Source organism: Melanostigma gelatinosum (genome assembly GCF_949748355.1).
Source record: "Melanostigma gelatinosum genome assembly, chromosome: 16".
NCBI lineage: Eukaryota > Metazoa > Chordata > Actinopteri > Perciformes > Zoarcidae > Melanostigma > Melanostigma gelatinosum.
Window position 1 is genome coordinate 14944791 of NC_136649.1, and position 143602 is coordinate 15088392.

A 143602-nucleotide genomic window follows, 5' to 3' on the forward strand; every position below is an offset into this window, starting at 1 on the left:
CACATACACACACACACACACACACAGACTTGGCAACGCAAACTGTGAAATGCACAGAAAGCCTCACAGAATCCGAATTTGGGTATCATTGGAAAATGAAATTGATAAAATGCTGCTTTCTTTGTAGGAACAGGTGTTGTTGCTGTTGTTGCGTGACACGTCATCAATCAATCAAAACTTAACAATGAACTCCAAACTCTGGTGGTCATGATCTTTGACCTCATCCACAAACATGTATTTGAGAAAGACTGATGAGGGCTGAACCTGCGTGAACCCAAAACTGGTTGAAACCGCTGAGCCAAAACTGATATAACACGTTTGCTAATGTTACTCATATTCTGAAAAGAGGTGCAAGAAAACCTGCAAATACAAATCGGGCAAGAGTGTATTTATATTTGAGAAACATATTTTGTGTGGTTATAACACAAATGAAAGGATAAGTGTGCCATAGAGCTCCATTGTTAGAAAAACAACAATGAAACACAAAGTTCCACTGTGTGACATTTTGTTTTAAGACAATGAACATGGGTACTGTTACCTGGATTTTATTCCACGTGATGCTACTCACTAGAGCACCAAATATGTTGCTGAAATTTGATGTTCTGTTCACCTGGTGAATTTAAGACCTTAACATGACATTCATCCTCCATTTTAGCACTGATATGGTCTTCAGGAGAAAAATGTCTGGCTCTTCTTTAGCTGCTAAATGTTCTGCTATGTTAACCAGCTGGTCACTAACTGTGTCTGTCTGCTGTTTGGTGCTGAGACATTTAGACATTTTCTTCCTGAAAGAAAACGTACTATTAGAGCGGTGAGAGTGAACCAAAGAGTGAATTTGTGTGCCGTAAATCAAAACAATGAGCTGAAAGACACTAAAAAGGTGCTGAGGTGAACTGCAGAGTTGTATGATAGTTCTCTGTGGGTTTATCAAAATTGAAAGCATGGAGAGTTCAGCATGAAAAAAGAAGGCTTGGGGATGCAAGCCACAGACCAGCTGGAGCGTACCGAGAGAATGACGAATGCGTTGTTGCTTTTTTTTTCTTCTTCTTCATTGGATTGGTTTTATGAATACTAACCACTGCTATAGATTTAGAACCATTTTCTGAAGAAGTTCACACTGAGGTATTGGGATACATGTTAATGCGAGGACGTTTTTTAAAGCAGTGAGTCATCCTGACCCTGAGTAGTGACCCTTTGATGAAACCACACGGACTGATACAATGGCAAACATAATCATTTCATCTGTCGCTCTCATGTTCCCCTAAAAAAAAAGCTACAGGCACACAGCATCAACAAGGAAAGAAGAACAACAAGCCTGACGTGTTGATAGACCCAAATAACAACAGAACGCAAACATGACACGTTCATCATCCGCCGCTTCTCAAATACGCTATCATCACATCAACTTTGGATTACTTCTTTTGTGTTGTCTCAAAGTCCCTGCAGAGTTAAACACACAACTGTACACACACACACACACACACACACACACACACACACACGCTCGCTGGTGTAAACCAGGCGACCTTGTGCAGCAGTGTCTCCATGGTGATGCACCTGAAATGCTTAAGACACGGTAGAGTTTATATAATCCTCTCAGCTTGTAAATCGGAAAGAAGATGGATAATTGTTGTTGTCTAGACACAGAAGCATTGGTTTCTGCAAGGCGTCACTGTTATTACTTGAGGGACGGATGAGAATACATACAAATATCGATGCAAGAAAAAAACAAATCAGTGAAAGGAAAGAAAAATTGAAATTTTCAAGCAGCCTGAAAAATATTCATTCCATTTGGCAAAGGCGCACTGCAGACAAATTACATTTTAGAACCAGGGGAGAATAGTGAAAATGTAAACTGCTAAAGTAAAAAAAGGCTCCTAAAACTTGTACAGGAGTTTTTCTTCACTTAATATTTATTGCTGATACTTGTTCTGTAATACAGGGCTGTCTTAGTGCATAATATCCACAGATGATTCAAGGTTTAGCCGCATACGTGTAAGTCTGAAGTCGATCAGGCCACAAGCTGTGAAGTGATAAGAAGTGGGGGGTTGTATAGGTATGAAGTGAAGAAATCGTCTCTGCTCGCCAAGTTCAGCATGATGGCGGATGGCCGGCTGCCAGCCGGGCTGTTTACGCTCTGTAGACATCCATCTATTTTCCAGCCCAGATGGATTGCTGTAGGAGGGGGAGATATGAGCTCTACCTGGCAGGGATTATGATCAAATCTGTCGTTATGGGCTATTACTTTGTGAAGATCTGCGTCTTTACAGACACGTTTACACAGACAGCGTATTTTGGTGATGATCTGCTCATGTTCAACTGTTGACCCAAGAGGCGAATGACTTTTAGAATAAAATAGGAAACAAACTACAACCAAATCCCAGGACTGTGACAGAATAATTGGTACACTTCTAAAGAGTTTATTCAAATGAACTGCTAGAACAACCAAGAGTCTTTGACTCAGAACGTAGCAGGTCAGCAGCATGTCCAAAAAGTGGTAATCAGGAAAGCATGAAATTTAACTTTTAGATTTAAAGTAAGAGTAAAGATTTCAGTAATAAATAAATGATGTTGATGGATATATTTTCTTTCTTGGGTTTAAATGAAAATAAAATAGCATTCTTGTCTCTATATTTCCATATTATCAGTACCATTACATTTTACTGCTCTCAAGAAACTATTCAGAAATAAAGGACTCGACCTGATTTGGATGTTTCACTTGTACAATACAATGTAAGGTATTAAATGCCATTGAGAGTTAAAATGTCATCTGTCACTAATGGTCATCTTTGACCCAAGCCTTTTATTAAGAAGGTCTTGGCACATCATGACCCTGCTACTTTGTTCAGCCTCCTGTGGATATGCTGCATTGCCCAGAAGATTGTGCTTGAATAAAACATTATTAGATCAAAGAGTTTTCATAATTGAGTGCACAATAAATCTAAATTTATCTATTTGCCAGACATGCTTTTAAGTATGAAAGTGGGCAGGCAGTCATAGAAAGTTTGAGGAAGAATGACAAATATTAAAAGGAGAGAAGAAAACCTTTTATCAGCATCAGATGGAGCCTTTTTTCCCTTTATTCGTCAATTCAGATTTTGTTCTCGCAATGCTGATGAGTTCACACACAACCCACATCCTACAGTCAATACAACAGTAATGCCTCATGTTCAAGTGAATGCAAAACACTTGGTAACATCCATCAGGAACGACCAACTAAGTCAACCTGCTCTTTACTGCTTACCACAAAATGCATTTGTACAATGTCTGCTAGACTTGAAATATCTCGCTTTTCCTGCAAAATGCAAGCAAATGCATGCTCGCACCAGAACAGAAGCATATTTTTTATGATAAACCTTTATGCTGCATTTAAATTCCTCTGACTGCAGTGAATTCAGTGAGCAACATTTAAATAAATGCAATGTAGATGCTATTACTCTGCGCTAAACGAGGAACACAGTAAAAAAAACATCTCAGACCAATTTTAAACTCTTTGTTCTTTTTAATGTCGGCTTGTTTGTGTTGGAGTCTCTTCATCTTGTGATGAAGCTAAAAGCCGATTCACAAAGCAACTCTGTGATGAAAGAACTTCCTCTAGGATGTGAGCACACTCTGAAATCATTTGCTGGATGCATTTGCCAGTAATGGGTGAATAACCATGATGGAGTGAGCAGAATGAGAATGGATGAGTACTGTGGTGGGTATGAACCATTTCCATGCACGTGGTATGAAACTCAAACTGTGAACCTGAATGTGATGCAAAATATGAGTGTTAGCCCGACCACTGTGCTGCACTCTGAATATCATCCAGTCTGGAATGCATAACTTTTCCATTTTTGTACAATAAATATCTATCTATAATTAATTTGATTGTTTCATTGACGCTAGAGTAGTAATGTTTAGTGATTACCAATGTCCCTTTAATTCCTCATTCAGTATTTTGTGACTAAAGGAAGCCACTGTGTCCAAGCCCGCTTTCACATTACTGTATCACCACAAATCTGTGGAGTAAACCAGCAACACAGTATTTGAAATAAGGATTTAAAGGAGCTTATCAATATTTTATATCACCATTGGATCACCTGCCATGATTTGTATTCCCCTCAGCCAGAGTGTTTTCGCATATTTCAGCTTGTAGTTTGGGTTTTTGGAAACGTTATTGTTTTTGGTTTACTCTCAAGCAACAAATGGCAGACAAAGGTAGACAAACGTTGGTGAACATAGCGGAGCATTTAGCAGCTAATGAGCCACATATGCCCCTCAGGAGGTGGAGGAGACCAAATCAGAGCTAAAAGGAGACTCAATTATTGCACTTAAATTCATCTAGTGGCCAGAGACACGACTCCAAATAAAAGCTTATGTCACTCCTTATATAAAAATAGGCAATTGTCAAACAAGCCATATCAACCCAAACGTGATAAAATGTCAAAGTTGTGTTCACGGCTTGTTTCCAAAGCCCTCAAGTGGCCAAAAGACCAGTTATTACAGGTTTAAATACTGATTAAACGACTGATGTATTTCAAACAGTAAATGTTAGCATCAATTAAGATGTGTATAAAAGGAATGAGGGGGTGAACAGCTAAAAATACATTTAATTTCACAACTCTTCTTCCTCATGACAGAATAGGGCCATGTGATTACAGGTGACTGTTGGTCTCATGGCAGTCAGGTCCATTCGGGGTTCTCTTCAGTTCTGCAGCTGGACATAGGGCGAATTAATTATTCTCTGGCTCTGAATCAGCCAATAACGCTGCAAGGCGATTCAAAAACATGCTCTTACTATTTGGGGTTTGTTCCTTTGAAACCAAATCACTCTTCCTCCTGAAAACGAGAAATAACACTGAGAAAAACAGTTCTGCTGGGCTGTGATTCGTAGCTCTGCTGCCTGAGTAATTCATCTGTGCCTGTAGCGTTAATTTGCATGGTGTTTGCGCAAGTGAGCACTCACTGAACCACCTGCTAAATCTTTGTGATTACCACTGTGTTCTACTGAGATAGCCTAAAAAAGGTCTTCATGTGATGAAATGGTGCATGAAGGGGATTCTACCCACTGACCATTACGCTGTTAGTCTGTCTATTCTACGAAAATACACCACTTCTGCAACAGGAAGTCACGCATTTTCACAGATCAACAATCTTAAATTGCATTAGTCCTGATAATGTGATGGAGGATGGAAACATTATGGGGATCTTCCGTACTCAACATACTCCCTGTTTATTCCTCTCATGTTGTTTCCTGGGTGAGGAGTCGTTTGTTCAATTAGAAGTGTTGTGAAAGATACATCAGCATATCCCTGTGATTTGCCTCACGAAGCCAAGTTGATACATATAAATTGTTTGATGAAGTGGTTCATGAGGATCAGACAGCTGATGACCTAAAGGATAAAGGAAGTGATGCACATGAGAAACATGTAAAACGATATTGAATAGATTTAGTCAACACGATATTTGTGTCTTTCTTTTTGCTGAAATGATCTGAATTCAGATCGGCTACAGTATGAAGTGTCTCCAGCTGGGGAGGAACAGAATATAGAAGTGGCAGTTTAGGCAACTGTCAATGTTCAGCCACAACCTCCTCCCCTTCTCTAATCGTGCATCTTTTCCTCCTCACCCACCCTCCCTCCGTCTCTCTCTCTCCCCACTCTCTCCCATCTTCCAACCCTTTGATACAAACACATCAGAGACTGCTTTAGAGTCTCGTCTTGTAACATGCGTGTGTAAAATACTTATCGTGCCCTGAGTTCACAAAATAAGTTTAAAAAACGGTGTAATAGTTTAAACTGAATCGGATAAAGATGTACTTTAAGTCACAAGTCTATTGCTTGAATGTGTCTATTTTGGAGGAATCAAGCCTGTGTGGAGTCAAAGTAATGATTTTATAATGAAGGCAGCCACTCAAATAACAACTGACTGTAAGTGGAGAAGGATCAATATTAAGATGCATGATGGTGCTTTTCGTGAGGAATACTGCTAAAAATCAATCGCTGCAAATCACTTGAAATATTCACCACCAAGGCAGATGGACGTGAAACAACAGCAGCAGCCTCCCAGAACTGCAGGGCCCACATGGTGGAAGAGGATTTAGAAAAATGTAACTTCTACAAATCGCTGTTACAGTCGTGTTGGGGCCTTTTGTCATCGCAGACAGCTTTGCCTTTGAAATCTCTCCCTCGCTCACTGATGTCTTGGTGAGAATGGCACTCAAATATTGATGATAATCGTTATGATGGATGCGCATTGCAATACCCTCCCCCTGCTTACAGAGATAATAGATGCAGCTTTCAAGCCAAAACCACATTAAAACTTTGTCCTGATGAAAAGAAAGATGCCAATGGACAATGAAACAGTGGATTTACACATATCTAAATGAAATTCCAATGAAATGGGTGAACTATCTTCATGTTAGATGTACTGCTCTGCCACAAGTAATCAATAGCTGCTTGAATCTGCTTCAAACGCAGCATAACAAGTGTTCAGTAATTAGTTGGATGACTCCTCAGCCTCTTCTGTTCTGCCAAAACTGGATGCACTGGCATCATGTGCGCAGTCTTTCATTGTTTTCCCATGATGTTGCATCGCCAAATGTCATGTATTTTCCACAACAAGATACATGTAATTTGGGAGATAGCTCTGCCGGGAATGCAGAGTGGAAATAATTGCCCAGCTGCGCAGGACAGGAAAAGGACTCTTAATAGTGTGCAACCCCTAACTGTAGTAAAGAAAAATGGATTAATGGTGGAGGAAATTCAATGAGGACCTTTAATAGCACTGTGGCTTTTTAATTGCACTAAGATGACACTGTACAGTGTCTTTTTTTAAATTCCACTATGAGATTACTGTAACATTCATATTACAAAAGCGGTTATGGAAGAGGTATTCACATATTTTACTTCATTAACAATACTACAATGTAAAGATACTGTGTGACAAGTTAAAGTATCAGCAACATGACTCTTTTCTGAGTGATATTATGATATGTTTCATATTACTGGTGTATTTCTACTGATGCATAATAAAGAGCATGTTAATGTTGTCACGTTAGAGCTATTTGTAACAATACACTTTTGGTATAGTGCATCATAATTTATAAACTCTCATATACTCTCATATAATTTGTATTTAAATTATTGATGTGTGAAGTAACTATAGTTGCCACGTAAATATAGTGGAGTAGCATTAAATGAAAAATAAAGTACAATTCGTGAGTAAACGTACTCAGTTACTATCCACCACTGTCCAAAAAAAGGATCATTGTTGTTTTGTCAATTAGTTTATCAATAATCTGAATTTATTGCAAGATTATCATCATCTTTTTTCTTTACCGCTCAACAGCTCAACAAAACATACATAAATTGTGTCTTCATATTGATATTTAATATATCTTTTTCTAATTTTACCAGAATGAACAATGCACTATTCATGTTTGTTGTATCAGAGCCCTGTAGAACATTGTTACAGCCAATTGATTTTCAAATGCTCGATATCTGTGATTGATTTTGACAGTACTTTTAAGACAGCCCTGCCCCTCCCAAATCCAAAATAAGGTTATTTGTATTTCTGTTATTGGATATCTATAATAGTTTGTTTTTAAAAGACCAAACAGGGAGTTAAACTGTATTTCTTAGTTTGTCACTTCAGTGGTTTTTTAGAACATCTCACCAAAGGACTGCAGTTGAGAATGAACCAGCTGGCTAACGCTGGCACATTTACAGAAATGTTGATTCATGTGTGATGTTCTTACAAAAGAAGAAATTTGATAAAACTGACATCTAAGTGACCCAAAACATTAATAATGTGACTGAGTGGGATTACAAACTGTACATTTATTTGACTGTGGATGACAAAATAAGTATGTATTCATGTATAGCCCATATATCATATAGACCATAAAATATGTCCTTGTTTGGTGTATAAAAAATAGAAAAACGTATCATAATTGTGGCACATAGAAGGGTATTTAACATTAGGGTAATGTTGAATACCCTTAGGTAGGGTGTTTCAACATATTGGGTTCTAATCAGGTCAAAAGACAAGCAAAAAGGCGTTAAAATAGAAATGGTCGCTATTGCAATTATTATTATTATTGATAATAATATTATAATTGGGACACTGAACTATGAAACACGTGAGATAAAGGTTGGTTGTCATGTGTTGCCTGCAGCAGCTGTTTTGCTCTTGTATAAATACGTGTGGATGATGCTCAGGGACGCACTTTCGTCAGCGCTCAAACACCTCAGACCACGTGACCAGCAAGCGCACAAAAAGGAGCCTTAACACCGCCCGCTTCCACAAACACTCTCTCTCTACCAGCTGCCTGCCCGACTTCACTGTATTTGACATTGTCAGCAAACGATAATTCCCCCGGCAAATCAGAAAAACAACAACAATTGTAATTTCTCACCCTGCCTTCCAGTTATTTGAGGAGTTGCTGCAACTGTTGGTGAAGAGAGTGAAGACAACAGACTGGTTTACTCCCAGTTTCATTTAAAAAAAAAAAAAATCGTCATGGATCGTGGAAAGATGTTTGTTCTTACAAAATCAAGGTACGTTTTTTTTGCGCGAATTTATTATTTCTATTTTAATTTCTTTGTCAGTGGTTATTTTTTGTATTTGTATTATTGCCCAATATATTCGCAAAGCTTTGATCCAAACTGATTTTAGACACAACATGAGATATTTTTCTTTAAACGCATTTCATTCTCAACGGGTCATGTCCTGTGCAATTGTGAGGAAACACTGTTTCTGCTCTGTGTCTTGTTCATGCAAACTTAACTGTTGATAATTGATATCATCATTACTGGCATCAAAATGTGGACCATTGGACAGACATGTGTAATCTTTATCTTGTTTCTCCCTTGATGCCTAATTAATCCAATGATTATTCTTAATGACCTGCTTTAATTAATAAGAAAGCCTGTCTGTCCTACTTCATGCAATGATTTCCCCTGAGGCTGCACAGGTTTGTCATCAACTGTTCAGTTTCCCACTATTGTCTGAGATGCATCTGTTCTAGAGTCAGCTGGCTGATAGGAATATTCCCCCAGTATCTCCCAGCAACTAATATATTTTCTACTTTAATAACCATTGATGTTCCTTCATGTATTCAAATATTTTAATATCGATCTATAATTTGAATGTCATAAGATGTATTAATTAATTTAATGGATAAAGTATTCCTTATCGAAAAAAAATCTCATTTGTTCTTCATAGATGTCCTTCTGCATGGATCTAATGCTGTTACACCGCACTCCTCTCCACTGAGCATCTCTACAGCCACAAAGCAGCCATGAAGCTGGCTTTGGACAGGATAGCAGGCACCACGATGAGTACATTAACAACAGGTGTCCAATATCTCGGCTCCAACGACGCCAGCTATGACGACACCTCCATTGACTCGAGCCTAATCAAGAACCGAATCCACTTCGAGAAGCCTCACTCTGCCTCCATTAGTAACTCTTTCCCCGGACTCGTCCCTGTAAATAAGGAGGTCATTTACAGCGGCCTCGCTCCCATTTTCCCCACCAACGTATCAGACTTTCTGTTGAGCAATGTCTCATCTGTGGGGAGTGGAGGGGCGACACAGTGTGGGGAGGACTTTGTGGACAACATGGAGTGTTTTATGATTCTGACTCCCAGTCAGCAGCTTGCAGTCGCCATCTTGGCGCTCACCCTGGGAACATTTACAGTGCTGGAGAACCTGATGGTGCTGTGTGTGATCCTACACTCCCAGACGCTTCGATCTCGGCCTTCCTACCACTTCATAGGCAGCCTGGCTGTGGCTGATCTGATAGGCAGCATCATTTTTGTCTACAGCTTCCTGGATTTCCATGTCCTCCACAGGAAGGACAGCCCCAATATTTTCCTGTTCAAGCTGGCCGGGGTCATCGCCTCCTTCACCGCCTCTGTGGGCAGTCTGTTTCTCACTGCGATCGACCGCTACATCTCCATCCACAGGCCAATGGCGTACAAACGCATCGTCACGAAGACTAAAGCAGTCATTGCCTTCAGTGTGATGTGGGCCATCTCTATCGTCTTCTCTCTGCTGCCGCTGCTGGGGTGGAACTGCAAGCGTCTCAACTCTGTCTGCTCTGACATTTTTCCTCTGATCGACCAGAAGTACTTGATGGTCTGGATCGGGATGACGAGCATCTTGGTCCTTTTCATTATCTACGCCTACATGTTCATCCTCTGGAAATCCCACCACCATGCTGTCCGCATGCTGAGCCGCAGCTCCCAAAGAAGTGTGATTGTCTACACTGCAGAGGGGAATAAAGTGCAGACGGTGAGGCCCGAGCAGGCCCGGATGGACCTCCGCCTGGCTAAAACCTTGGTTCTGATCCTGGTGGCCCTTATCATCTGTTGGGGCCCACTTCTAGCCATCATGGTTTATGACCTCTTTGGGAAGGTGAATGACTTCATCAAGACTGTGTTTGCCTTTTGCAGCATGCTCACCCTGCTCAACTCCACCGTGAACCCTGTGATCTACGCCATGAGGAGCAAGGACCTGCGCAGGGCCTTCCTCAACATCTGCCATGTGTGCTGGGGAGCGACGCAACCTCTGGACAGCAGCGCCGAGAGTGACTGGAACAGCAGGAGTGTGAGAGGCACAGCAGGCGGGGCGGGGAAAGATGGAGCCGGCTGTGGAAAGCCTCGAGTAAAAGTAGCCCAGGTTACCGTTTCTGGAACGAGTGAGACTTCTACGGCAGAGCCGGTCTAAAGGAGAAGCTGCCTTGCTCTGATACGACTGTGAAGTTATTGTAGAATAGTCCCAATCCTCATAGTGCACTGCTCTGTAACTGTGAAATGTGCCAAAAAAAAATGACTTAGATGCAGAACTGAATAACAAGTTTCTGTTGCTTTCAAGCTAAAATCTGTAATTATTATTATTGTTATTATAACTGTATGGTAGAGTGCAATGAGACTCTAAAAACGGTGCATTATCTCTTTACTCTGTTATTGAAACATGATTTGTTACGTTGCACAAGTCTGATGATGATGATGCCAATTGGATCAAATGTTTTTCAGTCAACAAAATAGTGGTATTCACAAGAACCAGTTTGTTTCTGCATCAGCCGTTACAAACCCATCACGCTGCTCTGTCTCCTTTGATGTAGTTTGAATATGCATTAAGTTACAGATTTCAGCTTTAAGGTAGACAAATGTGGTGTTCCATTTTGTTCTTTGTTTTTTTCACATAACATCATAGTGGCATTAATGCAAGGTGAAACTGTGTCTACCTTCATGCAACATGTCAGTTTTGAATGACAGCACACTGCTTGTAAGTGAAGTTAGCATCCCATTAGTGATTTTAAATCAGCTATTGATGAAGACCATAATATTGTGAAATTTGGCAATTTATTGTAATTTGACTTTATTTATTGCTTTTAATTTATTTGTTAAACTATTACTTTGCAAAGCAAAATGGTGAGTCATACTTAGAAATATGAACAGCTTTTTGATCAAATCAAAACTTTATTCTGTCGTGATTTGAGAATGTAACATACTTGCTTATAACACATGTGCTTATGAAACAGTTACAGCATTTCGTGAGGAGCTACATTTTGATATTTCCGTGAAGCATCCATTGTGCCATTGTGTCTCACAACAGTGTGTATAAAGCAGAGACATGAGTTCAATAAATGTATGAAATTTGTCTACTTTTATCATAATTTTGTCAACATATCAGGTGCCCTTGTTTCAATAAAACAATGAATTATCAGCAAAACGTCACATCCGCACCTGCGGCCAAATATTGTATGTGACTATGTGTTTATAGCTGCAGGCCAGACCTTTTTGGCTTATTTGATTTGATTAGATTACACTTAATTGCACAGAGTACAAGCACTGAGACAGTGATGTATGTTTTAGCATCAACCAGCAGTGCAAAAAGCAGTGAAGTGCAGAGTAATGTACAAATCTACAGTTTATATAATATATGTAATATATATAATATTATGTAATATATATATAATAAGCAGCAGGCTAAGGGGTGGATATGAATACGCAAAAATGGATTCAGTAATAAAGAATAAGTACAGGTTATGGCAATTATTTGTGACCCCACATAAGCAATCTATATTGTTTCTTCCTGTCACAGGCTATGGTCACAATGTGGACGGGAATAATGTTTTATTATAAAACACTGCCCTCCTGTGGAGACAAAAGAGACACCAGCCATCCATTGTCTTTATTATTTCCCTTGTACTGATCATACTGATGGTGTTACAGCGTAACGAGGCTAAAATATAACTAAATTAATTATGCACTGTGGACGATGTAGACATCAAGAAGGACATCAAGGAGGGTGTAATGAGGACGACGTTAACCTTTCATTTCTTATTATTTACTGTTTAAACTGCATGTCCCAGAATGCCGTGTGGCGCATTTCGCACCTGACGTCACAAGCCAGAGAAGCCGACAGCCCCATATCAAAAACGAGCAGCTAAGTTGCGTTGGCTAGCTCCCATCTATAACGGCAGACAGTTGGCCCGCAGCCGGCGAATCGTCACCTCAACTTTTGGGAAGCAACTTTTAGAACAACACGAGTTTTTTTTATCGCAGTTTGACGGACTAACTTTCCACCCTAAAGGTAAGAAGCAGTTTTATTCAAATATACACTGGAGCGCACTGTTCTACCAACGGTAGCCAAAGCTAACGTTAGCTTTGTTTTCTTTTTGATTATTTGCTAGCAAAGCACAGCTAGCAAATATTTAAAAAGCCTCAGCTGCGCAGTATGGTTAGCATGTATTGCTCAGCGAATGAATCTGGTTTTAGCAGAACAATTCACACTATAATTAGCAAGGCGTGTTAAAGAATAGCCTTGGTTAGCAACTTAACAGATGTTATCACTACATTAATGCTCTGTTTCGTTGTTTTTCACCCCCCCCCCCCCCCCTCCTCTTTTTCAAACCCTGCAGTCATGGCGTGTGGAGCCACCCTGAAGCGGACCATGGATTTCGATCCTCTGATGAGTCCCACGTCCCCTAAAAGACGAAGATGTATCCCCGTGTCCCACTCGTCCTCATCCCCTAGGAAGTACCTTAGCATGGAGCCCTCGCCATTTGGGGAATCGTCGTCAAGGCTCAGTGCAGGTAATGTTACCAATGTTGGGTACCAGGGGCTGGAGAGGCATTGGCAACACGTTGAACCACACTAGCAGAAAACACTGACCAGTAAACGGATAAGCTTACCTCGCTCTGTCTTTATTTTTTTTACTTTCTTTTGTCCCACTAGAACAAATCCTCAACAGCATCAAGCAGGAGTACAAACGCATTCAAAAGAGGAAGCATCTAGATGCAGGCTACCAACAGCCAGAGTGCTGCTATTCTCCAGAGTCCCCATCCCAGTCATCTACTATGAATGTTTCCAGCATGCCAGGTCGGTAGAGTAACACACTGCCTACAGGAGAGACGCACGTGACATGTACTCAGGGAAACTAGCGATGCCATACACACCATGATAATTCGTTTTTTTTTGTTTGATTTGCACAGGAACGTCCTCTGGAGGCGTTTCTCCTACTAGAAAAGAACAGCCATTATTCACCCTCAGACAAGTTGGAATGATCTGTGAACGCCTGCTGAAAGAAAAGGAAGAGAAGGTGCGGGAGGAGTATGAGGAGACCATGACTTCAAAACTGGCAGGTTGGTGCACATTGAGAAAGTTGTTATAGTGGTCAATTTTCTTTTAATTGATAAATGCACTTATCTTTGCATCACTATTATAGTTTTTATTTTGATTGTAAAAAAGGATGAGCATAGTAAATTCATGATTAAATCTATAAAATGTCAAATTCTAATTGCCTACGGTACAAAAGGCCTAAGTCATGTCTTATTACAAGTTACACTAAAGTTATTACATTAGTGTATTTTTTACATCACAAAGCCAGCATTGATTCCTGACCACAAGTGTGTGATCTGTACCATAGTTAAGACTTAACCTAGAAGACTAATTCCAATAATGTACGTAAGTCTTCCCACTTTGTTGCACAATAGTAATTCTTCTATCCGGTCATGTGCGTTTCAGAACAATATGACACCTTTGTGAAGTTCACACATGATCAGTTGATGCGACGATTTGGGGAGCAACCTGCAAGCTGTGAGTTATTTCAATTCCACATTCCCGCCTCACTGGCAATACTTTGTGAGAAAGGTCTTGGATCTCTCTTTGAGCTCCACCTTCTGAAGTTTAAAGTCTGTGTTTTGTATTTCGTTTAATCTCCCTCTTCACCAGATGTTTCCTGAGTGTGGCCCAGAAATCTTTTGCAAGACGTCCTTCTCTTGCTGCAAGCTATCATGTGATATCTCAAGAAAGAAGAAGAAAAAAAAAAAGCCCATCATTGTAAGAGATTCAGTTTAGCTAGTTTAAATGAAACTTTTCTTACTGTGCCATATTTCTGTCTTTGGGCAAAGGTTTATATGAAGCTGTTGTCAGTTGTTACCACTCTGTTGGCAACTAGGTGCTTCCTTATGTAAATGAGTGGACCCTATCTCTACCAGTGGCCTATGTTCCTCCTGCTGTACGTGTACCTACAGTTCTCACTTTTGTAATGATTCCCAGCATTCCAAGCTCTGTCACTTGTTTTCTGTTTGTTACATGTAAATATGATAAAGAACTGCAAGAGTTTTACTTAAGGTTTGCTGGTCAATCTGAGAGGAAGGGTAAGAAACAGCAGAACAGAGCGAATGTGTTTGCAGTTTGTCCTCTGTTCATTGCTTTTTAAATTGAGCATAAAGTGGGCTAATTCAATTTTTTTTTTTTTGTTCTCCCTACCAGTGTTCTATTTATTTTGACTTGTTTTGCTGGTATTACTTTGAAGCCAATGTACTTATTGGAAAAAATAAAACATCTTAAGAGTTAAATTGTTTTGATGCATGTTAAGACATTTCTATGGTACCGGTGTGTTTTTTCGTCAACTGATCTTGTCTCTTTTGTAAGACAATTGAATCAAATTAAGTCCATTACACCACCAGTTGTCTGTCAATTAACAACTATGCATCCGTATATGAGCTGTGCCTTCAGTATAGGAACGTTTGCGCAGCCTTTCTAGACTTATCGCTGCAGGTACTACTGTAAACATAGTGTAAACAGCACACTATGATCTCTGTACTATATCAGACATTTCCCTTAATACACAGCGATGAGCAACAATAAACGTGGCACCATGATTGCTACTGATGGCTACTTGCATATATTTTATTAGAGGGAACAATACAGTACAAAATATAAATCAAAGTTTAGTTTCCTATAGGAGCTTGAATGAAGGGAGACTGATGTGGTGCGTTGGTCAGCAGCCGCCCCAGCTGAGTCGAGCCACGTGGTCCGTCTTCTGTTTGGTGGACTTTATGAAGCCCAGAAATTCCAGCTCAGAAACAGCTCGGATGAAACGGGCACTAGAGAACATGCTAAGGAACACAAGTTCTCAGCTTCGTCAGTTGAAATGGTGGGGAAAAATTGTAGATGAAGTGACGGAAGGATACTGTTTGACATCATCCACTTTCCCAAAATCGTCAGAATCTGGTTCATTACCCTCCGCAGCAGAAACCACAGTGGCATAGGCCTGAAAACAAATACACAGGTTCTCTTTCATGTCAGGATCTGGTCATTCTGGACCGATAATGTGAAACATTGATCCTTCGGTTCAATAATAGCTCCTCAAGAGAATGAAAAACAAACTTTAAACCAAAGTTTGGAGGGCAGAAGGTGTTGAGACTAAATGAAACGCTGTATAAACATCTTGTTTTTTCCTTAAAGATGTTGGTTGGTGTAGTTGAATTACCTCAGACAAATATCACATTATTTTGTAGACTAACCTCCAGCCAGTCGTAGAGGTTTATCAGCCTGCCGCACTCCAGGTGGAGTTTGTACACGATGCAGATATCAGGAGCAGCATTAGAGATGACCCCATCCTCCGTCTTTAGGCGCTCATTCTGGAAGAAGAAGACGCTCCGATGAGTACTTCCATTGCTCTTGTTAAGAGAGCTGAAACACTGGATAAGACGGAGAGGCCCGTGTACCTGGAGGTAATAGATGGGACTGTTGAGTGCAGCCTGAATGGAGGTGCGAGGTGTTGCGTTGAGGTGGCGTCTCACAGTGGCAGAAGAAGTGTAGTAGCAGACTTCATTCAGCGTCTGAGACTCTGGGGAAGACAGGTGGCTCCTATGTGGGAGGGAGGGAGGGAGGATGAATTTCTATCATAGTTATGCAATTCAAATATTTTACGAAAATTGTTAAACGTTCAGCAGAGCAAGACGGTAATATGTCTGACTTCACTAAGCCGTCGATAAACTCCAGAGCTTCATTTCGCAGAACCTCGAACGGACTCAGTTTCTTGGATCTCCGAGACTCGTTCATCTCCAGCAGCGTCTAAAACACGACAGAATCAACAGTCAGTTCAGGAATCAAAGACATCAGCGAGGTGGAAAATCTGTTCACAGAAATGCTGTGAAGAGAACATTCATCTTAAAACCATAAAAACCTTCTGCAGCTGGAACAGATCGGTTTTCTTTTGAAGATTTTTCACTGGAGAGGTGATACTGTCTTCCACACTGGGGGGAGGTTCAGCAGCTCCTGCTATTAAGAACACGGGAAGATCATTTCAAGGAGTGTTGCATGTTCATTAACTGAAGTAATAACTATGTGAGAACAGAAGCTATCCCAGGGTGAGCGCAAAATGAGGGAGTGGAAGAATCGCTGCTTCATTTTGACTACTTACTGTCTAACTGCTTAAATCTGGCGAGCATGTCTCCCAGCTGGACACGAGCGCTCTTCATCGTCTTTGACTTGGCAGACTGCAGAGTCTCCTCACACCTCTGCAGCAAAGCAATCAGCTGATCTTTAGCCAGCATCCTGGAGGGAAAACAAATGAGTGGCACGGTGGCAATACAGTTATGTATTACTAAATATTAATGGCTATTTGGCCACCAGGAGGCGCAACAATGATCCAAATATCCTTGAATATGTTGTCATCTGGTAGTAAAATATGAAAATGCAATTGGCTAAGGTACTGTATATGACTACAAATGAGACATGGAACGCTTAAAACAGTGGGCACGGATCAAAGTGCCTACAACGAGGAACGATTTCCGTCCATTCGTTGGTCCGACTGGTTAAATATCCAGACTTACTTCAGAAGCTTCATGGCTGACTGGTAGTCCTCATTCTCCCATATGTTCTTCTCCAGACATATTAAATGCAGCTCTCTGATCTGTGACACACAGACAATGCTGTGATACATCAAGGCACTTTGGGAAAAACAACCTGACACCGTTACTTCATTTTCAAACCTTTGCACTGTACACTTCTAAAGCAGTCATTTCTTGCCTGTTTTCCGAGGGGATACCGAGGTAATGACGAGGTCAGAGTGTGGAGACATCTCAGGGTGGGATAATAGTTCTTGTGATATTTGCGAAGGTCCTTTATCAGCTTCTGACACACCTCCTTAAAAAAAACGGAAGCGTTTGCATCCAGGTATGCTCACTCATCATTGGCTAATGTGTCGGGTGCCGAGATAAAACAAAGAATGTACCTTTAAATGAGGGTCATCCGTCAACAGATGCACTTGTTCCTGAGCTTCCTGCTTCTCTGCATACCTGGGGGGGACACACAGGTTAGACTTGATTTAAAGGCTTCGTTTTACAGTTGAAAAGGTAAACCGTACGACAAGCTACCGACCCACAAGCTACCGACCCACATGAAGAACTTGAAGTCACCTGTGATTTCACTGCTTGCGGCCAAACTAAATGGTATATAGTCACAGTTTAATGTTTTCTCTGACAAGTCCACTTGGAGTTAATGCACATGTGAAAACCAATTGTGCGTGTGTGTGCGTGCGTGCGTGTGTGCGTGCGTGCGTGCGTGCGTGTGTGTACCTCTTGAACGACTTCAGCTGCCTGACCCTCTCCAAGTCTTGGTGACCAAGCTGCATCACATTGAGCAGAGCCGCCTTCTTCCTACAGCACAGCACACTGAGAGGCTGAGAGTGGAAGTGCTCCAGCAGGGCCAGCTGCACCGACACGGAGCACAAAGTTTGTTTAGCACATGTGCACGTCTGAATTAGGTCTACAGACTAAGAGGATGCACCGATCAGACACACACACACACACACACACACACACACACACCGGATGACGTATTTTAAAAAGGCGACTCTGTACCTGAATGCCCTTGATGAAGTTTTTCACGGAGAAATCGTGGTAGAGGAAGATGCTGATCAGCACCTGCATCACTTTACCGTTGAGCTTAAACAGGAACTGAGGTGTCAGGATCAACTGGAAACAGACAAGACAAAGAAAATCAAAAACTTTGATTGAAAAACAAGCAACTTAGCCACTGTAATGGATTACACTTGATGGTGCAGTGGATCATAATAAATAGTTGTTTTTTTTCTTCTCTTTGACAAATAGCCACTACAATACAATTCTTCAGTTATTCTGGCAGATTAGACCTCTGCTCAGGTTGAAGGTGGGCCAGATCTTATGATTCTTATTGGTAGAGGGAGCTTTGTAGCATAATAACCAGGCGGACCGGTTACGGCGTGAGACTCGGGAAGATGTCTACAGTCCTGAGCAGAGGTCTAACCTGCCAGATTAACTCAAAACACCTGTGTCAGTGTTCAGAGGCTTTAAAGGCTACAATGTTCTTCATTTGCTGCTTAACACGATAGAAATCCTCTTGATAAAATCTTTATCATAAAGAGTAGCAGAATGGATGTAGATGTTGTGCTTCACAAAGCAAATACCTGCATAAGTAGGGAGGTCATCTTAAAAATAGAAACAGTTTGACTTGTGTCAGTGTTATGATCAGAAGTTATTCAATACTCAGTATTTTACAGTGCAGATCCTGCACGAGTACCTCAAATATGACAGATCTTAACAGCAAATGCAGGATAAGCACCTTAATAGTACAATATTGGATGGAAGATTGGCATATTCATTGATTGTAATGATTTAATGAAATATATAACAAGCTCACAGCATGATGTAACTTTCCACCATGTTTCCTGAATGCATGTATTCTGTACTGTATGCGAGAGTGAAACACTACCTTGTCTATGACTGTGGCCAAGTGCTGTGTACAGGAGAGGGACTGGAAGAGCTCGATACACAGCAGGGAGGTCACCGAGTGGGGCAGCATGTGCTGGATGGTGCTGGGCGATGTGGCGATACCGAAGATGAACATCAGCGGAAGACGTTCAAGGTACCGGCTGTGGAATGAAGAACATGTTCGTGGAAAGAATGTTTCAACATTTTAAAGTTACAAAAGGAATCAGAAATTGTAACAAAATTACAACGAAACAGTGAAGTTTGTAGTTACCTGCAGATGAGTATAAAGTCCTGAAGAACTTTTGGGTTGAAAGCCTCCAAATCTTTGAAAATAATCACAACGGGCGGATGCTGCGGATCATCTCTGACAGCAGAACTACGCTTCTTTCCAGGAGTGCCCGTGTTGGATTTCTGAAATACAAATAATTTGTTATGCACCTAAAATTGCAAATGCTCACTAATGTACTTTAGTTCTGCTTTATGGTCCCCACCTTTGTATTTGTATTGTACCAAGCACAGAGTGTACTGAGGGAGCAGTGCACGCTGGTGTTGAGCTGAGCACTAGTCTGCTCGGCCTCCTCCTCTTCCTCATCATCCACAACAGTGTCCATTAACCTCTCCAGGACCCTCTTCATCAAGTGCTTCAACGCTGAAATGATAAACGCAAACAAACATAAGGACTTGACAGCAGAAACTGTAATGATGGACGGATATTTAAAGATACATTTGGAGTGCCTGACCTCCGCACTCTTTTGCCTGCACAGACACCACGTGAGGAGTGACGGACTGCTGCAGCAGGTCAGACAGACTCTGGAAGGTCATGTCATGGTCTGGGACATTCACACCTATGGAGGATATCAAAAAGGGGAAACAAAAGGGCAGACAAAATTCAAGTATTATAAATCGGCCGTTTGGACAATCAATAAGCAAATCTCAGAGGAAACTCCCTCTTAAAACATACCGAGCACGAGAGCCGCCGTGGGGATCTCACTGGCCCTCATCTGTGAGGCCCAGTCACTGTGCTGGCGAGTGGAAGAGCACTTCCTCGTGAAGTCCAGCAAGCTGTCCAAGATGTTCCTGTTGAGTTCGTCCTGTAGAGCCTCACGCACAGCAGAACATATATTGGGTTAAAAGTCTTCTCTATCAAATCCATCAATTGTTTATGAGACCCTGTTGAGGGCTAACACTGTAAGGCTATTGTTTTACATCACTGTTGAGCCATATGTCATAGCAGGGTGAACACAGGTGGAATTGATTAAACGGTCATTCTGGTCCACCTAAACGCAACAGGGCCGTAATTAATGTGAATAATGACACCTGTGTTTACCCTGCAATGACATGTCAAGGTGGCTGCTGCGAAACAGTGGCTACGAGGGAGGTGTGTCCTGTTTTTGCCAGCACATGTGGTTGTTTTTGTGACACTGACATATTTGAGATGAAAGATATTTTCTGAATGGATTCACCCCACACTATTATCTTTTATGTTGGATGAGCAACAGGGTTGAATATCTGTTCTTACCTCTGTGTCCGTTTTAATTTTGTCCCACAGGTCATGACAGAGTCTGAATCGTATTTCACTGTTTTCAGCATCTTCACAGCCACGCATGAAATGATCCTCTGTGGAGCAAAAAGGCAAAAAACGTGAGTGCAACATCTCAAGTTGGGGAGCTTTTAGTTGAAACATTAACAGAACTCACCCAGACTGAGCGTGGTCTTCTTCTTCTTAGCACTTGGCTTGAAAACAAAGCAGCCCTGAAAATATCAACGGACATAAGTTACAAACTGTGACGATTAACTATGAACTCAAATGAAGACACTAGACTTTGGCCATGTAGTGTCAGGTTTAAGAGCTTAACGTTACATGCAAACTTATAATATCACGTTACCTTAGACACAGATGAAGTAGACATCTTAGCATTGGCTACGTGTAACGGCTCTTGTATTTTTAGGATAGCGCTGCCGTCCGGATAAAAGTGAAATATGTGTTTTATGGAATTCTGCTTGTGCCGTATTTAACAAACTAGCTGCTACTTCCCGCCAATGTGACGTTTACGGAAAGTGTTGTGTTCAGCTGATAAACGGTCACGTGCGTGTGTTCATAGCTGAACTTGCTCAATTTTTAAGTTATCAGGCATGTTTTCAAAGCTGTAATGAATACATTTAAATGACTAATGCCACCTTCAAGATTTTAGCATGATTTTGGTTTACCTATGTTATTCCTCACCTTAGTTTTAACTGCGGTGGAGATTTTTAAACACTGCTGGTCTTGAACACCCCCGACCCTTTAGAATCCCTAGTTTCCCTGTTGAGGTCTTTCTGCCTGCAGGTCGGCAGGTCCAAATCTGTCCTGTTGCAGCGTTTAATATTAATTTTTAGAGATGACGAGCATGTACAAATGATGCTCTCTAACACTACTAATAACGTAATTATATATACAATAGTAGTGGTATAAGTAATAGTATTTCATTTTAAACATTTCTGTTAGGATGCAAAGTATTTTGCATGTTTTTAGTTATCATTAAAACAGGGACCTGGCCAGGGATTTTTTTTATATTAACTGTCTTCAGTTAGCATTATGCATATTGTATACTGTTGGGTGTCCATACTTACACCATGTCAGACATCTTTTTATCTTTATGTAAACAACAATTCTATGTTTTTACTTTGATTTGAAGTGTTTTGAATAGAAAATGCTCTGGCGAAATAATTTATTTGTATACATTTCTGGTGGTTCCTATGTAAATGACAAAAATAAAAAACGAAATGGTACAAAAAAGGCATTTATTTTTATGCAAATTAAGTCCAGTAAATGTGTAATTTGTGTTAGGAAACTCAGCAGACAAGACGATTATATTTAAATGATCTTGCTCTAACGTTTTGTCTGAAATTCAACAATGATCAAGCTTATTATGACATGCTGGGTATTATTTTTCTACTTTCCATGTATGAAAAACGGTGCATTAAATCCAGGAAGAATATGTATATATAAACTGCAACACAAAAACGTCTGCAGGCAATATTTTACAAAAAGAAACAGTAACATTTTATTGAACACTTTGTGGAAGACATGTAAATATTACAGATAGGTCTACTAGTGTTGAAAAAGGATGAAATAAATACAAACATAACTTGAAATCCCATAGGGATATATAAAAACATAGTTTTTCTTTAAAAGTCTCCATTTAGCAAAAGGAAAAAAAAAAAACCATCTTCAGTACTAAGCATAAATACAAACATGTTTCTAAAATCTATGCCCTATAGATTACCTGGTTATTATAACTAACATACATACTTAAAATCATCCAAGACATTTTTTCATTAAGTACAAAATAGGCCATTTCATAACTAACTGCGACCATTACTGTTACCAGTTGGAAATCTGATGCATTAACAAACCATTCTGCAGCATAACTTCTCAAATCCTGAGTGAGATCGAGTTGAAGACGAGTGTCGCTATGATCCGCTATGAAGCCACTTTTTTATTATGACTATGGGCTTCATGTCTTGAAGCTGCTTTAGCAAAAGATCAGCACCGTCTGAAAATGTTTTATCGACGACAATCTTGACATTGCTCACTGATTTGAGATTAAGGGGATTTCGGAAGTCTACTAGACTCTCACAGCCTGTTATTTTACCTTTCATTGCAGATTTCTGTCTGTGAGTTTGTTGTCTTTTGGACGGCAGTTCAGCACTAGGTTTGTCATTTAATTTGCGTTTGGAAGAGTGGGTTGACTCTGAGGTTTCCAAGAACTTAAGGAAAGAGTCCTCAAGTCCTAAAGGCTTGAAAGGCCCCGGCATAACCCCGTCGTCGCGTTGTTCTTGGGCTGTAGGGGTCCCAGGATTTGAGTTCTCTCTTGAACTGTTAACAGTCGAACGAGTCCTAAGGGTCTGCATCCTCTCCAGACAGGCAGGTGTAGGATGAGCAGGCTTTCTGGGACGGCCTCTTTTAGTTCCTCCTTCTGTCCCGGTGGAAGCTTGCGATTCTGCACTGTCGTCGTTGGACAGCTTGCTGTCGTCATGGCCAATTCGATCCTCCAGCTCATCGGATTTCTGGTCACTGGCTTTTTCGCCGTCATCTGCCTCCGTCTCCTCGGAAGATGAGCTCGACGCGCCCTCAGATTTGCTTGAATCTTTGAATCTGGAGCGTGAGTACTTTTTGCAGAAAATGAACTGGCTCCTGTGGTCTTCGATGTGTCTCTCTGTGAGACCGTGAGTCGTGTAATGCTTAAATATACTTCTCTCAGCCCGCTCCACTGCATCGCAGCCTATTATCATGCATGGGTACTGCAGTGCAGACTTCTTGGTGCACATGGCTGATGCCTCTTCATGTGACTTTAGTGTCGGCTTTCCAAAACTAGTCCAGTGTTCAATGGACTTCCCATCTTTCTTTTTAGTGTTTTTCTTCTTCCCTTTGAACTTGTTGTCAACATTTTCTTTCCCATTAGCCCCCGGGAAGAGCCCCATTGATTTAGTCCGCCTTCCGTCAGTTGTTTTGGGATCATAAACATACTCGTGCTTCTTTATTAGGTGACGCAGGAGGTTTGATTTCGTAGTGTAAACGCGATCGCATTCCTCAACCTGGCACTTGAAAGTTTGATCGACTAAGCCGCTCTCGGAGATGGCGATTTCCTTGTGGTAATTCTTAATGTGCTCGATGTACTTTTCCACGGAGTTGAAGGGGAGAGCGCACTCCGGCCGGTCACAGTTGAACGTCCCTATGGACATGCTGGCCATCATGGTGGTGGCTTTGTCCCGACTGAACTTGTGGAGTAAGAGGTAATGCTGCACTAGCCCTGTGATTCCCATGAACACCCGTGAACAGTTTTTCACTTGACACCTGACTTCATCTTCGTTGTCGATGCTCTGATGACTCTCCTGTCCATTTTCAACACTCGAGTTCTCGGTGTCGGGTTTGCTCGTGGGCAGGGATGACTGATGCATGGCCCTGTAATGCAGAATCAAATTTTGCTGGATGGTGAATGCGGCAGTGCATCCTTCATGAACACAGCGATATGGTCGATATGGACTGTAGGCGTTGTCCGTTTCACACATTTTGAGGCTCAGCCTTTTCTGAGCTTTCTCTTTCCTCTGGGATTCAGCCTTCGTTGGTGTGTTTTTGGAGCTGCTGGGTTTCTCTGGGGAGGATGAAGCAGATGCAGTCGAAGGGCTGGACATCGGCTCCTTGACTTTGCTCAACGACGCATCTGATCGCCCGTGCTGCTTCTTTGTTTTGCCAACCGGACTGAGTTTCTCTTGTGCGCCGAATTTCTGCTTCACATCTGGACTCTTGTTTACAACAGCCACTTTGGGTTGCTCTGGGGCTCCTTCGTGAACCGGTGGTTCCACCTCACAGAACGACCTCTCAGCCATGTAGTGTTGAGGTGGTGGTAGTTGTGCGACAATTGATACCTCAGGCATGAAGCCGTCTTCCACCGCATCTCCAGGTGAAGTGATTTGAGGAACTTGTGGATTGCTCTCATTGTCTGTTTGAGGCGCAATTGCAATGTCGAGCGGTTCTTGTTTGATGGCAGGTAATACCACTGCCGACTGTGCTGTGTGACTGGTGTTTGCATCAGTGCGCACACGGCTAATAAACACGTCATCTTTGTTCAGTCTGAACGCGCGCCTGTTTCGAGCACTGATCTTTAGCTTCTGGATGTCGGCCTTTGACAATCGGTGGACTTTTTCATAGTGAATTCTCAAACCTGTCGTTCTCGTGAATGTCTTGGGGCAAATCTGACAAGGATAGGGAGAGAGTTTGGCCGGGGACTTTTTCAGATCTTCTATCATTTCATGAGAGTAATCGTGCACTTTAGTCAAGTGTTTGAATAACGCCTCCTTCGTCATGAATGAGTACTCGCACTCATCCTGGTCACATTTAAAAGGTTTGGGGATCTTTTCAAGGGGCTTGTCATCACTTTTACTCAGTATCTTACTCTTTTCAGTGCCCTGGGCTGTATCACGGTGACTGGCATTTTGCTCCAACAACAGAGCACTCCGCATCTTCACTTGTGCAGCCTCGATCAAATCCAACTTTTGAAAGGCATGTGAAATTTCCATCAAGTGATCCTCTTGGTGATGTCCAGCGAGGGCTGGATTGGCCAACTCTCCGGCCTTCTGTTGCTGGTTTTCAGGGGAAACGCATATGGAGTTTGAATGGTCCATTATATTTGTACTTTGCGGCTCCTGTTTCAACACCATGGGTGAAGTCAAAGTGGTCATGCTAGAAGATTCCTGTGAGAAATCCCCATTTGACATGTTGAATATTGCTCCGTTATTATCAGGGACACTGGGGTCATTGAGAAAATCAAGAAAAGATGACGGCAGATCAGCGGTTAGGTCGATTTCATCTACAGGTCTGCACTGTGAGCGTTTAGATAAGTGACCTCCGAGAGACTTGGTGCTCGTGAACTCTCTGAAGCATCTCCTGCAGATGACTTTGCCATCCTTGATGATGGCCGGCCATTTGGTTCTCTTGCTCAACCTGCCGCGTTTTCCTTTCTGAATGTCGGGATCACCGGCCTTCTCGTCTGCGGGGGGGGCCTCGCAGTCGGCACTGGGACTGTCCTCTTCGTAAGGGAAATCTGTGTGAATGACACTGTTTGGACTGAGTATGCCGTCCGTAGAGTTGTCCATCGGTTCATAACAAGGAGTGGACACATTCTCTGTTTTGATTATTTCATGTGGCGCTTTTAACGCAACTTGGGCCTCTGGGCTCTGACATTTTATGGGAATATCGACTGACGAGTCTTGAGTAAGACAAGAGTTTTCACTCTGGGCATATGGAGTGTGGTAACCTCCATCAGGGAGGCTATCAAATGTTGAGAGACTGTTTCCATTATCTAACTGGCTCGTCACACTGCCACTGCTTTTCCCCACATCCACGCGGTCTCCACTGCCCTCTGGATGCATTAGTCCATACTGATGCCCTCCGTTATGTATTTGCCCTCCATTGTCAAGCATCAGAGAACTGGACACGTACTGAGACATCAAACTTGAAACTGAAGGCGCGTGTGACGCAGAGGGCCCATGTGGAGCTGCCATTGAATGATCTCTATCAGGTGGGAGGGATGCTGTGGTTTGATACCCGTCTGCCTGCCATTGAGGATAGCTCCGAGCGGGGTACTCATTCACGTTGAAGGCATCTGGATAGCAGTTATTCATCGGAGGTGAAGACCATGACTGTGACATGTCGGACTGCATCATTTCGGAAGGATTATTTGTGTTTCCCCACGATGGGTACACTGTGGGGTTCACCATTGGAGTGATAGGCACAGGCTCCATTGATCCAGGATAACACTGGGCAGGTGAGGTTGAAGATCCCATCGAGTAATCCATTTGCTGCATCCCGGGTTTGTTGCATAGTTTTCCCGGCTGATTTGACGGCCTGTTACCCTGGTTCTGAGACGGACTTGGTGAAGCGGTCCCACTCGGTCCCTTTCTTGCTGTAATTTTGGCCACTTTGCTATATTTCTTTGCCAATTTCCAATCTTCAAATATTTCCGGGTGTTGCTTCTTCACATGCCGAGACAGACTTTTGTTTGTACTGTATGCCCTTGTGCAGTCATTATACGGGCAGCAATGCAGGTTCTCGTCATTGCCGGCAGTAACAGCCGGCGAGCTGGAAGGATATCCTTGCAGTGAACAAGGAATTTCGGTCTTGATTTGACTTGGAGAAATTATTTGTGGAATCGCTTTTGTGAGTTCATTGCCCTGTACATTGTTCAGCCCCTCGCCCTGTCGACTCGCCAAAGGGTTTGTCGCACTCGGTACAGGATTTACTGGAGTGACCTCACCTTGCCCAGCAACCTCATGGTGTGCAGGAGGAGCCTCCGGTGTGGGTTTCGCATCAGAGGGTGCTGGAGTGGGGTTTGTTAGCGGAGTGTAGCATTTCTCTGGTTCTGTGATTTCACCATCTGCCGCAGAATTCAGCATGCTTTCAATCGAGTGTTTCACTCTCACAGGAAGAGGTTCTTTAGCAAGCTCACCTAATCCGCCTGGTGATGAGTCTGACTTTGATGCCTCCACCATGTATTCACTTGCATTAATCCTTTCAATGCATTCATCCGCAGCACCGGTGTTTTCATTGCTCTGGATGCCCTCGGGTGGTGGTTCTACTTTCAAAGTATCAGGAGGGTTTTGGTTTGGGATGGGCAAACTGTTCACTGCATTGTTTGTACGATGAATCTCTTGGTGGGACAAGAACTGAGACTGGGAGTAGAATATTTTGCCACAGTTTTCTGTTTGGCAGGTGTACGTAAGGTAATGCTGAGCCTCGTGATCATACAGCAGGTAGGCCTCACTGAAAACATGGCCACAGTTGGGGAACATGCACTGGGCCTTAAATTCAGGATGTGTTTTTCGATGCATTAGAAGCTCAGAATTGGAGTTAAAGTTGGCCTTGCAATCCAACTGTATGCAGATGTACGGCTTGCTGCCACAGTGCATCTGCAAATGATCATTAAGATGTCTGACGTTTACAAATTGCCTTCTGCAATACTGGCACACCACTTTCTGTTTTTGTATCTCTAAAAACCTCATGGCCTCTTCGTCGTCCTTGTGAGATCTGACGTGAGCCATGAGGTTGCGGAAAAACTTGAAAGACTTGGAACAGTTTTTGACAGGACAGAAACAGTCTTGACTTATGTGCGTGTCCGATGTAGTTTGTTCTATCTTAACAGGAGACGCCAATTGGTCGCCAATATGAGATTCAATTTTAACAGGACTGATGCTCACCGTGGCGGCAACTTTTGACATTTTTGATGGACTTTTAGGGGACTGAGGTGGTTTGGTTACCTTCCTAGCAGCTTTCATCGCGGCTAGTCTCTCTTTGCAAGATTGCTTTACATGCGATGCTACATGTGGCTCTAAAATCTCCCTAGTTTCAAAACTGTCAGCACAAATTGGACAAAGATACACTCCGTCTTTGAAGTGCTTCTGCGCATGGCGAACAATTCTGTGACCCAAGAACTCCTTGTCACACAAAACACAATACTGCATGTAGGCTCGCCAATTTCTGAACCGGGCCGACACAAAACCCTGCTCCCGAAGTTTTTTAGCTTCTCTGTTTTTCTCTCTTTCATCTGTGATTTCATTGAGTTCATTTGTAGTGGTGAGCAGAAAATCTTCCAAGTCTCTGTATTCAGGGAGTTTGCCAAGTGCACTTTCCACCTCCTGTTCATCTGTGTCGTTGAGCGTGTCAATAGATGACACAATAGCTGCCTCCTCTCCCATCAGTGCCAAACAGTTGCGTTTCAGTGTTTTCCAGTCCCAGAACTCTGGATCAAAAGGCCACTGTGTCTTGAAGGCCAGCAGTAACTCGCAACGTAATGAATTGGGCACTGGTAGACTCTCGTCCTCCTCTGGCTTTTGGTCGGGTTCGTTGTACAGTGACTCCACGGCATAATATGAGTCAACGGTAGGCTGGAGGAGGAACTCTGTCAACTGGCATGCACGCTTAACCTCTAGATCAGTTGGCAAGAGGCAGGAAATGGTCTTGCACATGGTGGACTTGCTATCTTTATGGTCACTGGATGTCATTTTCAGAGCTTGAATGCACATTTCCACGCACACTGGAATCCCCACCTCTCCAACCTACGGAAATAAAAAAGAAACGTAAATGCCAAGGGGTTTTATTTTCAGGCCCATTTAACAGATCTAGTTTCACATGAGTCATCGTTTGTATGAATGGTTATGTGTAACGGTTCCGCTATCGGCTACAAATGTGTAGATATTTCTCTTACCTCGTTTTGGATTACTTTGATTAGGAACAGAATATGACAGAGGCTTCTACAGAGAAGAGCCATCGCTTTGCTGTGTCCAAGAAATGCTTCGGATGACGACTCTAAACGCATGAGTAGCTTACTCCAGAACAGTGTGAGTTCCCTGCAAAACATCACACACACAACTCTTAGAAACAACTAACAATTATTTTCATTGCTGATGTATCTTTTGATAATTTTTCCGATTACTCTATCTGAAATTGAAAAATATGTAAATAGAGATTACAGATGACCACAAATCTAAAGGTGTACTGCATAGTTTTAACTTCAACTGCTGTAGTATTAAAGAGTGTGAGTCATTCATTCACAGGTGGCCTATCTTACCTCAAGTACTAAACACAGAGTCTGCCTCTGCAATGTGCTCAACAGTGAGGGTATCTTTGTGCATATGATGGAGAGATTGCTTTAGGTTGGATTCAAGTCAGGAACAGGAACACTCACCAGGCACAATAAACATCTCCTTGAAGTAGCTGTCGCTTGAGAAAGGCCGAACATAAGCAGAGAGCTCCTTTCTCTTCTCCCTCTGACTCCAAGTTGCAGATCATTTCGAGAGCATCTTTACAGTCTATTGATGCAATCTGTTCGGAATAAAGAGAGAAAAGAAAATCAAAGAAACTGTACCTTTAAATGTAATCCAATGACCATCTGTCACATCTGACAAAACTGTTGGGATAGTTTGTGACAAAGAATCAAACAAATGTTGAGTGTTTGATTCAAGTTCAAATCAGTCCGTCTTCGGTCCAATTGTTGGTTTGTTGATCATGTTACACCAAAAAAAAGAAGAAAAAAAACTAAAAATAGCCTAAATTTTCTGTTTGCAGATTGGTAAAATAAGATATAACACCACTGGTCACAGCTTTTGAGCACTTGTTCAAACGGCCAACGTAATGACTTTGTGTTACTGTGAGTCATCTCTTACCTCGTCCATTAGCTGCTCCTGACTTTTGGTCATGCAGATGCAAAGCAAGTAGGTTTGCTTGAAGTTTCCTTTTCCTTCATATCCCGGATACTCTGAGCACATTTTTGCGAGTACAGCAGCTTTATCAACACTGTCCACTTTGATGAGATGCTTTATTCTCATATTCAGAAGCGTGGCACCTTCCAACTCAAGATACTCATGAACTATGAAAGAAAAAGTAAAAAAAGACGGAGGCAAAGGGTAAGAAGCTGCACACAAGTATAATCCACACATTGAACAATTGGAATTTCATGCAACTACAGCTGTACAAGTCAGCGCGGTGCATCCTCAAAGCCAATAAGAACTGACCTTGCTCAGTTTGAGTGATTTGATTGGACATGATGCTGCTTAGTGTGTTGTTGGACCAGACGCCGTCCTGTTGCGCTAGAATTGAGAGCAGGCAAAGCTGTGTGCTCCCACTTTCTTGCAAGAGGCTGTGTGCCAACTGCAACAGAAGATAAATAAAGATGTAGTAACCTCATTACTAAAACCTCAGTGAGTCATACTTACCGTTAGACTGTCTACATTCTAAAATAACTGTTCAGACAACGTTACTGTAGCGAACATGTCGCCATGCAACAGTTTACATTTCTTGAAAATCCGCAGTGAACAAAACATTTCATGAAATGCCGTTAGTGTCAAGACATTCCCACAGATCCAAACATTTAGCTTGTATGTTTTCATTACCTTTCAATGATGAGCTAAACCAAATGCATTCTAACAACCAAACAACTTTCACTGCTTATCACTGCAGAGATACGCCTCAGACAAAGTCCCAGGAAATACTGACCTTCATGGAGGACTGGAACCCCTCCCATAAGGCACCAGGGACATGCTGGGGCATTAAGAGCAGCAGCTCCGCACAGCTCCTGCGAATCCAACACAGTTATTTGTTAAAGCCACATTTAGGTCAAGGCTGTGCACACACTCCCCAAATTAAGGGGAGACGTACAAGAATAACTATTCACGAAGTGTTGGGCTGTAAAGACAGTGTGGCATTTTGGAAATATAATAAAGATGGCGAACGGGAAAAAAAGGAGAGTAAATCAACAGCAGTGAGACACTTTACCGGTAGTTGCACGGATCAATATAGGTGTAGGTGTTGTTAAATAGTCCCTGTTGTCTTTCATATGGTAGTAATGGATAAACAGCTCGAAGTGGGCAGATCAGTAATTGTGATCAATAATTTACCCAAAAAAAAAAGAAGTAACAACCGTGACATTATTAATACTTGCGACTGTATTTGTGTGTGCACTGCATCTCCTTGAGCAAAGTATAGTCTGTAGCTCATCCCAAATATGTCAAAGCTCCCAAAGAGCTAGCCTACATTTCTATTCCAATTACAGCCTCAAGGACTTTGCCTTCAAAGTACTTTTAGAGCACATTGTGTGAAAAGCGGTCTCATTCCTGTATACAGTTTGAACAGTATTTCAAAACTTTTCATCCCTAAATTTACTTTGGGATTTGGGTGTGTTTTGTTTTATTCTTATTGTCAAATAGTGTGCATATTTTGTGGAACTTCGCCGTCTGTCCTTTCATTCTCCATTGAGGAGCCAGCCAAAGACAAAACTACATCAGTGAAACTGCAGAGCAAGCGTTAGGTCTCATGTCATGTGCACATCCAAAACCAGTAACCCATTCTTTGCCACATCTACTTACACTACTACAGGAAAGACTTAATGGAGATGGTTTCCCATTATGTGTCATTGATGTGTAACATGTATCAAGTAGGGCTGGGCGGTATACCGGTTTCGATTTCCGTATGATATGAATTTTTCATATACCGTCATACCCGGTGCACAGCCGAAACAACTTCTGTTGCTCTTCAACAGGCAGCAAAATATATTGTTCGCTGCTAAGAGTGCTACGGACGGAGCTAGTTGTCTTACCTGTATTGAGAGGGAACCCTACACCTGGTTTACTTTATAACTTTATAACAACAATTATTATAACAACAATTAACCCACAACTAATGCTCTTTAACAGGGCAAAACACCACGACTCAACAGTTTCTGACAGATAAACAATTTGTAGCACTAATAATTGTACATTTATAAAATTTCTCTGCCGAACTGCATGCTGGGTAAAGCTCACTGACAGTCTGCTAACAGCTGAGAGGCTCTGTCGCGGCAGTAACGTTACATTAAATAACAGAAAAGAGCGATGCAGGATGAACAAAGACTGAACAATAAAAGGTATTTAGGTCAGACACATGCAACGCTGATTACCGTAATATGTGTGGTATTTGTTATAAATGTACATAGACGGTGACAAGAAGTTATAGGCTACATGTAGCGGCTTCTTCTTCTTCTTCTTTAAATTCCATTGGCGGATGGCAACCAACTTGCACAGTGCATACCGCCACCTACTGTACCGGAGTGTGCATTTTCATGGTTTTCTTCACTGTTCTTACAAAATACCGTGATATGCATTTTTGGTCATACCGCCCAGCCCTAGTATCAAGTTCATAAGGAAGATGCTGTTAAAAAGAATAAGAAAAATACAGGATTATGGGAAATCTTATTTCCAGTAACACCCATGTCAGAGTTCCTACTCACAGTGCTATATTTTCAAGTAGGAGTGGCACGTTTTCACATTCGGAGGAGAGACAGGAATTAGCCTGAGCAAAGCTGAGGATGGCCACAGTGTAGACCTCCAGCAAAGGCAGTGGATCCTCATCGGTTTTCCAACGGCCAGCATTTTCCACAAGGACCTGGGAAACAGAAAAACACTATAATTACAATCAAGCCACTGATGGAGTGATTGTTTTTTATATTATAGCAGGCTAAAAACATACCTGGATAATGGAAATCATGTTCGTAAAATCAAACATTGTGTATTTAAATCCCAAATATATTTCTTTAACACTAAAACAATTTGTCCATCAAAACATGCAGAATATTCTCTGTTTCCAGCTTTTCAAATGTGGGAATTGATATTTTCCACTATTTTATAATCATTTCAAATTATATTTTGGTTTTTTTTTTTTGGCAACTGTCTGGGGGAAAAAAACATTTGGAGACATTACCTTTCACACTGGAAAAAATGGCAAACCTAATTAATAGGCACTATTCACTATTGTCTTATATTTAGTAAATAATCAATTAAACTGGCGGCTTTACCAATAATAACAATACTATTTAGGGTTTCAGGCCTATGCTTATTTTTCCTTCCATTTTTGTCCTCATTAAAGATGTTTATACTTTCTAAACTCAGCAGTTTTGTAATTACATATCGGCACATAATGCTTAGTGATACTCCTTGACCAATATAAAAGAGAGGAGAAAACGTATGCTTCATAATCATGACCGTATAAAAATCAAATGTGTTTAGTGATTAAAGAACGACATAATTATTCTGTTCTCGGACCGAATACAAAGATGTGATAGCGATTTAGATTAAATGCAAAAAAAAAAAAAAAAGTCAACTTTCAAATTTGTGCTTTAATTTCAAAAAGCCACAACTAAGTTTTAGATGAAGAAAAAAAGCCATACCCTCACAAACTATCAAGGAAGCAAAAAAAATCCTGTTATTATACACTGATTACACAACACAGCCGAGATGTAGACACCTAAACAAAGCAGCAAAGTTGTGTGTGGCTTGGCTGACTTTTGCATCCTCCCCTTTCTTCCCTTATGACCCAGCTCGACTAACGCCTCACCTTCATCAATGAGAACTCCCTCCATTTCTTACGCACACACGCACACATATTCATAGACATCCATTAATGCCTCCATCATGACCTAACTGATCAAAACCACAGCAAGCAGCCCGGGGCTCGTCCCCTTTTGTTGCTCAAATAACGGTTAAGTTCAATTAATTCCTGCGTAAATGTGATGTAGAAAACAAACCAAAAACCAAAAACTAATTTGGTGCAATGAGAGCAACCCCCTTTGCTGTCTCAGTAGGCTGTCGGCTAAATGGAGACCTCGCATGATATTTTCGTGGCCAGGGCAAATTAATGAGGAGGATGTGTAATGGAGTCAGTGACCACTGCCACACTTTCCCTTTTTAAATCACTGTCTCGGTCAGCTGCAGGCGGATCGCTCGCTCTAACATTGACATCAATCTAACACATTTAGCCGGTGCTGGCTATATCGCTGTAATAAACATTGATGTGGCTCGCTGGATTAATTAGTGCAAAAGGCCTGGGCTAGCACCTTGGAAAAAAAATCATTGATCTTTCCGTACAATAAAACAGCTTTACCAAAGTAACCCCCTTTTTACACTCAGCGAAAACCTAAACCAGCAAGAAGATGCAAGCGTTATAAAGTTTGAATGGTATTTTCTACGAGGAATGCAGACGTATAATTCAGTGCATATCAATGCAATCGCCCTGAAAAATCTCGCTAACGTAGCTACCCTTTTTTTTTTTTTTGCACAGCATGACCACTGCACAGGGCAGGGGGACCCTGCATACCAGCTAGCAACATTCATCTGCCATTAGCTATGTGGCCTGGAAAATACGAGTAATACATGCACGGCGCGCACACATTGGTGTGACTTGTCGCCGCGCAGATGGTGAGACTTTGCACATAAGTTCATGCCACGGACAAACATCATTGAAAGAATGGCTGAAAATCACGGAGGAGTTTTTTTCCCCATCTTGAAATGCCAGAAAAAGCTAGCCAGGCAGCTAGCTCCTTAGCTACATTGTTGTAGCAAACGTAGACGCGCATCCTCGGCCAGGAAGCCAGAGGGGCTGCAGGCTGCCCGGGATGAGCAGCAGGAGAACGGGCTAACCTGGCAAAACTCCTGGCAGAAATGCAGAGAGGCTTCCAGCGGAGACTGCGAGCTCTCTTTCAAAGCTGTGGTCAGACCCTGGAACCGCTCTCGGAGCTCCTCGACGGCTTTCCGTGTGTCATATTCCTTCTCTGTCTCCCCCTCCGCCATCTTCACAACAATCACGACCGCGTACGCACAGATGTTACGCTGCCAGACCCGCACACGCACGCGCACGCAGAGGGGGGAAGGGAGAGCACACAGTGTGCTCCACATACACACACCCCTGATGTCAACAAAGCATCCATGGCCTTACAGTGATCACACTCTGCACACAGACTGGACGTGAACTGTTTACTTAACAGCTAGTCTAAGAAGGATTGGACTGCTGGATGCCCCTGACTCCATGCTATTACCATCCATGCAAAGACCTCAAGGCACAGCATCATTAGACGAACAACCTCCAACATGAAGCTAAATCTATTATATTTTCACACATGTTTTTTTCAATATCTCCAAGGTACGATATTCTTGTCTTCGCCCAGAGTAGTCACACGAGTGCACTCAAGGGTCAGCTTCAGCAACATCCCTGATGTGCAGTGTGACTTTGCCAGGGACTCTTCAGCAGAGCACGTGTCTTCTAACAAGCGTCAGTCGGTTGAAAGACTCCTGGTTAATCACGGGGCCTAAAAGGCAGCATGTAACTGAGCATGTTGCTCGATAAGTGCCATTAATGCGTTTATGATTGTGTTTGTAGATTATAAGGAGCATTAAAAAAAGCTTTTAAAGAGTGAGGCAGAAATACCCCTGTTATTGTATAGTAATACAGTTAATTCTTGTTTTGTATTAAAAAATAACAAAAGTAAACGGATTTGTTTGCCTACTTTTCTACACATCACTCGTATCTACACAACCTATAAATAAATGAAGCATTTAGTTTAACAATGATTTGAATTGTGAAGCACTGAGGTTTTTTGTCATATCACACAATCTCCAGCAGATGAGATTTTGTCAGGTAAAAATCACCATAACTTTTTCCTTTTTTGGGGCTTTTCAATGACTTCTCGCTGATGTTTGCTTAAATATCAGTTCTGTTCAGCTACTTGATATATATGTTGGCTTCCACTTCTGATTGGAGAATCAGATTTGTCATGGCGCAATCCTGTTATCAACCTCAAAGCCAAATGTCCCTTTCAAACAGTTACTTGTGTTACTATTCCTCACATTTAGTTGCTATAGTTGTCTAAAGTCACTTAGTGATTCGTAACACACACACACACACACCACCATCCCATGAATTTCACTGTAAGACACGTTCATGAAAATGCAACATCTGGGTTGCACATTTTATTTGCTTTTCAATCTACAATTAATCACATACATCTATCAATGCAAATAAAGGCTAATTACACAAACACAATTACTCCAAAAATAGTATCTGGCATCATGTGGACAGACATTTAAAACACAAATGAACTTGTGCAAATTAAAGTAAACACAATTCATCGCCAAGCTGAGCGCTGCAGAAGGGTCTCCAGTTCCCGTCTTCATATCTTGTGAAAATAGCAGGTGCTGCAGTGGCACTCTGTGTGGTTTCTCACCCGTATGTTGAACACCTCTGTCTGAAAGAGGCGCAGATGAGGAGGAAGACACAAGAGAGATTGTTATTTAATATATTTTTAATTTATTTTATACATTTTTTATTGAAAGACAAGAGACAATACATAGACATAACAAGAGGACAACAATAACAGTGGGATACAAGCCAGCAAACATCATATAGTCAGTGTGTGTGTGTGTGTGTTTGTGTGTCCTTGAGCCTTTTGAGATGGAAAAAAAAAATAGGTAAGTATGTGTGCATATGGGTGTTCATGTATGCATGTACGTGGGTTTCAATTGGTTGTCAGGCAAGAAAAACAAAACAAAATTCAATAATAATAAAAACATAACAAAAAAATATATACTTATGTTTCTACAAACTTTAATATTAATAGGATGGGTGGTGTCACGTTTGCAGAAACATAGTGAAGGGTGACCAGATGGAGTGGTGTTCTGTTGTAATGTATATGATGGATGAGGTTAGATTTTCCATTGAAATATACCGGTACTCTCATCTTAAGTTTCTTAAGTGTGTGATATGTGTGTTATTCCTTGATTTCCAGTTCATGAGGATAGTTTTCTTGGCGATAGGGCCACGAGGAGTAAACGGCGGTTTGTTTTGCTCAGATTTATTGTTGAGATGTCTCCTAGTAAGCACAGTGAAGGGGATAAAGGGACGAGGCAGCCCAGGAAGACAGACAGTGACTCAGTTATTTCTTTCCAAAAGTGATTAACTGGTGTGCAGTGAGTGCCAGGTGGCGTGAACATAGCTATCCGGGCTGGTTTGAGTGCAATGTGGACAGATATCTGACCTGAATCCCATTTCAAACATTTTTTGCCCAGTATAATGAATTCTGTGAAGTATTTTATACTGTATTAGTTTTAAATTGGCATTTTTAGTCATGAAGTAAATATTATTGCAAACTTTATTCCAGAAATCAGCATCAGGAGTGATGGACAGGTCTGATTCCCATTTTCTTGATGGTATGGATGATGTTTTGTCAGACTGTGATACTACTCTCCATATTTGTGAGATTAACTTTTTTGAAGAGGGGATATTAATTAATTCTGAGGTTGAGTGTTAAGTTTGGATTGAACGGATGATTTGAGTTGCAGATATTCCAAAAATGGATTGCTCCTGATGCCGTACTTCTGAACCAAGTGGGGGAATAAAACCATGGTGTTATTATTGAAGATGTGTTTCAGATGAGTGATGCCTTTAGCGGACCATGTGTGGAGATTTAGAGGTGTCTTGTGACTTAGAAAATCAGGATTGTTCCATATGGGAGTCAAATTTGAAGGTGCAAAAGTGATGTTGGTGATTTTGTGGAATTTCCACCAGGCTGTCAGAGTTTCTGCTATTGTCAGTATTTTGAAACAAGGATGGCGTTTGATAGATTGGCTGAAAAATGGTAGGTCAGCAATCTGAATGTCCTTACAAACTGTCTGTTCTATATCTAACCATGTGTTGTCTGATTGGCTGGGGTGGATCCATTTAACAATGTATTGAAGTTGATTTGCGAGAGAGTAGTGAAAAAAATGTGGAGCTTCAAGTCCTCCTTGTGTTTTTGTCGAGTGGCCAGTTTAATTCTTGGTGTCTTATTTTTCCAGTAGAATTGAGTAATGATTGAGTCAAGCAATTTGAACCAGGAGGGAGTGGGTTGAGATGGTATCATTATGAATAGGTCATTTATTTTAGGAAGTATTGTCATTTTAACTGTAGCTATTCTGCCCATGAGTGATAGTGGTCGGTTCATCCAGCGGAGGAGGTCGTCATTCATTGTTTTAACGAATGGAGTGAAATTGAGTGTGAACAACAAAACTTAAAGTGCTCGTTCTGCAGAACGTTGCCCCTGTGACTGATCATATATCACAAGATGGTTCTGGGGTTGGTCCCTTCTAATTAGTCTTTAGATAAATCTGTGGGTGGGGGGGGGGGGGATGATGAAAGTAGAAAAGAAAAAACAAAGTCTCATATAAACTCTTTGTTTTTTTGTGAAGTGTTGGATATTTTTTACCTCTTTGAACCTCAATCAGTGAACCATTTGAGAAGTTTGAGGGTAAATGTCTCTTTGGTGGAACTGCAAACAACTAATAGATCTCTAAAACATGGCAAGGGGCCCAAAGTACACACTGCTTTATTTTAAAGCGAAAGGGTCGGGAACCACTGGTTTATTCTTCAGCAATACAATGTTAGCGTGTCTTTTCTGTTATACAGAAGAATACAACATACAATTGAATTATTTCAGTTCTACCTCACAATTGTACTCGGTTAAATGTACTTTCCACAACTGCTGACCTAACGTGACCAAAGCCACTGAAATATCCCCAAACTAATCTGAACAAAAAACTACAGATCGACAAAATATAATTTAGACTAAAAGTTAACAATACTATTCTACACTACTTCCAACATGGAGCATTTTGTTTCAAAGTATTTCAACTGCAGATTTGGGGAAATATTTAGTCAGCATCGGTCTCACGTTTCACCATTTACAGAAAAGTTTGCCAGACAAATCCTTTGTCTGTACCTGTACTCGTACCTCGTAGCTGTGCTTTGCGACACAGCATGTTGCCTCCGAGGTGATGTTCTTTGGGACCGTCATTGTCTTCATGGCCTTGAGGGGTGTTGGGTACGCTCTGGAGAAGCAGCAGCCCATGCACTGGTAGATCGGATGTTCCTTCGAGAAAAAATTGTTCCTCCTCAGTGTGCACTCCCCACAGCCCGCTGGAGAAAGACGAGACCGCTTGTTATACAGGTACATTTCAGTTCTAGGATTAAAAACAGTGTACAATCTTTGTGAATGGAGATGAATTAAATCAAATTGTGCTAATTGACTGAAGTAAATCCTTGGTTTGTGTACTAGATTTCAGAGTAGAGTACTTAGTACTTGTATGAAAATGACATCTTACCGTTTGATAAGTCAAGGTTGGGGTAAGAATCTGCACTGTAAATAAGAAAAGACAACAGCAGAAGAGACAGTCCAGCTGATTTCACTGAGCCCATGGTGGTTACAGCAGTTATCTAATGATACAGAGACAAAAGAAAATGGTCAATCAACGGTCTTTTGAATCGAAGCATGAGTAACTCAGAGACAGAGTATTACCGTGTTGAAAGAAAGTTCCTTCTTCATCGTGCATCTGTGCAGGAGGGCTTTTTATTGAGGACTACTGCTTCCCTTCAGTGTCGTTTTATATTGCGTCCCCCAGTCTGGGGCCACTTCCTGGATTAGATGAAACCAACCTTATCAACGATCTCAGTGACTCACTGGCCACTTTGCTACCTTTCTCATAATCCCTTTAAAGGGCAAAATGATAAGAACAAATCATGGAAAGTCAAAACATACTTCCATCAACCTTCCATCCTGACTATGGATGCTGCATGTAATCCCTGGGTTTTTGTTAACTGGGGGATGTTATTATTTGTCATGTCACAGCAAAGAGAGGGGTCATTAGTTGAGTTTCAGTTTACTGCAGAAAGACCAATTGTTGGCTGTAAGTGCATAAAAGTAAAAGTTTTCATTGTAAAGAGTGGAAAGCATTTTTAAGGCAATGTATTCACTGCATCTTCACTCAGTTGATCCATTTGTCTCTTCAGTGTTCATAATGACATAATTTCCTTATATTGACAATATTCTTTTATTATATTTCCCATGACAATGACCTGTATTTTCCTTCCATTTTCAAACATGCATTGCCCCAATGTATTCATTGTAATCGATTCTTCAAAACAATTATGATAATTGATACATTGTCAAAAAAAAATTGAGGAAAAAAAAAGGTGAAACCTGTCAAACATCCTATGGTTCCAGCTTCTCAAATGTGGTAAGTTGCTTATTTTCTTCATCATATATGAATCTTAACTTGAATCTGGTTTGGTTTTGGACTTTTGATCAAACAAAACAAGACATTTGATGATGTGATTTTTCACAATGCTTTGATATTTCATAGACTTGACAATGAATCAGTTAATTGCAATCCTAATGGAAGTCATTGTTCTAATGTTATGCATGCCCTACATGCAGTTTGACATTGGATACTGCTGGTATATTATGTAATACGTATTAGTGCCCTGTTATCTGATCACTGACTTTTAAACTGAAACGCTGCCATGCGTCTTATTTCTTAACAAATTTCATTAAAACAGATATTGACAATAAATCTAAATAAACTTCAATAAAACATCACAGCAATAATTTATTTTGGGTGTATTCTTTTCATGCATAGTTTTATATTGAGGCAAAACTCGTTTGGATTGAAGAAGTTATGAATAAATGGAAAGATATCTGATAGTTGTTAAGGAGTCTCCATCTGTCCGCCTCCCACATCCGAAATGTCAAGGATGAATATGAATTTATTTTGCATTTCATCTGTCTGTTTACTTAAGTATCCATGTCCTGTGTCCTTGGTTGTGCTGGTGATAAATCCGTGACATAAGAGTCCTCCTTCAATAAGCGTTGAAGAGGAGACGTTTAAAATCACAGAGATGTTTCAAGCCGTTTTTGGGCTTCTATCACAGCATTTATAACATTGTATTTTACATAATAATGTAACAACTACGAATATGTAACAACCAATATTTTGGGCATACGCATGGAAGTTTATTAACAACAAACAAAATGTACTGTCAATCAAATATACCCTAGTAACATAAGTACATTGGCCTATTTACTACCGAAAAATAAACATTCAGGCATAAAAACAGAATCTCAAACATCAACTGATAAAAGAGTAAAATCACATACGCCAACGTCCGACACGTTTTGATCTTATCGTTTATAAAAATCACACTTGGCTATTTGCAGAAGTGTGTACAATAATCATGGAGCTGACTGATGAATTTGTTGAGCTGGGTAAGTATGTTTAAGACGTACGAGAGATGAGATGCTATCAGAAATATGAGACACCTGAAAGGAGTGCTGCTGTACATTAAAGCCCGACAGCAGTTCACTGACAAAAAACATCCAGCACAGAGGATTAGTTTGAGGACATGTGCAACTTCCCTCTCCTGAATTCTCGCATTGGCCTGCTTCATGGCCTCCTGATTTATGAAACGAGGAGTGGTGCCGAGTTTCTTCTGCTCTGTGTAAGGCACATTGATCTGGCTGGATGAGGATGAGAATCACAGAGATGTGGAAAGCCCCAAGTGTAGAGTAAATTGTGCAGCCTACACAAATCACGCTCGGTGAAACACTAGTCAGATTTATTCTCAGGGGCTCTGGTGTCGACGCTGTCACTGTTGCTGTAGAGGAGAGCGCATGGGTGGCACGGTGAGGTTAGCAGGTCATGTCTCAGGCAGGCTCAATTCAAAGCCATGGTGATCTAGAAGCTGTTGATAAGTCAGGGACAACAAACAACTGAACGAACCAGCGGCGACCTGTAGTTTTCTTGGCTGTGACACAATTGAGGATATTTGATGTAGCAGTAAAGAGAATGATGATTGAAATCAAATCCAAGCATGTTAACGGCTCATTATCAAAACCGAGGGCTGACTGAAACTATAAGATGAAAATGTTTTAAAGCCGAGAATCGCAGGCTGACTTTGCTATATTTAAAGTATATTTGGTATTTGGTATATTTGGAATGTTGCACTCCCAACCAGAGCAAAAATTCAATCTTATTTGCTGCATCAATACTAAATAATTTTCTTCTGAAATATTATATTATATATTTATTCTCCAAGCAAAGCACCATTTTGATGGAATATAACTGGAAGAGTTTATCTGAGTAAATACACAGCGTGCAGGTGGGCATATACATCCTCTATCAGTGCAAGGATGGTGCATTGCTAAAAGGAATACAAAAGACTGAAAGGGATGAACTGAGGTTTTGCTCAGTTATTTAGGAGCCAGATCATTTTGCTTGGTAAACTCTCTCCACAGGGTGGCATGCGTGATCTGTAATAAGCCTGTAGGTACAATTATGGTTATTTATCTCATTCAAGAGCCATAAAATAGAGCCTCTGCTGCATCAGAGGGACCAACAGAAACAAAGCAGACATTGTCAGAGACAGACTAACATAACCATAATGTTTCATCCTTCTTATATACAGTCTATAGTTTTCATAGCATGCTTAAGATGGTCATATTAACATAATAAAAAAAGAACATTACACAAAAACCTACCACTATATCAGGTTGTTGTAGTCAGTGTTAAAGAGACAATATTAATGTCAATAAAAAGCTTGTTAACATTTTTATTGTGATATGATAAAATGTACTGAAACTAATTTTAACCTAAATGATATCTTGTTATAAAGCTGAATACGAAACTTTATGAACCAATTGTTTTGTTCTCAAATATATGTCTGAGCTTTGTTTGTTCTCTAAGGAGTCTTCACGGACATGAGCAACAAACGTATCGTAGACACATGAAAACTACACTTGAGTTTTCTTGAGTCTGTAACAACCTGTGGATAAGACATGGAAGACAAAGCTTATTAGCAAAGTGTTTCTGGAAGTATTGAATACTTTTGATCGTACTGACCTTTGTTATGCTTTGCCATTGTTCTTATCTTGTGACATTCAAAATGTTTGTTTGTTGGGTAAGTTGCATATAACATTATTACTGATTGGGAATATGCACCAGGAAATCACTATGTTGCTCTTTTCCTCAACAGCTGCGTAAGTTATTCCTCAAAATATTCCAGCCATCACCGTCCAGCTGTTAATGTTCTACCTGTGGGAGTTGTTGGAGTCAGTTACCTGCTAAAGTTTTATTATTTCAGCCATGAGCCAAACATTAAATCTACGAATCACTGTGATGAAAATAGCAGATAACAAAAATCCCAAATTCATACTGTGCATTGTATTGTCACTGCAATGTATTTGTATTTAAAACAATTGTCATGGATCAACACTGACACAAGTACTTTTCATTGCTCACAGTAAGTCATGTAGTCAACCTTGACTGTCCAAACATGCACCCAGGAATTGTTATTTAAAAATATTTTTTACTTGCAATTGACTCTCACTTTCAACCCAATCGTCAGATATTGAGAACAAATAACATTGTTTCAAAACTGGATTTTCTGCAACAAACACAGATGCAGGTAACAACTTTTAAATCGGATTGTAAAAACAAGTACAACTTTTCTTTCCTATGACAATGCTGCAGAGAATCTTTTACCGAACCAATAAAAAATCCTGCGTAGTTTGGCACAACATAAATAAAGAACTCTTCAGTTGTGCAAACCATTGCACCTGATGTTGTCTCTGCGGTATCAAACAAATAATCATATAGGTTTCTATGTACTCGGACCTATTCTTTTGCTCGTGGAGCAGATGAGTGTTGAATCAATGGGAAGAGTGACACAGTGTGGTGGAAAGTGGGATCGCCCTCCCTACTTCCAGTAATGCACTGCTGAAATATTGTCAGAGTTGGCCTGTTAATGTCACACATCTTGTTTTAGATTTAAATATATGAGGAATATATTGATGGCATTTGGTACAATTTTACACAAAAATACTGATCATCTCTAAAATATGTTATTATCAGTAGAAGTACTGGTAGTAGTATTGGTGGTGGAAGATTATCAGTAAATTATTAATAATAGGCTAATTTATTTCATTGTTATACTTCCTTGTTTTATTTCATTGGTGTTTACTTATATATTTGAGTTCAATGTTTTGTTTCTGGACCAAATCTTTTCACTGTTGTATTAGTCAGCACTCCTAACTGACCCCTTACATAAGCGGTACTGCTGTTGTCGTGAAATTACTCGTCGTTAGTAGTTATGATGGATGCTTTGAATGACCTGCTGCTCCTCTGTGAAATGCATACAAGGCAAGCCCGTGCAGGGCTGTCCAAGAAACCCCTTCGACGAGCCGAAACTCGAGGCGTGAACGTGGCAGCCATTTTACATCATCAAGAGTGAATGACTGAAGCCGGATCAGTGCCGGGAGTTTTATACTTTTTCTGTCTTTTAAATATCACATTTGTCTTCCTAAATAATCAACACCATACACGTTGGTGATCCAGCGGCAGGTAGGGCGAATGCTACTATTTGGTCACGTTATTGTTGCTTAATTTATTGCTAAAAAGTCTGAATCGTGCGGTGCTGTTTCAAACAATGTGGAAACTGGTGTTGGTTGGGAACGACTTCTCCAGACCGGCTTTTTGAAAATGGACTCTTCCTATATGGCGGCACGTTGACAAACCAGGCATCTAGCCGTCTGAACCTCTAGGCCTCGGTGAATCGAATTACTCATAAAAGCTACACTTTCGTCAATTGTTGAAGTCCTTACTGGCAAATCTCGTAACAATGGCCTCACTGAAATTCCGTTCGAAATAGCATGCTAGCTTAAGCTAGCCTATTTTGACAGATCATAGAATTGACATGCTCATTGTCATCGTGTGCTAACAGCAGCTAGCTGGTTAAAGCCTGTTATCTTAGCAATAAATTGCTTTCCCGCGTAACCACTGTACCAACGGACGAACCACTTCCCTACTGTTTTACGACATTTAATGCGTACGCACTCATAGAAAATTAGCGCGTCATGTGATTGTGACGGTTCATGGTGAACTCGATAGCTCTAACGTTAGCTGTGCTAACTAGCCCGCTAGCTAGCTAGCCAGCCTCAACGTGTGCGAGCCAGTCCCCGCTAACGTTCAATCTAACGTCACCACACATCTTTTGAAAATAATTTATTCTGTTTTTTTTAACGGTTCAAAACCCAAGATTCATTTGCACGCTACGGTCACGTTATAGTTACTTTTAACATTGTAGAAATGTTTTTAACCACTGAAAGCACGTGCTTAGCGATATTGCATTGATTAGCAGACGCTGCAATGTGTCGGTTGTGTGGTATATTTAAGCCCATATTGGTTAAAGGGTAACGTTAGCTAAGGTATCGAGAGGCTGAAGCAGAAGATTGCTGGCCACGTTTTGCTCAGTCCAGCGTTGGCGGATATAATAGTGTGATCTGAGAGCAGTTACATTGTTGTTTGCCTCGGTATCTGTCGATTCAAAACAAACATTCTTTTTTATTTAACTTAGTGTCACAATATGTGCTGCAAAAGTGTCAAACATAAATGCTATAGGGTGCATACTTGCTCTTTGGTCAGCTACCGGAAACTGGGTCTCACTCTCTGATGGAACACGTGTATCAGCTATCTAGCCTGTGCTGAAGTCAGCAGTGAGAAGGTAAGTTAACATGTAATTTAGAGCCCAAAGCAGACAACGCGTCTGCACCAGCAGTGACCAAGAGGATTGCGATACAGCCCGTAACAAGTTAACTTAGCACCATTTGCACGAACTTCTTAACCCAGAATAAATCGGAATGGGAAAAAAAACTGCCACATGTGCACAAACTCGGTCGTTAAACCGTTTTTACAAGATGTCATTCAATAGATTTTTGTGGGAATTTTCGGTATGTGGATTGTCTTGCTTGCAATGTTCAAACATCTGTCAACTGCCTATACAGGTTTCTGGGCTTCTACCTCATGCAAGCTGCAAGTCTTATGTCAGGATAGTGAAAAGTCTACTGACTGTACAGGACCACGCGACGATAATAACTTGTTTTGTATGCAGCGACACGCCTGTTTATTGATAGTTTGTGCTTATTAATACAAAATACACTGTATCCAAGAAATGGTAAACACGTTATTTTTCCTGACAAGTCTGAGACTTTGCACTCTCCTGAACACACCCCAAGTCTTGCCCTTGACCCAGGATTAATTTGGCTCATTGCATTTACACAGATTTCTGGAGACATGGCCACAGAACATATTAATGGAAATGGTCCAGAAGATCCAATGGACACCTCTGCTGCAGTTACCCATTCTGAGCACTTCCAGACTTTATTAGAAGCTGGTTTACCACAGAAAGTTGCTGAAAAACTAGATGAAATTTACATAGCAGGTAAGGCACAAAGAATATACTTGCATATTCAAATTTGCAATTTTTTATGTTCATCAATTTCTTGCATGTACTGTCATTTTATCACCTTTTTGAATGGGGGAATTGGGATCATGAAGCAACTTTTTGTGGTTTCCTACCAAAATGGGTACTGCAGTGCTACAAAATATAAAATTACACATTACCAATGTGTAAATGATTGCAGCATTTGCATTCCCAACATGGTTGCATGGTCACTGGTGTCAGGGTGAATTAATTGTCCTCTCCCTGGGAGTGTCTTGGTAAGCCCGTCCAGTCTCTCCATTCATTTCCATGATGTTTCTCCGCATCCCATAAAATAATTGCAGATGGATAAACTGGTGTAAGTATGTCGGTCACAGTTTAGATATCTGTTGCTTTGGTTGGCGCTTTACCAGTCTGTATGGGGTGAGCTGCAGTGCAAAGTTTGGGGGTCATTTCAGGACTTAGTTTGGTCGGTCAGATCTGAAAAATTCTTGGTCCGGCCTTCTCAGCCAGATGGAAGCGAGACAGAAACAATGGCAGCAGCTGTCTGGTGTGTGGCTGCCTTGGACAGGTGACGGCCCCTCCATGGAGGAGAATGCAGACCAGCTCATTAGAAACTCCCAGCTACAGTATAGAGGGGCACTGGCATATCAAGTTGCATTGTCACATCTGTTGTGATTAGTTCTGCAAAAACTTACTGGTTGGAGAGTAAAGTGCAGCCTGACTACTGAATACAGCACTACTAGATTAGCCTGGTCCTGCTCCTCCCTTCTAATTGTAGTGATCATTATCCATTACACAATTCAAAAGATATTTGTTGTGCAACAATGACTCGCATGCAAATATTTGTCTTTCGTCCTTTCAGTTGGACTTGAATGACACGGTAGTAATTGCATAAGTACGGACTTCCTCAGCCTGGTTAGTAGCTCACTGTTTCTCTTTCTGTCTTGCCCCTCCCTCCAGGTATGGTGTCACATAGTGACTTAGATGATCGAGCGATTGAGGCTCTGAAAGAATTCAACGAGGAAGGTGCTCTGCAAGTCCTTTTGCAATTTAAGGACAGCGACCTCTCACATGTTCAGGTATGTGTGGGTTGTTTAGATAACCTTTAATTTCTGATGTCTTCATACAAATTGGATGATTGTCGTCTGTGCAGTGTGATGTATCATGGCATGTAGTAAAATAGCCCTTAGCTGTCATTATCTACAAGACAGATTATTCATTTTGTGGGGAACTAAGAATCAGAAGTTGTCTCAATGATCATGACACATTTCATTTACATAATTATCGTATTTAATAGTGGGTTTTTTTTCTCCCTTTTTCAGAACAAAAGTGCCTTTCTTTGTGGTGTGATGAAGACGTACAGACAGAGAGAGAAACAAGGGACCAAAGTGTCAGACACCAATAAAGGACCAGATGAAGCCAAAATCAAAGTGAGAACTAATCCTGAATTTAATTAGTTTTGTCTGATTTAATGCTTGGGACAAAATATGCGAATGCTGATGCAATGCTTATAGTTAATCTCTTTAACCAGCATGCTGTTTGAATAAAGGACACATTTTAAATAAGGATGCTTTGCATGCCTTTAAGTGCTTGATCTACTGTGGAACTTGTTTTCTTTTTATTTTATCTAGGACTGTCAAACTGTCTCCTCTCTTTTCCATGTTTTGTTATGATCAGGCTTTGCTGGAGAGGACTGGCTACACGCTTGATGTAACAACAGGCCAGAGGAAGTATGGAGGGCCCCCACCAGATTCTGCTCACTCAGGGGCCCAGCCCACCATCGGTACAGAGGTACAGAACATGTCTTCTTTAAAGTTGCACTATTATGCACATATGGTGTCTTAATGATGACAATTTTTTATTATCTGTAGTAACCTCGGTTACACTGATGTTTTACCGCTAAGAGCTGAATAGACACCTTTTTCCTAAATGCCATCTATGTTTTAACCTCACATGACAAGTCACAGAGGGGCTCTTATTAGTGTCCTTTCCTCTCAACCTGACAGATATTTGTAGGCAAAATCCCCAGAGACCTCTTTGAGGACGAGCTGGTTCCGCTGTTTGAGAAAGCCGGCCCCGTCTGGGATCTGCGCCTGATGATGGATCCTCTCAGTGGCCTGAACAGAGGATATGCCTTTGTCACTTTCTGCACTAAAGATGCTGCACAGCAGGCGGTCAAATTGGTATGTTTCCTCTCCTGAAAATATAACCAGAAAATAATTGTTAGTTAAAAGTAGTTTAAGTCAACAAGTAAGCTAAGTTTTTGTTCCTTCCTCTTACGACATCCTCCGTTCTTCCGCAGTGCAACAACAATGAAATTCGACCGGGTAAACACATCGGCGTGTGCATCTCTGTGGCGAATAATAGACTGTTTGTTGGCTCGATCCCCAAGAGTAAAACAAAAGAGCAGATTGTTGAAGAATTTGCAAAAGTCACAGGTGAGTCGCACCATCCTTTGAGTTACCTTTCTGAATAATATTTCGTGAAATATTAGTTCTACAGCTTCATTCTTTTATTATCTACTTTCTGCCTGTTTGACAATTTTGATTGGATTTGTTGTGCATTTAAGATCTGCAATGAAAGAAGCTTTGACAATTAGTTTCAAGCATTTCCTGTTTATGTCCAAATGATGAACTTTTATGTACTATGCTGGAGTGACTTACGTCACCATGATGGTTTACCGCTAAGAGCTGACTGGACACCAAACTGAAAGGCAGATTAACATCACTAGTTTGGTACTTCATTGATCTGAGATCTCAGTTGAATAAAGCCATTTAACCGTTGCTGCCTTTCCTCCACCTCTCTTCCCCGTTTCTCGTCTCTACAGAGGGTCTAAATGATGTCATATTGTACCACCAGCCAGACGACAAGAAGAAGAATCGGGGCTTTTGCTTCCTCGAGTATGAAGACCACAAGACGGCAGCTCAGGCCCGCCGCCGACTGATGAGCGGAAAGGTGAAGGTGTGGGGAAACGTGGTCACCGTGGAGTGGGCTGACCCAATCGAGGACCCAGACCCCGAGGTCATGGCCAAGGTAAGGCTCAGGGCCAGAGGTTGTTGGTCGCATACTGTTCACTTTCTATGACCGTCTGCTGCAATTGTATTAGAACCTTTGTTTTCCATTACCAGGTCAAGGTGCTGTTTGTGAGGAACTTGGCGAGCACCGTTACAGAAGAGATACTTGAAAAGTCCTTCAGTCAGTTTGGCAAGCTGGAGCGGGTGAAAAAATTGAAAGACTATGCCTTCATCCACTTTGAGGAAAGAGATGGTGCTGTGAAGGTATGGAAGAAAACACCTGTCACTGGACTGACATGCATCAGCTTCATCTTTAATCTGTTGTTTTTGCACTGAAAACATACTTTCATTGATACATTTCACAGGCTTTGGCTGATCTCAACGGCAAAGACCTCGAGGGAGAGCACATTGAAATAGTCTTCGCCAAGCCGCCCGACCAGAAGAGGAAAGAGCGCAAAGCCCAGAGACAAGCTGCTAAAACACACATGTAAGAGGGAACAATGCAACTCAAACCTGTGACCGTCACTCATGCAGTCAGCACATTTTGATTTTGATATTAAGCAGAATGCAGCGTTTACGATGAGTCTGTATCATCTTTCAGGTATGATGAATACTATTATTACGGGCCTCCCCACATGCCCCCACCCACGAGAGGCAGAGGCCGAGGCGGGAGGGGAGGCTATTCTTACCCCCCCGACTATTATGGCTATGAAGACTATTACGATTACTATGGATACGACTACCACAACTACCGGGGTGGTTACGATGACCCGTACTACGGGTATGATGACTTCCAGGGGTCTGGGAGAGTACGAGGAGCTAGGGGAGGAGTCCGTGGTGGTGCCAGTCAGACCAGGGGCCGCGGTGGCGTCTCACCGAGGGGCCGAGTGGGTTTCTCCCAGCGAGGAGCCCCTGGAACAAGCAGAGGTAACTTTAATTTGTTTGATTCAAAGTGGGTCAAATTAAAGAAGTCACACAGATAATTACTGCTCACTTATGGAAGATACTGTGCCATGTGGCTCAGTTTATTTTCAGTAAGTCTTGAATATCACAGGAAAAAGGACGACTGAGCTCAGTGTTGGCGTCGACATAGTTTCTATCTGTGGTCAGGTGAAGGGGGTGTAGTAGATTAGCAGCTGAGGATGACCTACAGCGCAGGTATTGATCGTCTCAAAATGATGTTGGTAGTAATTATAAGACGGCACTTGAACTTAAGTTACACCTGCTTATTGGCCTCATAACTAATCCCTGACAGGTGTCATGTTTCAGAGCAGCCAGCCAGTTTGTTTGCCAGCAGACGGTCATTCACAACATACTATACTTCTAAGGAGGCTAGCCCCATCCTAGTGGCAAAACACTGTCTTCAGTCTAAGTTTTGTGGAGTTTCCTTGGTCCATCAGTGTGCTGATTGATGGGGAATGTGTGCAACATGGATGTCTGGATTTTCGTTTCAAAATTCTGGACTAATTTAATCTTTCCTGTCATTGGACCAGCAGGGAAACGGGGCCGAGGGCGTTCCTGACCTGTCACTGTGGCTACTGACTTGATGTGTGGGCTTACACCGTTAGCTGTAATGGATGTTGACACAAGAAAAGAGCACGGCAAAAAGGTCCAATGATATTCCAGCCTTACAGAAGAAGCATCTCCCCCTCCCCCATGTTTTTTTTTAAATTTTCATTTGTTTCTAAAACTGCCACCTTAAAAAGATGACTGGAGGATTCTAAATACTCTCCACAACCCTCTTTGCCCCAAGCCCTTGTACCCAGCCCTGGTTTACAGGGCACTATGTATTGCCCTTACAATCTACCCCTTCCCTGTCCCTGAACATGCCATTTTTAAATAATTATTGAAGAAATTGCACTTTTTTAAGTTCTTGGGTTTGAAGTGGCTCAAAGGAGCTTGATGCTATTGTATATTTTTGTGCTCATCGCAATTTTTACTGTCGGAATATCCATGTTCTTAATCGTTCGATCTGGATGTTTGACAGAGAACATTTGCAGGTTTTTAGGGTGTACCCACCTGGCATGGATAAGTCAGGCATTCCAGGAAAGTGGTTCTTTTCAGAACTTGTCTTTAAAGGGTTGGTTGACTACCTCAGTACAGAGGACTAAACTACCCGGCCTGTACTGTAAATAGGGAAACTATATTGATGAAAGCAGGGCTTGTTTTCATACAAAATATGCACAAGAGCTGGAGCGCAAAAACAATGTACTTAATGTAAGATAGTCATTTTAGCTGCAGCTCTGACACTGCAAACAGTCAAACTGGGCATGCAAAACAATCTCATGTGATGAGTCTGAACAAGCCCTGCTTTTATCCTATTTTGAACTGAATTAGCCGCCTTGCTTCTTCAGAGTATGTAGTTACTGGTTGTATAGTTTTTCGGATAAAATGTTACTTTTGTAAAGGCTTCAACATCACAGGCTTCCAACTGCCTTTGATTAAAAAAAAAAAAAAATTAAACAAAAATAAAGCCCTGCAGTGTCCCTTTTGTGCCACTGTATTATTCCAGTGGGTTGGTTTTATATTGAAGCCAATGGATTTTCAAACAACGTCAAAATCATGTAAAACAACCCAATCCAGTTCGTCGTCATATAAGATCATGTTAATCTTGAATGATCCCTTCCCAGCTCCATGACAGCAACTTTGGAAAAGATATTTCGGCTTAATCTTGATGGATGATTGAATTGCCATATTGCCCCGTCTGAGCATGTGTGCCTGTCGTAGGCTGGTGAGGGATCATAGACGCACAGTGGTAGAAGGGATACTGCAGTGAAGGATTTCTACTTCCCGGGTATAGCAAAAAGGAAACTGCTCTTCAATCCCAGTTTTCTACAGTTAACTCCCTCAATAAAATCATAATAACCACCTTTTGAAAAAAAGATGTTAGCAGTTTTAAACTATTGTTGGTGGCCAACAACGTTTTTTGCATTCCTGCAAATAAATTGTTTTATACTGTAAAATGGAGGTGAGTGTAACTTATTTTTGTAATAAAGTTTTTGATTTCTATCTGTGTCTTAGTCTTTGGATAAAATCTTCATGCGATGCGAATGCTTTGTGCAAGCTGTGCTGCTTTTATTTTATGACTGATAAAGGCTTACAAAGGATAATAAATATAAAGCACACGTTATATCAGCCTTTAGCTAACTAAACAGACCAATATGAGTTTTCTTATTTATCATTATGAAATAGACGTGATCACACATTTCTATAGCTCAGTTCCACTTCAAGTTTCCCAGAAAGCCAAACATGCACAATACTGGAGCCCTGAATCTCAAAACTCTTTCCAATTACACCTGCGTTTTTCTGACCATGACATTATCAGACTACCATTTTTACGTTTTGCTTAATTTCAACCGGTTACTATTCCCACCTCATACACAGTTCTGCTCAACGCTGTGACGTAATCAGGTAAGGACAGCAACGGTACTGATGTGACTCACGTGCGACTGCAGCTGAACTAATTAGCCAGTTGACGTTAGTGAGCTAATTGACGGCTAACCCGCAGACTGTTTTCACGTAAAAGTGACCATTTATCAGTTTCCATGTGTAGTTTTCTTGGGTCAATTAACACGGTTTGATACCAACGCGAATGTACATCGTTTAACAATATAAGTTAATTAATTGACGTGGTTGAGGAAAAGCCACTTACTCCTTGGTCTCGTCTCTTAAATTTGGGACCTCAAACGTGTATTCGGGCTTATTTATTTGAGGTAATTAATGTGTCTCGTCAGCTGACATAACGTCACTTGTTTGTCTGTAAACTATAGCATAGCCAGTACGTTGTGAGCGCAGCGGAGGTGACATCACGCGTCTCCAGCGCTGACCGCGGTGTCCCTCAAATAGACACACATGACAGCTATAGAGCACCGCAGCCGTTAGCACAGCATCGGCGTTTTAGCACTGCCTGGACACGGAAGTTGCGGTGCAATCACCTCTAATCCTGCTGTGGTGCACAGCTGTGTGCGGACACCTCGCCCTCTCCTATAAACAAGGCAACCTGCGCATTTATTCTGCTAATTCATGATGGTGTCGCTGATGGACTACAATGAAAACTGGCCCTTAACATCCACCGTACATTTACAGTAAGTGCTGGAGTCGATGAATAAGAAACACTACAAGCAGCTTGGTATGTAAACTGAATAAACTGCATACACGATTTTGAACTGTGTCGCTGTCATGTGTCGCTGCTGCACGCCGTTATTTATTCGTAGACAGTGGCTACATGTTGACTTCTGTATTTTGCAGTAATATGCAATAGGCTACATGTGAAGAGGCTCCCGAAGGCGACGAAGATGGGATGCATCGGGGCTTGTCTGCAGAAAATAAGACGCACGGTGAAGCTGGAGCGGTTCAGAGAGCTGGGTCGACAGTATCCAGTCTTCTGCTTTCTGCTGCTGGTCCTGCTGCTGGCCACTGTGCTTTTAAACAGGCAAGGAGGCCAAAACAGTGGTCATTACTCTCATCAATGTCACTTCATATGTAACATCCCTGTCATATATTCCCTCTATATACTAAAATGTTTTTGTTCAGTCAATGGCCATATTTTTCTTCTGTTTTGACAGATATATACACATTATGATTGTGTTTTGGTCCTTTTTGGCCGGAGTCGTCACTTTCTACTGCTCTTTGGGACCCGAGTCTCTGCTGCCCAATGTCTTGTTCTCCATCAAATCAAAAAGCAAGGTACGACTACAGGCAAGAGTTGCTGAATAGAGTAATCTGATACTGACAAAATGCAATGTCACAGCAGTCATCATAGCAATTTTAAAATATAATCGTTGTGTCTTTTAATGCTTTCTAAATAATACATCTGAGGTTTGTATTGATTTCTGAAGACATTTTGGATATGAATTGAGCTTTTTAATTGATTGGAGACAAAGGTCGCTATGATTAAGTCACTTCTGCGGCTGCAGTGAATGATGAGAAATATTAGTATTATTGTAGTTTACTTGTATACCACTGTAAGTCCACAGTATGTTAACTTTCTCTTGCAGTTATACCAACAGGAGCTGTTTCCACTGGGCCACAGCTGTGCTGTTTGTGGGAAAATCAAATGCAAAAGGCACAGGTGAGATATCTGGTTATGTTGTGTTTCAGGGCGAGTCGAAGGAAGTGGCTGCAGTGTGTTATATTACAACCTTATCATTTGTGTCAACATGCTGAGAAGGTAAAGTCCTAATGCCGACACTAACAGGGCACTCCATAGATAATCTCTTGGACTTTGTACGTTATGCTACTGCGTATCTTGAGCCAGTAAAGGATACAAGTTCGTCATTCATTTGGAAGCAGACAGTAAAGTAAACTGTAGAAAAGTGTCATCTCGATTAATTAAAGAGACTCTTTATATAATTCTGCCTTCATTGTATTGGGTTTGCCAACATGCATTCAATGTGCTCAATACTACTCTGTTGTTTATCATCAAGTTATGGAAGATGTTACACTGCCCTCTAGTGGTCAGAAAGTATTCTCATGATTTTCTCTGTATATTAAATACTGTATTTTTGTTTTTTCAATTACTGATAGACCCACTTTATTACTGGAAAACTATCAACCATGGCTTGACCTGAAAGTTCCTTCTAAGGTGGATGCTTCTCTTTCAGAGGTAATGCGTGCATGGATTAAACATGTTTTTAAAGTTATCATGAAATAAATAGACAAAATTATCTCATAGTCCAGTTTTATTATTTTCAAGATTCTGGAGCTGGTTCTGGAAAATTTTGTGTACCCTTGGTACAGGTAAGCCATTTTTTTTTTATCATGTCAGAATCCAAAGTGAGGTGGTGCAATATGTTAAATGTAGTGATAGGTGTGACGGTGCAGTGTTTCTTTTCAGAGACATCACAGATGATGAAGCGTTTGTTGACGAGCTCAGAGTGACTTTGCGCTTCTTTGCGGCTGTCTTGGTCCGCCGAACCCAGAAGGTGAAACATTTGACTGCATGGAGCTCACATCTTGGGATGCTGATTGACTGAACATGAATTATTTTAAATCAAATTTTCCCCGCTCAGGTGGAAGTGGCATCCCTCATCACACAAAAGCTTCTTAAAGTTTCCATGAAGCACATTGAAATAATAAGCAAAGCCAGACAGAAAGGTAATGCTCATATCTGTCGCCCACTCAGTCTTTTTCTATGTGTTCACCATGAAAAGCAAACTAGAAACGTCTCCCCTCTGCAGTAAAGAACGCAGAGTATCTTCAACAAGCCGCCCTGGAGGAATACGGCCCTGACCTCCATGTGGCCCTTCGCAGTCGCAGAGACGAGCTCCTCTACCTCAGGAAGCTCACTGAGATGCTCTTCCCCTACATTCTGCCACCCAAGGCTACAGACTGCAGGTAACTCAGTGCCGTGACAACAGAAGCAGTGCAGCACGGAACGTCACAGCATTGATGTACATAATTGTCCCCCAAAGAGGAAGTCTGACAGCATTGACACTGTACAGATCAGTCTTTACTCTCTCATTTTCTTATTTCCTGCTGCCTTATCTCGTCTGCTTCTCTCAGATCTCTTACTCTCCTGATAAGAGAAGTATTGGCTGGTTCTGTCTTCCTTCCTTCAATGGACTACTTGGCTGATCCTGTGAGTGTAGACGCATTAAGGGCAGATTTTCTGAAACTGTTGTGACTTGAAATCGTCTTCTCATGCAGTTTGTCAGTCTCGCACTATATTTGATTTGTATTCAGTAAGCATGTCTGCTCACATTATTTACCATCAGCACAAAGATGGTCTTTTTCAGACCATCAAAAGTACTTCTACATTTTGTGAGCTTACTGGCTGCTTCTTCTTTTTATTTCAGGACACAGTGAATCATTTACTTTTGATATTTATCGACAACTCCCCTGTAAGTATATGTTGAATTGTGGACTTTTGTGCACAGACAGTTCCATTTACAATCTGTGCATTGAAACATATTGCTGCAGAGTGTGTACGTAATTCATGGGTGAGTAAGACAAACAGGTTTTCAATATACTTTTTGTCCCCCGAGCCTGAAGAAGCGACGGAGCCCTCTTCAGCGTTGGTTCCGTTCCTGCAAAAGTACTCTGATATTCGCAGCAGAAAGCCCTCTGTGAGTGAAAACATACAAGTAGCACCTTCCCAACAAGCCACTAGATACTGTATGTACTGTATGTTATGATGTGATACTGTCTTCACTACACGCAGACCGACTTTAAGTGTGTTTTAGCCTGGTGTATCTGGTCTCACCGAGCTCAACGCGAAGGTGGAAGGACTGTTCATAAGAGCCCTGCCTTTGTTAACTGTGGTTTCCGTTCTCTCTCACTAGGTGCTGAAGTTGGAGTTGAAAGAAATCAGGGAACAGCAAGACCTTCTCTTCCGCTTCATGAACTTCCTGAAGCAAGAAGGGGCTGTTCATGTGCTCCAGTTCTGTCTCGCGGTCGGTAAGCATGTTCCGAACCTTTTAAGATGATTTCAAAAGATATATTGGCTGCACTTACATGCATGGAATAACTTAGCTACCAGCCAGTCAAGCCACCACCGCCACAGGGACAAATCAAATAAATACGTTCTAAACTTTAAATTGTAAATGCTCTTCAAATCGTCATATTTGATATAACGTAGGCAAAGTAGGTGTCCTGTTTCTACTTTTTTTTTGTTTAATTACCTGTAATTTGTCGTGGTAGTAATGTCAACTATTGACAACAGCAGATAAATCTAAAAGAAGCAGCGCTACTCTAACCCTTCTCTCACCTCTCAGCCTCACACAGTCGGTCTGAAAGCATCAGCAAAACTCACTAAAGACTGATGTTTGACTCTTTAAACATCTCAGAGGAATTCAACGACAGGATACTGTGCCCCGAGCTGTCTGACACACAGAAGATGATGCTTCACGAGGAGGTGAAGAAGATCTATGAGACGTACTGTTTGGACGAGAGCGTGGACAAGATCCGCTTCGACCCCTTCATAGTGGAAGAAATACGCAACAGTATGTCAATCGCTGCAATTACAATTTCTCAAAGAAGGGCATATAATTACCTACTCGAGGAAGCGTGTGTGTGCGATAAACATGTTTGCGTTCTTTGTTGTTGAAATTCCCAGTTGCAGAGGGCCCACATGCAGAGGTGGTGAAACTGCAGACCATGAGGTGTTTGTTCGAAGCCTATGAGCACGTCCTGTCCCTTCTGGAGAATGTCTTCACTCCCATGTTCTGTCACAGTGATGAGGTTAGCGTCTACGCCACCAAATAAATCACTCGATTCACTGTCGCCCAGCCTGACGACGCATGCCCGAGGCTCAACCCAATTCATGAATCCCCTCTTTCATATCTGCGTTGCGTCTGTCTGTCATGCTCCTGATTTCTCATTACAGTCCTTTCAAAATCTAATTGTGTTCGCACAGACTGAATGTTAAATTTGGTTGTGTGAGATTTATCAAAAACGGGTCTGCCAAATGCTGGAAATAGACTTGATTTGGAATTCTCTGGCGCTGTCCTCTTCCGATCTCTCAGCCACCAACCACGATCGGCCGTGTCATCAATACCAGACGCGCAACTGGCCAATGAGCCGACGCTGGCGTCATGCCAAGCCGAATTTCACCCCTCAGAGCTGTTTCATTGAATACAGCTGGGTGGACCAGTGCTCAGCCATTGTCCACGGCAGGCCTCTGCCGTGCATGAATAGTGCGTCTGTAAAATAATAATATTACTTGATATTTTGTTGCCACTGCTGTTCCTGCCGCAAAAATAAACAGTGCAGTCGTTGTTATTATTATTATTATTAAAGCATAAAGAGGTCACTTGATTAATACATCAGTATTTTCCTTTAACGTTGTTTATACTGTTTGCATATGCTGTGTTTGATTGACCTGAAATGTACATGCCTTCATTGGCTCTTTGCGTGTCTTTTTCCAGTACTTCCGCCAGCTTCTGAGAGGGGCAGAGTCTCCTGCCAGGAATTCCAGGATGAGCAGGTAGGTTTCATTTTTACCAATCCTTGTGTAACAATATAAGCTTAACCATAATGTTTGCCAGTATTTTTATTCATCAGTTAGTATTTGACACACGGTACATATTACCTTTGAGTGCCTTACTGGTAGTTTCATGTTTGAGGTAGAAAATAGATTGCTGTATCGTCACCCACATTCAACCCAAGTTCCTTTTTTAATCTCTCTGGATTTCATTGATGATTTATCAAACTTTTTTTTTTTTTTTTAATGTTCACAACTCTGCATCCCAATAGCCGTTTGCAGTGTGAAGGCAGAATATAGTCTGTGCCAGCTGCATCAATTATAAATCAGAATTCACTTAAAGTTTTGTCTTAATACAGCCTAAAAAAAGCTGTATATCCGCAATAAATGAAAGTTTTTCTTTTCACTTTACAGTAGAATGAAAACTTAGATGTGACCTGAGCCCAGGGAATCGACTGTCATGTCTCTATCACGGGGTGCAGTGTGTATGTGGCCATGAGGCCCTGCCACTAACTCCTTGTGCATATTGTTCCAGAAATAGCCTCAGTTTGGATGACATTCGGTGAGTATAAGGCATCGGTGTGCTGATCAAAACAGTGGCTGGCTGAGCAGTGCTGCTGCACGCAAGATACAAACGACACTTCATTCTTGCCTGACTCGTCTACAGAGAAACATGTTGCCTTTTTAACAAATTCACTGTGCTCTGAGCCCACTGCAATCAGGCTTCAGTTCATTGAGCACAAAACGATACTATGACAATGATGTATGCTTTTTTTACTAATCTAATGTCCCTCATAAATACGTGTTTTATTTGGTGCCTGTGCTTTAAGTGTAAATGAGAGAAGATGGAAAAAAAGATTAAACTTTAATCACAGCATGAGTCATCTGTTTTTCAAGCTAATCAAGAGTGTTGCTGCTGAACACATGCAATATAAAATCTTCGTTTTGGAAGGTTAAGGCTTCACTTTTTTGTATTATTTTCAAACTTAGGTTTGCTCGATTCCAAAATGACAGAATTAAACATCTGAGGAGCTTCAGGAGGGATGTTTGTTTGTTTAATTTTTTCACCTGGTTAAGATAGCTGAAATAAGAGATAATGGCTCTCACTGGCACTCCATTCGTGTAGAAGCCTCAACTCCTTCCATGTCTGCAATTCAGTAACACTCTGCCCGTCTGTCCGCCTGTAACTCCATATATGTATTGCGACCACCATGCTGTGTCTGTGACTGTATGTCCACTCTGATTCTGTAACCACCATACTGCCTGCCCTGGTATGATCCACGGTCCTCTCCCTCCACTTGCCTGTGGGGACGTGACCTTGTTCTGCTTATAGTTCCTGGGACTGGAGCCCCGAGTCCCCGTCCTCACTGTTCACCGCCTCTGGGAGCTCTTCACCTGCATCCTTTAACTCCCTCCATGCCCAGCCCACGTTCACAACTTTCCCATACGGCTCGCTATCCCACCGCCACTCATCACCCAAGTAAGTCGGGCTCCATCCGTGTGTCACAGGTCGCTCAGTGTGATGTCATGCTGTCCACCTTTCCCTACGTGACCTCCCCCCAGTCCCAGCCAGACGCCTGCATGGTGGGACCGATGCATGGAACCCTGGTTTTATTTGCCATGTGTCCTTCCTCCAACGTTGTTGTGTTGTTTCGGCTGAAGACCCGCCTGTTGTTTTTCACAATGCAGTGACTTTTCAATGTTCATTTCATTGTGAGATGGCTGTGGCCTGACATTGTGGGTTTGGCTGCCGTAGCTTTTTCTCCCCATTGTACAGTCATGATACCGATGCAGTACGTTGCTTTTTGTTTCGCCTCCTGTCCGCTACGGTTCCTTCCATGTCTCAGTTCTCTCAAGCTGCATGCGCTTTGCTGAAGCCATGCACATCTCCTCCATTACACATTGTTTAATAGCCTCCCTGTTTGGCCTGTAGGAACACATCAAAGAGGGGCGAGTCCTTTGGGATCAGCCGCATTGGCAGTAAGATCAAGGGAGTGTTCAAGAGCACAACAATGGAGGGAGCCATGCTGCCATCCTATGGCCTGGTGGAGGGAGAGGAGGATATGGTGAGGCTGATCTAAAATATTCTCTAATTTGTTAGGTTATTTAAAGGTTTTTTTAATCATGCTAACACGATGATTGTTTAGATTTAAACACAAATCAAATTGTCCTGCATGTGTTCATTATTTCAGATGTCTCTGATTCATGTCAACTTTAAAGCAAGCAAAAGGGAATTACAAATATTGAAGAAAAAAGTTTAATAGAATAACCCGGTCGGGATGGTGAAGGGGGTGCGTGGCCTAAAACGTTTGGGGACCGCTGGTGTACGCTGAATCTTAAATGACTTACAAAGTTCAAACGGATGAACACACTTGAGTTGTAATTCATAACAAAATAAACTAAAAAACTAAATAAATCGGAGAATTCAAAAGTGAGCCCTCCACCCAGTACTGTTCACAGTATTTTGCACCTTAATAGTATCAGTTTTGACCATGACCTATTTCTTCTGAAGACGCTTACTCTACCTCACCTTAACCTCTCTCACTTACTTCCATTAAAGGTGGAGGAAGCCATGATGGTGCTGGAAGATGACTCCCCCATGGAGGCAGCATCCACCCCCAGCACCCCCCGAAACCTCTCGGCCTGGAACATCACCATCCCGTACATTGATTTCTACGACGACGATGTGAAGAGGGAGAGGATTCCTGTGTTCTGCATCGATGTAGAACGCAACGACCGGAAGGCAGGTGAGGCTCTACAGACTCATCCTTGCTGTCATCTGAGAGGGGTCTGCTGGCCGCATGATGTTTTAGAAGGGGCTGTGGTGTCATTTTCTGTTGGATATAGTTTTGCATTCAGATTAAGAATTTGACCAATAAAGTGTGACAGTACCGTAAGTTCTTGTTCAAACGTACGTATTACATTAATGGCGTTTAATCAGTGAGCTTTAGGGGTGGTAGGTACGATTTTAGTTTTCTTTGGACAGAACTTGTTCACTCGTTGCTCAAACTAATTGACAGAAATCAAAACATAAGAGTAAAAGATAAGTGACTGCAGTTACCTCGCACTGCCTGTCTAACGTGTTAGTCTTACTGTATGGTGTTTGTGTTTTCTGAAGTGGGACATGAGACTGAGCACTGGTCCGTGTACAGAAGATATCTGGAGTTCTATGTCTTTGAATCAAAGCTCACCGAGTTTCACGGTAAGGCTTCTGTTCGCATTAAAGGGCCTGTGCACTATCCCTTTTTCATTTATTGTCATATGGAAAGAATTTCCCACCCAAATGTTCTCACAGATTCCAGAGGATTCGCACAACGTTACCTCCATGTGAACCTTAGCTTCAGGGGTCAAATATGTTTAATGGCCCTGTTGCATCATTTAGGATCTGCTTTTGGAAACCATAAAACTGTTATTTTCCCATCAAAGTGAAAGGAAGCTTGTTATTGTATTTCTTTCATATTTTTGTAGGCTCATTTCCAGATGCGCAGTTGCCTTCGAAGAGAATCCTCGGTCCCAAGAATTACGAGTTCCTCACATCGAAGCGGGAGGAGTTCCAGGAGTACCTTCAGGTAGATGTCTGAGAAGATAGGAGACTTAAGACTCACTGAATTTTATTAGACATGTATACAAAATACAGATTGTGTTTGAATTAAACCACAAACTTCCTATTATAGATAATGTCCCAGTGCAGAGAGATGCAGATTAGTGCAATCTCTGTGCAATGAAAGTGGTCTCAGTCACTTTCAATGAGTCCCATTTGAACATGTGCCACTTTCCCATGAAACATCGGTCAATTCAAGCATTTGTTCCAAGTACACCAACATATCCAGTTTCAGAAAATAACCTTTTAAAAAGGGGATCATTATGAAATTGTGAAGAACAAATGGTACTGTGTGTCAGGACTGTGGACGGGTTAAATCCTTGTTCCAAATGGAGAAGAAATTATCTTTCTGTTTCATTTGGCAGCTGCATCTGTTCAAAACACAGTTCAGTCTCTTAGTTGTAGTCCACTTTTCATAGCAGTGCATTCAAAGGACCCTCTGACAAGGTTTGAGACTTGGCTGTGAAACATTTATGCAGACAAATGACCAAAATAACAAGACAAAGAGCTTACAGCCATGCTAGCAGCTCAAAACACAAGGTCAGCTGAGGCTGATGGGGATGTTGTTAGTTTTGCAGCAATTTGGTCATGAAACCAAAGTACTGGAAAAATACAAATTTGACCTCATGGTGGCCCAAGACAACAAAGAAATGCTGATTGCCAAAGTAATTAGAATTCACCCTGAGGGGGACATGAATGTCTGTTCAAAATGTAATGTCAATCTTGTTGTTGAGACTGACAAACCAACATGTGGACATTTTGAGCATGCTGACATTAATGGACAGAAGAGGCTTCTTTGAGGACTGGAAGTTAATTAAAAACCCTATTATATTTCTGGGAAATGTTCGGCTATAATATAAATCCGTTGATAAAACATACAAGACCCCATGTATGGGCCTACGATCTGTTTCTTTACATAATGAGTAAACCATCACGGCAACCTGAGTAATATACTGTACCTGCTTTTACTCAACTTTGCTTCTCATGTTTCATATATTTAAAAGCCACAGATGAGGTCCTCGGTTGTTTATTTACATGTGTTTTTCTTGCAGAAACTTCTGCAGCACCCGGAGCTGAGTAACAGCCAGCTCCTCGCCGACTTCCTGTCCCCTTATAGTATGGAGTCTCAGTTCCTGGACAAGATGTTACCTGATGTGAACCTGGGTACAGTATGACTGTGACAAAGCACAGTGAGATGGATTATGTTTGGACAGCAGAGCACGTCAAACAGACAGTGGAAATGTTTGAACAGACCGACCTTGGGTTGCAATGAAAAGATTATTTGAGTGTCAGTCGGAGGCAAAATGTGACCGAACCATGCATCACTGAGATAAAGTATTTATGTTTTACAGGGAAAATCATTAAGTCAGTTCCCAGCAAACTGATAAAAGAGGTAAGAAATGCATTCCCATTGGTGTGAGTGTGTGGCCTGATTTATTTCTCTCTGTCTGCAATACAAATGTCTCTCATCGTGGCAAATTGAAGCAGTCACTTCTGTATTTTTATTTTTAGATCCTTAACAGTGCATTAAACATTTTTATATGACATAAGTACATAAGAGAAACTGCCATTGTAATTTCGACCTATTGTATCCTGTGCTTTCTCTGTCAGAAAGGGCAGCATCTGGAGCATTTCATCCAGTCCTTCTTCAACTCCTGTGAGTCTCCCAAACCCAAACCCAGCCGTCCTGAGCTCACCATCCTGAGCCCCACCTCGGAAAATGATAAAAAGGTGGGGGATTCAAAATGTGTATAACTTCCTGCCTTTGACTTAATACTCAACTTTCTGGTCTATAAACCCAGAGTCCAATTGAGCTTTACAGTTCACTGTTTTCAGAACACAGTCATGGTTTAGATCTGCCACTGTACATCACTGTAAACTGTTATTTTGTTTCTTTGTGTTTCCTTGATGATAGTTTTCAGTTGTCTATTCACCCAGCTGTCTTCAAATAAAAGACTGAAACTGGACCTTAAAGATAGAAATTCAACTTCACAGCCAGTGTGGTTTGCTTTAGTTTGAGACATCTTGCCACTTGAGCCAAATTATGAATTTTGACAAAACTTGCCAGAGGCTGAATCTATTGGATCGTAGAATGTTTCATAGGTTTTGACCTGCTTAAACACAATTCAGCCCATTTATGCCCAATTTAATATAAATGTCTACTTAAATAAAGCTCCAGAACAAATGTTTCATCGTCCCAAAATGCAGGGCAATTAACCTACCGTCATTCAGTCTAAAATGAAGAAAGAGTTTTGTTGCAATATTTCATTGTTGCGATTTTGTTTAAAAATCTGAACAATTCCACATTTATCTCAGCAGACTTTTGTCAGTCATTCAGATTAGAAACGGGAAGTCAAGATTGTGATCTTGTGGTTTTCAATTGGCTTCAGTCTGATGTAAATCCTAAAATTCCCCAGCTCTTCAACGACGTCTTCAAAAACAACGCCAACCGATCAGAGATGACTGAGAAGAGACACAATCAGAACTACTTCTTGGAAATGATCAATGTTGAAGGGCTATATGACTACTTAATGTTTTTGGGTAAGTGACTTCTCCTGGAGCCACTTAAACACATTTAGTATGTCGCCACCATTACAGCAAAAACAAACGCAGATGTCACATACACACAGTTTTATAACGGCAGCTAGCTGCAAGGTAAACTAACATCAATAACCTTATGGGACGTCTGCATTGGGGTTATGATAATTAGTTTGTTTGTAAGGTGCTGTTTCATTGTAATAATGAAAATGTTTTATTGTATTGGGATATTATTTAGACAATGTTAAATCTAGTAATGATAATATCTTTATTTATAGAACACAAACAGAATAAAGGAGTGTTTTACAGTAACGCCAGGAATCAAAAAGTGAATACAATGTATCAACATTTGTATTGAAAGACATTTCTGCCTTGTTAATGTATCCTTGGGCCCCTGATGTGAAGCCCATCACTCACTCACTCACACACTCTTCTTCTCTGTCCTTTTTCCTCGCGGCTGTCAGGCCGAGTCCTCTTCCACATTCCCGACTGGCTGCACCACCTGCTGATGGCTGGCAGGATCCTGTTCAAGAACACCCTGGAAGCCTACACGGATTACTACCTTCAGCACAAACTGAACCAGGTGGTCCAGGAGCACCGGCTAGTCTCGCTCATCACCCTGCTAAGAGGTAAGTTGGGGGGGAAAAAAAATCAATATGTGTATTTTCCAAACATGCTAATTTAATGAGGTAAATGATTTTACATGATTTTTCCCGTTCTAGACACCGTTTTCTGTGAGAGCAGTTTACCCCGCTCCCCTCAAGACCAGCAGAGGAGGGCCAAGAAGACATTTGAGGAGATGATGACCTACATTCCAGGTATTCATTCAGCTCTTCAAGGCAGTGTTTTGTAATTTGTAGAAAAACTTACTGTTGACATTCTTAACTTAAAAGACAAATGTTCAGATTTGGATTCACAAGGAATTCACAAGCGACTTTATCTTTAGACTTTCTGGGGAAATGTATTGGAGAAGATGCCAAGTATGAAGGGGTGCGTCTTCTCTTTGATGGACTGCAACAGCCAGTTCTCAACAAACAGGTGCACGCACGCACGCGCAATATGTAAACCACTATTTTAATTTTTCCAGTAGGTTTGTACTTCCCTGCTGGAAAGCGTAGCTTGTCAAGACAAAAAAACAAGACCAACACTCATGCCTGGGTGTTACACACTGTAACATTGGATATGGCAAAACCACAATCCCAAATGTTTTGTATCATATAATTGTAATATCAAATTTCCTGCATTTGTAGATTGGTTTAAAATGTGTCTGCTGTTTTGTATTCAACGCAGCAAAGATGAATTGAAGTAAAGTGCCCACTACTTCCCAAACACATACATCTATGCCAAAAACGTACTATTTAAACACTTTTGAACCGTTTGTAAACTAATGTTTTGATATCGTTTTGCTGTTGTTAAATGTCGCCCCATTTTACTTCAATTCTTCAAGAATTTACTCCGTATTTGAATGAAGGCATGTGAGAAAATCTATTTTTTTTTCAGGAATTAAAGGTAACACAGGTTAACTAATTGATTTACAAATGGTAATTTTGTGGGTGAAGGATTCCTTTAATGCTCCCTACTTTTGGCCTTCCTCAGTTGACTTATGTGCTGTTGGACATCGCCATTCAAGAACTTTTTCCTGAGCTAAACAAGGTAAACAGATGTTCGCCTTGATTTCTGGAGAACATAGTCTGAACATCCATCCATCCATTATCTCTACTTTGCAGGGTTGCAGGGGGAATCTGACATTTGACTCATGCCAAAATCCCTAAAAGTAGCTGCAGAGATATCGTATCATGAAGTTACATTTACTATTGTTTCTCACTATATTTTCTTTAGCAGAGTATTATTATAATAAAAGTATGCTTGATGATAAGAATATAAGTATTCATAACCTAGTTTATAACCCACTGCAGTTCAATTCTATTATACACTTTAAAGTGTTTACATTTCTGCATATTGTTGCCAGAATACTTGTATGGAGTTTTGTTTTTCATCCAGACAAGACTTGTTTATTGAATGTGTCTTACTATAAACCAGGAAGAATTGGCAAAGAGTTTGATTCCATAGATCAGAATCTTATCTTCTTTTATATTTGATTTTCTAGTATTGATATACTTATTTTGAAGTTACTTATTAGAAAACTAATTCAAGGTGTATGCACAGTTTGGATGTATTTGGGGCTGTTGAAATGTAACACTTTTTGATGTACAGTGTTAATGTTTTAAAAAGATTTTTTTCAACATAATCATTGCGTAATTAATAGCAGAATAATATTAACATGCATTGTATAGTATTGAAATCTTCAAAAAGTCATACTTATATAATGGAACACCTATTTGACAACAACGACCGTCTGTTTTATTGCTGAGGCTGTGTTTCTGTTTGTTGCTGCAGCAGGTACAGAAGGAGGCCTCTGTGATGGCTCCATGGATGTAAGATGGACATGAGCTGTTATGCTTTCTAGGCATTAAACTGAAGCTGAAATGCCTGAAGAGACTTGTGTTGGTTTGGTTACCTGAACCTAACATAGATCACATGTACAGTATCTGACCTGGATATATGCCACAGCAAGAAGAGGAAACAAGACTTCTCCGCTGTATGTATCATTTATTTTGCAAAATAAATTATAGAAACATGACAGCAGACGTTCAGTTTCACTGTTTCCCGTTCAGGGACAGACATAAACTCAACAGCAACAAGCCCAGGCTGTGAGCTGTAAAGACAGCCGAGTTCCTGAATGTGATCCGACCTTCCACTGCTGGGTACACAAGCTTCATGTCCGAGATGTAGTTGGAAAAAAACAGAAATGTCCATGTCGCCTGCAAGAGGCGGGGAAAGGACAACTTGGTTAGTATTTGATATTTTATTAATAGAATGTTATGTCCTTGTTGCCTGTTCCTAAAACCACCTGTTCTTTATTACAACAGTGGTATAAGATCTCTGAGACAGCTGCTGAGCAATTTTGAAAATATGCATCTGCTTTGAATAAAACATTCCCTCCACAAGTCACCAAGAGGTGACCTCTTAAAATGAGTGGAGAGGGACGATTTCATAAGACATGTGATCACTGATGGATGAATTGCACCCTGCTGTGTCTTGCTTATAAAACAGATGCAGTCCTAATGTCCTTGCATTCATTTCAAGTGAGTGAAATACAGTGAGACATTTAAATGAATATGAATGAGGGTAAGCTAATACAATTATAATATTTGTTTTTATTAATTGTTGCGCAGAATGAAAATACACACAAATCATCCACACACCATCCAAAGCTAACACAAATGCCTACCAGTATCTTGTACTACTAGTACTACTTATAATACAAAATCAGAAAAACAGTAACTGTTAATATTATTTTAGGAGACAAACAGGTGTTGGTGGAGGAGCACAGGGTCCAGAAGACAGACCTGAGACTTGAAGAAATTCTCCAGACATGCCTCCATATCTGTGAATGGAGCGTTCGAATACTTTTTTCACTGTCGATCCCTTTACCTGGACCAAGTCGACGGTTCCTCCAAAAGGTAAGACGGTGAGGATCTCCTCCATAGTTATAGAACCTAAATGGAAGGGCAAATACTGGTGCATTATATTTAAAAAATACAACTGCAGCCACTGCAAAATGGCCTTTGTAATATACCCAGTAATTCTGTAGGAAAAAAAAAGTACCCATTTTGTTTCGCTCGTTTATGGCTGACCTTACTGAGCCACTATTCAGAATACACATGGCCACACGATTCCACTGCAGCTTACTTGGACCCCTTATATTGTCATAAATCTGAGAACAGAAAGAAGGAGGGGGAGTTACACAGCAGTCAAACTCTACTTCTTGGAGCGAGTTGCTCTCCTGAGGTTGAATGACCCTTTGTCACTGTGCCTATAGATTAGTTAAGTGGTATTTCCATCCTCCAAACTGTTTCTCTTTTGTCTCATGAACTGAACAGAGTGAAGGAGCAACTAAAGCTTTCTGAATGAATACACAAACTACACCTGCAATTATTACCATAGCATCACAGATCAGGTTTCCAAGGTTACACTCGCGGAATCGACACTCTTCAAACGTCCCATTGAGGTAGACTAAGGTCTGTCCTACATACTGTGAGGAATAATGAGCCAAGTTTTTCTTCCACTTCTCAATGTCAGCCAGGACATCTGGGTATGAAAGAGTCACAAATTGAGTAAAGCTTGCGATTGATGAAAACGTGAGACAGGAATAATCTAGATGCATTTGTATTTTTTGTTAAATTTATTATATGCAAGTAGTAGTCCAAACTTTTGTTTCAACAGCTGTCAAGATATTTAAGTAATTCATTTTTTAAAAAGATGTACAGATGCATTATTGATATACTTGCACACAGATAGACCTGGCTTAATGTCACATCAAGTCATTTTTAACATGATAAAATCCTTTTTACCAACAACTGTAAAGTAAAATATGGGCCATACCTTGAGGTATGCTGCTGTCCATTAGGATGGGGTTTCCAACAGCTTTGACCACATTACCAGCTTTGTCAAACGTGACTTAAGTACCCAAGGTACTTCCCACAGGCACGTTCCTCCCATCGTCAGACCTCTCCATGAAAGGGTACGGCCCTGCTGGCACTTCAGTGGATGGGGGCTTACCTGCCAAGACAGCCTCCACCTCATCCTTGAACTTTAGGTGCGGGCCTAACACACAGGGAACATGTAAACTAGGGCTGAAAAGTAGAAAACACATCTGTAGTGAGACACACTACTTGAGACACTCCAGAGAGTGTTGTCAATGCAGGCTAACTGTACACATGGACTGCAACGTGTGCCAGTAACACTTCATGAAGCAAACAACTTCGTATGCGTTTACCTGGCTTGGATAAGAAGGGGGTCTCTGTAGTGGTGTAGCCGACCACAGTCACTCTCTCTGAGCCCACATTTGTTACTGTGTAGGGCTGGTAGTAGCCACTGAGTTTCTCGACCAGAGTCTGGTCAGGTTTGATGTTTGCATTCACCACAGAGAAATTTACCTTTTGGAGGAAGGGCTGGATCAAACCCTCCACTCCATTGTCAAACTCATGGTTTCCAAAAGCCTGAATTACAAAAAGAGCATGTATTTTATTCACTCATAAACTCCAGTGATTTTATCAAATCAAAACTCGACAATTCTACTCGTGTCTTTTAGGAAAATGACAACCAAATATCAACCATATTTAGCTGTGTGGTTAAAAAAAAGAAATCACAATTAAAAGAGTATTTACCATCATAACCGAGTTTGTTCATGAAGTGCGCTGCTTCGGCACCTTTATAGTAGTTGAACCAGATTGTTCCCTGAAACTCGTCTCCAGCATCCAGAAGCAACACGTTCTTCTCCTTCACTTTGGTGAACCTCCTGGCCACCCCAGTGAAGCAAGGCTCCCCGTCTGGACACTTCCCCGAGTCCCCGCTGGTCTCCTCGATCCGGGCATGGTTGTCGTTGGTGTGAAGCAGTGTCACCTCGAAAGTCGACACGGTGCACGAACAGATAAGAAACAGGCAGAGCGAAGTCAAAAGAGCGCACCGAGGAGTCCAGAGCCGCATCGTGTCGTGCGTAAAAACGCACCAGTGATCAAGAAGGTATAGCACATAAACAAGGCGTGGTCCTTTCCCCTGAAGAAGGATGTGTTTAAGAACATACGGATATTGAGGTCTCAATATGTTTGAAAAATCCCGTATGAAAATTCGAAAACAAAATAAAGACAGGAAAAGTTAGACTACCTATTATATGTAAAGGGTTCATTCGCTGTAACCTCTCTGTGGAAAACCTCTCCTTTCCAGAAAAATTACAAATATTTTCCACTAAATCCTAACAATAGGTCACATACAAAATGTACAACTCTCCAGCATCTGATGTTATATGTGTTGCATTTATTACGGGAGTTCTAAAGTGGAAGAGTTTCCACTTTTTCATCACTGAATGCATGAATTCAGTGTACTATACACTATACAATCTGTAAAAGTGGCCTTACTGATCTGTCTTTTCTGTTTGAATACAGCAACCCTCACCCAGCAGCACCCCTTAGTGGAGAGACATGGGACTAAAACACTGAAAGGTAAATCTTAAAGGTGACTCACAGAGAAGCATTGGGACTCCCAAATGTTTTATCCTCATGAATTAAATATTCAAAATCTCTATTTAAAAAAGGTGTTTGGTGTATAACAGTCCACACAACTGCTAAAGGTTGCATCTGGTGCAGTTTGACACAGGAGTTGACCCTTTTCTTTTCACGCTCCACGCGGCATCACCCACACCAGAGCCGATGTGTGCTATTAGCACTTGTCTGCCCACTCAGGAATAGTCTGGCCACCTCCTCTCGCTATCACCCTCTGGCTCTTCCTTCACACAAACCTCACACATACAGTATATATATATATATATATATAAGTAAACACACAATCAGACAGCTTACACCTCCAGGAGCAGTAGATCAATCTCATGCTCACATAATCAAGTCCTACTCTCCTCATACCACAGACGACCATATCAATTACAATGTTTGCAATCTATACCGCCGGGTAATCTTCCTTTGATTGTTGAAATGAGGCCATCTGTGATACTGTAGCAGCATGCTGTGAATATTTAGAGCGTGAATGAAGTGCATTATGCAACAGAACCTCAGTGACTGACACAATGGTATCACTGCAGCATCATCGCCAGGGTAAATCAATTATATGCTTCCCTTTTTCCTCCTCAAAGTGTGGCCCAGTTCCAGCTCTTTAAAATGCTGATAAAGCTCATAACTGCCTGCAGTCAGTCTCCCATCTGACCATGCAGTCTCCAAATGGACTCGGCCACTTCCACTCAAGCAAAAAGGAGTCTGACCGCAGTAAAAACAGGCCTGCTACCAATCTGTCAGTCATCATCACCACTTAGCTCATTTCCGGTCACACGTTTTCTTCCAGGGAATATAATCTGCCCTATATGGTGCATTTATGTGCACACTTTTTCACCTCTCCTTCCCGGCAGCTGTGTGCTGAAATGCGTGAGCAGCCCTGTGACCCACACAATATTCCCAGAAAGGGTCTCCCAAAAATGGGGCTCAAACTGTGGCACAGTCCCCCTCCATATATGGTGGCAGTGGCACCAGCTCCTTTATATGATCATCACTTTTTGGAAAGTTAGAACCCCAAAAAGCCTCCAGTTGTAAATAGAAGCCCACACCTCTCTCGACTCATTTTTAGCAGGGGGCCTCTGAGGGCTGATTGGCGGAGCAGAAGGCACCATATGCCATCAGACCAGGCTGTTGCACACTGCAGTGGGACAGGTTCTGCTGCTTAACATGTGTCCTATATTTGATTCCCTCACTGTACGCAGTCTTCAGATGGTAGAGGAAGTATTCAGACCCAAACCCAGACAAAGGGAGTGAGGTTCTAAGAGAAGGGGACTTTTTCTCTTTACTTTTTGTACACACTGCAGCTGCCCTAACACAGTAACACACTGTTGCAGTTTGCATTCAATTTGGACATCATACTTCCTCATTATATTGCACCTTGAAATCAGACCATTTTGCTCACGTGTCTGCTGCGCAGAGGATTGTGGGTCAGAATAGACAGAACGCATACAACCGGATGCAGTAGGACATCCTGGTATTTTTGCTGACTGCATTTGACACATTATGTATTGGGAATATTTTAGTATGGGTGGGATAATGCACAGTGGGATTCAATGCTGAGGTTGGAAGATGTAGATGGGGGAATGTCTGGAGGTATGTAGGAGGGAATGAGGATAGTGGAGGAAGAGGAGCGAGGCAGAGGTAAGGCTGTTGGTGAGCGGGCAGGTGATGCAGGCAGACTGGCTGCGAGGCAGGTGGAGATGAAAAAACAGGAGTAAAGGGTAAAGCACAAAAGCATGGCAAGGATAAGTTACAGTAGGCAATATCACTGGGAATGGCCTGTGCACAAGTATCTATAACTGGAGTTGAAACAACAATCTGGCAATGAGTGGCTGGAGAGCCGGAGTAGATATACTGTGGAGTTGATGAGTAGATGGAAGGCAGCTGTGCTGACCGGACAGGTGAGGTGAATGAGCCGTAATCAGGAGCTGGGAGAGTGCCAGGAAGGGAGCCGCGACCACACCACATGCATCAGACAGGGAGGAAGAGGGAGGAACAGGGAGAAACAGGTGCACGGCTGTGTCAGTTGTGTGTTATGGGATGGTCATTAAAATGCATTGATTTGTAAGCAGCAATTTAAAAGAGTACGGGAGTCGACTTCACTGATTTAGCATTGCACTACTATAACTGCGACTCAAGATGCACAGTTAAAAAAAAGGATCGAAATCGTTGCACCATCCTTCAACATTATATTTTAACTTTCTTGAAAAAATCTCGAGCATCTTATCTATAAAGCGCATTCATTTTAACCCTAAAATGAGAAAAAGATTGTATAAGGAAGTAAATTGTGACTAAACAGAGAAGTGTTGAGCTCTATATTTGATTGTGAATGGCCTCAAACTATATCGAACTAACCTATGAACAAACTGTCAGTGAGGTGTTTTAATAGCTTGTAATGCGTCAAACAAGAAACGGACTCAATGCTTTTTAAATGCAGACTTCCTACAGCGACACACAGCTGTACACGTGAGATGCTTTTAGCTTCCAGGTTCCAAACATGGCTGACCTAGCTGCTCCGCTTCGTCATTTCTCCCGTTTATCATCACGTAAACACTTTGATGACAAGGAGCCATTCCCTGCAGTGATGGTTTTTGGTAGGTGGAGCGTGAGGGTTGATTCTCTTAACAAGGGATCTGCCCTGATTTTGTGTTTGCCCTATTTGGTCTCAGTCTCTCCAGCTGTCGGTTCAGGATAGAAATAGATGACCACAATAACTAAAAGGTCATTCCAAAAATGTGTTGAAAGTGGTGCTGATTAAACTTCAGTCAGAGACAATGTCATAGAGTAAATAAGTGAAGTGTTTGCCGAAACTCTTGTTAATATAATTGTAAGTGACAAAACCACAGAGAATCATGACCTGACTCAGTAGTTGCTCTCTTTGTTGAGTTTGAACTCAACCTGGGAAAGAAACAACGCACTTTTCTAATCTCAGACATCCTATAACATTGTGTTTTTTATGCTTTTAAATGTCTGCTCTGTTAAGCACTTTGTGATATTATTGTCTGTGAAAAGCGCTATATCAATAAAATTCATTCATTCATAATGCAGACCCCACTACAGCTTATTTTCAATGCCTAGTCTTGGCAAGAACTTGATCCATTTAGTAACAGTTTTGTGCTTGCATACTCCTACTTGAATGCTTTGAACACCCATTTGTTTCAATATTCATGGAACATTCATCACGTACCAAAAGAAAAAAATGGATTTTAAAAATCCACATCGTCCTGTGCTTGTAGGTGGTGTAATGTATCGCCTTTAGGGCTCGCTGGATACCTTATTACCCGACTAAAAATAGGTCTTTCGGGGCCGGTGTGAGATTGGATGAAGGCAGCTACTGTGCTGTGCTGCAATGTGTTTGTGTGATGAGGGGAGATAACAGAAACAGAGTCACAGAAATTGCCCCCATGCCGCTGAACTGGGTCACTCACGCTGCAACCTTTTTACGCAGGAAACTACAACTAGGAAACACAGTATCAAATTAGGATGACAGAAAAAGAGCATGTGTTTTTGTGCAAACTGTGGTAATGGTCGCTGTGTTGTGCCCAGTTCTGATGCAGGTCAGTCAAGGGGTACAATCGTGAACTCACAGGAGGGTCCGTTTCACTGACTGCCTCACTACTACTCTCTGCTGAGCTCGGGTACACACAAATGTTTGTTGTTTGTCGCGGTCACTGGAATTCACGTGCAAAACACAGACTAACTTTACTGAAGTTTTTGTTGACTTGACAATTTGGGATCAAAATATACAATATAATCAAGTTAAAATGCAACGTGCTGTCTCCCCTCAAAAGCAATGATCCAGGATCAGAGAGAAAGCACATTTATGGATTATTTTAGTGTTTGAGTCAATAAACGAGTCTTTGTGTTTCCATGTGCACGAGGGCAAGTGTAAACTGCTTTTAAAGTGAAGATTAAATACAGGAAAACTGAACTGCAATTCACATGAATGCACCGTTACAGACATCAGTCAAAGACATGCATCTGTATTCACTCAAAAAGCCTTTGATACTTTTATTCCAGGGTGACATTAACTCGATCGGCCCAGCAGCACACGTTGTTCAGAGACTTTGATGGTCTGCTACCTTGTCGTGCCATAGATTGCTCATTAAAACTCCAACCACTCCAGATGAATGCATCGCTGATTTGCACCTCAGTGAGATGTACCTTCATGCTACATCGAACTCTAAATGATGCTTAACTGTTTGACACAAATGCTCTTGCCAGTTGTTTGTTAGTATGTGCTTGTCTGAAGTTCACAACAAAAGTTAATGTAACTGCTGAGAACAGCAATTTCTAAATGAAATAGTAAACAACAATTGTTGGTGTCTGACCAAAGTTTTTCCTGTAATGAGGCTCTTGTTTTTATCTTGTGTATTTTGTACATTTAATGTGATGCTTAGCGCTTGTTGACTGTCTCTATGGTATATAAACTGTTTTTTTAAACTTGTAGTCCAGCACACAGGAATGACATTCCCTTGGTGTTTGGCCACACACGTTTAACTGATTGACACAAGTGTTCTGCATCAGTGCTAATCAAGTGATGCTCCTTGAACCCTTTGTGCTGCTACATTCACCTGCTATACCTGTTACTTGAAGGTCTCTGACCGAAAGCTCGCTTTATACATTTTTATTATTGCACAGATTTGAGTGTGCAAAGGCTTTTATTTTAATCTCCAGCACCTCAGCAAAGTCGGATACGATAAGCAGTGTTTTCTTCTCCATTCATACCATTTCTATTTAGAATGATGCTTTGATGTAATACCTAAGTACTGTGGCCCCACTTCCTGATAAAGCACTCATTCTAGAGTATAGCATTGTAATTTATGGCATTATGCTTTATCGTGTTCTGAGTTCTGACTTTTTTATGTAAAACTGAAGCATACGACTGTACCAACTACTTCAATGAAAATATGGCAACACTTTATTTGGCATCATGTAAACATATAAACAACACAAAGACAATATAATGCAGTTGTAAGCAAGTGTTATTAATAACAACTCCTCCTATGAGCACCCATAAGTCGAGGTCGTTGTGTAAATAAGTAATGAGTCACAATAGTATGGAATGTGTCGCCTTAAGAGAAAACATAACGTTTGACAAAGACTGTACATTAATAAACAATTACAATTTTTTGATGCTTTATTAATTACTTGACTGTTAATGTCTCAATAATTAATAATGATAAAGTATCATTAACAAAACCATTAGTTACAACTTATAAACCCTTTATAAGGCTGACTTATTAGAACGTGATATGTTTTGCATTCTGTGATATAAAAGACAGTATTTTATGGTGTACGTTGTACAACATGTGACAAATGAGACCCACTGGGCACTATGACCCAGCAGATAGCCTACTCTTCATAGAGAGAAAAAACAAGGCTGTGATGATCAGTGCTTGTTGATGTCAGAGTCTGTATAAAACTGAGACGTAGGGTTGGCTCACCATTCAACCACAGGGGGTCTGGGGAAAAAGAGCTCTGGAGAACTTCTGCCCTACATGCGGATTATCTGTGACATCTTCCCAGATGTTGGGACATCAGAACGCTCTGCTCATCCTTTATATTCACAGACACGTTTTTTTCCGTTTTATATTTTGTTTACAACAGTTGAGAAGTTTTCTTTTATGGCTACAAAAAGGAAAAGTTTGAATAGCGGGCAATGGATATTTGCTTCCACGATGTGGCATCTTCACATTAAAACCTGATGTAGCAGAAGAAAATGAGATTGAAAGGAATCTATTTGTATGTTTCAGCCTGATTATGCCAGTTATCTGACTGGATGGCACGGTTAAGGAGACGTCCATCGGGAGGAAGGACACGCTAAATGTCAGACATCAAGAGGGCGACATAGAATATGAGAAAAAAGTGACTAAAAGTGATGGAGCGCTCCGATCAAGTCGAGCCAACTCCGCCGGTGAACACCACGAACAACAGTTTTATTACAGATTCATCAATTGTGCATGTCAGCGCAGAGAGTCTAGCCTCTCAGATCAGTCTGGCGGTGATTCTCTCCGTTATCACACTCGCCACCACTTTATCTAACGCGTTCGTCATAGCAACAATCTCCCAGTCGAAGAAATTGCAAACTCCCGCGAACTTTCTGATCGCCTCTCTGGCCATCACCGACCTGATGGTGTCTATTCTGGTGATGCCCATTTGCGTCCTGTATACGGTCATCCACACCTGGACGCTGGGGCAAATTGTATGCGACATCTGGCTCTCCTCGGACATAACGTGTTGCACGGCGTCTATCCTGCACCTGTGCGTAATCGCTTTGGATAGGTTCTGGGCCATCACGGACGCGGTGGAGTACTCCAAAAAGCGCACGCCGGGGCGCGCAGCCGGGATGGTGGCCACAGCCTGGATCATTGCTATCTCCATCTCCCTGCCACCTCTCTTCTGGAGGCAAGTGAAGGCGGATGAGCTGACTAGCTGCAGCGTCAACACGGATCACATTTTCTACACGATCTACTCCACCTTTGGGGCTTTTTACATCCCCACCTTGCTGCTTATTGTCCTCTACGGACGGATATACGTCGAAGCCCGGAAACGGATCCTGAAGCAGTCCCCCAAGAAGTTTGGGAAGAGACTCACATCGGCGCACCTGGTCACCAACTATCCTGGGTCCGTGGCTTCCACAACCTCTCTGCAGTGCGGGAGACACGACACCCCGTCCAGCGACACCGGGTCTTCAACAAGCGAGAACCAGGTGAAAGTCACGGTGTCAGATGCGCTTTTGGAGAAAAAGCGCATTTCAGCAGCCAGAGAGAGAAAAGCGACCAAGACTTTGGGGATAATCCTTGGTGCTTATATCGTTTGCTGGCTGCCGTTTTTCATTTACACATTGGTGGTGGCCACGTGTGACACATGTTTTCACCCCGATTTATTTGACTTTTTCACGTGGTTGGGATATCTGAACTCTCTCATCAACCCCATCATATACACGATGTCCAATGAGGACTTCAAGAAAGCTTTCCATAAACTTGTGCGCTTCAGATGCTGGCGGTCGTAAACGAATGTTCTTTCATAAGATTGATATATGTATTTTTCGAGTTCTAAAAATGTAAAAAAAAAAGAGTATAAAGCGTAAAAAGAATATAGAATAGTAAGAGTGCAATAAACACTATCATTTCTGGGACTAGACACATTTAAAAAAGTAAAAATTGATTTAAAATGACAATTTTAAGTAAATATATTAAGTAAATTGTTCAACATAATTCCCATGGATTTAAAGCTAAAACCAAGGCATGGCGAAATGATATAATTATATAAAAAGCTTACTTTAATTGTAAAACAAGATTTTATTTTGAAAGAGTGGCGGAGAAGAAATCCAACTTTACGCACCTCACAGCATCACTAAAACGTGTCATAAAAGCTCCTCTTGAAGAGCAAATGTAATACATTGTAGGATAAATTCAGTGATGGGTTGTTAGCGTCTGCGTGGATTCCTGTTTGGATGGTATTTATTAGTGCGTATTCCCACGCGACGACTGACACATTAATGCGAGTAGCAGCAGAGATCATGTTGGCATAAGTCAAGAATATATTTAATTTAAAAAAAGAACCACCCAGGATGCTGTTTCTCATTATGTGTTACAATATGGAAGTTTTATTTTTTTAAACTACATCAATATATCTATGTATTCTGAGAAATTATACCAGTGTCATACATTTTTATTTTGGTCATGGTCACCCTGTCTTTTGTCATCTAGAAAGGCACACTCATGCAGTTGAAAAAAAGAGAACAGATTCATATCAGTGTCAAACAAAGAAACTGCAGCTGATATTTACCCAGCAGCTGAACACTGATCATACGTTCAATTTGCTGGCCAAACACCACCTCGTTTTACTGTTTGTGTGTGTGTGTGTGTGTGTGTGTGTGTGTGTGTGTGTGTGTGTGTGTGTGTGTGTGTGTGTGTGAGGGGGGGGTCGTCTGTTTGCTGCTACATTAAATCTGTATCTACAGCATGTTATGTTCATGTGTGAAATGGTTTGCCACCTCCTGGCTATTGACTGGCCTGCAGAGCTCCAAAAATAATGCTGAGGATGTGTCAGCATTATATGAAATACAAGTATGTTGTTCTAGGATTGTATCTGTTCACATTCAGAGATGCTGTGCAATAAAGGCTTGAAAGTATTTTTTGTTTTTGTTCCATGAGTGGGAGTTTTAATGCAGTTTTAATTGTTAAAGACTCTTCAAAACTTCTTCCAAATCAGCAGTAAAAACATTTCTTTCATTATTTTTGTTGAATGTTGCATGTTGAAAGCAGCACAGATATTCTGACAGGCGACAGTGTTACCTTGGAATGAAATGAGACTTTAGATTCATGCTCCCAGGGTATCACGATGATGTCAAAATGAAATCCAACAACCTCTTGAGGCACTTGCAGAACGTGGCAGAGCATAAAACAATACAGATTCATTTGGATGAATGTGCGTCATTTCAGTTCCTCTCGACGGATCAAAAGTGGATCAACGGGGACACGATTCATAGCTGTAGATGTCACACAGTCCGTCTAAATGCATGCAGAGATTGATCCGTTCTGAAGCAGCTACATCTTTAATGCTGAGAGACTGTTGATGTTTAGCAACAGGGTTCATGATTTTGTGGATCCAAAGAAGTGTTGCATGCAGTGGCGGCTGGTGGAAAATGTTCTAGGTAGGGCCATCCTATCAATTTCAGCAAACATCCCAGTATGATTTAATGCAAAAAAATGTTAGTATCAAACACGCATTATTACTTGGCAGTTAAATATTTAACATTTATGTACAGCGAGTACAGAAGCTTCGCATGTACTGCTTCCCTGTACCGCGAGTCTGCTGTCTGATTGTGAGGTCAGGCTGATCTGATATCAGCTCTTTGGCTGCAGAATCTCCTCAAAGTTCTCCTCTCAAACGGGGGTTGGAGGAGGAGTGCTCGCGCTGGCGCCTGTAGAGACTTCTCCTGACAAGAACGCGCAGCGAGGGGGGCCTGATCTTTCTGGCCCACAGCTGAATCTATTTGAGGGCGCTGATTGGCTAAATTGTATGTCACTCATTTATATCTTGAATCAGCAATTGGCTAAACTGCTTCATAGACCCGCCTCTTTTGGGCCAAAACGATCAGGCCCCCCAAGCTGCGCGTTCTCAGAGTGTCGTGCACACAGACAGAGAGCACGAGCAGAGAGCACACAGACAGAGAGGACGAGCAGGAAAAGCATATATTTTGCGCAGATATCATATTTTACACACATTACTGGATACATTCCATCGTTCAAAAACACAAATATTGACAATTTGTATAATTTATGATTATTATAATTTTTTATTTTTTATTTTTTCGTGTGGCTCATGGTGGGGCCATGCCCCATGGCCCTCTATTGACCAGCCGCCACTGGTTGCATGGCTCATAGGTGCCACTGCTTTACCTCCAGCTGCAAAACAGTACACATTATCCTTTTGTTGACATGGGATGATTGCTTTGTGTGTAGCAAATACATCAACTGCTAGACGACCACTTGTTTTATATTAGCTGAATGTTCTGCATTACTGGTTTGCCACAGGTCTGCTGCGGAGTGAAGAACATTGCTGATGGAACAGCTAGTGAGGCTGAACACATGGATAATGAACCTATAAAATATTCTGTCACTGAATGTAGTTTTGGTGAACAAGCTTTATTGTTTCACCCTTTCTGGTTGAAGAAGGCTCGGAGCATTCATCACCTGAAAAAATGGAGGCACAAGCAGGCCCATCTGCTTTTGATGAATCACCGTACCAAGGTGATAACAATTGGCCTTTGACTGCAAGAAAAACGAGTCGGCAAGGCCCCACACGAGGAGGTAAGGTGATTGAGGGTGAATAACAATTAGATATCAGTTTTCTCACATTCTTAGTCTGACGCCAATTCGCTTGTACACAGCAAACGTGCTGTTGTGGCAATATGTGGCTTTTTACCATTTACATATACTTTTAAAAGTATTTTGGTATAAATAAGAGCCAGTATGGCTTTCTTGTAAAAATGTACCTTCTGTGATTTATTTTTCTTACATATAGTTTTGCACATTATGGTGTAATTTGTCACTGAGAAGTGCACACTGTGTGTTACTGTGAATGTGTGCGTGTGAAATCACAGCCTTTCGTCATGTGTGTTCTTTCCATGCTTCACAGCAGATCCATTGCGACAAGCAGTTTCAACAAAGTAGGTTAGTTTAAAGGCTCACAGCACTTTACATTCGCTTCTCCTCCAGCTCACCTCTATGTCTGATAATATCTTTCTCTGAACCATAAAATGGGATTTCCCTGCAAACCAAATAGGTATACGCTGTGTTTGCCTTTTGCTAGAAAATCCTAAAAATTGAGTAAAATAATCTCACCATGTGGTCCGATTGGCTGACTGGGTTTAGACCTGTGGGACTGTAGTGAGGCTTGGTGAATCTATCACACTTAACATCTATTGTGGCCTGACAAGCAATATATCCCCAAATTAGGCAGCTATATTTTGTGGTGGTAGAGGACGTGTGTATGCTGCTAAATGATCCATCCATACTGCATGTGCATTATTAAGGGCCCTAATTTAATTACCAGAGAGAGAAAGAAGGGTGTTCTCTGTTTTCCTGCACGTTGGTCATGGAAAAACCTCACAAAATGTAGATTACCGTGTCTTTTTTTGTGTGTAATCATGAATCTACACGGAAAATATGGTCACTTTGTCACGCCCGAGGGGCAGATCGGAGACTCAAACGCAGACACAGACACTGGAGATGAGGTGAAGTTTAAACTTAGGAATCTTTACTGGCGCAAAAGGTCAGAAACAAACTTAAAGCGCCTCCAACGGAGCGGGAAAAATATCCAAAAACACAAAAGAAAGGCAAAGGGATAAATCAGGAGCAAAAGCTAGAGCACCGAGCAAACACGAGGGGGACAAAATACGGGAACAGACAGGGGAACGAACAAGGACGACCTGACAACCAGAACAGGGAAAGCAGGGGAGGATAGTGTATAGTACAGTATATAGTATGTGTGGGGTGATGAGTAGATTGAAGGCAGCTGGGTGGACTGGGCAGGTGAGTAGGATGAGTGCAATCAGGGAAAACAGACAGAGACAGAGACACAGGAACACAGGGGGCAAAGCCTAAACCATGACACACTTGGATTTGTTAAACCCCATTAAAACCGAACCTGCAAACAAGTCTTATACAGTATTTCTTAAAAACCTGACATTTTGGAGATACAATGTTTTCACTTGGCAGCACTTGGATTATTACATATATCATGTATTTTCACAGAATCAGGAATCCTTTATCACCTGTAGCAAATGTACATTATTTTGATGGTGGAGATGGTGGTGAAAAAAATGACAAAAATGTAAAAAGATTCTGGAGTCAAACTTTCTGAATCTCAATGTCAATAAAACTGAAGTCAACATCATCGTGGCCCTTTGACCTCTACTGTTTAACCATTCAATTCAGGATTTAAGTGTGACAAATAAATCAATAAGGTAGGTAAATTATGCTTAGTGTTTAACAACAACCAAACGTCTCTTCATTGTTCAATTGTTATCATTCTAAAATTGGTTTACAGCAACTTGGGAATTAGGGTTGGGTGCCACAAATGTCTGCAATCAAAATGCATGTTTTGTTGAGTGCTTTCAAGAAACATATTTAAAGGAACAGTTTGACAATTTGGGAAATATGCCTCTACTATTTTCCGCTGTTCTCAGTCTTTATGACTGAGATATTATTCCAAAACACATAAATTCCATGAAGCAACAAACTCAACGCAAATTCGGTCTAATGTGGCGCACAAAGTCAAAACTAAGAGAGAAAACTAAGCTGTTGTCCAATAAGGAGCTGGCGGGAGTTAGTTGTCATGTTCTTGGCTGCACTGGAGATCAGAGGTCAAGAGCACTCAACTTTATTCAGTCCTCGTTAAAGTGCAGAGACCTCTACAACAGAGAAGCATTTCAACACAAGGGCATTTTTACTTCTCCGTATATCTCACCTTCTTTTTCTCCAGCACTCTCTCAAATATATTTGCATTTAGTGATGCATTGGTTTGGTATGAAAGGAGTTTTCTAAAGTGATCGTTGCACATACATTTTGAGTCTGCAATAATAAAGCAACACATAATAACATAGATGGACTTCTGTTCCATTAATTAAGAGCCGTGAAGAATATAAATGAGGTTTTTACCTCACCGCGGGGATGATTTACATATTGTCTATTCACCTTTTGATATTAAGCGTGAGACGGTGCATTGAGACAGAAACACGGCTAGGATGTTTGTAATTTCCCATTTTCACAAGCAATAACAACACAAAATGTCACTGAAGCTATTAGCATGAAATTTGCCTGACACTACCTGACGTACCCCCCTCTCACCTCGACCTTGCTTCAAAACGAGCTTCCTGCTCATGTCACTCATTTTAACACAGGTTGAGTGTTTAGGTTCAGGATCAGGAATAATTTACCTTGAGTATATGCGGATGTTAACCTTAAACATTCACCACCAAACTTTTAGTTTCTTGATCCGCTTTGGTAACAGGACAGGGTGGGGACAGAGAGGCTCTGAAGCTGTCAGACAATTCCTGGGATGAAAGGGGAAGAGCGGCATTTATTTTTCTTCTCGGCACAAGAGCAACGTGTCCACACTTTTCAAAACAATGCTTCAAGGTGACCAATGCCAAGCACATCTTCCCCTTCAAGCAAATCCAGTTCTCCCCAGCTCAGGCAGAAATCAGTGATACTGCCCTACAAAGCCAGTCGGTCTATTCACTTTTCTTTCATGTCATAGAAATGTATGAATTGAAAGAAAACATCATGTCAGTTATGTAGATGCAACAAAACAGCTAAAACCAAACTGGTCACACTTAATTAAAGCAACGGAGTCACATCCAGTTAGCTAGCGTTGAATGAAGCTGAATTTATTCACTTCTTCCCTCAAACTGGTTCCTGAAGTTGAAATATATCCCTTCTGGGTAACCATCATGGTAATTTAGTTGTTTTTTTTTTACAGCCAGACTAATTTATTCAAATAAAAAAGACAATTAACCTAAGGCATAAGGAATGTCATCTCAGCTGATGAAGTTTTTTTTGCATTTGATTCCCCTTCTATAAGTGTGCAATGGGATTTAATTAAAATTCTATTGATTTTGACATTTAATGTAATACAACACATTGAAATGTATGTTATGTATGTCTCCGTCAAGGCAAAAATAACTGTGTGACATTACCGGAGCTGCAGCTGTAAAAGGAAGTTGTAATATTGACCCTTTACTGAGCGATGTAGTCCATTTCCTTCGGCCTGGATCAAATCATAAGAATTGAGTCTGTTTTCCTGCAGCTATGCCATGTGGTGCCGACGGAATGGACTAGTGGGGGAATCATGAAGCATGACTTATAGCTGTCAGTGTGAGATCAAATGGAAATTGTGCATCTGTTGAGGCAAGTGCAGCCGCAATACATCTGGAGTTCACAACCCACCATACCACCACCTCCAATTTTCTTCATCGTGATATAACAAAAATCGTCATCTCAGTGTCTTCGGCGGGTGTGCATAAAATAAGTCGGATTTAAATAAGGGCTATTCAACTATTTATACCGAGAAGTTGAATTTCCGCTGATTTACAGACGTCTCTTCCCCAATGTAAGTCTATGGGTAGAAGTCTTTAGTTTGGGCCCAATGGCATTGTAATCCCACTTCTTCAAAGCCCAGCACTCTCCCCGAGGGCTTGAGTTGAAGTCGTGTTGCATATCTTGAAACAGTTTGAGGTTAACATGTGACTCCTTCTGTGACGCCTGATTGAAAGGTTCCGGTCATTATCCAAACCTCACGACTGCCAGATCGACCAGTAAAACCAACAGCTTTGAGAAATCCAAAAACGCAGATGAGCAAGATTGGTCAATTTAGTCCAAAGCTAAATTTAAAAAGGTCTCTTTTCACCACAAAGCTTGAGGCTCTCTGCGGATAATGAGCACGCTTCGATGAAACGTGGTTTAAATGTTCAGAGAGAGGTTACGACGTAGGGCACCGTTATTTTTGCATTCTGACAGGTTTCTCTACGCTTATGTCAATTGACCTGACCTCCTTCTCTGATTCTCACCTTCTTTGTTCCCCTGCCATGGAGTGCCGTGTCTCCGGGTTCATCAAACTATCTTCTCCTCTCTCCATGTCTGCCTCTCGCTCTGCCTCTCCTCCATCATCATGCCTTACTCTTGTCTTTCTCAGCCTCCCTCCCCCTCTTGCCCTCCATCGCTGTCTCCCATGCTGCTTTACTCCATTCCTACGGGATAGAATGAACCCTGCCCATGGGGAGCATGATAAACAGGCTCCATTTCAATGGAGACCAGGAGTTACAGCTCCATCTTCTTTCTATACCAGAATGGGAACGCAGCCTTTTAACTTTCCGTCAGCTGGAGGAAACCCTCCTGGGCATCCACACCTCCCCATCTTACGCAGAACAAAGACACGAGCGATTCATCTTTACTTCCACCTGTCAACTGAGAGCTTTGGATAGAATTACTCACCATGGGCCTTTTTATGCGCTGATTGCATGTGGCATCTTTAATAGGTCATTTTGAAACTGATCTTGAATCTGCCCTCAATCTCATATTTCCTCACATGCATGCCATCCAGATATCTCCTCAGAAGAGAGACTTCAGTCATCAGTGTCTCTTCAGAACTGCAGCCTTTCAATATTTAATGGAATCAGTGATTGTTGTTCTCTACCTGCAAGGTTGACGTCGCCCCCTATATGGTTTGTCCTTGTGCAGCATTATCCTGTGAGCATTTGCTGTTCCCTGTTGTTTTGAACAGGCTTATATTGTCTCTTGATGAAGGTTTGATGTGATTTTGAGACCTATAAGTGAGTTTAGGGTCACGTAACATGCACATGGATACATTTAGATGAAAGTAGTGTTTCGTGAGACAAATCAAAACTGACATGGCATTCAGCCAATGAAAAGAATTATTGAGTTGAACTGTTTTCTGTTTCGTTCCTCGTCCCTGTATGTTTCTACACGGTATGCATCTTAGACCACTAGTTCACAGCGACGCTCTTTTCTTAAATTCTGCTCCTAAAATGTGCAGAACAAGTGATTGTGAGGAAGCGTCGTGAATGGCAGGGCCCTCATATAGTTGTCAGTTCGAAGTTGTTAGCTCTCCACAAAACAGAATATATTGCATTCATTATTTACACTGAGACTACCTGCATGAAGAGTCATTTTCAGCTACTTTCCATTAAAGTGAAGAGTGCATTGTAGGAGGGAGTTGACTGTTTACAGAGTCAGGCGGTCATTTAAAGTGCAGGGTTAACAGTGTTTACTACAGATGAAATACTCTTTTCATAGTGTTGACAATTTACCAAATCAAATCGTGGTTTGTATTACACATTCCAGAGAACATTCTGTTTCCATTTAATTTATGTGTGATATGAAAATCAGCTTATTAGACTTCAAAGTTTGTACTCCATCACAATCACCGTCATGTCAGAATTGTTTTCATAATCGTGCACTCAGTGCAGTTTGACTTGTCCACACTGCATTAGCTCCCAATAAGAATGTAACACTGACGAAATATGTGAAAAGTGGGCGTTTAACACCTCAGTGAAATATACAGAAGACGTTTTGAGTTTTAAATACGTGATCATAGCTTTTATAACACCTGTTATAACACCTAATTACCATCAGCAATCTACTGTATAGTGAGAACGAAATACTGCAATGCACTGCTACAGGTTCCTGACAACGTCATCCTTTTTCAGCATGTACTTTCAAATTTCCACTTCACATAATCCATCCACTGAAAATCCCTTCATTCAACAGAAGTAATTGATTTCTACATTTTCCTAAAATATGTCCTTTATCGTTAAGAAAAGGAAGTGGGTCATGCTTTTTGGTCAAAAGTAGCTTGGGAAATAAGAGGTTTATTTCTGAATTTGTTATTTGTGCATCTACAGAGCCTGAATATGCTTTTCCTCCTCACTGACTTCAAACAGTTACGGCATTGCCTCCTGCCAGGGCAGTTCAACTTGAATGGGGCGCTATTACACCTTCTGTGATGCACTCTAACACCGGATAGAATAAAACGGACTTGTCAGGGCAGTGCTGTCGGCAGGATTTTAGAGACACTTGAGTTCATTTATCACCACAGTTCTTCCTCTACCCCTAAATCGACAGTTAAGTGAATACATGTAATATGAAATATCAAAAATAATTAAGTTTATTCCCTGTAAATATGAAGGTCTAAATGTTGTTTCAAACCCTACTCTGAACTGCCAGAAATAAGAGTCCAGGGTTAGGCGCTGATGTTTATAACCACTGGCCACCAAGCACCTTAATTTCTTGGCCAAAGTACATTTTTGGTGGCTCAGATGTAATCTTATGTCAAAGCAGAACAAGGAAGGCTCTGTTAAGCATAATGTAACTCAATGCGACCTCTGTTAAAGTTAGCTGTTAGCTCTGTCATGTAGCCACGCAGGATTGTGCCACCCACCGGTGTCTGACATGATGACGTAGAAAGCATTGTTGCCGATTGCATCCCAAAGGTAACTCCTCATTCCAACTTCAGGAAAGAGCCTCTTCCATTGCAGCGCTTTCAAGGCAAGGCAAGTTTATTTGTATAGCACATTTCAACAACAAGGTAATTCAAAGTGCTTCACATGAAACCATTAAAAACATAAAGGCGATTTCAGTAAAGGAGATTTCAAAGTGTGCAACAGGAATAAATACAATCTGGGCATCCGACGAAAGTTCAGACGCACTGTGCAGCGCTGCCTCACTCCAATAGAAAATAATGCAATCAAACGGATTTTGAAGGTGACGCCCGCTCGCGTCACATTCAGTTAGGACGCAGACGCCGTATTGACATTGAGACACACAGTCTGATTCTCAATAGATACTCGATTACACTTGGAGGTCACACATACAAATTACATTTCTGACTTTCAGAGATTCATGCTTTTTATTTCTTATTTACACCTGTGATTACATAAGCAGTATAGTCATTTACTTTAGAATTTAGAAAATTATATAATACTGGTGTAATGCATGACATAAAATATCCTGGGTTGCTGCTGTTAATTATTGTTATATAATTCAGTCAACAGCTGGATAATATATTGTTTTAATCGCTTGACTCAAGTGCCAATTATAGTGTGCAATTATAACATTGAAAATATTCCGAGTCGTGTTTCTAACTTCCACAAACAGGCGCTGCTTGCATGGTCTATGATATTCAAGCACTGCCATTCGATATGGAACAATAGATATACTTTACAAAGCAGATCCATATTTTTCAAGGAATGGTTCAAAAATCCCACTGTTTGGGTGAATCAATTATTCAAAAGTAATGGTATTTTATTTATTTATAAGCAATTTCTTCAACAATATCAGATATCTGTAACTCCTAAACAGTTTGCCAAAGTTTGCCATTTGATACTATCCTATCTGGTGTGTCTGTGCTAAAAACAAAAAAGCTATTAAAACGGTGAAACTGTGCTTCCAATTTAATTCATGTTGACCCCTGGCATTTTATATATTATTAGATTCATAGATTAAACACCTCTGTGCCCACCAGGGACGTTGTTATGAACCAAACCGCTGGTAGGAATGGTTTTCCATGAAAACAAATACCTCACTGCTAATTCTACTGCTAGCTTGTAAGAGAAGATGCTTCTTTTGCAGTGCGTATACAGACATCCGTCTAAAGTCGTTAAATGTTACTCTACACATAGATGCTGTAATGGGTATATTGCAGCTGTAACAGCAGAGGTGTCTTTTGCCGTGCCCGACTCTGCCAGCCAGGAACACCTAGCCTCTGTCCCTAATGAGATAACCCCTTCTGACAGATTGCAAGTACCACTTTCCCTCTGTTGCATAATTTAAACTGACCCCTCTGATTAGACAATGATTCAAGTCATCAGCCGGCGGGAGAAGGTCAAGCTTGTCGGAGCAAAATTCCTGGTTAAGATTGACAAGGATTTGTTTATCATGGGAGAAATATCAAAGGGACTCATGAATATACAGTGAATACATTATTAATCTACAAGACTCAGCTACACGATTAGGCTGCTTTTATGCATATATGATGCTGCAATTCAACAAGGCTGTTGCATTCGTGTCATCTTATTTTCGACTTAAACTTCATAATAATGCTTCGGGGTGAATGTCAAAGTTATTCTTAATCCTCACCCTGAGCCAAAAATCTTTGACTTAAGCTTGACCACGACCTGATCTGTGACACTGACCCTAATGCGGAAGGATTTGGTTCAGGGTCACCGACTGGAAGGGTCGGGTTTGATTATTTGAAATATGTCAAGGTCTTGCATGGAACAAAAGCTTTAAATAAAATATTTTGATCACCCCTTTTTAATTGCAACTGAAATGAATGTCCAAAATGAAAAGTGTTTTTGTTTTTTGTTTTTACTGACAGCCATTTTGCTTCATGAATGCAAAGTTAGAGGTGCTGTATGGAGTTTCTGACCATGAGTGGAGCTGTTCGTATTCTATCAACTTCAGAAGACAGTAAATACCCTGAAGTCTGACCAGGCATTGGAGAGAGAGGTGAGCAAAATGTATCCTTCAATAATCAACACGGTATTACACATAGATATTGAATATGAATATGTGAAATGTAACCAGTGGCACATAATCTTGAATTCAGTTGGTTTTAAAGCTAAACTGTAGGGCATTGAGATTTGTTTTATTTGAGTGTTATTATTACAAACAAGTTTTTTTTTAACACAGACACAACAACTTCTGCCTCCAAGTGGCCAAAAAACGGAATAATACTACTTATTGTGTCACCATACAATCATTAGTTAAAGGTTCAGATTACTGTGTCAGAAAACAGCCTGGGGGGGGATTATGTTGATCTTGAAGAGGCTTATTTACTTCAGCAAATTGTTAACAACCAAACAAGGGCAGCTAATCCTCTTCACAGAATGAGGCGGGGGTGGAGACAAACAACATGGAGCCTTCCGACCCTGATACACCATAACAGGAGAGGCCACACACGCTTCCACCGTCTCCACTCGCTTCTGTCAGCACAGCCATCCTCTCCAGCACCCGAACCTGCAGAGAGAAAGAGAGGACATGTAAAGGAGCAGAGACGATCCTGATCCTGCTTTTTCTTTTCTTTCTTTCTGTGAAGCAACATTAAAGATGTCTTTGGACAAGTGGGCATCAAAAAGACACCTCAGGAGAAGGATCAAACGGGTGCATCTCCAACAGACAGCAAGCAGGAGGAAAGGAAGGGGCAGGGTTAGATGTAGACACTTTACAGTAAGAAGAGAGGCCTGAACTTGGCTGCGCAGCTAGAGTGGGAATGAGGCATATTGTTTGACTGGAAGCTGGGTGAACAAACCGAACAAAACTGCAACCCTGACCTCACTTGGCACCCAAAATTGCTGGCCTGAGAGGCAGGGATTTGCTGTGCGTGCCCATGAAGGAGGAATCTGCAGAGAGAGAGAGAGAGAAGGGGAAGAGCGAGGCAGTCACTGGGATGTAGAGGTCGATAAGAACACACTAAAAGTGTTTAGGTGATTAACTTGGGGGCAAATCTGGGAAGTAGTTATCTGGTCTATGCTGGTTGGCAAGTTTGCTCAGCTGACAGACGAGGGTCCAGAAGGTGGTTAACAGGATGAGGCCACGTGGCCCGGCAGGGATTACAAGCAGCAAGAAGGTAAAGGGATTCGACTCAAAGCGGTGCCTGCTTTTTTAACCTCGTCACTGTTGTCACACTGACAGTGTACAAGGAAACTCTTGAGCCAAAATTCCATCCGTTCATCCGTCCGTCCTTCCTCTACGTCTCCTCGCTCCCTCCGCTCATCCACCCATGCAGCCACCTCAGCTGTCAACAGGGGTCCAGCAGCATCCAAAAACAGAACTGCTGCCGAAGGACTGAGCTGCAGCACAGATAGGAGTGGAGTGGACACCCTCCTTTGGAACGTGCTAACAAGTTGAAGACCTTGTCGGCACAGATGAGCAGACTCTTGCACACTCTGTTGATGGACTCAAGATAAAGAGATTGTGGATTATATTGTCTCTTTACAAATGACAACTTTGGGTTTGAAAACCACATAAACTAGCCCATCATGCTTTTGAAGTCAGGACTATTCTTCACTTTGTGTCTGTTTACCCTGCAAGCAAGTCGAATCAAAGGTAAGAATCCACTTGGGAGGCTGGTATCGCTGTTAGCGCGGATGAGATTCTTCTTTCAGGAATTTAACTTTGTGCTATGATTGGAGAAAGAGAAAGTAGTAGCATGTTTGCAAGTTGTAACTTCTTTTAAAATTACATTTTTCAGCAAATACAGATTCTGTAATTCTGTCAATGAAGTAGTCAGGCAACAATATCTTTCTACAACACACCTGCCTCAAGAAGGACGGAACTTGGAAACCTGGAAAATAAAAAAGATCACTATTAACATTACTTTATGTGTCGTAAATGGCAAATTATTCCTTGGCATGGAGACCTTCCTGCAGGTTTTCTATCAATGAGGTCTTGCATGAGACGGGACTTGAAGAGGTGGTTATTCACTTCATGGGCAACAGTTTAAATAGTGTTTAACTCTGCTATATATCTTATTAATAGGATTCATTTATTTTTAGGATTTATTTATTTATTTTTCTCTCTCTGCAAACTATAAAGGTTTACCTCATCCTCAGACAGATCTTTGATTCTTTCTTTTTTTTTAAATGTCAGGCACTGTTAAGCCACTTTTAAGGTCATGAATATTCACCATGAATTAAATGAGCACGGTCCTATAATAGAGAAAGATAGCATCATTTCACCAGTCATAGCAAATGTGTCCGCACTGGTTGTCTTGTTTTGTGTGATGTGCCCTGCTGAGCTCATTATCCTGAAGGAAACAAAAGCCATTCTGTTCCCAGTGTCGCAGGACGCTAATCTTTTCTGGCTTGTAATTCTGCTGTGAGGCCTTTTTGCGGATGTTTGCCCACAAAGCTACAGGCGACACTGTCAATGCACGCAATCTTTCAATGTTCTTGGCGCTGAGCCAAATTTGGATTTGAGAAAAACATTATTGGTCACAGTCATATTAGTAATACAGCGATTAACACCTTTTCTTTTCTTTTTTTTTCTTGCTCTACCATTTATGTCACGCAAAATATCAATGAACGCCTGTGTATTTATTTAAATTCCAAGTTTAATTCAAATTCCTGAACAATGACGAGTAATACAGCAGGCATGCACAGTTGTGCTTCAGTTATGCTACACAACATATAGAAGGTGGACGCAACAACACACACCGATATGTAGAATGCAATGCAACAACCACCACGACCTGTGACCTGTGTATATAATTTGCTATAGGGTTGAACACACATCTCTGTCAGAGACACATTTTAAGTTTCATGAAGGTTGTTTGCTTGTCAGCCTCCACAGCTACTCCATCACATATTCATGTCACAATGACATGATGAAAATACAATGTTTCCTTGTTTCAGCATCGAGTTGTTTTATAATATAACACAGTCCAACAACACAAACAAAGATACGTTAAATATCTTAAACTGTAGTAATCATCAAAATGATTATTTTAATGTTATGGTTATAATGGCTGTAAGTAATGATCACTTTCATTATTGGTAAATCACTTGATTATTTTGTGTTTGATTCGAATATAATAAGCCCAAACCACAGCTCAAGGTGATCTTTTTCTTTTCTTTTGGACCAACAGTTGAAACATGTTTTACATCCAAATACACGCTCAATATCTTGCAATACTATATTCTGGCCAGTGTATGTTAGTTAATGTTGCAGCTGGGCTAACGTGTTGCATTAGCTCGTACAAGTGTTCATGATATTGTGTCTTTCTGTCTTGTTCTGCCTCTGCTTTTGGTCCAGTGTTCAGCCTGCCGGCCATGACTACCTTCAATAAGCACGACTTAATGGCTGTTGAGAATATGCGTTAATAATGCACAAAGATTTCCCTCTTGTCTTGTTTATCTTCATGAAAATGCAACATCTCCAGCTAAAAGCCCTGTCTGATACCAATGTAATCGTGAATATATTAATTACACTCGCTTGCTTTTTATATTTTTCTTTTATCTTTATTCTCTTCCCTAATCCAGAGGAGGCACAGTCCATTATTTGGTCCGATGTCCCTGCGTCTCTGTTTTGGGCTCATAAATCCTGGCTTATTGTCTTAGAAAGTCCTCTGAGGTTTGCCATTTGGCATCACAATGAGTCCCTTTCTTCTAAAATAGCTTTATTCAATGGGGTGACTGTGAAAGAAAAAGTTGACTGGCACGCTGGCTTGTGGTGTGGAATTACTTCCTGTAATGCTTCCTGTAAGGCTGAGCTTGTTTTCGTCACGAAGGTGATCAGAAAATTAGGGCATTTTTCCTCATAATGTCTGCAGCATCAAAGTGACATAATTGATGTGATTGTTTACCACTAAAATCACCATGGGTATCCGTCCGTAATTCGTTTTAATCTAAAGGTTTGCTGCACACGCGCATCCATTTTTTTCAGTTGTAATCCTCATGTGTGCATTTCTGCACATCCACACCTGGATGCTGCCCAGCGAAACTTCATCCGTTGGCCACTGAGCTTCAGTGATGCAACATGGGGCAAGTCGCCCAAGGGTATCTCGGCAACTGCTCCTTAGGGAGGAGAGAGAGTTACTCGTTTGCTTTCTCTACACATCTGTGCAGCCTTCAATATGACAACCTTCCAGTCACAAACCAGCTCCTCAAAGCTTCAGGCCCCAGACAATTTTACACTACAGTGAATTCAAAAGCTCATGTAACAAATTGCACCTTTAAGGGAATTAACATCACATACAGAGGATTTGTTTCTGCACAAATATCCCGAAATAGACTCTCAGGGACCCTCTGTGTATAATATACTTTTTACTGCAAAACCAAATGCTACTTATAGGCAGCAGCAGAGCAGTAGTTAACTGACTGTAAGAGGGCTGGAAAGATGCCAATGGGTAAATCGTTAAATTGAATGCTCCTCTGTGGTAGTTGGTGTTAACGGCCTGATTCCTGGATACACACCACACGACTAGCACAGATAGATATTTAAAGGGAACTCCAGCCATTTAGTATTACACTTATATAAATGAAGGGGACGTGCAAGAGACAGATTAATTAAAATGTATGCAGCAGAGGCCGAATGGATTTTACAGTGAAGTGCTGGAGCAATTGGTAATTGGGCAAAGGAGGGCAGCTCGATTTCATGTTTCACTATACTTACCATGTCTCCACAACCAAGTTCATAAGACAAGTTTCATGTCAATATTTTAAAAGTCTCAAGCTCAATATGAGATGACATCACTTTGACGTCTTCGGGGTTGTTGCCTTTTTCACAGAATGAGTACAACTCCCTGTAACAGTTAAACTGATGTGTGTGTGTGTGATATTGGTGAAGTGCCCCTTTTTAAAACGACCCTTTGCTTGTTACAGCGCAAACTAAGTATTTTGTTGCCGGCAAAAAAATATTTGCAATTGTGATTTAGCTTTCATCCATAAGGGCAAATGTCTTAGATGAGTGGCTACTTTTTATGTTTGCATTATTTATACAACAAGTCATTTAATTGTTAAGCCGTTAATATTGCAGTTGCCTAAAAAAAAAAACTTGTATCTCCTAATACAAACCAGTCACCTTGATTTAAAGTAATAATCTCAAAGATTTTCATTGAAATGTATCTGTTTATTTTTATTGATTCCTTTATTTACCAGGGACAGTGCACATTAATCAACATGAACTGACTCAGTGTGGGAAGTACAAGCCCATGTAGAAGCTTAAAGATACATACACACATATGATACTGTTCGGGTCTCGGGTGAAATCCATGTTTTGTTTCCTTAAACTTCATGTGCTGAACACTGTAAAAAATATTATATTTCTTCCCTGAACTTACAACTTCACTGACTGCTCTTGCAGACCTACATGACCACGGTTTTTCTGGACTCAGGGATGTGAAGCACCGACACTTTCTAGAAGCCTCCAGACCGATCAGACACACCACAAATGTCAGAGCAGAGCAGAACGGACACCGGACGAAGAGGTCGGCGGTCCTCAACACGGGGGTCAAAGTGTGTCCCCAGGAGACGATGAAAGCAGTCATCGGCAGCCATCGGGCATATTACAAGCTCAGAGGTAACCTGTTTGATGGGTAACTTTATGCAATATAATAACATCTTATGGTTCCCCAAAACATTTGACATACACATGTTTAATGTATGTGCATAAGCATACATGAAGCTTAATATAGACGTTTGTTACTTGTCTTGTTTAGAGGCTGGTGACATTTACAAGATGCCACTGAACGTTGCAGTTTTAGGGAAGCACTTGATATATAATGAAGTTATGCAAATATCCTTTGTCCACGAGAGATGAATTGTGGATGATTTAAGGGGAGAAGATTGCCACCTTGGCTGTTACAATGGCAAAGTAATACAAATTGTTCCACAACAGCTGCTGTGGCGTATGATTTTAAAATGAGGCAGATTAAATTGGTCTATCCGAGGTAATCGCTTCAATCCAGAAATGAGTTTGTCAGAGAATAAATTTCCCACAGGCATCATGATATTTGACAATGTGCAGCGTGTTTCCCCCGCAGAGGCAGATAACACACATTAAAGCTGCAGGGGCTCTTTGTGCTCATGATTCTAATATTCACAAAATTGTCACGGACATGCAAAGATTAAAATGTACCGTTTGACATTTACTGAAACAGGCATTCCAACCTTTTTGTGCTGTCCCGATTATATAATGTTAAATGTGTTTTGTGATTTATTGTAGCACTGCGCCATTGTAGACTGTTGTGTGCTGTGTATTCATATGTAAAGCTGCTCTGAAATGTTTCTCTGAGGGGAACAATAATCTTAAATCGCTCAATCAAAGCAAACTCCCCACATGCAGAGATGCCAAGATCAATACCAGCGATCCTCTTTATCCTCAGTCATTTGATTTCGCCATGCTGTAATTTCCATCCTTGTTGCAAATATATGTAATGCCCTGTCTAGTCATGTTTTTTTCAAACATAAGATTAGGTGGTGTCTCATTCATACTTATTTCTCATATTTTCTGAGAAAAGTCAAAACAAAAAATGATGTGACATCTCTTCAGTTTGTCAGGAAGCGATTTGGGAAGCGTTTCGGATCTTCTTGGACAGAGTCCCAAACTCAGAGGAATACAGTGCCTGGCTTTACACCTGCCAGCATGAGAACCTCTGCATGGACGACCTGGCCCAGAACTTCAGCAGCTCTCAGGAGCATCTGGATATGGTGGCCGAAGTGAGTCAAGCACCCGAACACAGCTACCTTCATATGTTCAGACTGCGATGTAGTTTCCTCGTCACTCTTCAGTGTAAATCTGTAATAGTTGATTTCTTTGTTTCTTATTTCTAGAGAGTAGCCGCTGAAATGGAAGGGTATGTACAAACATTTAGTGTTAAATGTGAGTTTCCTGTGAACCAAAAATATGTTCTTAGGTAAAAATGTTTTGTATGGTTTTAACACTGCAAAGTGGTAAATGATTATCAGTGTTTTCATATCCGGAGGCAATTAGGCAGCTGTTAGCGCCTCTGCTCAAAATGTTCAAAGGGTGTTCGAACCAACTAATTCTTGGCCACCCCAGCCAGAAAAGGGAGTATTTGAGATATTTGGCAAAAAATAAACATTGGTTAAAAGTGTAAGGATTCCTGACTAACTCACAAATGTAGTTCAGAAAATATTGATCTAACTGAATTTGTCACAAAAACACTTTATTTCCAGAATCGCTGGAACCACCGAGGCAGGAAGGGATTGTGAGTTGAACACTAATGCACCAATATTGTTTAGTGAAAGCAATTAAATTACTTCATGAACTTAATATCTATCAAAACATTATCATAATGACGTTATACATTTACTAATGGATCCCTGTTTTATCTCAGGCACCTGGACACCCCCGCTGATTCTGCTACCGACGGAAGTTGAAGTGGTAAATTAACCCACAAAGTTTCAGAATCATAATTTAAGGTTTTAAATATTTAACAATCCAAGCACATGCAAAATCAGGTAGCATTAGTCTAACAATACCATTTGGCGGTTGTTTTTCCAGATCGATGAAGACCGCAACATGATAAAAGAGAACTACGAGGAGTACATTGTCGAGTTCAGAGTCACCATCGCGGATCCGACATACAGCAAGCTGCTCAGAGACCCAACAGCTCACCACAGTGACATCATACGAGAGCTCACAGACAAGGTGAGAGCAGAGTGTGAGTCTACAGACCCTAAATGTTAGCAGTCTGCCTTTTTTTCCTCCTCTACAAGCACACAGTGCATTGTATAGTTTGTCCCCTGCAACCTGTTGGAAAAAAAACCCTCCTTCTCTGTGCCTAAATTCCTCTTTCCCCTATTCTGTCCTTTCACAGCAGTTTTGTATCGTTATGCAAGATGTCTTACAATGAGATCAATTTGACTTACAGCTTTTACGGCGTTGTAATAAGTGTAACTCTCGCCCTGATTGATTGTAGCATGTGTAAGGGACTTTAGTGAAGACTTCTAAATGACCACCAGCCTGAAATAGTGAGATCTAATCATGTAGATTATCTTTGACTAAGAAGGCATCGACTGAGACTCTAAACACAGCTGTTAAGAATCACTTCTACTGCTGTAAAACCATTAGTATATCATGTCTCCCCCCCGCCCTGCAGTAGCCTTCAGTCTTTCGACCTTTAGCTCTCACCTGACACCTTCGCACCCAGATGCACCTCTGTTCCCAATCCCCTAATTAGCTCCCTGGCGCATACTATAGAGGCCACTAATCTTCACTTTCTGCTTGTTGTGACCATATGACTGCATTTTTGGGTAAGTGGAAGAATAGCATAACAATTCTCACATTTGAGACACTGGAACCAGGGAATGTTTGCCAATTTTCTTAAAAATAATTCGCATTCATTTTCTGTCGATTACTAATTGATAGTCAACCAATTGTGGCAGAGCGTGCAATGCAGTAAATGCAAATGTACTCTGTTGTTTTTATTGGCTGATGTGTTGATGCTCAATGAAAACATATCTGTAAAATGCTCATGTGTCTTTTGCATCTCTTGTTTTTCTTTTCTTTAGATGTTTCGTGTGTTTGAAAACGTTCCAGGATTTAAAGAGATTCGTATTCTTGGATTTCGGTGAGTTTAGTTTTCTTAAAGGTTTTGGCACTGTAATTTCCCTTTGTAATAATGATTGATTCTGACATTCAAGCACAGTAAAAAAAAAAAAAAAAGATTAGATACCAAAAATACATTTCTTTTACTTTTATCATTAAGTCTCAAGAGAAACGATAACATCCCCAAAAATGTCCTATATTGGGATATGACTCCATCCATTAGCAGTCAGGTCTGTCTGTTATGAGGTGTTTCTGACCTGATTTGTTGTGTTTATCAGCTCAGAGGATGTGTCTGTGCGTTACGCTGTGGTCTTTAATGGAGAAACAGAGCTGCATGATGAACCTGACGGTCTTGTGGAACCTGAGAATGACGAGGATGTAAATGCCCCTAACCTGAAGCAAATTATCGTAAAGGCCTTAAAACAGGAACTGTTACTACCGCTGGACATACAGACACTCAGCTTTGAGGCTGGTAAGTACAATATCACATTATTGAATAACATGACAGGTTAATGCTCAGAATAAGATTTTAAAGCTGTATAAATGCATTAACGCTTCCTTTGCAGTAACCACGGTGTATCCAGTTGCTGAGCTCGGCATGAAGCCTGTCGAGAGTGCCGTGTTGGAGGAAGACACCGCACAGGCGCCGACAGCGGGCAATACTCCCACCCAAACTTTTCTCCCCACTGTGGCAGTGTTAGAAAACTCGTTGGAAGCTTCTACAACCAAACCAGAAACACACACCTTTGTGCCTTTCATCCCAAACGTCGTCCCAGAAAGCACCCCTGCCATCACTGATGAGACTCCTTTAATGTCATCAGCAGAGGAGGAATCCACAGAAGATGCTGCTGAGCAGCCCGGTGACATTATGAAACCAGACACAAAACTGGAAACCGTCACAGAGCAGGAAGAGGAAGCAGGGCCAGAGGTGGGGGAGATACCAGCAACTGAGCATGATGACGGACGTGAGGCTGAACCTGAAGGACCGGTGATAGACGGTAAGGCTACTTCAGGTTCAATGTTGTTTTAAAAACAGGATGTTGAAGTTGAATCAGGAGAGACACATTTACGAATTCAAAGCTTGATTGAGTAGCAAAATTAGACTGAGGTTTGGACTCCATTTAGAGCCATTGACAGAAAACAGGAAGAACCTCATGATTCAACCACAACTTAGCCCACACTTTGCTGTCTGGTTTCTAAGTCTTGGTTCTTCTGAGAATCTGAAGAAAGTGGTGGGAGGATGCTGTTATTGTCTAGAGACACAGCATAAGGAACAGCTGATCGGGGTAATACAAAAAAAACATCCCCAGGCTAGGAGGGTAAGAGGGAGAAGTACATTTGAATCTTAATTGTTGATGCCAAAGAAATGACTAATTGTCTGAATATAAATCTCTAAAATACAAACAATCCAAATTACTTATTGGGAATGGAGAAAGAAATATTCGATGAAAAACAATTTCGAATTATATCTTTCTGATTGATCTTAAACTATGCTGCTTTTTATTTTATTACCATTTAACAACACTTGAATTGGTTAGTCTAGTATTGATCCACACTGGGTGGTGAAGAAGCATCTCTTTTCTGTATGCCTATACATTATGTAACACAGCCCAATTTCTAACATTAACCCCAACCTGAGAGTAACTTTCACTGGATGGTGAATGTTAATCTTAATTTTACACTATCGCAAGCATGAAACTCCACAGACCTTCTGGTGACACAGTAAAGTCACTTGACAGTGAATATCAGCCCTGGACAGTCCAAATACAGCACACGTGTCAAACACAAGGCCCGCGGGCCGAATCCGGCCCGCCACGTCATTTTATGTGGCCCGCGAATCCGCCAGCAAAAACCCCCCAGAAAACAATTTTTTATTTTTTTTGGAAAAATAATTAAAAGTTAGACTTGAAAATAAAAGTATCGCCATGGTCGAAATTATGAGATAGAAAGTTGAAATTATGTGATAGCATGTTGTCTGTGTACCGACATTAAAACTATCACAACAGGTGGACAGGAGAGGCAACAGCCCGAAAAGAGGTTTTCCAACAATTGAAAAAGATCGACAAATCATCCCAAAATGTCCATGAAGAGAAAAATTTATGCAGACGGAAGAAAATGTAATGAAAGATGGGAAAGCGAATACATTATTTGTGCTTCAAGGAGAAAAACGGGTCTGTCTTCTGTGTTATGAGGCAGTGTCGGTGATGAAGGATACAATTCACGTCGGCATTTTGACACCAAACACGGAGCTAAATTTAGCCTCCAAGAAAAACATCAAATTGTCCAAGAATTAAAAGGCAGACTGCAATCACAGCAGAATATATTTACACAGCTACAGCCCAGTGCATGCTGAAGGATGTGAGTGCTCCGGCCAGATACAGACTTTTACAAATGTCAGTTTGTGAAGAAACACCATCGCAGACCGAGTTCATGAACTAGCAGCAATCTAACAACACAGCAGCTAAGAGACGAGCAGGTACTTGTATTTTGAATTAACTGTTGATGAAAGCAGACAACACGGATACATCATCTATCCATGTTCATCAGACCTGACTCTCAGTGAAGAGCTCTTAGATGTAGCTGCCATGCACAGGACGACGACAGGGAGGAACATTAGTGATGCAGAGAGGTGACACAAACAGCTTTGAACAAAGTTAATGGAATAACTTGTGTTTGATGACATTTGTCTTTGTTATTTTCTTTAATAGTTTGATCTTTGATAGAGTAATGTGGGTTTCTTAACCCTCAATTAAAATGATTTATGTTATAATAACAGAAATGTGTTTAAATATCATTTTTCATTTATATAACTGCAAGCACAATATTTTTACACTTGAATGAACAATAATCAAATGCAGAGAGTTATTTAACAATATGTTAGGGAGAAGTTAGTTGTACAGTCTTACAGTTACAACCGGCCCTTTGAGGGCGACCGTGATGCTGATGTGGCCCAGAGTGAAAATGAGTTTGACACCCCTGAAATACAGAGTGACCTATTTTTTACTTTTACTAACACATATAAGCACAGAACACTCACCTCTCATGGGAAATGGAAATGGCAGTACAATTAGACTTGATGGTTTGGTTTTGCGCATGGAAGATTCTCCCTGCTGAGGCAATACATCATATTAAAACCCATTAACAAGCAGCGGCCTGCTGGTGGTCGAGTCATTACAAACTCATGCTGTGCAGTCAAACTTTGTTCAAACCTGCAGAACTTCAACTGGAACTCTAGTGGTGTTTCCAGCGATACCAAATGTACCCGGTTTGTCAAGCTGAGTTTGGGGTAAAAGGTGAAACAAAGATTAGTGTAGCCCAATGTAGATCTGCAACCATACAGAAATACAAGGTTTAAACTAGACATGCAAAAAAAAGAAGCTGCACATCATTCAAATGATGATTTAGAATTTGAATGCCATTGTTATGACTGACGCTTTGAACTATGGTACAGCTCTAGTAACATGATGCATGAGTGTACCGCCTAAATGCAATAATACCTGTATATAATAATTAGTGTACCTGTATATTTCTTTCACACATAAAGTAACTCCTGGTCCTAAAACTTATTTTCTGATTGTTTTATTTTAAAAGAACCTGAACCAGCTGATGGCGAACAGAATGAGGACCTTCCCTTAGCGACCCCCGACTCCCAACCAGAAGAAGTAATTACTGATACACCTGTTGAGGTTAACCTGGACCTGCCAGGGTCTGCAGATCCCACAGTTACTGAGGTATCTGTCATAGAAGCAAAAGTCCCAGTCTCTACAATGTCTTCTCACGAGGATGTGTTCCAAGGCCTTGAACCAGAATCAGATGTGAGTGAGCCTTCGCCATCCTCTGTGGAGAGCGGCGAAGCACCCGAGGACAGAGATGAGTCCAGTGGAGGGCACAGTGGAGCGGCCCCGGTCTCAACAGACTTGCCTCCTGAGGACCCAAACATTCAAGATGACATAGGGTCAACTCAGAACGGGATGGAGGTGGAAGTGACCGAGCCTCTGGAAGAAGAGAGTGGATTCCCCTCAGAGTCTGACGAACGCCCGTACGAATCGACGGCTGCACCGGCTCTGAGACAAGTCAGCAGCCCTCTGATGACCGCAGTGGATCAGGGCAAAGAGTTAGTGATTTTCTTTAGCTTGAGGGTCACTAACATGATGTTTTCTGATGGCCTGTTCAACAAGAGCTCCCCAGAGTATAAATCACTGGAGAATACCTTTCTTGAGCTGGTAGGTACACAAGCTGTTGTGTTGGATATCATGATTTTGCATGCTTCGTTGTCATATTTGCTTTTTTAACCCAACCTGAAATGTGTGATGAAAGCACATTTGTGTAATACTGTAAAACTTTCATTTTATATGCTATTTTAGTTGTACTAGTAGAGTATGGATATTTTACAGTAGCCCTAAGTTGGTGCTCAATCTAAATCTTGTTTTCCTGGGCAAGTGAGGATGCACTTTGCAAAAAGCCTTTTCCTCACATTTTTTAAATCTTAAAATGAACAGCAAATTATAATGAACTCATTTTTTTTTCTTGAACAGATTTTATTTTTTTATAAAAGTCTTAAAAGTCTGATATGGCTATAAACCAATCGCCAAATTCTTGATCAAATCTGCAGTATGCTTATGATTTAATTTCAGAGGAGACATTGTGTCCGCAGTATAAAGACATTATTCTGTTTCACTTAGACACTTCGACCATTACAGGCCGCATCTCACTGTACTCTGTTGGGGAGCAGAGAGGGAAGGTTTTCAACGACATCCACTTAAACATAGACAATGGCAGAAGTTCAGTCTTAGTGTTACTAGATCTCAGTGCTGCATTCGACACGGTCGACCATGCCATACTCCTAGAAAGACTAAAAATTTGGGTGGGACTCTCTGGCACAGCACTTAACTGGTTTGAATCCTACTTGAAGGGCCGAGAATACTTTGTGTCTGTGGCTCATTACACATCGGAGCTGACTAAAATGACATGTGGTGTTCCCCAAGGTTCAACACTGGGGCCTCTTCTGTTCAACATCTACATGCTTCCACTAGCTCAGATTATGGAAAACAACAAAGTGTGTTATCATAATTATGCAGACGACACACAAATCTACATAACTATGTCACCAGGGGACTATAATCCCATACAAGGGCTGGGTAACTGCATTGAACAAATCAACAACTGGATGTGCCAGAATTTTCTTCAATGAAACAAAGATAAAACAGAAGTAATTGTTTTCGGTACAAAGGACGAACAATTGAAAATCACCGCTCAGCTTCAGTCACTGATGTTAAAACCCACAAACCAAGCCAGAAATCTAGGTGTAGTTATGGATTCAGATCTCAACCTGAACAGCCATATCAAGACAATTACAAAATCAGCCTACTATCACCTGAAGAATATATCAAGGATTAGAGGATTTATGTCTCAACAGGATTTGGAAAAACTTGTGCACGCATTTATCTTCAGCAGACTGGACTACTGTAACGGTGTGTTTACAGGTCTCTGTAAAAAGTCCGTCAGAAAGCTGCAGCTGATTCAGAACGCTGCAGCTCGAGTCCTCACTAAGACCAGGAGGGTGGACCACATCACCCCAGTTCTGAGGTCTTTGCACTGGCTTCCTGTCCAACAAAGAATTGACTTTAAAATGCTGCTGTTGGTTTACAAAGCACTGAATGGTTTAGGGCCAAAATACATCTCTGATCTGCTGCTACCTTATGAACCATCCCGACCCCTCAGGTCGTCTGGGACCGGTCTACTTTCTGTTCCCAGAGTCAGAACTAAACATGGAGAAGCAGCGTTCAGTTTTTCTGCTCCACATATCTGGAACAAAGTCCCAGAAAGCTGCAGGTCTGCTGAGACCCTCAGCTCATTTAAATCAAGATTGAAGACTTTTCTGTTTGCTGCTGCCTTTAATTGAACCACATTCAATTCATATATTAATCAATTTCCTGCATTTCTGCATTTTATTTCTTGCACTGTTTTTTAATGTTTTAATGAATGTTCTTAATTGTTTTTAAATCTCCTTTTCTTTTGCCTTATGTTTTGATGCTTTTAATGGTTTTATGTGAAGTACTTTGAATTACCTTGTTGTTGAAATGTGCTATACAAATAAACTTGCCTTGCCTTGCCTTGCCTAGACACAGCACTCTGGGTCCAGAAACTCGCCAAACCCTGGAGCTTCCAGTAAATCTGGACCTGGGAGACAGAAGACGTTAGCCTCCATACCGGTATTTTTTTTCTATATTGGAACTACATCTCCAATGCCTCAGAGAGAGCATGACCTTTCTATTTCTTAACTAACCTTTTTGAGATGCGGTTTCTAACAATCTGAAAGCACCTAACATTTCTGAAGTACTCAGCTTTAGTTTTAAGCTTTTGCTTTTGTCCTTACATTAGACATTAGACCTTCCTGTTGCAGCTACTCATGTCTATTGGTTTTATCTGTGAGTCTGGTTCTAATGTTTGCAAGCTTGTTTTTGTGTGTTTTGCCTTAACCTTTTGAATTGTGCTAAACCTTTGGCTTTTCCAGGGACTCTTTTAGATTCAGTTTGACTCATATTTCAACACGTCATTTTGTACAATTTGTGTCTGCTCGGGATTTGTCCAAAGTTCTGGGCTATAAAATAAAAAGAAGCTTCCGCTATTAAGTGGAAATTTAAAGAGGTAAAAATGCAAAATGGAAGTAAAAGTAAAACCGATGAGAATATTGAAACGGCTCTCATATATATATCTATTCAATATGTAGCTGGAGCCAGCAGCCGGTTAGCGAAGCTGATCATAAAGATATGAAACAGGAGAAAACAGCTAGCATGGCTCTGTCCAAAGTGAACAAAGTCTACTTTCCAACAACTCTAAAGCTCTTTGTGCTCTCTGATACTGTCACTGTCAAATGTAAAATCACAAAACTTCACCTTTTGTCAGTGGATTGTGTTATTTGGACAAAGCTAAGCTAGCTGTTTCCCCCTGTTCCAGTCTTCATGCTAAGCTAAGCTAACTGGCTGTTGGCTATAGCCTTATATTTAAGTGGACACACATGAAAATTATATCAATCTTCTCATCTAACTCTTGGCAGAAACCAGATACATTTCCCAAAATGTCAAATAGTAAGCAAAACATCTTTGAACAGGCAAGCTCTCTGGTGTGGCTGCTTGTTGACGTTGCTTTGCATCATAAGGTAGCATACACTCAATATCGATCAGTTGTGGGACTATAAGTGTATGTTTATGTTTATGTGCGACATCAGTCAGGTTACATCTGTATGCATGTTGCAGCAGAATTACTGTGATGGTTATTTGGTGTTAAAAACACAGACTATTTGTATATGTACTACTAACAATAAGACAATGAAATAAAATAGATTACATACTGGTGGAGGTCATTTAGTTTTCGAGCATTTGTGTGTAAATGCACGTAATGTTTAATCATTGCTGGGATGTTCCCTTTTATACCATTTGTTATATTACTCCTTTTTCTCTAAATAAGTGGTGGTGGTTGAAGACTGTGCCTTATTAGCGTACTTCAAAGCAAGGATCATCATTTGGCATCCCTATTTAGTTTCAAGGTTTACCCCGAGGAGGAAGGAGGGGACATATTTTTAGGCCTGTGCCCTCGATCTGTGTTATGTAAAGGCCTCAGCCTCAAACTGAGAAGGTGCATCGATACAAATTGGATTGTGTGTTTGCTGCAATGCCAAGGAGCAGAGGGAACGTGAGCTACTACATGTGGAATTCGTTTCTTGAGTTTCTTTGATATAGGGCTAAGATAAATAATTAATAATGTGTTATATTTTGATAAATTCTCAAGAAGTTTCACTTATTTGTATATATGTTTTACAAGACTTGCAAAGTTCATAATTCATGTCATGAATTTGATCTGTTTTGATTTCATGCAGAATGCATAATTTTCCCTATTATCGTAAAAATAAATGTCTGCACATATCAGAGATATGAATAGATGAAGTAGTAGACAGAAATTGCATACAAAAATCCAAAACAATAATGAAAAAAACACTCCATCTCCAATCCTTTAATGGTTGCGCAAACCGTGGTTACTGCAGCTTTCCTCAATAATCGATGTATTTAGCTTCCTGGCAAAACTAATGTGGTCAGACGTTTGAAGTGGTAAGTATTTACCGTCTAATATTCTCATTATCCCATTAGGAATAGTGAACATATCTTCCTTTAAATGGGCAAATTAGGCAGAGATGGGACACTTTGAAACAAATATTTTAAACTGGTCTGAGTTGGCTCATAAATCAATGAAAGATAGCAGGAAGAATAATGAAGAAATGTCAAATAATATATATTCCGCAGCCCATTTAAATGGACGTAATGTTTTGCTGGATATCGGACCCCGTATGTGATACTGTACATTCACTTTCTCTCAGTTTCATATATATGAATACATATATAAACCATTAGCCTACAGCGGCTTGCAATTCACCCTGTTTGCCTCCATTACTCCTGTACCTACTGGTTTGTAAAGCAACCAATAAAATTGGACATGGAGGTTGGAATTACTTTATTTGGTACGCTAAATCATTTTAAAAACGTTTCCATGGCGCCATTATATTCTTTGTGACTTCTGTTTTTTTTCAACATCAGAGAAGGGATGTTTAATCAGTTTTTCCAAAACAAGAACCAGTAGATACATGCGTAACCTCAGAGAAGCATATGTGGTTGTGTAGAAAACTGGATGAGCAAATAGCAAGCTGTGTGCCTAGTTGTACTGCAGGCCGTTGCCCATTTGTTTGGTATTTTGGAACCTCGTACTTGCTCAGAGTTAACAATAGGGAACTAGCCCCCGGTAAACTGTCTGCCAGTGATAAGTGAAGTAACCCGATCAGAGCAGAGCTCTTTCAGGCCTCTTATCTCCCGCTTGACAGCCAGGCCAGCTAGAGCGCCGTAATCTCTCCCTCGCACACTCTCGGCTCTTTGATGTTTGCCTCGTCTGTAGTGAACGTGAAGTGGCTGGAAGGAGAGCGGTCCAGATCGATGAACATTGATGCGGGTCCATTACTTCAGCTGGTTGACTTCCTCCCACCTAAATGCCACCACCACCGCCATCAGTCCGAGTCCATAGTCTTAAAAGATGGGTTTCCCGGTTATCTGAGTCAGTGGGAATATTTTTTTAATGCAACAATGTGGAACATGTAATATATGAGTTCAAATGTGGCTGCATAGATTTGATTTTACTGCACAGATGTTTTTTTAAACCAATAGTTGGTGATGCTGTGTACTCTTACTGCCTTACAAAGGCAGAAGGCAACTACAGAAACTTATCTTAACTCACAGATATGTAAGATGTAAACCTTAATGCAATATCTTTTTGCCAATACATATAATATGTGATTTAAAGGGAGTGATAGCTCAACCGTATTAATTCATGTTGCTGGAGTCAGAGGCTGAAGAGTTATTGCATGTTATTTACTCTGCTAAGCTAGGCTAACTAACTTTTGGCAAGACTGGTTTATATTACCTACTTTACTGTTAGGTGCTTCAAATAAAAACTGAACATCATATATATTATATATGATATATTTATTTGGATTTGCGATAGCTTTAATGTCATGCGAGTCTTTTTTTTGGTGTCTAGTCTCTTCATTTGTTCTCGTGTTCTTCACCGACTAGAAATAGCATGTTCTGTGTTCTTCCACCAATGCTTATGAAACTAACCCTAATTTTGTTCTTGATCCAATTACACAGTCAGTGCAGCAATGGCAGGATTTCATGCTCGCATCAAAATTTAATTATGACCTATGCATAGCGTTCACACTGTAAAATGTGACCTGAATAATTCAAAAATCAGATGTGCTACGACAACCTCAATACTGTCAATGTGGAAGTAAAATGACAGGTAAATGTGGACACAAATCTTTACTGACACTTGACACTGACACGCATCTGATATCATTTCATTAACCTAAATATCCAAGTGGGAATATTCGTCCTCTTACGATTGAAAATGATTCCCTTTTCGCCCTGTAAGACAAAATCAATTTTGCTTTCCAGGTACGCTATATTCACTCACTGATCATTAGCTGCATAGAAACGCTAACCTTTTAAAATGAGGAATTTCAGTACATCCTCTGAAAAGTGTAAAGAGAATAGTTGAACAAAGAGATTAAATAAAAACATTAATTAGCTTTCCTCTATTTTCCCCACAGCTTCTGCCATATCTACAATCCAATTTGACTGGATTTAAGCAGCTGGAAGTTCTCAACTTCAGGAACGGCAGTGTTGTGGTAAACAGCAAGATGAAACTGGACAAACCGGTACCTTATAATGTCACAGAAGCTGTTCACTGTGTGCTCGAAGACTTCTGCAACGCGGCTTCTAAACGCCTCGACATTGAGATCGACAGTCGCTCGTTGGAAGTGGAACAAGGTGAAATGTCCTTACATCAGAATCCCTGTTTTGTACTATGTGATTGAAGGATGCAGACATCAGAAGAACAATACAGTAACATCTGTTCTCACAGTGACATGTTCAATCAAGCAACAAGGTCAGAGACACGCATCCTCCCACTGCTGTCTTTTGCAGTCTGTAGGTAATGCGCAGCATAAATGCAAAGCACCTTTTTGCTTGGAAGGTTTCACGACAGCATGTGGAGTCATTAAACCCATCGTATTGAAAGCAAACACCGTCATTCACATCAATCAAAATGCCCTCTAATCTCTGCTCTGAGTCGGCGAGGGAGAGGCGGACGCTGCACTAATATAATCACCTCTCTCTGGTCTCTCTCTCCTCTCTGTCGGTTTCAGCTGACCAAGCGGACCCCTGTAAGTTCCTGGCCTGCAACGAGTTTTCACGCTGCGTTGTAAACAGTTGGACCGAAGAGGCAGAGTGTTTGTGCGACCCAGGCTACAGCAGCTCGGACGGCCTGCCGTGTCAGAGCACCTGCGCTTTGCAGCCGGACTACTGCCTGAATGGAGGCCTGTGTGAAATAATCCCAGGGCACGGAACCACCTGCAGGTACACAAAACATGACGAACACGACGGCACGATCTCGGCTTGTTTGAACATTTTAACTGCAGAATGCACGAGGCTGCACCTATTTGCTAACCATTTCAAAAGCCTAGCTGAATCTTTACAATTTAATTTTCTGTTTGATAGATATTACTTTGCATTCATTTCACTGTTGTAACTTGCCACTATCTGAAAGCACAAACAATGACTGCATTGAAAACCCTTCTTTGATGCTTCGTTCAAGGACATTCAAGAGTTGAGAGTTGATTTGTGAAAATCATTGTATTCGCACATATAGAAGGTAAACGTTGAGCAAATAGACAGGATTCATTTCTCACAATGATTATTTCTGTTCAGCAGCCAGTTCATAAATATTGGATATCTGACTTTTCTTGAATACACCAATAAGATTATTCAGTTATTTAGTTAGAAAAGTAATTTAATTTGAATTGGGAAGCTTGGAATTATGAAGAAAAACACCTGTGATCATTTCATTGTTCGGCAGTTTTATGTATATTTATGACCATATCATGATGTATTTATTAAAGTTTCACTTTTTTCCGTGCAATCAAAGTGAAAAAGTACTGCTTACAGGGTGCTTCTCTCTGACCTGCATATGTTTTCTGTCAGATGTCCTGTAGGTAAATACTGGCACTACCACGGAGAACGCTGCAACGAGCTGGTGTTGATGCCAGTAGACCCTCCGCTAATTATGACCTGCCTGGTGGGATGCCTCTGCTTCGTTTGTGCCGTCATTGGCATTTTGATATTCATTGACAAGAGATGTATAAAGACCAGGGAGGCTGTGGCTTTGGTGTAAGTACAAGCCCTTTTATTCTTCATATTTTGAACCGTTTTAGTTTCAGGCTGTTGCTTTTTGCAGTGATGTTTTTGTACTGAACGCATTTTTATATTCACCACCTCATCTCCTTTACATTGTAGGCATACCCTCGCTCCCTATGCCTTTGAGAATACTTTGAGGGTGAACCCCGTGTTTGAGAATGATGATGGTGTCTTAACTCAAGTGTCCACATTGCCGTACTCTTCAAGTTCTACTTCTTCCCAATCCCAACAGTCTGAACAAGAACATTTTGCCTCAATTGAAAATATACATCTGAGTATTGAGGTACACTGTGCTGTATGTGCACAAATGACTAAACGACTAACCTCAAGCCTTTAAACTTCAGTAATATGAATTAATACGCTCTAAGACACTCTCAAAAGCTCGATTGGCTTGTTTTCCTTCCTCTCATCTTCCAAACGTTTCATCTTCGTATTGCATCTAGAACTTTACACTCACCATCAAAAACGATCTGATGCATCTTTTAGTGTTAAACACTGCTCAATATGGCTTTAATGGTAATTAAATATACTTCAGTAGTTCCATAAAGGCCTTGATACACAGAATCATACACATTTTCTTAATCACTTTAAAGTTGCACACTATCCACGTCCTTGACGACGCTTTGTTTCCAAATCCAACGAAGGTGTAAAGTTGTAACACTGAGCTGTAGCAGCTGTAGCTTTAATCTCCTGCGGTAGATCTCTCTTTCTGGCAGACCCTTCTACTGCTTTTGTTCACATTGCCTCTGGGTCTATAATATATTAATGAAGCACGCTGTAAACACCGTCTACTCTCTGTCTCCACAGATCCCCAGACAACTCTACACAACAAGATCCGAAATGTTAGTCTCAGAAATGGTGGACTTCCATCACTGTACACCACACAATGAGGTGAGGACTGAAAAGTAACATCTGATAGTTTTGTAGATTTAAAGATGCGCTCGCCTCCAAATCCCAAAACATCCAACAAGAAAAGTTTAAGGGAGGAAATGTGAGGACTTTTGGACGCTTTAATGAAACATATTCTGAAAATAGGACGATAAAGTAACTTCAGATACCTCGTACTTTAGACATTCAACATGCATTTTAAGTGTTGCTGATATTCAACAACAATAACCTTTACTTCAAATACTTTACAGCTCTATGAAGCGTGCAAAGGTAAAACACCTATGCATGATGCCCTTGCTGATATTTCACTTACAAACCAAATCAATGTTGACTTTTGAGCATTTAAACAATAGCTTTGGAAAATGATCAAATATTAACCGTGAGTGCTTTCCATGTTCAGTGTTGATCAGTGCTTCTGCAATGAAAGATAGTCCTTCTCTTCAGTTTCAGTAAATATTTGATTCATGCGAAGCAAATATCTTGAAGATATAGTTACGAGGATATTCTGTCATTTATTGTGTAATTCCAACCGAAATAAGCTATTTTTCAGTCTCTCTCTTGTCTCTTCTAGACATGGCGACTGCAAAATGAATACAGAACATGCTGTCTTTTAAGGGCACCGGATGACGAATGTTTTGAAGTCTCCGTTCTTTGATGGGACCTTGTTCGTCTGAGGAGCAGCTGACACAGTGCCACAGTGCAAAACACGAGGTAGCAAAGACTGACGTTGCTGTTTAACTGTACATGGGACGCTATGGTACGGTAGACGAGTCAAAAGGTGTTAAACATGTTGAGATTAATTGTTCATAGTGATCAAAGCGTCTTGTTAGACAGAGCGCTATGGATATTAAAGTGGAAACTAATATTTATTCTATATATTAAATGGTAGGAACATTTCCTGGATAGCCTTGGCAAAGGATGTTCTTTCCTCACAATGAGGTATTTATTATTTACAAACTAATACACGTGGTGGTATCTTGAATTTGGACTGTAAAAACTGTATTTTACCATTGTTATGGCCAAAAAAGAGGATGAATGTATAGGCTGTTGACTTGGGTAATGAGACATTGTTCATAGAAATATTGGCTGCTGAGCTGTATTTATCAGTCTGTCCTATTCAAAACAATTCTTTCAACTACCGGTAATCATTTGTGGTTGTGATTTATTTTCTTTTTTTTTTTACACACATTTTGCATTTAAAAGCAAAATAAAATGTTTTTTTGCATGAAAAAAATGTTTTGTTGTTTTTTGACTGCCTCAAAGATGTCTGTGGTGACAAATTACAAGGAATTTATTGATGAACGACTGCAGTCAAATCAAGGCTTTCTTATGGTTCACCAGTGTTTTTATAATCATCGACCACTGTTTGTTGTTAATTTACCACAAACGCAGAAAAACCTAAAACACCTACAAAAGAGAACCCCTGTTTTAATCCACTTGATCACTTAATGCGAGTGAGCCTCATTAGCTGCTGTTACCATCAAGATGTCAGATCCGTTTACAGAGCACCGACTCCTGAATTTACTCGTTCTCACTTGTCGGTTATCGATGGCAACTCGGTAAGAAAAAGCAATCAGGAACATGACGTCATACATTTATTTTCGACATTATTCCAGTGACATACAACTAGATATAATTTTGAAAGTGAATCATTAGTTACAGCCGGCTACTGAATCTTTCAGTGAATAAGTGAACCAATTGTAAATACAGGTATAGCATGATTGGTCAACGAGATGACTGAACTGTTCATGATCGAACCAACACAAGAGTCAAGTAATCAGCTTAATAAAATAATACATGAATAAACACACACACACACTCATTACATTATTGCCTGTAAAACAACCCCAAACCAACAGAACTGCAAACATGAAAACTAACTTCTACATTTACCCTCTTGCGTAACAAATGAACAATACAAAAAAAGATTACATTTTCAAGGATTTTAAGAGTTTTATACATATATATCCATATAATAGATGGATAAAAAGACGAAACTTCTAAGATGATAATAAACCCAGAACTTCTCTAAATGAATTCATCTTTCTTAAAAAATACATTTTATGAATATATGGAATATTTTGTGTGCTTTCATGAAAAAGTGATGCAAATGTATCATTGACATGATTGTCTTTTTTCCTGTTATGAGTCAAACTTGCAGTAGATGGAGAACTGAAATATAATAACTTGTAGACTTGAAATACAGTATAACAGTAATTAGAGCCTTAAATCCAGAATACAATAAAGGATGACGCGATTAAATCCACAGATTTTCTCAAACATCAAATCTATTCAAATTTATTGTCCAAATTCAGACCATTAAGGTTTCCGGTTAACAGCTAGATAAGCTAATTAAGACTTCCTGGGTGTAGTGCTGCAATATTACAATTTAAGGCTTCACAGTGGGATTTTCCATTCAAGCTCAGATAGAGAAGAAGACAGAAATACTAACATTACACCAATAAGGTGTTACACTGCAAAATAAAAGATATAAAAAGTGAAAACATAGAACATGCAGGTATTTCAAAAGAAGGTGAAACCCTGAGTTCCTACAGTAAGATTGGACAAGGAGCATCTTTCTCGGTGGTCACTTCTTTTCATCCCACAAACCGCAGCTACACCGCGCTGCCCTTGGATGTGCATGTTTATGTTTGTGAGTCTGTGTACCAGTGTCATGTTTCCGGACGCTTATCTTGCTGCCGCGGTTCACTTGAGGAGACTCTGAAGCATGGCGGTGGCGTATGTGGGGCGGGCCTGCTTGTTCTCGATGGCTTTCTTGAGGTACTGGATTCCATCGCAGCGTTCCCAGATTTCTTCAAACTGCCTGGGCAGGATCTCCGCCCCCCTCTTCCTGGTCAGACCAGTCTCCTCCAGGCTCAGTTCACACATCTCCATGTCGTCTTTCCCTGAGCGGCGAACAATAAGGACAGAGGTTTACAAAAAATGACGTGTACTTGTGCACAAGTATCTTTAGTGAGTCATCCACTTTACTGTACATTTACTCACCTAACTCCTGTATATACAGTATATCAAGTAGATGTTGCTGCTTTGATTCATGTATGTTCATAAATGAATGGATATCTTTGGATATTGGAATGCTTGTGAGGTAAAACAGTATTTGGAAGAAAAAAAAAAATCTGTATTTGGTTGAAAAACTCCCAACTCTGTCCCAAACTAAACTGAGCTCCGTGATCTGAGGTGAGGTCACAAATAAAGACAGCTTTTAATTGCTCTCAAGCCAAAAAGGTCAAGAACCACTGGACTAAAAGATGAACTCCATAATTTAATGAATAAAATACATTTTAATCAACAATAAGCAGGATTTTCTAGAGATGCTCGCTCTGTTATGATTTTGACAAAACGCTGCCGACTCACCTGCCACCAACACAATAGGTCGTTTGTCTGGGTGAAGCTCCATCTGTCTGGCTATCCAGGGCCCATCGAAGTGGGCGTACCACCAGCCCTTCTTTTTATTCTGCGGGTCTTTGTACTGGTCTGCCGGCCGGATGAAAGGAATGCGGAAATATCGCTGCTGGCGGTTCATGGCCACTTCCTGATGCTGGGCCGTCATCGGAGGAGCTGGGTTTTGTTCAGCTGCAGTGGGATTGTGAACATTGAGATATTGTATTAGATTTTTGTTTATCTTCAGTGTCATTGGGTCTTAAATAACCATATAACACCCACATAGCACAGGCTGAGTGGGACAGGAAACACAGCTTTCAAAACATGCTAAATCAAAAAAGACCCAAGAAATGTCCAAATACAGTAAACATCAGATGGAAAGGCCAGGTAAAGCAGCTTTTAGCCTCTTATGAAATGGACTTGATAAGACCCCTGCTGCATCCGCAGAGGCCAAGGACGACCAAAGTTTAAAGAAAACAAAGCACAGCTTTCAGGAGCTATCATATCAAAAGAGAAAGGCGACTAAATATAGTGAAAGTCAAAGCAACAGTGGATCTAATGTCTCCATGTCTCAAACTTAATATTTGTTTGTTGAGATGAAGCGAAATGCGGAGCAGCGGTAATCTTTGAAGCCGCTGAACAACATTTGTGTGTGTTTGTGGCACAGGCCATGCTTTGGTTGAGTTGAGAATGAAATGAGCAAAGCAGTGAGCTGTCATACCGGCAGCTACTGAACCCGACGAGGCATGGCTGGTTAGTTACTTGCTAATTCGAACAAATATTTCTGACGGAGCCAGACAGAAGGCAGCTGCACTTTCAGGCCTTGACGTCTCGTCGGCTAATTGAATGTTAGGAAACACAGGCAGGTTATTTGTGTGCAGGTCATTAGTTCCTGCTAATGACAGCGAGAGGCACAAGTGGAGAAACACTTAATGTTTCGGAGGCGAGGTGTGCACGGTATGTGTATGCGCCGTGTTGGCGAATACACCGATTTGTGTTCATATCCACAGGTGATGCATTAAATTAAAGTCATTTAGATCAAAAGAATGATGGCGGGAATAATCTCTCCACTCACCGTAGTCGGTGACAGATTTAGGAGCCCTCTGATCACTCCCGTCATCGGTACGTTTCTTATTCTTGGACTTCCATGCGTGATAGACCTTCAGACGGCGGTGGAACTCCTCTCTGCAGGCCGCCAGCAGATCAATGTCTGTCCACACACCACGACAACAGTGAGTATTTAAATAGCTGCAACGAGCAAAGACTGATAGAACATACAGGTATGACTTCCACCCCAAGTATTCACCTCCATGCTATGTTGACTGGTTTCGAACACTGGTCTCTGTCACTTGTTTTTCAAGATTAAGTAAGAGTTTGAAATTAACAATGCATGTGCCTCCAAAGAAATTATATTATTTTTACGTGAAATGTTGAAGGAGCACTTGATTTAGCATTGAACTTGAAGATGAAAAAAATAATTCTCCAGACCCTGGATCCTATATTTCTTATAATGCTGGATTGCATTTTTTATTTGTCCCTTAAATACTCTATACTCTTTTAAACCCCACACCTCCAGTTTGTGATGCAGGCTTTCTAGAAGTATGAGTAGTACTGCTTGTGACAAGTAAACTGATCTTTATCCAACATAATTTTACCCTTTCAACAAAAAGTGCACTAATGTCTAAGATCAGATGGAGTCTCACGACACTACAGTTAATTCCAGTCTTTATGCTAAGCTAAGCTAACCACCTGCTGGCTGTAGCTTTATATTGATTTCTGGAAAGAGACACGTTGAGTTTTTTTAATGTATTTTTTTGCCGCTTTGAGCACCATGGTGCCATATAGTCCCATTATATCGGAGAGAAGGAAGACACGTGGCCGACATCTCCAACACTCGGCAACTCACACCAAAACAATCTAGATTGATAAATAGCACAGGTAAGAGAAAACAAATATGTATTTTTGATGTTAGGGTGAGCTGTCCCTTTAAGCTCAAAATATAAGACAGTAGAATGAGAAGTTTAGGCGCTCGCACTGTTATCGTCCCTTTAAGGCAATGGAAGTAAACCATTTGCAGCATACAGTTCTTTTAGTGAACATAAGGCTAAAATCAGTTCGACTTCAAACACAGCTTTTTGATATCACCACCAAAGCAAATGGGTTCCACAAATCAGCCAGATGTCCTTGGAATCCCACAGGGGATATCAGAGTCCCTAACACAGATCAGAGTACTTTATACAGAGGCAATTATAAAGGCATCGACAAGTGTAAAGGCAGAAAGTCATCTGCTTTTCATGCTGACTGAGGAGAGGGTTGGCTGGGAATGACTAGGAAGGGGAGTAATGGTGATGATTTCCTCTCTAAAACGCATGCTGATGAGTCGTAGCAGCTGTGGGAACATCCTCAGATTGGTCCTTTGATATTTCAAGCAAGATGTCTTGAGTCCACACTCTCGTCTGTACAGCTGCAGCATCAGCTTTTTAACACTTTCAAATAACTTTCAAACAGAGTGCAGATGCAAATGTTTTTGGGATACCGAAAGTGCCAAAACATGAGCTGCTGATGAATTATTTTTTGCGGGGGGCTGAGAACTGTAAATACATTTGGGATGAAGGAGGGAAAATCGTTATATTATGCATTTCATCAAGAGCTCTATACCACCTTAATCTGTTTGTAAAGGCTGGCTCAGTGCGCACACACTCTGTCTTGTTGATAAAGGCGAACTTCATGCCAAACTCGTTTGGGATTTCTCACCACAGGAAGTGTTGATGACATCTCGCAGCTCAGCATACTTCCACTTGCTGAGGTCGTACTTTTTCACACCAGCAGCAGCTTTAGTCGCCTTCACTTGAGGACCCCTGTAAGCAAGGAACATATGAACGTGGGTGTGTGTGTGAGAGAAAGAAAAAAGAAGGTGAGTGTGAAGACAGGTGCGACAAGGTGGGAGTAACAGAGATTAAAGGTTGGAGGTTTTTCAACGCTGAATACGATTTCAAGTTTTACAATTAGGGTGGTGTCAGTTTCTAAAAGACCGGGAGAAACACCGCACTAAGAGCAACTTTTGATGTGTAATTATACTGGATCTAGTCATTTTCAAGCATAGTGTGATGTGAATTTTCAATGGCAAACAAAATAGATGAACGTTAAAAGAAACATGGTTGATTAAGTTCATCCCCTTTTAGTGAGAAATGAAAACGGATGCCTCACTTCTTTCAAGAGCTCCTCATTGTCCCGGCCGATTAAATTTACATTAGGGGCCGGTCAGCAGGGGAGCCGAAGAGCAGAGTTTGTCCATATCATTGCAGCATCCTATGTTTCCACTCCACTTAAAATGATGCAACGTTCTTCTAATGTTACATCTGCTGGCATTATGAGTGTGTTTTTTTTTTCCAGGCTTATTTTAACAGGAATGAGAGATGACAGACAAATTAAGGTGAAACGATTCAGTGCTGCATAATATGAATGAAACTGGTGCCGCAGAGTTTCAGCTACTTAAATGGCTGCTGCATGAAGTCTGAGCTCATGTCAGCTGTGTGTCTCCAGCTTCCCTGCTGAGTTGAGGCTGCTAATTCAATCATGCAAAGGATTAACCTCCTCTATTTACAGTCGGCATAGCTGCTAATGTCTCAGAAGAGAGGATTACTTATCTGCGAATCATCAGCCAGATTACAATTACCATTTATAATTCATACCGCCTCGAAACATGATTCAGGATCATCGTCAGTCTGGCTGAAACGTGTGCCCGTGTGTGATAGTGATGAACCGGGGCTGAGGGCTGAAGTGGAGGTGAGGCTTTCCTTTTGGCAGTACTTGAACAGGGACATTGACGGCTGTAGAAAGAGAGAGGTGGTCCAGCAATGCCAGCCAGTGTGTAGAGTTCTACTGCACGCAATCTGGAATGCATTTAAGCTCTGTGGTGTGCACATGTAACAGGTAACGTGACCTTTGGAGCTTCTTTCCTGCAACAGATCTCAATTAGGTTTCCAGGGGTCAGGTGACTGACAGGGTTAGTAGCAGACACGCAACATGGCCCCTGGATGCATGAGCCAACACTGACAAGATTACAGCCTATTGGATCAGATGTAATTGTGTGCTCACCGGACCTGCAGATCAGGCCCGTGCAGGCTTTAAGGGAACCTCTCCCGGCTTTATGGAAATTCAATCACACTCCTCACTCAGGACAAAGTGCACTGAACTAAACTACTGTGTGTGTGTGTGTCTTATTACACAGGGAATAGTGGATGGGGTACCAAGGGATTTTGAACACAGCAAGTGTAAAAGGTACATGAAAGAGTAAATCTCCATTTAAATATGTTTTTTAAGCCATAAACTAAATCACATAAATGTACTTTGATTAAATTTTTTGTCTCCAAATTTATAAAGAAATGCATTTCATGCTTGAAAATGGAATGAAATTAAGCTATCAGACCATTACAGAATCTGATGAATCAGTGTTAGTGACTGATTATCTGGTGATAGCAATGTTCTTTCCTACGCTGTGACAAGAGCGTATGAATAAATTATTAAGTTGTTTTCATTTAAAACTCAACACTAGGGAATAAATATAGAACCATTTTTCATCATTGTAAATATAGTACATCACATATTTTATAGCAGTGGTAAGAAAGATTGGAACATTGTCAGTTGTCTTAATCAAAGCCACTGCTATCATTAATGAGATTTAAGTTAGAAGTTTCGTTGACTTGTAGTCGCGGCCCCTCATTCTTTGGTACTTTCTGGCATTTCCTTTTCCCCCCCAATTCATTTCAGCAGAATGTCACGATTCCCCTGAGTTGATTGGAGGGTTATTCAGATCACTTGTTGTGTGGGGAATGGTTCCTAATTGAGAATTGAGTGCAGCTTGGTGTCTTTACCCTCTTGACCAATCAGGGTGTGACGACGCCCTTTCTGTAGGGCTTAAGAGAGTTGGGAAATTACACACTGAGGCTGTTCTGATCCTTCATTTAGCATCTTCAGCCAGAGGCTCTGGTATTTTAGCCTTTTTGAAACTTCTTTGCTGTCTTAACTTTTCTGCTTGAGGGTTGGCCTTCTGATCGTTTTTTGACTTGATACAAATCTTATTTCAGCAGTTGGTCTTTAGGCCAATTTAAGACTTCTTTGCTTCTCTGAACTTCTCTGGTTGAGGGTGATTTTGAGCTTTCTGAAAGCTAGCTGGAATGAATATTAAAGAACTTCTTTCCACTTGGTTACCTGCGTCAGGGCAGACCTCAGTGCTATACATGCACGAGTTCATGCTCACAGGCTTTATTTTGACCCCTTTTATGATCCTTTTCTTATTATCAAAGAGGTATATTGGTTGGGAACTGGTTCTCAAGATTCTTCCAGGTCAGATGAAACCTGGGGAATCAGTACCACCACAGAGTTGGTTAAGCCCTCCAACAAAATGTCTTCTGTAATTCTCAGACTACACATGTATCCGTGAAGACAAACACCTAACACACTGCAAAGGACACAGACTCATGCACGGCCAATTAAGATCAGTGAAACAAAAAGATCACATACTGCACATTCTGATCCAGCTCTCATTCATGATTTGGTGTGCCATCTTCATCTTTGAGTAAGCAATTATCACTCATAATCATCTTCTAAATTGCATGACATCACACATACAATCTAAACTTTGACTGTTGATTTCTTAAAATCAAAGGATCTCAATTTGGCTTTGCATTGTTGGGATAATTCTGTATTTATTTGGAGGAACTGAGATGTATAACTACGACGGAGGATGAGACAGACAGACGGAGGGAGTGAGTGATTACGGTTTGCGTGAGGTAAACTCGGACATTGTGACCTGTGTCGATATCTTACATGGCTCTGGCTGAGGATGAAGAGATAGGAAGATCTGAAAAAGGCTGGTCACTGGGAGAAAACAGCAACAGGAAAAATGCAGTTACACGCGCATGCTGCGGTCAAAAGTACATTTTGTTTAACCTGGGGGTTACTGGTCACGCTGTTTGTTTACTGTGCACAAAAGCAGAGAGTACATCAAAGGTGTGCCGTCCGTTTGCGTTCACATTTACAATACCTGCGCAGGCTTGCGTCTATCTGGCCCTCCTCAGTGATGAGCTCCGCCTCACTCTGAGCGATTCTCATGGCCAACTCTCTGTCTCTTCTCTCCTGCTCCACTATGGTGGTGCGCTGGGCCTGCTCCTCGCGCTCCAGAGCCAACTGAACCTCCACGTCTGCCTGTAAAAACACACGTACAAACACACAGCGGCTTTTAATGTGACTTTGCAAAACCTAGATCTGTCTGAATACTGATGCTGCCCAGTGGGCCAGACCCTTTCATAACAATTCGAGTTATAGGAGTTATTAGAGTCCAGGTTGTAGAGCTGCTCATGAAGCCGTCTAGACACAACAGGGCATACAACAGACAAACATTCAACAACAATCAGTTGGAACATTTTTCACAAGCTTGACTCAGATTCAAACTTCAGGTTTTAATTTAGAATAGAAACATATAGATATAATTGAACACACTTTACTATACAGCCAATAGGCACCTAGAGGGCATACTTATTCAAATCAATAAATATGTATGTGTATCTGATATATATTCACCTCCTTATAGGAAGCCACTAATGAAGTCCACAATGGATACTCTTGTCTGAGGAGCTTTAAATATGAATGCCTCTCCATTTAATAATATATTATTCATACTGTATGGTCCAATCAGCAGGTGGGAAACGTGGTCTGTGTGATGCATGATGGCCTCAGGATGAAAGTTGAGCTGCTTTATAGTGCAATCAGGTTTTGTAGACACTTTGCATTCTGCTCAAAAATGATTTATTACACAGATTTTATGCTAAACTCCAAAATCTCCATTGGCACTCTCCCAGTAAATTTGACTATCTTTTCCACAAAAGTCAAATCAAATTCTTATTTGCAGAATAAGGCATATGAGATGCATTAACTACTTCACTCACATTGCTAAAGAGGAACTTGAGAAAAGCTCCACAGGTTCTTCACAAATACTTATTACACTACTTTAAATAATAGGGATTATGCATTGGAAGTCTTCCACTGAGTGAAGTTCCCCTTTAAAAAGAAAGTCGAAGACTGGATGGTGTGCAATAACTAAGGTTAGGTTGAAAGGCATCATGATATGAAGTTTGAAGGGAAGACTAACCTTTGACACAGCAGAAGATAGCAAAGAAGAAAGAGTGACATGACATGAAAGTCACAGCAGACACCCTGAGAGCGTTTACTGCTGCAGCTTTGAGCCTCAGAGCAGTGGATAAACAAACTTTGCAGAAAGTCTCTTGAGACATGTGGCTTATGACAGCTTGGTGTCAACTGTCTCCCCACTAGAGAAAAATAAAAAACAGAATGCAAATGTCCAACTGGCCCTGGGTGAATAAAAAGGGCATTAGAAATACAGAAGCTGTGATGTACGTGTAACAGATGGATGAATTGATGGTTAGGAAATGTGGGACATGATGTCAAAACTGAGGGTGTGTGTGTGTGTGTGTGTTTATGTGTGTGTGTGTGTGTGTGTGTGTGTGTGTGGCTTCAATTTTAAAGTTAAAAATATTATTGATGCCATTGCACCCACTAAAGTGAAGGTTGTCTCGGGTAAGCAAAGATCTCCTTGGAGAAATGCTACGTTGGTCAAAATGGAGAAACGAGAGTGTCGGAAAGCTGAGCGCAGGTGGCGAAAAACTAATCTCCAGGTTCACTGTGACATCTATAAAGAGAGACTTCGCAATTATAATTTGGAACTTAGAAATGCAAGGCAGTCATTCTTCTCTGACATCATAACCAAAAACAAGAACAATACACGCGCCTTATTTGCTACCGTCGACAGGCTAACAAACCCTCCAGTGTCGGTAGCTGCTGAACTCCAATCCACCTTGGCATGCAATCAATTTGCCTCCTTTTTTACTGACAAAATTCAGAAAATTAGACAAGCAGTTAGTGCCTCCACATCAACCACAGGATATGTGTTGTCCCGATCTCTGAATGACATCCATTCAAATATCATGACACAATTTCATTCAATCGACCGTAGAAGCCTAGAAGACATTATACAACATCTGAAGTCATCCTCCTGCTGCTTGGATATTCTACCAACACACTTTTCAAAAATATTTCAAACTGCATGAGCACTGATCTTTTACAAATTGTAAACACATCCCTTCTCTCAGGTGTCTTCCCACAAGCCCTAAAAACTGCAGTTATTAAACCACTCCTAAAGAAGGCTAGTTTAGACTCCGCAACGATGAAAAATTATAGGCCAATATCAAACCTCCCATTTTTAAGTAAAATAATTGAAAAAGCGGTTTTCCAACAGCTGACCAACTTCTTGACCGTAAATAACTGCTTTGATGTTTTCCAGTCAGGCTTTTGACAGCACCACAGCACTGAAACTGCTCTTGTTAAGGTTTTCAACGACATCCACTTAAACATAGACAATGGCAGAAGTTCAGTCTTAGTGTTACTAGATCTCAGTGCTGCATTCGACACGGTCGACCATGCCATACTCCTAGAAAGACTAAACATTTGGGTGGGACTCTCTGGCACAGCACTTAACTGGTTTGAATCCTACTTGAAGGGCCGAGAATACTTTGTGTCTGTAGCTGATTACACACCAGAGCTGACTAAAATGACATGTGGTGTTCCCCAAGGTTCAATACTGGGGCCTCTTCTGTTCAACATCTACATGCTTCCACTAGCTCAGATTATGGAAAACAACAAAGTGTGTTGTCATAATTATGCAGACGACACACAAATCTACATAACTATGTCACCAGGGGACTATAATCCCATACAAGGGCTGGGTAACTGCATTGAACAAATCAACAACTGGATGTGCCAGAATTTTCTTCAATTAAACAAAGATAAAACAGAAGTAATTGTTTTTGGTACCAAGGACGAACAATTGAAAATCACCGCTCAGCTTCAGTCACTGATGTTAAAACCCACAAACCAAGCCAGAAATCTAGGTGTAGTTATGGATTCAGACCTCAACCTGAACAGCCATATCAAGACAATTACAAAATCAGCCTACTATCACCTGAAGAATATATCAAGGATTAGAGGACTTATGTCTCAACAGGATTTGGAAAAACTTCTCCACGCATTTATCTTCAGCAGACTGGACTACTGTAACGGTGTGTTTACAGGTCTCTGTAAAAAAATCCGTCAGAAAGCTGCAGCTGATTCAGAATGCTGCAGCTCGAGTCCTCACTAAGACCAGGAGGGTGGACCACATCACTCCAGTTCTGAGGTCTTTGCACTGGCTTCCTGTCCAACAAAGAATTGACTTTAAAATCCTGCTGTTGGTTTACAAAGCACTGAATGGTTTAGGGCCAAAATACATCTCTGATCTGCTGCTACCTTATGAACCATCCCGACCCCTCAGGTCGTCTGGGACTGGTCTACTTTCTGTTCCCAGAGTCAGAACTAAACATGGAGAAGCAGCGTTCAGTTTTTCTGCTCCACATATCTGGAACAAAGTCCCAGAAAGCTGCAGGTCTGCTGAGACCCTCAGCTCATTTAAATCAAGATTGAAGACCTTTCTGTTTGCTGCTGCCTTTAATTGAACCACATTCAATTCATATATTCATCAATTTCCTGCATTTCTGCATTTTACTGCTGAATTTTATTTCTTACACTGTTTCTTTAATTGTTTTTAAATCTCCTTTTCTTTTGCCTTATGTTTTGATGCTTTTAATGGTTTTATGTGAAGCACTTGAATTACCTTGTTGTTGAAATGTGCTATACAAATAAACTTGCCTTGCCTTGTGTGTGTGTGTGTGTGTGATAAGACCAGAGATGAAAAAGGAAAGGAGCTAAATAACAAAAAGTTTAGTTAGGAGAAACTCGGCAGAAAGTGGAATCATCAATCAAGACCCTGTGGGCAACTCCCTGTGAATCTGTCACGGGAGACGGAGCAGGCAGAGTCTGCGCTGAGAGGAACCATTAGAACCATAACGGTGGTTCTGTGTGCTTTCTCAATAACTGCATACAACATTCTTGTCAGTCGTGGGAGTCATTTGTATTCCCAGTAGAAAATGAACCCCATGAGATCAAATTAAATTTGCTTTGAAGTTAAGTTAACGGTATGCTGTTACAAGCAAGGACTGTTGAAAACATTCTTGGTGTGTTCAAAAACTTACAGTCCATGTTTAGGTCCATGTGAAGTCTCGTATGGTGGAGCTTCGTTAAACGCCCCGCTCCAATTGCTTTGTTTGTTGCCCATTTGGATGCAACTGGTAATCATTACCAGGCGGGGTTTTGTCTTCACCTTATGAATCTCTGTGTGTCATCGTGGCAAAGTGTGATACAAACTACCTAAGAAGTTTGAGTACTGTTATATTTATGTCTGTGGACACATTTTGTCAATAGCGTCACAAGCGTGCAAGATGATGCAGTCACAAAACTTCACAGGTGTGTAGTTGAGATCAAAAATGTAGGAAATACTGTACTGAGATTCAGAGAAAACCAGCAAATCTTCCAGAGGCTGGAACCAGTGAATATTTGGCATTTTTAATCGAATATCAAAATTATTTTTGTTTATTTTGTTTATTTACTAAGCCATTAATTCACTAGTTGATTTGGTTATATTGCTGTTATGTAAACAATCAAACACTTAAATGTATTAAATTGATTGAACTATTTCTTTATACTTTTTTTTTTTTTAACTTGGAACTTGGAAAAACCATAATAACTCAGTGACAGGATTCCTTTCTTCACGAACAATACTGCACATTATACTGTAGAAACCGATCCAAATGAAAGTTTAGTCTAGGATTAGGATTAAGCCTTAAACCATCTTGCTTCAATGTGATTATAATGGCGCTGTAGGTACGAGGGTCAGTTACCTCATTGGAAGTAAATATTAAGTAAATATTAAGTTTAGAAGAGACTTCAGTGAGCTTCTCTTCTCTGAGCTTCACAAAGTTTGAGCAGGACAATACAACGGTAGACCATAAAATAAACATCTAACATTTCAGGGTGGTCCAAACCTGCATTACTTTCTCTTCCTCCTCTCTCTCTTTCCGATCCTCCTCATCCTGCTTTCTCTTCAGTTCCATCTCTGATTTCCTAAAATGTTTGGAGAAAAGACAGTTTTACTAAGACTGAAACCTTATAGTTTTAAATCTTAACCATATTTCTATAATTTCTACTGATAACCCCCCCCCCCCCCCCCGGCCATCATTTACAGTCTCCTGTCCTCCTCCTCCTGTTTGCGTCGTTGCTCTTCTTTCTCCCTGCTCTTTCTCTCTTTGTCCATCTCCTCCTCGATGTGTTTCAGCCTCTCGCCCTCTTCCTCCTCCTGCTTCTTCTTTTGCATTGAGGAGAGCAGCTGCTCTGAGCGTTTCACCAACCCCTGGTACTCTGTGTCAATCTCTTTCCAGGTCATCGCTGTGGCCTAGGGGTGAAAAGAAAGATCAGAATGGCAGGTTTCAAAATGATGAAATACTTTTTATTTACACCATTACTAATGGGTGTTTACCGACAATAAAAACTGATGAGATTCATTAAGGATGGCTTACATGCTAATCTGCATTTGTTTCCTTTCAATCCCACTTGCACACTGCAGCCACAAAGCTCAATTCCCCACTCTACTTGTGAGACAATCAGCGGGAGGGAGACGAGGTCACCGTATTGTGAAGATTCATGAGAGTGACTGTCTAACAGTGGCACAGGGACGGAAGATGACACGGTCTCGTCCCCAACGTATGGAGGTCTGAACGACAGCCATTGGCTTCTCATGCATTATTCATTCACAGACGCCACGCCAGAAGCAATTTCTAAGCACTCAGAACGCAATGATTGTCAACAGTGGGGCTGCTAATATGCTAACAGAGGACGATAGGAGTGGGAGAGGCTGGTTGGGGTAGAGGGCAGAGAAAGGTGCTTCAGCCTGGGAGCATTCTAATCATATTGGATGATTGCATACAGATATCGACTGAGTACACAATTTCAAGAAATTCAACACTATTGAGAAGTCAGTGCCCAGATGTCTGGCTGGCATGTGGATGTGTTTGTGATGATTTGCTGTACCTACAGGGTCCAATAAGATCGGTGCATATTGCACAGGGAGAGCTGGGAGAGCTGGGAGATCACCAACCAAGTTTGATAATTTAGAAAGCAGCCTCTCTAAGTTATTGGAGGGGATAGGGTTTCTTCTTCGCCTAGCTTTTTATCCTGAGGTGATTGAAATGATTGATTCTGAGAGAAAGAATGAGAAAAGGGCACAGCACACTTAGGAAAGGGCAATGTGTAGAACAGGAGACGGCTGGTTGTGCAGGGGAGCAACATGTGTGGATGTAGAGAGCCATATAAATCGGAGGAAGTCATGCTTAAAGCAAGGTATATGCTCTGAAGAATCTTCCCCTGATAAATACACAGAGAAGTACAGAAACACGTCTCATTGCTCACACTGTATCAAGCTCAAAGCATCTGAGAAACCGTTGTCATGAGCAGCTTTAAAATCACCAGAGCATTAATCCTCGGGTTGTATGACAGAGGTGAACACAGACTCACCTTTATCTTTGCTAACAGAGCGTCTATGGAGGCCGCCAGCTCCTGAACCTGTTTGGCCATCTCCTGCTTGCCCTCCTTCAGCCCGTTCACCACCTTGTTGAACCGCTCCATGTGTTTCTTCAGGTTTCCAACCTTCACCATACCATCAATGCTGTGTAAGAGAAATGAAAACGTATGTCTTGTATTTTAAGGCAAATATATGGCAACAATGTCTCTTGTTTCTTCCTGTAAAACATTTTTTGAGCGCTTATCTTAACACAAGGGCATGAATATAAATTATTACAGTCAAGTAGGATTTGGGACTTCAAGCTAACCCAAAAAAATCACAAAATATAAAATTCCATTTGACTGTTAGCTTGTGGGTCATAGCAGCTAGCAGAGCAACAGCTTAAGTCAGAAAGGTGTGTGTTTAGATCACAGTTGAAATATAGAAATATTACTTTTAGGAATAGCACCCGTTATATTAAATTACATGTGTGTACGGTGGAATAAACATTTCCTCATGCACCCATACTCACATTTTACCAATCACAATCAAAATCTGATTCTAAAAAGCTTTCTGAAACCCCACCATCTGGATGGTTGCTTCCACAGGAGCCATTTTTCAAAATACGGTACATGCGACCCAATACAGCGAGACATGCAGTTTTTCCCAAAGCGGTGCAGTGAAACATCATTTCGCCACAGATGAATTTCTAGATTGATTTGAACTCCTAAATACACAATATGTGAAAGCCATCAAAACCCACCAAGCGTGAATCAGTTCCAATAAAAAGGCACCAGAGAGTACAGGGTGAAATAAAACGTAAGAGAGCAAAAGGCACAGACAAACGGAAAGATGATGAATGATGGATGTGTGTGGGTTGGCCACAGGAAGAGACTCACCGTGGCTTATGCTTTCGCTTGCACAGCCACATGCGGACAGTTTTCTGAATCTTAATGCAGGCCAGAGCTCTGTAACGCATCTTGTTCCTAACTGTTGAAGATGGGGAGGAAAAAACATGAAGAGGATTCAAACAAAGATGTAAAAAAAAGACTTGTAGTGATGACATGTTATCTGTCTTCTGTACCTCTCTAATAAGACTAATAACTAGCCCAAAACAGAAACACATATCTGCTTCTAGATTGCAACTCTTACATTATCTACATACTTATTCTTCAGTGCATGAAGATGCTCATCTACAAAACCAAAGCTATCTCATGGAAATAGTTAAACAATGGATTCAAATATCATATAAAGACGTATACGATTATATATAATTATATATATTAGAAAGGCATGCGAACATGTAAATTATGCTACAGCGATGTATAAACTGCTATTTTGGGTGATATTGATCATACACAAAAAGAAGTGGTACTGAATATCATACGTACACTATGCACGCTCTCTCTCTCTCACACTCACACACAAACACACACACACATTCAAATTATACTGCGATAATAAGATGAGGTGTCGAAAGAAATGAATGACCAGGACAAGGGACATAACTTTCCTCAGGTCATTTATGGAAGAAATGTGTGGTCATGCAGAGGCAATGTTCTGTTATAACTCGAATGCAATTTCATTTGATGCTTTTACACAAATAAGCAGAAGCCAGCCTGCACTTTGTTAAATGGTGCTAATCAATAACTTGGCAGAGAGTGTAATGGTTCAAGGAACCGCTTTTAGAGTACTATTCAATGTTGCTAGAGGTTGTCAGAATGAATGGAAAAGCATGAAATATGATTTAGTATAGCTATCAGAGCTATACAGAGATACACCACAAGCCCTGTTGTTCACTGGATTCAACCCACGTTTGATGACAGACAGGCTGCACCACTGGACCTTCTTCCAGCGGCTGCAAAGCAACCACTGGTTGACCTTCTTCAGCAGCTCTGCGAGGTGGTCCGGATCGGACTTCATGATCTGGTCAAACTCGGCAAACTGATGCACGCACACAGACACACACAACACAAATTAAGCTACGATCCTTGTGCTTTAAAGCATATCGGTAGAGTTCTGCATAATGACATGGAACATTAATGCATAATCAATTCTGCTGACTCCTCTGCACCTTTCCAGGGCGGAAGAACACTCTGGTCAGTCCAAACTTGAAGTCATTGTCATTTAGTCCCAGAGCTTTGAACAAAGCCTACAGAGGAACAAATTCACATTCAGTGTCACAGCAATATTGTAGTATGAATGTAACGCACTAAACTGTTTATGTTCGTTAATCATTTCCCAAATGGGTCAGTGTGGCTATAGGCTCTCTTTTCACACAACTAATGAGGCTTTATTTTAAAGACATAGTAAGTAATAATAAGTATCCTAAACCAACAGAACACTTTGTGTTTCTCCAGTAAAGGAGAAAACGATTCAATTCATGCAATCCCACCTTGCAGAAGAGTCGTGGATTCAGGCGCGTGAGCTTGTCAGGCATGTATTGTTTATACATGTTGTAGAGCTCATGGAAGGGGGCTCTGGAGGGGAAGCCCCCCTGCATCAGGTCCAACACAGACACCATTCCTACACAAGAAAAACACACAACCAAAGAAAACAAAAGGTTTAAAATGTGCACTACTGACAATATATCAGAGGGACATGATGTCCCTGTAAGCAGGCTGAAATCTGTTTGTTTGGATACAGCATACACTATCTGGTTTCATCCCTGACAAGGACCTCATCAACGTCTAATGTGTATGTTTTTGCGAGTGCAAGTGAGAATAGTTCCATATCTACAGGAGAGGGGCACTTCATGAAAGAACAATGTCAATTGAATGTAATCACACTCTCAAAGGATGTTTGTGTGCCAAACATACAGACTGCACAGAAATATAGAGTAGTATAAGTCAAATGCCTCAAATGTAGATCTAGAAAATGATAGATTGTGAGTATAACAACTTTCTACAGAACATGTTCATTGTTTTTGGTCCCACCTGAGCACTGCAACTGTGAGAGAATCAGAGCTCCTTCAAACTTGTGGCTGACCATCTTCAGATTGGGTTTTACGCAGCGGATGAAACTTGAGCCCTATGCACACGAAGATTAATAATTGCTTATTGATTTTGAGCAGGTAAGGAAAAAAATGGATTCTATAACATGTACAATGGACGTGACGTATAACTGACATATTACTCACAGTACTGCGAAGCTTTTCCAGCAGCAGGTTCAGCTGGGTCTGTGTGTGCAAGCAGGAGAAAGCAAATGTTTAGCGCTTGGATTTCATTACTTGTGATGAAGGTATAGCCGCCTAGACAGGCATTTCAAATAATGTAGCCGTGAAACACATCCTTGTCACAGGTATGTGAAGGATGCAACCAGAGTTAACAGTCAAGGCGAGGAATAAAACAAAGTAAAAAAGGAGATTAGAGTCTGAATATAACACATTAGAGGCCTTTTCAAACACACACATCATTGTTGTGCTTGAGTCCATGTCTGGTGCATTAGTAATGAAAGCAAAGAAGCTACATTCGAGATAAAGAAAGCTCAGGTAGATATTTTTGGTGTGCTGGTGAAACAAAAGACATACAGCTGAGAGTAAATGTACTTCTGGCTCTCTCCACACATTTGTGTGAGAAGGCCTGAGTGTTTAATTCTTTCTTCCTCTTAGTTTTTCACTCCTCCCGCTTTCTAACTCCTCTCTATTATACCTCAAGCTGACTTTATCCAGTTTTATCCACCAAGGAAGGCTTTTCTCAGAAGAAAACAGTGGGAGGCTGGAGGAAAATCTAAGGGAGGAGAACCCTGAATATAGGGAGGAGATATGGGAGGAAGAAAGAAGAGTGGAAAGGGGAAACGTTACAGAAAAGGTCTGGAGATTAGAGAAAGAAAAGTCTGAAAAGATGCTAAATAGACAAAGGAGTGCTGTGAACTTAAAAATGTAAACAATGCCAGTAAGCAGCAAATAAGATAATTTAAAAAAAAATACATTTACATCATTGCATCTACATAATTTTGCAAAAGGACTTCATCCTGGATGTTTCATCTTTAAATTGAAAATGAAAGACTTTAGAATCTATACGAACACAAAATATCGCGGCATAAATTCAGTGGATTAATCTAATAACTAATATTATATTTGAATCATTATTTGTAATTGAAAAGTATTATCAAAAGCTAAAAATTAGCATCTTTTATTCAAAAATGTACAAATGCTGACGGACTCTGTCAAACAGTTGAACTTTAACAATAACTCAGACCTTGAACTTGTTGCCGACGCTGATGAAGCCGAGTTTGCCCGCTTTCTGTTTGGAGTCCTTGTTGGTGATTGAGTTCTCAAACAGCTCCCGAACAAATCTGTCTTTCGATTCAGACACTAAGCTCTCCAAGGACATGTGCAGGGCATCATTGTTCTTCTCCACGAACCGAGTCTGTGGATAAGCACGCAAATGCATTCCTTTTATATGCAGCTGTGGCAGCCTTTAATGCAGATGTACAAAATGCAAAACAACATGGAGAATGTCAACAAAGCAACTTTGTATAACTGTAAATGATCTATTGTGACGTTTGTACCACGGCAGCAAATGTGTGACGGTTAGTCAGGTTTTTAGGGGAGTTTCAGTTAGCTTTAACTGCTAATTACTACACTATCTTATGTAACTGGTAATTACAGACACACTATAATTAGAGGTGTTTGGGGAAAAATATTCTAAAACTGGATTTTATGAATACCAGCCAGTCCCAGCAGCCCTGTGTAATAAGAGCTCTGTTAAGAATTACCGTTTCATAGCAGACTGCTCCAGCAAAGTGCCTGACGATAAAGCCCTCATCGTCCCGAAGATTCCTGTGAATGGTCAGCTTCGACTTCCTGGGTACCTAAGTGGGAAAGGAGGAAAACAAATCATATTTCGTGACAGAGCAAAAACTCATCAATTGATTTCTCTCTAATCTCATCCATCACCAGCTCTACAGCAGAATCGTGTTGATCCACACCACTACTGAATGAGGTGGGCTGGTTTGGAGAATGAAACATTTGGATGCATAAAGTGCAGTGAATTCTAGCAACAACAAAAAAAGCCGTAAATTATGTATTATGTATTGCATATCTCTACATCTTACAAACGTCTTATGGACAGGGACATTTGTAGTATATATAATATGTTTACTTGCAAGGAAATAACCCTAACCCTATGCAGACGAGATCTATTTAAAATGCCATGTTCATCTTATGTGGCTCAAGAATTATAAAGGACCCCAAAAAATCCATTGCTGAAAGCACTTCAGGATAAAAAACAAATGTAGCACCCAGTATTTTAAGCTACATTAGCTTCAACAGTGAGGGGAACGATAATAAATCATCCTTAAAGTGTGAAAACTGTACAGCAGAAGCTCACAGCATAGTCAAGCATTTAAGATGAACGTCTTCCACCCTGTTAAATGTGTAGAATAGTCTTTGTTTGAGCAATAACTCTCCCTGCAGTAGCGTCTGGCTGCAGACAGGCACCCTCCAATCTTAAACTTGAGTTTGTGTCAAGGCTACATTTCTAAAAGGATTTCATGCAGGCAGAGGTACGGGCAGAGCGACAAACAATAGCGGCAATGAGAGAAGCGGACGGAGGGAGGGCGTGGGACTGTGTGCGTCACTCACAAAACTATTGACAAAAACAGTGGGCAGTTACAGCACACTAAAGCAAAGACAGAAGGAGAGAGGGAGGGAGAGCACAGCTCAGAGGTCTGACCGTCAGTCTGAAGTGGTCTTTATGCTTGCTGTGAACGGCCAGTGCAAAGTGTTGGTCGCTGTACTGAGGGAGACGGTTCTCTTCATCCAAAATGTCCAGGATTCCCACCAGCTTTGCTTCCACCAGGTCTGGAAACAACAATTACATGTGTATCAGCTACAAGATTAGGATTATGATTCTTGTTCATCCAAGTCCAGCTTTACAATGTACAGGGAAGCGCCAGTATAAGTAATATCTTAATGCCCTTAATACTTGTTCATGTTCATGTTCAAACTGGCAATATTTCCATATTGATGCTCATAGATGTTTTTAAAGACAAAAAAAACACCCGAATTATACAAAAGTTAGAAAAGCAATCACCATTCAGTTTATCATTTATCGGAAATGTCCACTGTGTACTGTTTCTGCATGTGAATATTCAAGGCACAAAACATGTTCATCAGGATGCTCATTTAGTCATATCTCTGAATTATTCATGCAGCATGCTGTTTGGAATATAATCCAACAGCCAAGGCCTTCGGAACTAAATTTGCATGAACAAGCACCTGTGCATAAATCCTGAAGATTGATGAGTGAATTAATAGCCATTTGCAAGTCATAAATGGTATCCACGGCTGTCAGTTAACCTCAACCCTGAATAATCACAGGCTTTGAAATACAAATCAAACGGCTTCACCTTGATACACTGACTACTTCGTCCCATTAATCCGAGGATTCACTCGAACAAAAACAAGGTGTTATTTCGCCAGCTTCCAAAAAGAAGCCATAAAACCCACAAATGCTCATCACGCTTGTTCCCTTCAGACACAGGGATATGCCATCGCCGTGGATAATGAGAAGTTGCTATTTTTGTCCCCCTGACGGGTGTATTTTCGCTGCTCCGTCGTGTAGCCCAGAGCACAAGGCATCGCCCCAAATGAATGCCGTGTGAGTGAGCTGATGTTACACTTAAACCAACCTCAGAATACATGTGGTGTGTGGGCTAAACAGACACACACATTTTATTTTTTGCAGCAGAAGCCCTCAAAGGCCACACTTCATCTTAACGATGTCCCTGATGGTCACCCAAGGTACAGATACATGTAGATATCAATACACATACTCCTGTACAGCTCAGGTCAAACATCTTATCAGCTTATAAGCCCTGCATTATGGGTTTTAATTACACTCTGTAGTATGCACGACTGAGATATCTTTTTTAATTTTTCAGGAGAATAGGAAACTTTATGTGAAATGTTAAAGCTGCAGATTTTGAGGATCAACAGGGTGCTACTGTAGGAGGGAAGTTGACGTAGCACTTACCTATGCAGTCCTGGTTGTCAACATAATGCACCTCATTCACTCCCAGGCCTTCCCTCTGATACAGCTCTTGTTCCTGCACAGACAAGGCCAAGCGTCAAACATCTAAAATCGAAACTAAAAACTGACTCTGAAAATGTCCTGATTTAAAATGAGTACAAAAAACATCAAAAATAAAATACACAATTCAGATAATGAGAAACAGGCCTTGACCGGAATTGTGCCGCATTAATTGGAGACCTTGGAAGAGAATAACGTTGAGAGATCCCAGGAGAGAAACACGCCTCATCGAGAAATTAGCATTCTCATGAGAGAGCGCAGGAGAGACGGTGGGAAAATACAAGTCAGAAAACCGAGATGAGGAAGACAGAGAAGCTTAGTGCTCCATCCACTTCCTCCTGCCCTGTGGAACAGCAGGTTTGGCATGCGAGTGACACGACACGGCAGGTTTCCCAGGATAAAGACGTAAAACACACCAAATCGCGTTAATCCACACGCTGCTCACCCACCTCTTTCAGAATACGCTCGTTGAAGAACTGCTGCAGTTTCTCATTGCAGTAATTGATACAGAACTGCTCAAAGCTGTTGTGTTCGAAATACTCTAAAAAAGACAGAAGAAGCCGAAAAATCATATGTTTCAGTACATTTGTTGCAAGGCCTGTGTTGACTATGCAGTCTGAGGAAATTAATTCTCAATCAAGATCCCTGGTAATGAAGTGTGTGTATGCATTATGCTACTTGCATTAAGAAACGTGATGCACAGACATGTGTCTCTTCAGTGGACTGAATTCTAAACAAACCAATGATGTGCAAAATGCAGTCAAACTATGAAGTTGCAGAAACCCTATGTTATCAATCATGTTGGGGTGAATCTACATTTATATGAAGTTTAATTTAAACCGCCACGTCTCATTAATCATTAAGTGCATTCTATTACCAAACCCAGCGATGTCCAACACCCCGATGAAGTTGGAGGAAGTCTCGAAGGGGAAACACTGGTTCGCTCGTTTGACCACGTGATCAAAGAGGCGGCTGTACACTGCCTTGGCCAGGGCATCGCGGCCATTGTTTGCCTGTTCCACCTTTAGAGGCACCCTGGGGGGGGGGGGGGGGGGGGGGGGGGACACACAAAGTGGGGCAGTGAGAGACAGTCTGAAACTGGGACATTATATTTTTTAAACCTCCTCTCTTTTATTTTCTCCCAATCAACCCAATTTGCATGTGGCAGCAACATTTCAGCTGTGTTGATGTGACACTTTTATGCCGCGTAGTTCCCCTTTTGATCTTAACGTCAAGCTGAGCGGCCGTTTTAAAATGAGGCTATTAAAACTAAAACATGAACCTTGAACTCTACTACACTCTCTAAGGGCGGTTTGAAACATTTTCTTTTAAATATTTAGAGGGGGTGGGCTGTATGGTCAAAGTGCAGTTCCACAGTGACCCAGAGTTCAACGCACATGTCCAAGCTGGTAGGAAGGTGAATTCAAAATGAGATGGTCTGGCTTTCGTTACTTTTTTTTTCTTTTGATATTCCACCTGCCCCGATCCGCATAAGAAAAAAGAAAAAAAACTCTCATCCGTTACAAACAGGAATAGTCCACCTACGCTAAGGCTGAAGTAGCCTATTCATCTCCATTTCACTATTCAGTAAAACTTCAACAGCACACAATGTCCTTCATCTCAGGCATCAACTCATCCCTCATACCATCACATCCACCACACCCTCCGTATCCCTCAACCTCCCGGGGGTTCGGGTGGATCTGTCTGGGGATTAATGACAAAGCCAGGACCCCTTCTCTCCACCTGCACCCCAAACACCGGGCCTTTAACTGTACTGCAGCCATGCTTGCCTGCCTCCTCAGATACAGGCTGAATTATTTATGTGGAGAAAACACTTTCAGGCCAGGCCAGCATCTGGCCCTCCTGAAATATTAATCCATCGAACCTGGAGCCATCACTCAAAACACCCCATTATCACCGAAGTACACAGGAGCAGTGCCGGTAATACTGCACCGCATTCTCCACTTAACCTGCATGAACTCACCACACAGTCATATAGTACAGTTAAGTGAAATATTCCAAAAATCCTTCTACATTGGTTTTGGGTTTTTTACCCCACTGCAGAATTGCCTGCAAGGAATGATAAGACCTTTCATACACTCTGTGTAATAAAACCATAAAATAAAAGACTTAATTAAAACAGTGCCAGGATTAAAGGTCAATGCCTTGCACAATAAAGATCATCTTATCACTTTGCAGGACAGTACCAATTAGTACATTAGTATTTACTGACCTATCATGGATGTAGTGTCTACACACACAGTTCAGTTGTCATTAACTATGGCTTCTGAAAGTACTAAGAGGATCATTTTTTTTCTCAACAAAAACAGAAGAAGTTGCAAAGAGTCACAGATCTTTGAAGCACTTTGAAGAGTGCTGTTGTTCTTACTTGATAACTGTTCCTTTGGCGCCCCCTGCTGTTGTGAGCATGACCCTGGTTGTGAGGCTGACACGCAAATCATCCTGGTCGAGACCCAGCAGATCGGCACAGTACTCCAGAGTCTGGCCTGACTGATTTTTCAGGACACAACCACCTGAAACACACAGTAAGACACACAAGCCTTAAGGAAAGCATCCTACTTCAGTGTGAGTGGTTCTGAAAGTTCCTTTTGAACCAGCCATAACTCCATAACTCCTAATGTCTGTCAGAAGAAAAGCTGTGTGTGAAAAGACAAACATAAGAGTCGAGTAAATCCAGGACCAAAGCATTAAGAATCTCACAGATTATTCTGAAATGTGTGTAAATATTTGTAACTACAGCATCAAGTCGAACCTGAGGAGCTTCCTGTTTCTTCAAAATCAATGTTGCCCAGATGCAGCACGCCAGCAACCACCCTGAACAGGTCCAACTTCTCAGTGTCGTCCAGACCAATCTTCTTCATGGCCACGCACATCCTGTTGAAGTCCCCCATGTCGTCAAGAAGAGGGTCCTTCAGAGCACCGGCCTTCAGATGCTACAAAGCACATGAGTGAGTCAGAAGAAGGAGAGGCAGGAAGAGAAACAGGCAATGTGCGAGAATTCAATTCAAATCATGATTTACTCAAACAAGAAGTGATTCACGTCTTCAATCTACGTTCTATCGTTGAGCAATTTCATTCAATTATTGAGTAGACCTGATCTGAAATTGAACTTGGGGCGACCCAACAGCCTAAACTATAAAAGAGACATGTTACCATAAACTTTTAGCGAATCTAAATATTTTACATCAATGTGTTGAAAGAGCCTCCACCAGCAGCACACAGCAAACACTATCAACTAAGGCTAAGACCAAGTGTATTTATACAATTAAAGAAAAAAAGACTAAGTCATAACGAGCAATATCTCAGGGGCGGAAAAACATACATGCATTGTGAAACGTCACTGTCCCACTTCAGGATCCATCAGCAGTAAAGTTTCATCTTACAGTGATAATAAACAAGAGCTGCACAGTTATTACTAAATGTATACTACTGCTGATAAGATAAGAGACCATTCCGTTTTGTATTGAGCGGAACAACATACTTTAATTGCAACTTTCAACGTTTTATTTATGTGTTGACTATTTAAAAATCTCAATTTGTGAACTGTGAAAAAATATACAATAATTGTGCATCCCTGTATTGTATGACTGAAAAAAAAAGCTGATGAAGCAAACATCCTTTGTATTGTATCTAAGCCCCCATCCAGCTCCAACCCCCAAACCTGGCAGACACATGCAGACAAAGAGGAAGCATGCACCCTCATTTCCTGTTTGCACCACAAACCGCACAGCATGTAAAACCTGAGAGTCTCAGTGTTTACTGCAGGAAAACACAGGACAAAGAGCAGGGAGCACAAAGCCCTGATAGGAAAGGAAACATCACCTTATTCTCCTAAATAACAGACACGTGGAAGGACAGACACATGAATAATGACTCGATTAGCAACATATTCATAATTACAACCAGATAACAGTTATAAAGGGTAAATAGAACATGAGAACAGATTTTACAATGGGTGACAATGAGACCAAAAGCACAGCTGCGCCTAAAAGAAATCTGTGTAATTATAATATTTCACTGCACAAGTAAGAGTGGATTAAATATTTAAAAGAAATCGAAGAATGGAGGTTAAGATTAGTCTCTAAGGTAAAAAAAAATGAGATCATCGTTCTTCTCTTAATACTAGGTTCAGCAAACCCGTGAGTAAATCCATTAAGCACTTCCTTTGTTACTATCTGACCTGATTTTCCTAAAACTTTGATTGGCATTAAAGAAGATATTATTCAATCTTAGAAAATCTATCTGAGTGAAATGAAATATGTATAATTAGTCCCCGAGAGAGCAACATGTCACACATATTCTTCTAATTCTTTCATCATATTAATTACACATCTTGCAGGCACTGGTTCTTTTTCATGTCATACATAATTGATCAAATACACAGACCTGAACTCATTTCTTGGCATGAAATATTCTTATTGACCAGTTTCTGCATTATGATCTCACATTTGCAGCTGATGTGTCTGGGATTTGCTTCGAGTCTGTGCTTACTCATCAATATTGGAAAAACAATAATGTACTATCGAAATTATTCATTGCAACAGTAGAGAATCAAAAAGTGTTGCATTACATTACATTCTTTGCCTTTTGGGTGCTTGACATTCAGCAGGCAAATGTAACACAAGGGGCCAAAGTGTTGGGTTTGAGGGACGAAGCCAGGCGGGGCAGGACGTGACATTACCTCAGGACTCTTGCGGTTCTGCATGATTTGCTTGTCAGAATCCTTACTGCCAAAGTATCTGGTGCATCCTCGGTTCAGGTACTGCAACGGAGAAGAAAAATCTGTTTAATAACATTCAAACATCATCAGTATTCTGATGAATTCAATTAAATGCGTTTCACTTGTGGCGGCAAACCTACGGGGATATTTGTATTGATTTTCATCATCTGAAAGAATTACTTTGTCCTCTCCCAATATTGCTCCACAGCTGGCTAGTAGTGAATCGCATGAAGTAATTGCCTCTGTTGATGTGGGTGTCACCTCGGGGACCTGATATAACGACACCGTGATAAACATCTAGGGAACGGCTTTAGCTGCTTGTTGTTCCGTTAAGCTTTGTTTTGTAGAGCATAGAGGAAAATAAACGTCTTTATGCTCTCTGACTTTGCTGCTGCTGACTTGATTATTGCATTCAAAAGGGGAGAGAACTCAACTGAGACGTATTTGGTCGCTGAGGGGGTTTTGATTTCACTTGGGAGGACCTCTTGACTTCACTCAAACAATAAGCTTCTGTGATATCTAGTGAGCTTCCATAGAACTGCCAACCAATGTGTACACTAAGATAAAAAATAGTGAAGTCCATCTAATTACATACAAAAACATCTATGAACGTGATCTCTTCTGTCTCTCTCAACACATCCTCATGAGTATAATATGCTTATGCAGACTACACTGCAGACCTGGTGTCTGTCTGAGCCCACTGACCCTGAAGCTGTCCGGAGAGTCCAGGTGCAGTTTCTTCTTTATGTCTTCGGATGCCCCGGCACACAGCCTGTAGAAGATGTGGTAGTTCCTCTCGTCGTTGCTTTGCATGCAAATCCTTGACTTCTCTAGCAGGTAATGGGAGACAAATCCTCCCACGACTGCATTCTGGAAACACAAGAGAGGAATCGATCTTAAAAACCGGATTTTAAAATTCATGGCGCACGCGCAGCAAATTATAGCCCAACCTAGAACGTGATCAGCGAGAACCTATTACCTTCTCGTTGAAGTGGATTTCCACAAACTTGCCAAAGCGACTGCTGTTGTTATTCCGCACTGTCTTTGCATTTCCAAAGGCCTCAAGAAGGGGATTTGCTGAGATTTGAAATGGAATGAAAGAGAATCAGGACCCGCCCCCATATGATACATACAGTATCAGTAGTTACTAATAGTTGATCGTTTTTGGTTTGTTTACCTTCTACAATTCTCTCGTCAATATCTTGACCACTTCCATATGTCGTGGTGAGATACCTGAAGGGTAGGAATGAAATCAGGATGACAACAACAATGATGATTATGGATAGTAAAGCGCAAGGAGATGAAAACAGTTCAAATGACATGAAGACGCTCACACTAAAACCTAACCTACAGTTGACACATATGTTAAAAATAGCTTTCCCTTGCAGAGAAGCCACATTTCTGCTCGTTTAATTGGCATTGCATCCATTTGTATGCAGTTTCACCACCTCTTGTGGTCTTTGGTGGGATATTTGCAAGGTATTAGCTGTAACTCTCAATGCGATACAGCGGTGGAATATCTTGTTTTGGAAAGAGAGGAGGGCTTTTTAATTTGCAACACCACTTTATATCCAGTGAACACACAACCAGAAGGGAGAGGACCAAAGGTTAGTGTCAAGGGAAGATAAAGATGAAGGATGATTCATGTCGGCTCGAACCTGAGAACAAACTTGGTGTTTTCGGTCTTTCCAGCACCAGATTCACCGGAAACTATGATGGACTGGCTCATCTTGAGAACCTTCATGTCCCTGTAGGCTTTGTCGGCTGAAACAAATCAAAAAATATCAATGAAAAGCAATGCGTTTCAATTACAACTCTGTCTCTCTGAAGTTATATCACTTCAGCTTGTTCCCCCGTTACTTAACAGAGATTAGAAGGCGTGAGCTCTCACCTATAGCAAAGACGTGAGGTGGCAGAGTTCCCAGTGACTTGCCCTTGTACGACTTGATGGCGTCAAGGCCGTAAAGTTTGGGAATGTCATAGTAAGGATTCACAGCGATCAGGATATTGGCCACATAGGTCTGAAAGAGACAGAGTCACTGCATTTTAATACAAAGCTAAAATGAATGATTGAATAATGAGACAACACAGGCGAAAACCAGCCCAGTGACGGCTGCTAACTTGTTGCCCTGTCTTGCTTTCCCCATCTACCAGCTGTCCCTCATTTCCTAAGTGAGGTCTCGGATCAGAATTGGGTTTGCCAGTCTGACTTTGTGACCCTTCCCTCTTTACCACCTGTCACTTTCCCCCCCAGGGAAACAAGGGCAGGGATCCTCTCTCCTGCTGTCCCTCCAAGCTTTTACTGTATCTACGTATGATGCAACTGGATAGTAGTGACTTTAAGCCATCGCAAGAGCACATGTACAAAGGATTTAAACTTGTGTTGATTGCAGACTAGTGAAGAAGTAGAAGAGAACATACATAGATGTGGTCTTTATTGTACCGCACTTTGACGTTGTTGAGGAGAGTGGCTTCATTCAAGTACATAAGGGAACCTGAAAGCAGAGGAAACAAGATGAATACAATATTTTTTTCTTGGAAAAATAGATATAAAAAAGTCTGTTGACTTACAGTTGTCATCCATATGCTTGTTGACATCATCCTCTGCTGGGAAGACTTGGCTCATCGAGGCAAGAAAGGTCTGCAACACAAGCAGTTTTCCTTATCTTACCATTCACATGATGTAGGACAAGTAGACATGCTGCAAGTAGCACTGTCTCTATTCATCCCTGCCAACTTTATGTGCAAGATTATTCATTGTTCTTTGAAAAGCTTATGACACAAAACTTGGTTTATTAGCATCCAAAATAACTGTGACATATTCGACATAATAAAACGCTATGCAAGAATGCGTGAACATCAATCATTCATCATGGTTACAGTAATAATGTTTGGTGCGACATGTTCCCAGGTTAAATTAGTTACTGGTATTCTCACTCTATTGTTTAACAGTCTGAGTTAATGGAAATAAACTCAATGGAACAAGCCGGCTGTGAGAGAAACAAGGGGAGACATGGCAGGATAATGAATAATTTGTTGGTAGAGCAACTGGATCTGAACACCTGTGTGTGTGTGTGTGTGTGTGTGTGTGTGTGTGTGTGTGTGTGTAGGTGTGTGTGTGTGTGTGTGTGTGTGTGTGAAGAGACAAAGCTGGTACTCGATGCTGATCTTGTAGGAACTAATCAAGTCACTTTTTATTAAAAACAACCCAAACTCAAGACTCAACATTTAAACAGGTACGGGGAATGTGCTGACCGTGCGCCTACAACAAAAAAAATCTGACCTTCTGGTTATTTCCTAAATAATAAACTTATTTTACATGTTCATTGTGCTGCGTGTCTGTGTGTGTGTGTGTGTGTGTGTGTGTGTGTGTGTGCTGTGATGCATGGCTTATTATCACAAACAGGCAGTAACCATAAACAAAATCTGCTTTGTGTGCCTTGGCTCAATCGGGACATGCCCATCCACAATAACAACCATCTGACAAATGTCGAAACCAATAAAATTGACGAAGAAGAAGAGGCAGCCAGGCTGAGACACTAATGAGCTCCACGCTGCGGTAAAAAAAATGACAGTCAATGGGCCTTTCATTCCCCTCTGAATGGGACAGAGTTTACGCCTCGTAATCAACTGATCATTCAAAGTGCACAGCAACTCCAAATGAGATTCACTTTGCACTCATTCACGCTTTCTCCAGCTCAGCGTAGCACAACTTTAAATATGTATGCCTTGGTGCAGAGCCTGAACATTATGCAGTTATGTGTCAGTTGGGTAAGATAATTGCTCCTCCCCAGTGCCACTTTAATTCAACAGGTCTCTTGTAACTGGTAACATCTTGGGATTAGCATGAAGTACAGTATCAATTTTAAAAAAAACGTTAAAATATTGTTCCTTCATACTTTTATCAGGGAAGCAAAGGCTTGTCTGAATAAAAGATGAAGAAAAATATCAAGCTATCAAACTTAGCAATAGAGACATTTTCACACGTAATGCGAATAACGATTGCATTCCATGTAGCTGCTCCAGTGCCAGGGCCCTGGCACTGCTTACTTTAACATGGCAAAATGTCCGCGGTGAGAAAGGTCTGTATATTAGCTGTGATGGGAACACTTGACGCAAAGCAAACGCGGAGGCGACTGTCTGCTGTTGACATCAGAGGCCTGCTTGCTGGGGCCTCAGGTGTAACAGGTGGCCTTTCCTTCTAATGAGCAGCTCTCCCTCTAGGCAACACTATCGGCGCACCTGCTGCTGCTCTCTTCATTTATTCATGCCTCTGTACATGTGGTCTCTCGTGTTTCTCACATTTTACACATTGTTGTGCCGACGCCTTTCCACCTAAAATCGCACTTTGGAACAAAACAAGTTTTCATTTCTTACACATTGCGTTGCAATTCTCCATGAAAGCCTTTTAAATTGGCAGATGTATATAGTTGTGCATGTTGTGAGCACCCTCCTGGGATGAAGGCAAACAACACCCAGTTTATGTGAACCACTCAACCAATTAGCAATTCTCATATCCACTGAGCCACAGAGCAACATGAAAGGAAAACGAGCACCACTCAGCACTTTCCCCAGTAAGACTTACTTTGCCAATAAAAGGGAAAGACGGCGTGTGTGCCGGTGTGTGACCCACCTTGCCCTTCTGGTTCAGCGGTTCTATGGTGAGCGCGTCGGCTCCTATGTCAACGATCATCCCCAGCTGGAACCCGTCGGCGGGGTGGGGCGCCCACACTGGCTTCCCATCCTCCATGGCTTACCTCCAGTCCAGCACGACCACACAACTGGGAGAGGGAAAGAGACAGAAAGGCAAAGAGAGGATACGTTAGTACAGGAAGGCTTAAAATAGATATGCAAAGAACAGTACGTTTTGCATTTTTACTCAGGTATTTCAAACACACTGTAAGCTGGTCCCATTTCCTGCTCCCCGACACTTCTACACTATATGTATCCCACCTTCTCTTCACAGCTGACAATCAAAAGTCTTAACTAAGTGCGCAATGCAAATCCTTTTAATAACACAGACATATCTTGTTGTGTCTGTAAACGTAATATTTGACTTGACATGGAGACTGATATCAAAGTAGTATAAGTGGCATCAGACAAAAACACCGATTACAATGAGTTCATTGTCAAACTGATGTACAGTGGCCTTCCTCAGTCATTTGCAGGGATGTGTTTGGGCCCTGACCCACTGCTGCTCTCTGCCTCGCTTTCCATGAACATGTTTTTACTCCTACTGATCTTGTATGAGAGGAGTTTCTGCTGGGACATGACCAGAGGGAGTCCTGTAATCTCCAGTGAGGACAACACTACCTCAAGTGACCTGCCATAGAGAAAACTGCCCGGCCCAACGAGCCAGTTAGAAGCATCTCAGGTCCGTAGGTGTATATTTGGACTGTGCAGTGTCCAAGCTCACGCACGTCATCTTACACAGTGCTATCAAACTGTTGGATGACGTATAGCACTTTCTACATTCTGACTATTGTGCAACTTAAATCGGATTCGTCAAGTTTGAAGCCTAAAGTTGTGTGTAGGTATTTTTAGCCATCTGTTAGTGGGTGTAATTTGGAAGTCCAGCTAAAACAAGAGCATATTGCTGGCTGACTCTTTCAAGCACTTTTATTGTTGCCAAAACAACCGGCTTTATACATTCAAAAATTCAAATGGTCCAACTTTATTCTGTAATAGACAGCAGTAGATGGACCCTGGCAGATGTCGAGGATAATAATTCCTGTCCGAATCTGGTGCCGACAATATCAGCGCGTCTTCAGTCGAATGTGAAAGCTCGTTACCGGTTCTTGACAGTTAATCTGACAAACACAGAGTTCTTCAACGCAAAAGTGCTGATGTTATGCCAGAGTATGCCATTAGCTTCAGGGATTGAGGTCAAATGTCAGAAAGGACAGGTGCTGGAAAGTGCTGATGTAGCCTTCAGCAAGGACTCACGGTTCAACAGGTCCAACCAA

At 41.1% G+C, this 143602-nt stretch overlaps 10 protein-coding genes and 1 pseudogene across 14 annotated transcripts; 6 read left to right on the forward strand and 5 right to left on the reverse strand.

Annotated features, from left to right (window-relative positions):
* Window positions 1–8418: 8418 nt before the first annotated feature.
* LOC306790781 (cannabinoid receptor type 1B-like) lies at window positions 8419–10717 on the forward strand (the record flags this gene model as incomplete). Its single annotated transcript, XM_079287276.1, has 2 exons — window positions 8419–8543; window positions 9211–10717. Exon 2 carries the CDS (start codon window positions 9287–9289, stop codon window positions 10715–10717), a length of 1431 nt encoding a protein of 476 aa, XP_079143402.1. The 5' UTR covers window positions 8419–8543; window positions 9211–9286.
* Window positions 10718–12447: 1730 nt separating this feature from the next.
* Window positions 12448–14881, forward strand: LOC306790437 (akirin-2-like). The gene is made up of 6 exons (XM_079286696.1): window positions 12448–12589; window positions 12918–13091; window positions 13234–13377; window positions 13491–13640; window positions 14023–14094; window positions 14230–14881. Exons 2-6 carry the CDS (start codon window positions 12920–12922, stop codon window positions 14238–14240), a joined length of 549 nt encoding a protein of 182 aa, XP_079142822.1. The 5' UTR covers window positions 12448–12589; window positions 12918–12919; the 3' UTR covers window positions 14241–14881.
* A 323-nt stretch (window positions 14882–15204) lies between these two features.
* On the reverse strand, window positions 15205–21065 carry orc3 (origin recognition complex, subunit 3). Of its 2 annotated transcripts, none has more exons than XM_079286256.1 (20): window positions 20927–21065; window positions 20738–20792; window positions 20560–20657; window positions 20002–20140; window positions 19781–19885; window positions 19532–19689; window positions 19312–19451; window positions 19042–19201; window positions 18153–18266; window positions 17868–18001; window positions 17525–17588; window positions 17320–17436; window positions 17124–17203; window positions 16712–16845; window positions 16475–16566; window positions 16265–16362; window positions 16014–16155; window positions 15810–15926; window positions 15477–15556; window positions 15205–15389 (listed from the first exon to the last, which is right to left on the reverse strand). In XM_079286256.1, the coding sequence occupies exons 1-20, from the start codon at window positions 20948–20950 to the stop codon at window positions 15284–15286; spliced, it is 2157 nt and encodes a 718-aa protein (XP_079142382.1). In that variant the 5' UTR covers window positions 20951–21065; the 3' UTR covers window positions 15205–15283. The 2 variants fall into 2 exon arrangements, with proteins under 2 accessions (XP_079142382.1, XP_079142381.1); XM_079286255.1 differs by having other exon boundaries at window positions 16475–16569.
* A 742-nt stretch (window positions 21066–21807) lies between these two features.
* On the reverse strand, window positions 21808–34673 carry znf292a (zinc finger protein 292a; the record flags this gene model as incomplete). The annotated part of the gene is made up of 8 exons (XM_079286825.1): window positions 21808–28634; window positions 28784–28925; window positions 29264–29400; window positions 29742–29944; window positions 30090–30225; window positions 30571–30649; window positions 32339–32493; window positions 34524–34673. 8 exons carry the CDS (start codon window positions 34671–34673, stop codon window positions 22494–22496), a joined length of 7143 nt encoding a protein of 2380 aa, XP_079142951.1. The 3' UTR covers window positions 21808–22493.
* Window positions 34674–35958: 1285 nt separating this feature from the next.
* Window positions 35959–39325, reverse strand: cga (glycoprotein hormones, alpha polypeptide). Its single transcript, XM_079287115.1, has 4 exons — window positions 39209–39325; window positions 39015–39126; window positions 38645–38829; window positions 35959–36124 (listed from the first exon to the last, which is right to left on the reverse strand). Exons 1-4 carry the CDS (start codon window positions 39233–39235, stop codon window positions 36050–36052), a joined length of 399 nt encoding a protein of 132 aa, XP_079143241.1. The 5' UTR covers window positions 39236–39325; the 3' UTR covers window positions 35959–36049.
* A 4640-nt stretch (window positions 39326–43965) lies between these two features.
* LOC306790104 (heterogeneous nuclear ribonucleoprotein Q-like) lies at window positions 43966–51989 on the forward strand. Its single transcript, XM_079286215.1, has 12 exons — window positions 43966–44087; window positions 45804–45963; window positions 46927–47045; window positions 47289–47396; window positions 47644–47757; window positions 47973–48149; window positions 48269–48404; window positions 48794–48999; window positions 49095–49244; window positions 49346–49467; window positions 49582–49907; window positions 50474–51989. Exons 2-12 carry the CDS (start codon window positions 45816–45818, stop codon window positions 50500–50502), a joined length of 1635 nt encoding a protein of 544 aa, XP_079142341.1. The 5' UTR covers window positions 43966–44087; window positions 45804–45815; the 3' UTR covers window positions 50503–51989.
* A 2833-nt stretch (window positions 51990–54822) lies between these two features.
* Window positions 54823–66607, forward strand: LOC306790387 (sorting nexin-14-like). The gene is made up of 25 exons (XM_079286605.1): window positions 54823–54904; window positions 54992–55076; window positions 55160–55316; window positions 55485–55560; window positions 55778–55822; window positions 55967–56047; window positions 56264–56378; window positions 56768–56923; window positions 57037–57161; window positions 57848–57906; window positions 58439–58465; window positions 59237–59383; window positions 59837–59969; window positions 60464–60650; window positions 61022–61105; window positions 61372–61472; window positions 62557–62668; window positions 62857–62897; window positions 63116–63235; window positions 63922–64045; window positions 64507–64671; window positions 64765–64860; window positions 64989–65080; window positions 65639–65695; window positions 66440–66607. Exons 2-25 carry the CDS (start codon window positions 55037–55039, stop codon window positions 66479–66481), a joined length of 2382 nt encoding a protein of 793 aa, XP_079142731.1. The 5' UTR covers window positions 54823–54904; window positions 54992–55036; the 3' UTR covers window positions 66482–66607.
* LOC306790039 (5'-nucleotidase-like) lies at window positions 66592–69592 on the reverse strand (annotated as a pseudogene). The gene is made up of 7 exons: window positions 69274–69592; window positions 68883–69137; window positions 68489–68710; window positions 68046–68194; window positions 67712–67820; window positions 67453–67602; window positions 66592–66864 (listed from the first exon to the last, which is right to left on the reverse strand). The product of its transcript is annotated as a 5'-nucleotidase-like (transcript).
* A 6453-nt stretch (window positions 69593–76045) lies between these two features.
* Window positions 76046–77179, forward strand: htr1b (5-hydroxytryptamine (serotonin) receptor 1B; the record flags this gene model as incomplete). The annotated part of the gene is made up of 1 exon (XM_079287372.1): window positions 76046–77179. The coding sequence occupies one exon, from the start codon at window positions 76046–76048 to the stop codon at window positions 77177–77179; it is 1134 nt and encodes a 377-aa protein (XP_079143498.1).
* A 13059-nt stretch (window positions 77180–90238) lies between these two features.
* Window positions 90239–110609, forward strand: impg1b (interphotoreceptor matrix proteoglycan 1b; the record flags this gene model as incomplete). The annotated part of the gene is made up of 16 exons (XM_079287215.1): window positions 90239–90305; window positions 94062–94277; window positions 95250–95465; window positions 96058–96104; window positions 96225–96371; window positions 97235–97293; window positions 97550–97743; window positions 97838–98269; window positions 100863–101494; window positions 103394–103483; window positions 107422–107641; window positions 108019–108229; window positions 108854–109039; window positions 109166–109349; window positions 109874–109957; window positions 110526–110609. 16 exons carry the CDS (start codon window positions 90239–90241, stop codon window positions 110607–110609), a joined length of 3069 nt encoding a protein of 1022 aa, XP_079143341.1.
* A 2051-nt stretch (window positions 110610–112660) lies between these two features.
* Window positions 112661–142386, reverse strand: myo6b (myosin VIb; the record flags this gene model as incomplete). Of its 3 annotated transcripts, XM_079285930.1 has the most annotated exons (32): window positions 112661–112860; window positions 113330–113548; window positions 114432–114566; window positions 116111–116214; window positions 119186–119236; window positions 119403–119563; window positions 124348–124426; window positions 124546–124754; window positions 125873–126023; window positions 126758–126848; window positions 127673–127802; window positions 127933–128010; window positions 128254–128384; window positions 128795–128888; window positions 128998–129036; window positions 130058–130228; window positions 130578–130673; window positions 131537–131664; window positions 132839–132911; window positions 133345–133436; window positions 133773–133930; window positions 135285–135429; window positions 135669–135849; window positions 137598–137678; window positions 138342–138506; window positions 138616–138713; window positions 138814–138869; window positions 139295–139400; window positions 139528–139657; window positions 140058–140131; window positions 140208–140277; window positions 142270–142386. In XM_079285930.1, 32 exons carry the CDS (start codon window positions 142384–142386, stop codon window positions 112661–112663), a joined length of 3813 nt encoding a protein of 1270 aa, XP_079142056.1. The 3 variants fall into 3 exon arrangements, with proteins under 3 accessions (XP_079142056.1, XP_079142057.1, XP_079142055.1); XM_079285931.1 differs by lacking the exon at window positions 119186–119236; XM_079285929.1 differs by lacking the exon at window positions 119186–119236 and having other exon boundaries at window positions 116111–116302; window positions 119392–119563.
* Window positions 142387–143602: the final 1216 nt, after the last annotated feature.

Coding starts and splice junctions, on each gene's coding strand:
- LOC306790437 (XM_079286696.1), top strand. CDS start 12,920: ATGGCGTGTGGAGCCACCCTGAAGCGGACCATGGATTTCGATCCTCTG. Junction 13,092..13,233: donor GTCGTCAAGGCTCAGTGCAG/GTAATGTTACCA, acceptor TTGTCCCACTAG/AACAAATCCTCAACAGCATC. Junction 13,378..13,490: donor GAATGTTTCCAGCATGCCAG/GTCGGTAGAGTA, acceptor TGATTTGCACAG/GAACGTCCTCTGGAGGCGTT.
- cga (XM_079287115.1), bottom strand. CDS start 39,235: ATGAAGAAGGAACTTTCTTTCAACACG. Junction 38,830..39,014: donor CAACCTTGACTTATCAAACG/GTAAGATGTCAT, acceptor GTCTTTCTCCAG/CGGGCTGTGGGGAGTGCACA. Junction 36,125..38,644: donor TCGCAAAGCACAGCTACGAG/GTACGAGTACAG, acceptor CGCCTCTTTCAG/ACAGAGGTGTTCAACATACG.
- LOC306790104 (XM_079286215.1), top strand. CDS start 45,816: ATGGCCACAGAACATATTAATGGAAATGGTCCAGAAGATCCAATGGAC. Junction 45,964..46,926: donor AGATGAAATTTACATAGCAG/GTAAGGCACAAA, acceptor CCCTCCCTCCAG/GTATGGTGTCACATAGTGAC. Junction 47,397..47,643: donor CAGATGAAGCCAAAATCAAA/GTGAGAACTAAT, acceptor TGTTATGATCAG/GCTTTGCTGGAGAGGACTGG.
- LOC306790387 (XM_079286605.1), top strand. CDS start 55,037: ATGAAGCACATTGAAATAATAAGCAAAGCCAGACAGAAAG. Junction 55,317..55,484: donor CCCAAGGCTACAGACTGCAG/GTAACTCAGTGC, acceptor TGCTTCTCTCAG/ATCTCTTACTCTCCTGATAA. Junction 63,236..63,921: donor CCTCGGAAAATGATAAAAAG/GTGGGGGATTCA, acceptor AAAATTCCCCAG/CTCTTCAACGACGTCTTCAA.
- orc3 (XM_079286255.1), bottom strand. CDS start 20,950: ATGTCTACTTCATCTGTGTCTAAG. Junction 19,202..19,311: donor GACTTTATACTCATCTGCAG/GTAACTACAAAC, acceptor TTCATTCCACAG/CCGGTACCTTGAACGTCTTC. Junction 17,589..17,867: donor CAGCTGAAGTCGTTCAAGAG/GTACACACACGC, acceptor TGTCCCCCCCAG/GTATGCAGAGAAGCAGGAAG.